At 33.9% G+C, this 131,610-nt stretch overlaps 17 protein-coding genes, 1 non-coding gene and 1 pseudogene across 29 annotated transcripts; 8 read left to right on the top strand and 11 right to left on the bottom strand.

The window, feature by feature from the left end:
- The first annotated feature begins 15,621 nt into the window (after positions 1-15,621).
- On the top strand, positions 15,622-19,870 carry LOC107426715 (oleoyl-acyl carrier protein thioesterase 1, chloroplastic). The gene is made up of 7 exons (XM_016036962.4): positions 15,622-16,144; positions 17,031-17,164; positions 17,244-17,357; positions 17,943-18,038; positions 18,847-18,934; positions 19,044-19,112; positions 19,251-19,870. Exons 1-7 carry the CDS (start codon positions 15,773-15,775, stop codon positions 19,527-19,529), a joined length of 1,152 nt encoding a protein of 383 aa, XP_015892448.3. The 5' UTR covers positions 15,622-15,772; the 3' UTR covers positions 19,530-19,870.
- Positions 19,871-21,871: 2,001 nt separating this feature from the next.
- On the bottom strand, positions 21,872-25,865 carry LOC107426716 (uncharacterized). The gene is made up of 6 exons (XM_016036963.3): positions 25,666-25,865; positions 24,237-24,520; positions 24,058-24,112; positions 23,227-23,321; positions 22,515-22,766; positions 21,872-22,155 (listed from the first exon to the last, which is right to left on the bottom strand). Exons 2-5 carry the CDS (start codon positions 24,486-24,488, stop codon positions 22,545-22,547), a joined length of 624 nt encoding a protein of 207 aa, XP_015892449.3. The 5' UTR covers positions 24,489-24,520; positions 25,666-25,865; the 3' UTR covers positions 21,872-22,155; positions 22,515-22,544.
- A 2,806-nt stretch (positions 25,866-28,671) lies between these two features.
- On the bottom strand, positions 28,672-31,137 carry LOC107426627 (uncharacterized). Its single transcript, XM_016036856.4, has one exon. It carries the CDS (start codon positions 30,632-30,634, stop codon positions 28,853-28,855), a length of 1,782 nt encoding a protein of 593 aa, XP_015892342.3. The 5' UTR covers positions 30,635-31,137; the 3' UTR covers positions 28,672-28,852.
- Positions 31,138-32,425: 1,288 nt separating this feature from the next.
- Positions 32,426-36,212, bottom strand: LOC107426810 (RPM1-interacting protein 4). The gene is made up of 4 exons (XM_016037099.4): positions 35,876-36,212; positions 33,544-34,098; positions 32,852-33,040; positions 32,426-32,748 (listed from the first exon to the last, which is right to left on the bottom strand). Exons 1-4 carry the CDS (start codon positions 35,879-35,881, stop codon positions 32,719-32,721), a joined length of 780 nt encoding a protein of 259 aa, XP_015892585.3. The 5' UTR covers positions 35,882-36,212; the 3' UTR covers positions 32,426-32,718.
- Positions 36,213-40,783: 4,571 nt separating this feature from the next.
- On the bottom strand, positions 40,784-44,497 carry LOC107426481 (putative pentatricopeptide repeat-containing protein At3g25060, mitochondrial). Its single transcript, XM_016036683.4, has one exon. It carries the CDS (start codon positions 43,369-43,371, stop codon positions 41,566-41,568), a length of 1,806 nt encoding a protein of 601 aa, XP_015892169.3. The 5' UTR covers positions 43,372-44,497; the 3' UTR covers positions 40,784-41,565.
- A 1,921-nt stretch (positions 44,498-46,418) lies between these two features.
- Positions 46,419-51,099, top strand: LOC107426712 (probable methionine--tRNA ligase). Its single transcript, XM_016036959.4, has 15 exons — positions 46,419-46,571; positions 46,697-46,854; positions 46,980-47,124; positions 47,485-47,638; positions 47,760-47,915; positions 48,069-48,299; positions 48,412-48,555; positions 49,071-49,161; positions 49,287-49,393; positions 49,483-49,597; positions 49,747-49,865; positions 49,969-50,034; positions 50,124-50,252; positions 50,343-50,486; positions 50,606-51,099. Exons 2-15 carry the CDS (start codon positions 46,722-46,724, stop codon positions 50,723-50,725), a joined length of 1,854 nt encoding a protein of 617 aa, XP_015892445.3. The 5' UTR covers positions 46,419-46,571; positions 46,697-46,721; the 3' UTR covers positions 50,726-51,099.
- Positions 51,100-51,224: 125 nt separating this feature from the next.
- On the bottom strand, positions 51,225-51,297 carry TRNAK-UUU (transfer RNA lysine (anticodon UUU)). The gene has a single exon. It is a non-coding gene; the product is annotated as a tRNA-Lys (tRNA).
- LOC107426713 (uncharacterized) lies at positions 51,245-56,219 on the top strand. The gene is made up of 13 exons (XM_016036960.4): positions 51,245-51,572; positions 51,655-52,354; positions 52,469-52,553; positions 52,661-52,750; positions 52,977-53,050; positions 53,153-53,237; positions 53,334-53,423; positions 54,012-54,142; positions 54,531-54,612; positions 54,730-54,777; positions 55,467-55,539; positions 55,658-55,761; positions 55,874-56,219. Exons 1-13 carry the CDS (start codon positions 51,419-51,421, stop codon positions 55,985-55,987), a joined length of 1,830 nt encoding a protein of 609 aa, XP_015892446.3. The 5' UTR covers positions 51,245-51,418; the 3' UTR covers positions 55,988-56,219.
- A 284-nt stretch (positions 56,220-56,503) lies between these two features.
- LOC107426714 (uncharacterized) lies at positions 56,504-59,978 on the bottom strand. Its single transcript, XM_016036961.4, has 6 exons — positions 59,434-59,978; positions 58,769-58,830; positions 58,391-58,653; positions 57,115-57,189; positions 56,960-57,022; positions 56,504-56,792 (listed from the first exon to the last, which is right to left on the bottom strand). The coding sequence occupies exons 1-6, from the start codon at positions 59,538-59,540 to the stop codon at positions 56,748-56,750; spliced, it is 615 nt and encodes a 204-aa protein (XP_015892447.1). The 5' UTR covers positions 59,541-59,978; the 3' UTR covers positions 56,504-56,747.
- A 547-nt stretch (positions 59,979-60,525) lies between these two features.
- LOC107426575 (G-type lectin S-receptor-like serine/threonine-protein kinase At1g67520) lies at positions 60,526-64,137 on the bottom strand. The gene is made up of 7 exons (XM_016036795.4): positions 62,814-64,137; positions 62,547-62,642; positions 62,210-62,412; positions 61,905-62,115; positions 61,555-61,792; positions 61,309-61,459; positions 60,526-61,207 (listed from the first exon to the last, which is right to left on the bottom strand). The coding sequence occupies exons 1-7, from the start codon at positions 64,135-64,137 to the stop codon at positions 60,890-60,892; spliced, it is 2,541 nt and encodes an 846-aa protein (XP_015892281.4). The 3' UTR covers positions 60,526-60,889.
- Positions 64,138-65,660: 1,523 nt separating this feature from the next.
- Positions 65,661-66,222, top strand: LOC107426504 (two-component system protein B). The gene is made up of 2 exons (XM_060820521.1): positions 65,661-65,927; positions 66,034-66,222. The coding sequence occupies exons 1-2, from the start codon at positions 65,661-65,663 to the stop codon at positions 66,220-66,222; spliced, it is 456 nt and encodes a 151-aa protein (XP_060676504.1).
- A 3,714-nt stretch (positions 66,223-69,936) lies between these two features.
- Positions 69,937-71,366, top strand: LOC112492982 (two-component response regulator ARR22). The gene is made up of 2 exons (XM_025077847.3): positions 69,937-70,505; positions 70,637-71,366. The coding sequence occupies exons 1-2, from the start codon at positions 69,972-69,974 to the stop codon at positions 70,802-70,804; spliced, it is 702 nt and encodes a 233-aa protein (XP_024933615.3). The 5' UTR covers positions 69,937-69,971; the 3' UTR covers positions 70,805-71,366.
- Positions 71,367-72,259: 893 nt separating this feature from the next.
- On the bottom strand, positions 72,260-75,839 carry LOC107426643 (uncharacterized). Of its 3 annotated transcripts, XM_060820142.1 has the most exons (11): positions 75,631-75,837; positions 75,450-75,506; positions 75,273-75,349; positions 74,469-74,548; positions 74,202-74,262; positions 73,763-73,830; positions 73,558-73,639; positions 73,151-73,234; positions 72,989-73,066; positions 72,775-72,894; positions 72,260-72,598 (listed from the first exon to the last, which is right to left on the bottom strand). In XM_060820142.1, exons 2-11 carry the CDS (start codon positions 75,493-75,495, stop codon positions 72,416-72,418), a joined length of 879 nt encoding a protein of 292 aa, XP_060676125.1. In that variant the 5' UTR covers positions 75,496-75,506; positions 75,631-75,837; the 3' UTR covers positions 72,260-72,415. The 3 variants fall into 3 exon arrangements, with proteins under 3 accessions (XP_060676125.1, XP_060676124.1, XP_060676126.1); XM_060820141.1 differs by having other exon boundaries at positions 75,450-75,839; XM_060820143.1 differs by having other exon boundaries at positions 75,273-75,365; positions 75,450-75,837.
- A 152-nt stretch (positions 75,840-75,991) lies between these two features.
- LOC107426645 (uncharacterized) lies at positions 75,992-77,533 on the top strand. Its single transcript, XM_016036882.4, has 4 exons — positions 75,992-76,430; positions 76,660-76,794; positions 77,005-77,103; positions 77,234-77,533. Exons 1-4 carry the CDS (start codon positions 76,130-76,132, stop codon positions 77,365-77,367), a joined length of 669 nt encoding a protein of 222 aa, XP_015892368.3. The 5' UTR covers positions 75,992-76,129; the 3' UTR covers positions 77,368-77,533.
- Positions 77,534-82,343: 4,810 nt separating this feature from the next.
- On the top strand, positions 82,344-84,059 carry LOC107426646 (two-component response regulator-like APRR1). 3 transcript variants are annotated; one of them, XM_060820288.1, is made up of 4 exons: positions 82,344-82,691; positions 82,786-82,947; positions 83,098-83,231; positions 83,398-83,484. In XM_060820288.1, the coding sequence occupies exons 1-4, from the start codon at positions 82,391-82,393 to the stop codon at positions 83,464-83,466; spliced, it is 666 nt and encodes a 221-aa protein (XP_060676271.1). In that variant the 5' UTR covers positions 82,344-82,390; the 3' UTR covers positions 83,467-83,484. The 3 variants fall into 3 exon arrangements, with proteins under 3 accessions (XP_060676271.1, XP_060676270.1, XP_015892369.3); XM_060820287.1 differs by lacking the exon at positions 83,398-83,484 and adding an exon at positions 83,504-84,059 and having other exon boundaries at positions 82,345-82,691; XM_016036883.4 differs by lacking the exon at positions 83,398-83,484 and adding an exon at positions 83,504-84,059 and having other exon boundaries at positions 82,346-82,559.
- Positions 84,060-87,791: 3,732 nt separating this feature from the next.
- LOC107426598 (two-component response regulator-like APRR1) lies at positions 87,792-91,667 on the top strand. 2 transcript variants are annotated; one of them, XM_016036824.4, is made up of 6 exons: positions 87,792-88,480; positions 88,634-88,795; positions 88,924-89,057; positions 89,412-89,579; positions 90,008-90,095; positions 90,202-91,667. In XM_016036824.4, the coding sequence occupies exons 1-6, from the start codon at positions 88,309-88,311 to the stop codon at positions 91,101-91,103; spliced, it is 1,626 nt and encodes a 541-aa protein (XP_015892310.3). In that variant the 5' UTR covers positions 87,792-88,308; the 3' UTR covers positions 91,104-91,667. The 2 variants fall into 2 exon arrangements, with proteins under 2 accessions (XP_015892310.3, XP_015892309.3); XM_016036823.4 differs by having other exon boundaries at positions 87,794-88,480; positions 88,924-89,081.
- A 310-nt stretch (positions 91,668-91,977) lies between these two features.
- Positions 91,978-96,471, bottom strand: LOC125418191 (uncharacterized). 3 transcript variants are annotated; one of them, XM_048480496.2, is made up of 5 exons: positions 96,107-96,471; positions 94,148-95,401; positions 93,291-93,440; positions 93,017-93,197; positions 91,978-92,414 (listed from the first exon to the last, which is right to left on the bottom strand). In XM_048480496.2, the coding sequence occupies exons 1-5, from the start codon at positions 96,344-96,346 to the stop codon at positions 92,230-92,232; spliced, it is 2,010 nt and encodes a 669-aa protein (XP_048336453.1). In that variant the 5' UTR covers positions 96,347-96,471; the 3' UTR covers positions 91,978-92,229. The 3 variants fall into 3 exon arrangements, with proteins under 3 accessions (XP_048336453.1, XP_048336454.1, XP_048336455.1); XM_048480497.2 differs by having other exon boundaries at positions 94,148-95,420; positions 96,107-96,291; XM_048480498.2 differs by having other exon boundaries at positions 94,148-95,415; positions 96,107-96,247.
- A 411-nt stretch (positions 96,472-96,882) lies between these two features.
- On the bottom strand, positions 96,883-99,283 carry LOC125424114 (xyloglucan endotransglucosylase/hydrolase protein 2). Of its 5 annotated transcripts, none has more exons than XM_060820411.1 (5): positions 99,238-99,283; positions 98,467-98,583; positions 97,900-98,000; positions 97,551-97,744; positions 96,883-97,432 (listed from the first exon to the last, which is right to left on the bottom strand). In XM_060820411.1, the coding sequence occupies exons 1-5, from the start codon at positions 99,266-99,268 to the stop codon at positions 97,036-97,038; spliced, it is 840 nt and encodes a 279-aa protein (XP_060676394.1). In that variant the 5' UTR covers positions 99,269-99,283; the 3' UTR covers positions 96,883-97,035. The 5 variants fall into 5 exon arrangements, with proteins under 5 accessions (XP_060676394.1, XP_060676393.1, XP_048336484.1 ...); XM_060820410.1 differs by lacking the exon at positions 99,238-99,283 and adding an exon at positions 98,838-99,100; XM_048480527.2 differs by lacking the exon at positions 99,238-99,283 and adding an exon at positions 98,889-99,097.
- A 7,979-nt stretch (positions 99,284-107,262) lies between these two features.
- LOC125418349 (uncharacterized) lies at positions 107,263-110,537 on the bottom strand (annotated as a pseudogene).
- Positions 110,538-131,610: the final 21,073 nt, after the last annotated feature.

Below are 131,610 nucleotides of genomic sequence, written 5' to 3'. Positions count from 1 at the left end.
ATATATAGAGCATAGCTGGATATTATATTAGTGACCAAAATCTAGTGTTTGTTAAACAAAGCTGTATATATATATTTTTAATAATATTAGTTAAGTTTATTATTCCTCCTAATAATATTACATTAAAAATTTATCAGATCAAGTCTTCATATATATATATATATATATATTATTTTTTTACCATACACATCAACACAAAATTATATGTAATTCATTTTATCAAAAAAAAATTATGTTTAATTTAAAAGTAAATATATGTGATTTGGTACCAACAAACCATAATATGGGTCAACGAGTATGGCAATAAAACTGTATTTATATATATAATTTTGACATGATAAAAATTTTATAAGGAATTTATAAAGAATTTTTTTTTTAACAACTTTACAAAGGTTGAATTGGTCACTAATAAATAATTAATATTGGATCCATATAGATTTATGAATTGCTCCTTGTTTTTAGTATGATATATTAAAAAATTAAAGAAAAGTTTAAATGATTTGTGTTATTGTTTGAATAACACAGATTCATACATAAAAGCGCTACCGAAATCCCTTACAAATCTTTATCATGTTAAATCGTTAAATTTATATATAATAATATATAATACCTTAACTCCATAGCTGTATTTTTTGGTTTTTTATTTGTTCAGATTAATTTAAACTCGAAGATGTTTAAATATTTGTATTTGTCAATGAGAACGTGAAATCAATAAATAAAATTATTGGGGGATAATCCTACTTATCTAGAATATCTGTTTTGTGATCTGTGACAGATCCTGACAATAGTATTTATTGTAAAGACTACAAAACTGATGAGAAAGTAGGAATGGAGGAGCATGATGCAAGCACTGAACTTTTCAGCATTAAAAAAATAATAATAATAAAAAGCACTGATAAAAAAAAATTGAGAATGTGGCTTAGGCTTTGATAGGGTGATATATGTACAATTCTATTTAAATAAACACGTGTCTATCGCCATCTAACATTATTTATTTATTTATTTATTTATGACGTCTATGCTTATTGACTTGAGAATCACAGCAAATGTGACCTATGCAAATGAGATTCAAAGTTTTCAATAAACAATATTGTAAAAAAATATATGCATTTGTTTCTAACATTAATTACTAATAATGAAAAACTATTATTTCATCAAAATAAAAAGAAAATCATTTAAATGTAATCAAGTTTGTTAAATCTTTATTTCTAGGGTAATGATTAATTTTAATGAAATTACAATTATATATGCTTTCCGCTATATTCTCCTCCCTACTATTTTCTCTACATGTCCAACTTTAATGATTAATATTTTTCACAAACACAAATGTTTGAAAAACCAGAGTTGAAGAATGCTTTGATCATATTCAAAATGAAATGTCTTTCATGATCAAAAAAATCAATTTGCTTTCATGGTAAAAATAAAAATAAAAAATAGAGGGCTTAAAATTAAATGTTATAATTGTTATTCATAATTATTATTTAGTAATTTTATATTAAGTTATACTTGGTGGGGATGGTTTAATCAACCTAAACACTCGAGTCTCAAACACAATTTATGATGAAAGAAAATGCATTAAAGAGAATTCAACAGAATATCCATCGGAAAACTAATAGCAGCACGCCAAAAGACGAACACATATATATTCTTTGACATCTTCCGATCGTCTTCTATCAAAAAACCCACTGAAATTTGATAAAATGTAAGACATTTGTGGGCAAGTATAGCGTAAAATAAAGCAAAATATCAGAGAAAGAGTATTTTAGAAATTTTATAAAAGGGTTCTGTAGGTTAAAAAAAAAAGAAGAAGAAGAAAAAACTAAAAATAAAAAAAATAAATAAACTAGACTAAAAAAAGTCATGCAAATAGAAGCCTTCACTAACTGTTGAGGTGGCTTGGCTTGTTCACTCCTTTTTCTAAGGATCGTTCCACGTCCTAAATGTCTCCTTATACTATTTTTTTATTTATTTAAATTACAGAAAAAGTCCTTTGACATTTTCCTTTTTGGCTTTTGAAATTTTTAAAACATCTTTATTTATTTATTTATTTTTATGTAGGGTTTGACTCCTTTCTAACATTCATCAAACGAAACAAACAAGCATTGTGCCTACGACTCACCCTCATGACAAGCTTTTGGTGTTCTACTCTTGTCTATAGCATATTGGAAGGAGCTTAAACCAGTAATAATAATAATATTGAAACTGCATTTAGCAGGGCACCACATGCTGTCAGTTTTCGCCACAAACCTTCGTGTTGGAAATCCTCTTTCTGGCAGTTTTTGCTGCGTTTTAATTAAAACCCTCGAGAGAAAGAGAAAGGATGGCCAAAAAAAATTTGGAAGGAAAAATAAAAAATGTCAGTTTTTTTTTTTTTCCTCCTTTTCAGTCAATTTACATAAATATAAAGTGTAGGAAGATGTATATATATATATATATATATATATATATATATTTCCTCCTTTTCAGTCAATTTACATAAATATAAAGTGTAGGAAGATATCTGGGTAGTGTAGAAAGAACAATCCTTCTTTTTTTTTTTTTTTTCTAATTTTACTTGAAATCCTTAATATTTGATCCATTACATTTTTCATATATTATTTTACAAAATTTTTATGGGATAATTTAATGGTAAAAAATATTATTTTCGAGATAATAATCTGAGTTAAATTTATTCACTTTCAACATAAAATATATATATTATTCCATCAAAAGGGAAAAAAAATAATAATAAATAAACATAAAGAGTATGACACTAGCTACGGTATGGAAATGATACTACAAATTGGAATTAACAAAAAATTCTGAAGAAAAAAACAAAAAGGGTGCAAGATTATAACGCAGTGCCTCCAATAATTTGCAGCGGAAAGGACCAGCCATTCGTAGCCGGACCAAATTAAATAAATAAATAAAAAAGCCGAAAGACAAAAAAAAAAAACAAAACAAAACAAAAAGCTGTAAGATTGCGACAGCAATTTGCAGCGGGAAGGCCTGTACGGGGCCATTCATAGCCCAACTAAAAGACCAAAAAAAAAAAAAAAAAAAAAAAAAAAAACAAAACTCTGACGCTGTGTCTCAATTATTAATGGGACCTTTGGTCCAATATCGTTGCTTTAAAGGCTTTAAGGAAAACTGCCCTTTCGATTTCAAATTTTTTTTCATTTACCCACTTTCTTTTCATTATTCCAGCTATACCCTCACACCACATACAATTTCTCTCCCTTTCTTACTGATATCCCACCTGTCACATTTCACCTTCAATTTCCCTCTCTTTCTTACCAGTAACCCTTCTTCACATTCAAGTTCTCTCTCTCAAAGTGTGTCTTAACAGAAGTCATAAACCCAAGCCAAGCAAGTGCAAACCCAGCTGCTGGGTTTTCACATCAAGGTATATTAAAAACGTGGTGCTCAGTTCCAAAAATTAGTAAATTCTTGAGCTCCCATGTCACTCTTTCTTGGCTTTCAAGAGAAATTAATTACATTTTTCATCAGTTTCTTATCGTCAAAGTTCAATGGGATTGTGTGTGGGTTTGGGAAGAAGAAATGAAGGAAAACCAAGCAGTGCAGGGATTGTGCTTCTCGGAGGAATAAAAAAAAAAACAAAAAAAAAAAAAATATATATATATATATATATATTTTCATTAAGGGTAGAGTAGGAACATGCGGGTAGATAAAAAAAACTTTGAAAAAGAAAGGGGCATATTTCGTTACCATCTATTTGGGTGGGTATTGGACTAAATTTCCCATTATTAATTTAAAGTGGAAAGGCCTAACGGGCCATTCATAGCCCAACCAGATGTCCAAGTCTAAAGTTTTTATATTGATGGGGTCCATATCTAAAGGCCTGCTGGATGTATTTGAAACCCATTAAACTATTTTGTTTTTCAAAAAAAAAAATCAAAATTTAATTTTCATTTTTTTACATTTTTTTTTTTAACCAAGATTTGATTGAAATTAATTACTATATTCATATTCTAATATATTGATAGTGTTCCCTTGCTTGCAATGTCAAAACCAAAAAAACAATGGCTATCTTAATTAACAACCGAATTTATTGGCCATCAAATTTGGTATTGATTTGCTTTTGGAAGCAAGAATTGAAGGTGAGATAGTTGAGAGTGGTTCCAAAGCTGCAGTGGATAATGTAAATACAGTGGATGTCAATTTGGGAGCAGATTGTTTCTTGGTCGATGATATTCCAGGAAAGTTGGATGATATTCCAGGAAAGTTGAGTAACTTTAGTAATTTTATTTATATTTCTTTCTATTAGAGAGATGAATAAAGCAGCTCATGAGCTAATAAGATTTGAAATTTCTAGTGAGTAGCTGAAATTTGGATGAAGAAGGGACCAAGTTGGCTTCAACCTCTAATCCATACTGAAAGTTGTTCTATTTTTATTTCTGAATAAAAGTTTATTTTGTTTAAAAAAAAAAAAAAAGAAAAGAAATAAATAGTATTCCCATGCAGGCTCCATCAAGGAAATGAACAGGATGACAATAACTTCACTTGACCTGAAACCATCTAATCTAATGGGTAATGGCAGCCATGCACCCATAAGTTTGCCCATAAAGTCAAACAATAAGCAACCGTTGGAAAATACAAAGGTGGCTTCTCTGAAAAAAATAAAATAAAATTCCAAACACTCCCTATACATTTGTGGGACCGATATGTATCTAAATAAAGATTTCTTTGGCTTAATTAGACCATGAAATGGGGTAGATTCTGGTTGCAAGTATGAATTCTAAGTTAATTTATTTTCCTTCTAATCAACAAATAGTGCCTTGTATGGTTGATTTCTCAATCCATACGGTATCATTTGGCAATAGATTGGTTTGTTGGTTTTTTTATTTTTTTATTTTTATATATTTTAAAGTAACCCTACCACACACAATCAAAAAGAGAAAAACAAAAATCAATGCATTACCAAACAAGAACTAACTTGATAACTGATCTAATTTTAATCGTTAGTTTTTGTTCTTATATATAATTGATAAAAATTTTAATTATATGAAAATGATTTGTCTAACACCAATTCAAAATGATCTATTGCTTTGTATACTATTCAGGAACTCATTCTCTGTCTGACTTGGTAATAAGTTGCAAAAAACTATATTTTCTTGTTCTTCGTTTACGTTTCCAAATTACATGTTCTTTAATTAGGATGACTGAAGCAATTAGAAACAGTATTGCTTTGTTGCAAACATAGATTTTCAAATGCTGGCTTAAGATTTAAAACATCTAATGCTGGCTTAAGATGTGGATTTGATTTTGCTGCTACATAGCCAATAAAGCATACTACCTCTTTATTCTAAAAATACAAAAACATATCCCTTCACAACTGGTACAGCCGATTACCATAGCACATAAATTTGGTCCCAAACAAAAATGTAGAAACTATATTATAATCAATTAATTAAATTTCATCCTAATGTATGGCTTCAATTGTATCCATATCAAAGAAAGTGGTAAAGTGATGGGTTCAGTGCTTGAGTGGAACCATCCAAACTTGAGCATTAGTTTGTGGATCAAGTCGCCTGCCAAGCAAGAAACACACAGCAGCTAAATCCCAAGACCAACATAATAGAGAATGGTCTTAAGGAATTTGCGTAGTCTCCGGCTGAGAGCCTTTGCGAAAGCAAGCAATGTGATGCATACAAGAGAGGCCATTGCAACTGCTCCAACCTTCTGGTCTCCGTCATCGCTCTCCGGAAACGAAAATCCATAAACTAGAGGAGGTACTAATCCAAACACAAGGAAAGATACAGCAACTGAGAAATGAAGACAGAAATTCTCTCTTTTCCCAAGTACTTCTTGGTATACATCCACTTCATAATTAGTACTAATATAGGCCACACTTGATTGGTGTTTAAATTCAGAAAGTTGTAAGATTATATTTGTATGAGTTCAAGAAGCAAGAATAGCAGAGAACAAACAAATTGTTCTAATTCTACTGCATATTCAAATAAAAAAAGTACTTACTATGAGCAATGATGAATAATCCCCCAAATAGATATGCCAATGCCAGAGCTATGATGTTCACTGCAATATAGAATACATACAACTAATTGAGCAATAATATACTTAATTTAATCCATAATTCATTATTCTTTAGATATAAGTATATATAAGTAGTTAATTAGTAGCAACTACTTGTACAGAAATATGTTGAATGAATTTCTATAGTCACAGTTCAAAGACATTTATATACAAAGATATAATTAAGTTTTACAAAAATGAAGGATAGAAAGACTACTATTTCCAAACACACATTAACCAAAAGTCTTCAGTAACATTATAAACTAGCTAGCTCTTGATTCCACCGCTTCCATATTAAACAGTTCCTTGTGGCAGTACTCTAACACACACACAAGTAAATAAATAAATAAATATTAAAATGGTACTAAATTTGACCACGTACATGTGGCAACACCAACACTAGCCGTAGATCTCACAATTCCTAAGCTCATAACTGATTCAGTCAGACCACCATAGACAATGCTTTTTTAGGATCTCCCACTTTTATGACTCTCCCACTTTTATTACTGCAACTTTCGGTTGTTCCACATTCTGGAACTATAATAATACATGAGTCATCAACACTGCACTGGCATTTGACAGCAGCATTTGCTTCTGCAAAATAAATAAATTTCACATTGTTTGCTGCATACTTATGTAGCAACTAGTAAAAACATATTGTAAAAGATGTAACTAAAGATTAGATCGCATAACATGGATGATATCAAGCTGTGAAATACTTTTACTACACAGACATATAGATCATTCTCATATTAGCACATATTGATAGAAAAAACCACCATGACCTCGTCTGTTAGTTTTTGCATATTAGCAGATTAGCATATTAATTATCCAAGATTTCCTTTATATTTTAAATTCTTGTAGTTAGTTGTAATATCTTTGTAATTAGCTGTAATTCCTTGATTTCTGTAACTAGTTGTAATTCCTTAATTCTAGAGTAGTTTCCTATTTCACGTCTGGGCAATTTAGTGCAGTGCCCAGTCTTTGTGTATATATATAGATATTCATTCTTAATCAACTGAAAAGCAAGCTACTGTTTGTCAATATTATTTTACTATCTCAACATGGTATCAAGAGCATGATCTTTTGGGCCTAGCTTTTCTTTTTTTTTCCCAGAAATTCCCAAAAAAAAAAAAAAAAAAAAAAAAAAAAAAAACCATCATTCTTTTCTCAATGGCTTCTGATGCAAACCCCTCTTCCACCAACGACTCTATCATCATCCAAAACTCTCAGGATCCTCAACATCCCCTCCTTACAATCAATCTCTCGAATGTCACCAAATTGTCATCCACCAACGATCTCACGTGGAGTCTTCAAATCCGATCTCTTCTTGAAGGCTATGATCTTCATCACTTTATTCATGGTACTCAAACTCCACCTTCACCCACTGTCACTGTCAATGATGTTGCATATCCAAATCCCGCATACCAAACCTGGAAACGTCAGGATCGTCTCATCTTTAGTGCTCTCCTTGAGGCTATCTCTGTTTCTCTACAGCCGCTTATTGCCTGCTCCACCACCTCCCTTGATGCATGGCAAACCTTAGCCAACGCCTATGCCAAACCATCACGTGGTCATATTAAACAATTGAAGGAACAATTAAAGCGGTGTACCAAGGGCTAAAAATCCATTAATGAATATATGCAAGAAATAAAAACTCGCACCGATGAACTTGTTCTTCTGGGGAAGCCCGTTGATAACGAGGATCTTATTGATCGTGTTCTTGAAGGACTCGGTAATGAGTACAAATCCATCATTGATCCAGTTAATGCTCGAGATATGCCAATTTCTTTTGCTGAGCTCCATGAGAAACTTCTTAACAAAGAAGCCTCTCTTCTGACCACCCAATCATCTTCTCTATTCCTACCCGCAACGGCAAACCCCACAGTCTCTCGGAATCGTCCACATTGGCCTTCACCAGCACCTCATTCACCACACCCATGCCCTACCACTGCACTTCCTCCTCATGATCTGTGTCCACAAAAACCTTATTTGGGTAGGTGTCAAGCATGTGGTACTCAAGGGCACACTTCCAAACGATGTCCGATGTTTTGGCTTGTCAATACTCACTAACCATCTCGTCCTCAAGTCTCTCAGGGATATCGCCCCTCTCCACCTTGGCAACCACGAGCCAATCATGCTACTCTCAGTCCCACCACAACTCCTACATGGCTCTTAGGCAGTGCCGCCTCTCACCACGTCATGTCCGACTTGAGCGACCTCTCTCTTCTTAGCCCCTATCAAGGATCTGATGATGTCATGATCGGCGATGGCTTAGCCCTTCACATCACCCATACTGATTCTACCACCATACCGGCTTCCTCTCGTACCTTTACTTTACAAAACGGCATTTGTGTTCCTTTCATGCAAAAGAACTTAATTTTGATTTATCAATTTTGCACCACTAACCATGTTTCCGTTGAATTCTCACCCTCTTCTTTTTAGGTGAAGGATCTAAACACGGGGGCAATCCTTTTAATGGGTGAACCTAAGGATGGCATATATGAGTGGCTGACTTTCCTCCCTTCAGAGACCTCTTCATCGTTGCTTGCTTTTTCAAGTGTCAAGACCACTTTGTCCGAGTGGCACTCTAGATTAGGACATCCGTCATTTCCTATTATGAAAAATATTATTTCCAAATTTTGTTTACCGTTGTCCAGTCCGGTGTAGGGGTGGGTTCGGTGTGGTTTGGTTCGGTTTTATAGATTTTTTTAAACCGAACCGACCAATTCGGTTTGGATTGGATACGAAACCAAACCAAACCGACCACCATGTTCAACCCGAACCGAACCAAACCGATGATCATTGGTCGGTTTGGGTTGGGTTAACGGTTTAGGTTGGTTTGGATCTCGGTCCAAATTTTTTTTATTTATGCTATTTTGAGATATAAATTGTACACATTGGGTTCAAAATTGTATAAAATTTTTTTAGGCCTTTTTAATTATCAATCTTCAATCATATTCATGCATTATATTTTGAATTAAGCATCTTTTTCAAGCTATTATCTAAATTAAATAATATCTAAATTAAATAATTTTAATATACATTCAACTAGCAAAAATACCAAATAAACTAACTATTAACTACAATGCAACATGAAACCATACAACTGCAATACAAGTAAGATAATACAAAATAAAACCATATAACTATAATATAAGTCTACAACTACAACCTAATTATACAAATACATCATACACCAACAAATAAATTCTATAACAAATCTACAACCATTATTAATTATAAAATAGAATACAATCCATATTTGAAATCTTAAATTTTAAAATGAATTTATAATTAAATAAACTAACAATCCATAAAAATAAAAATTATTTTAAAAAGTCTTTTTTCACACTCTTCAATCCCATTCTCACAATAAATAAAATAATAGTTTTATTTTATAATTATATACTATATTTATATATAAAAGTAATATAAAATGTTAGTTTAATTGATGATCGGTTTGGTGCGGGTTGGGTTGGATAAATTTTATCCAACCTACAACCCGAACCGACCATTTCGGTTTTTTTTTATATATTTAACCGAACCAAACCGATTAATAAATTAAAACCAACCCAAACCAAACCAAATATGTCGGTTTGGTCGGTTTGATCGGTCCGGTTCGGTTTTTGCCCACCCCTAGTCCGGTGTTCTCTTCCACATATTGTAATGCATGTTCATGTAATAAAAGTCATAAAATTCTATTTTCCTCTTCTACCTTAACCTCATCTCATCCTCTTGAACTTCTTTTTTTTTGATGTATGGACCTCTATGTTTCTTCTGTTGATGGTTTCCAGTACTATGTTATTTTTATTGATCATCATACACGGTATATTTGGTATTATCCACTAAAACGAAAATCCCATGTGTATAATGTCTTTGTGTGCTTCAAGGCCTTAGTTGAAAACCAATTTAAACACCGGATTGTTACCCTCTATTTAAATAATGGTGGCGAATATCAAGGTCTCAACAGCTTTCTCGCCACTCATGGTACATCCCATCTCACTACACCACCTCATACACCAAAACACAATGGTTTCTCTGAACAACGTCATCACCATATTGTTGAAACCGGTCTATCTCTTCTCACTCATGCATCGATGCCTCTAACTTATTGGACTTATGCCTTTGCCACTGCTATATATCTCATCAACCGTATGCCCACGCCCACCCTCCAACTTTCATCTCCTTTTGAAAAACTCTTTCAATCACCACCCAATTACACCAAACTTCGGGTGTTCGGCTGTTTATATTATCCATGGCTTCGTCCCTATTCTCAACATAAGCTTGACTCTTGTTCCACTTCTTATGTCTTTCTTGGTTACTCTTCCACACAAAGTGCCTATCTCTGCCTTGATTTGTCCACTTCTAAAACATAAATTTCTCGTCATGTCAAATTTCTTGAAACCACCTTTCCTTTTACCACTCACCTATCCCATTTATCTCGTCCCACCCCCGAAATCATTTCCAAATGGCTTCCCCTAGTCCAAATTCTACCCACTTCATTCGGCTCACTCAATACGCTTCCACCAAGGGATCCCCCATGTCAACATCCGTCACAAAATGCCCAAACGGTCAACCAACCTTCCTCTCTAGATGTCCAATGACCTCTTTCCTTAGCCCCTCCATTACTCAAACATCATTTGATTGACACCCCAGTAACCACGATCGAACCTTCATCGCTAGAACCACCCAATTTTGAGACCTCTTCCTTTCCTGATTCAACCACAGCTCAACCGACTACTCAAAATACCCATCCCATGACCACCAAAGTGAAAAACAACATCCACAAACCCTCCTCCAAGCTAAATCTCACTGCTGTTCTTTCTCCATCATCATACACTGAGCCTCATAATGTTACCCAAGGCCTCAAAGATCCCAAATGGAGACAGGCTATGAACGATGAGTTTGATGCTCTTGTTTGAAATGGAACCTCGGAGCTTGTTCCATCTACTTCCTTGCCAAATCTTGTTGGATGTTAGTGGGTTTTCCGTATTAAAATACTTCCTGATGGTTCTGTTGACAGGTACAAAGCATGATTGGTTGCGAAAGGTTTTCATCAACGACTTAGAGTGGATTTTTATGACAGCTTCAACCCGGTTGTAAAGCCTACGGCCATCCGCCTTGTTCTAAGTCTAACAGTCAGTAGAGGTTGGCCATTGCGACAGTTGGATGTTAATAATGCCTTTCTTCAAGGCAATCTTTCTGAAGACGTTTACATGGCCCAACCTCCAGGATTTGTTGATAAAGACAATCCAACACATGTTTGCAAATTAAAGAAGGCTATATATGGACTCATCCAGGCCCCACGGACTTGGTACTATGAACTTCGTCAATTTCTCTTTGAATCTGGGTTCACAAATTCTCATGCAAACACTTCTCTATTCATTCCCCACTCCAGTGAGCTTACCACATATTTATTTGTTTATGTGGATGACATTATTATCATAATTATTGACTCCAAGATTATTTAGCGCTACATTGACCTCCTAGTGCAAAGATTTTCGCTCAAAGATCTTGGTACCTTGTCTTATTTTCTCGGCATTGAGGTTCTCACCACTCCATCTGGTTTGTTGCTTACTTAACGGTGCTACCTCATTGATCTTCTTGCCCAAACAAAAATGACTGGTGCCAAACTTGTTGCAACACCTTTTACAACTGATGGGAATCTCACACTTCATTCCAGAACAGCTTTGATTGACTACATAGACTATAGACAACTTGTTGGCAGCCTACAATATCTTTGCCTTACTCATCCCGACATTGCATATGCTATCAACAAGCTTTCTCAGTTCATGCATCGCTCAACATCTGAACATTGGAATGCTGCAAAACGACTGCTTCGATATCTGTGTGGCACATTGACTCATGGCTTATCCCTTCATATGGAAAATCCAGTTTCTCTTCATGCCTTCTCAGCAACAAAGATGACTATACTTCTACGAGTGCCTACATTGTCTATCTTGGTCGACATCCTATTTCTTGGTCATCCAAGAAACAGCGTACAGTTGCTCGGTCATCCACCGAAGCCTAGTATCGATCCGTTGCTGCTACTACTTCGGAGATCAATTGGATTTGTTCCTTTCTTACGGAGCTTGGTGTCATTCTTCCTACACCGCCTATCATCTATTGTGACAATGTTAGTGCCACCTATCTTTGTTCTAATCTAGTCTTTCATTCGCGCATGAAACATATGGCCATTGACTATCACTTTATTTGGGATCAAGTTCAATCTGGTGCTCTTCATGTTACTCATATTTCTTAAGCAGATCAACTTGCAGATGCTCTTACCAAACCGCCTCCACAACATTGCTTCCAAGAATTAAGGGTTAAGATTGGCATCTCCTCCGGTGATCCATCTTGAAGGGGCATATTAGCATATTAGCATATTAATTATGCAAGATTTCCTTTATATTTTAAATTCTTGTAATTAGTTGTAATATCTTTATAATTGGTTGTAATTCCTTGATTTCTGTAACTAGTTGTAATTCCTTAATTCTAGAGTAGTTTCCTATTTCACATTTGGGCAATTTAATGCAGTGCCCAATCTTTGTGTATATATATATATTCATTCTTAATCAAATGAAAAGCGAGCTACTGTTTCTCAATATTATTTTACTATCTCAACATTGCATTGCTTCAAAGATTGAGTTTTAAACTTGCATTATGATTATGTCATTAACTGTTAAACATAGAGGACTACACTCTCAATATGTATGTAAGCATACAAATGATTATCATTATAATACTACATGTTTATTAGATTCTTGAATACGCTAAGGATAGTAAAAAACATCATGCTAAGATCATGGATTATATACACAATATTCACCATTGCCATGAAAAAATAAATTAAAAAATAAAAATCTTTTATGAACTTATAACTAGTAAAAGCTGTGATTTTTAAATCACCTTGAATTTACGAGTTGCATGCTTTGTTGCCATCTCCTCCTCCTAGTCTTTATTCTATTGTCCGTGGAAGACTTTGTAACACCATAATTTTGTTATTGGACAATGCTTTCGTTATGAAAATAGAACAAAACAATAGCAAAAGAAGAATAAAAAACAAAACACAAATTTCTGTGGAAAACCCTTGACAGTAAAAAATCACGGGCAAAAAGAGACAAATCTTATTGATCAACATTGATACAAGAGGTGAACAAATAAAGCGGCTAAAAAACTCAATACATCCGAAAACCCCTCAAAAACATAAAAATATATTGTACGGAATAAACCTTAAAATTGAACTACAGTCTCGGACCTATTTGCCCCATACCTCAGCTACCATCATAGAACTCCAATTTTTTTCCACAAAATAAGTTTCACCAAATGAATTGCATTGCAAGCTTTTTGGATCGGATCACCAACTCTAACAGCTTTTTCTCCTTCTCTTCCTGAGGTTAAAATTGTTGGTTAATAAAAAATATGTTGCTGAATAATTGGCAAAAACAAGTGTTTATCCTATTGTCCATGAAAGACTTTGTAACACCCTAATTTTATTATTGGATCATTTTTTTTCCTTTTACATGCATAGGGTTATTTATACAATTATTATTATTATGATGAGAGAAATGACAGCAACTCCACTTTTATAGATTCCACAATCTTATGGTCAAAACATCGTTGCTGGATGATATTTCCTATCGTCATGAAATAACGAAATAGCGTGATAGCAATAAAATTAAAAACCTATGCACGCTTCTTTGATCTTCTATGTGGCTTTGCCAGGATTTTTCCCTATGTAATAAATATCTTAATGATAGAGTTGAGGGTAAAAAAAAAAAAAAAAAAAAAATTAAATAAAGAAAGAAATTGTTTAAGATGTGGTTTTTATTCTTTTAACACATCGTTCATCAATTATTTAAATTGAAAAAGGTGTGCTATACATGGGACCATATGTATATGAAAATTTATATGTGTTCAAACATATTTTACTTGATGTGTAATTGATCCACACTATATGAACAAAAAACAGTATAATTGCCCTTTTTTTATTTTTTCTCTGTTATTATAAATTGACAGAAAAAATTAAATACAAAAACCAAATGTGTATATATATATATATATATATATATATTTTTGTTTTTTGGTAAATGTAAAATATATAAGAGCTCGTATAAATAGAGGTTGGGAAAAATAAAATATATACATATTACACTTCCTGCTCAGAAAACATGCGATTATGGTTGAAGTTCGACTTTCAATTTTACATGTACATGTTTAATTATCAAATAAAAAAGTAAATAGATATATATATATATATATTTAAAGAATAGAGAATCCATAAATGTAGAGACGATGATTGCTAAGTGTGTGAGGCTTTACGTGTTCAAGCCCAAAGTTAAAAATCCAAGCCCATTAATATGGTGGATTGTTCAAACCCATTTAATCCATCGAGGACCCAAGGAGGAAAAGCCCATATAAAGGTTTATTATCAAGAGAATATTTCATCCAACCATCTAAAAGTTGTACTAATTTGGATTCAATCATCCAAGTTTCAAAATTTTTAAGTAGCATCCCTATATATAAATGATGTGAGTGATATAAATTAAATTTAAGAGGTGTTTTTTGGTAAATTTAAGAGGTGTTAATGTTATAAATTTAAGGGATATGAATGAAACAATTAAAAAAGAAAATGATAATAATTTTTTTTATCATTTATAATAATTTTTTAATATGTCAAATTTATGACTTTATATATGTATATATATGATGAGTTTACGAGATTTTTGAACCTAAAGAATTAAATTTCATTTAAACTAAACTTAAACGGAGTTGAGTGATGACCCTTAAATTTAGTTTATAAGGCGGCCTGTCCAATTTTTATTTATTTATTTTTTAAATTTACATACAAAGTCTGACAATTTTGTATCTGAGATATTACTATGAAATGTTGTTCTAGATTATTATTGGCTTTTAAAATATCCAAATACATTTCTAAATCTGAGGATATAATTCAAAAGAGTTAAAATGAAGTCTTAGTACCAACTGTTTTATATAAAAAGGTAAGAAGAAATATTAAAATTTGACCACCATAAATGTACAAAGTTGGATTGAAATAACAAGTTCAATAATTCATTTGGTAAAAATTTGAACACTTTAATAATTAAAAGTAGCAAGTACCATATTTCTTGGACCAAAGGATTTGTTTATATAAAAAAAAATGTCGATTTGATTGGTCTTTATTGAATTAGATCGAAGAAAGCAGAATAAAAAATATATACAGTTAATTAATCAGAGACTTTAAACACTGTTATTAATAATGGTTGGGTGGTGCGTGGACGCCGTGTAGGAGTTAAAAAGGTCAGTGGAAAGTGGACAGTGGACACGCACACGAGATTAAAGCACCACGTGCGAGAACAAAAACTCATATCTATCCACTGGGTCTTTCATTCACCCACACTTCCTAGGCATACGCAAATGGCAATCTCGTAATCGGCTCCAAGTCCATCCGCTTGGTCTTTCTTTCATTCACTCCCTCTCCCTACGCATACGCAAATGGCAATCTCGTAATTAGTTCTCAAATCCGGTTGCGTTTCCAAAAACACCCCCTCCTCACTCCTCCTCGGTTGCATCGACCGAAAAATACATATTTTTAGAGGGAGAGAACGGAGAAAGCCTTCCCCTTACTTCTCTCCCTTGTCACACACTCCTCTCTCTGGGTCCGAAGAGAGAGAGAGAGAGGGGGTGAAGAAAAAGTTTCTTGCTTTCTAGGAAGACAAACCAAACAGTGGTGAAAATGTTGAAGGTCTCGTGCAATGCGACGGACCAAATCCACCACGCCCTAGCCCAATGCCGTTTCTTCGGCCCGCCTAAGTTGTCCAAAACCCGGCCCGTTTTCACTCGACGGAAAGACGGAGCTCTTCTTTCATGCTCGCCGACCGCCAAAGGTCCGGTTTTGGCGGTTGTTTCCGACCGGAGTGGTAGTGTTGGAGCTGAAGGCGGGATGACGACCCGGGTCGAAACCGGCTTGGGAAGCTTGGCAGATCGGTTGAGGTTGGGAAGCTTGACTGAGGATGGGTTATCGTATAAGGAGAAGTTCATTGTGAGGTGCTATGAGGTCGGGATTAACAAGACTGCCACTGTGGAAACAATCGCTAATTTATTGCAGGTTCGACGGTGATTCGTGGCATTTTCAATTTGTTTTTAATTTTTCTTTTGGACGTTACTGTTGTTGTTTTTTTTTTTTTTTTTTTGGCTTGCATCTTTTGTTGTTTTTATTTGGATTTTTTTTTTGGGTCAAAGTTTTAATATCTTTTTCAATGGTTGAATTTGATTTATGGGAATTGTACGGATTTTCAGGTATTTGGTTTGTTGATATTATTCTTTGTTACCAACCAGCATTTGCAAATTCTTTTGATCTGTTTTTCTATTTGGGGTCCGATTCTGGCAAATTTTGGTTTGCTAGTAAAAGTGTAGAGCTCCAACTTTGCTTTCTTTAACTCTGCAAATGCAATTCTATTGTTTCTTGACCTTTACGAAATTTGCCAAATTTGTTGACTCTACTCAGCTGGATATTCTGCTTTACTTGCTAAATTTAGCAAGTGGGCATGTTGTTTGTTGCGTTTTCCTCACTTGGCAGCTTACTGTCTAAGCAAGGATGTATGCTTTGCTCTGTTTGGTTATATTGCTTGTTTGGAAAACAGGGCCACTCTGTATTCATTAATATTTGGTATCAACAATCTATTACTAGATGTTATCAGCAAAAAAGCTTTCATTCCCTTTTATGCTCTTAGATTCTGAATCTGAAAATCTTTTGACTCCATTGAGTGCTTTGTTTAATTAATGAATTTCAGTGATTTGCGTACCACTTTTCATTTGTTTCATACATGCTATGTATTTTGAATTGCATTTCGGGAAGTCAGCAGTAGATAATTTACTTTGCAAAAAAATAAAAATCATATTTTATTTTATTTTAATGAATGTAAAATTAGGAATATGCATTTGTCCTTTGCAGAAACTTTTTCTAGTGTTTCACGGGAAAATTTGTTATGTAGGAGGTTGGGTGCAACCATGCTCAGGGTGTCGGATTTTCAACTGATGGTTTTGCTACAACCCATACCATGAGGAAGTTAAATCTCATATGGGTTACTGCTCGCATGCACATTGAAATCTATAAATACCCAGCTTGGTGAGCTTTCTTCTTTAAATTTTTCTTCAAGGTTTGATATGTGATTAACAGTTATTCTAACATGCGGGAATCTGAACAGGAGTGATGTAGTTGAAATAGAAACATGGTGTCAAGGGGAAGGAAGAATTGGGACTAGACGTGATTGGATACTCAAGGACCATGCCACTGGCCAGGTCATTGGAAGAGCAACAAGGTGCGCCAAGCCACTTTGTTTTCCCAACTTTCTGTTCAGTAAAAATTGTAATGAGGTTCAGAAAAAAACATTTGATCTATAAAAATAAAAATAAAACTAAAGAACATCTACCTTCATCCAATATTGGACAATCTGTTTACATGATTTCTTATCACACGTTTAAGCAAATTTTGTTATTATATCTTATCCTAAATCTCTAAGTATTGGTAGTATGTGTGTGTGTTTGGTGGTTCTGCAGCAGTTTGTATAACTTACGTTGCTTTTTGTGGCTATTAAAGTGACCATTTATCTCCCTTTTAATGTATATTTCAAGGATATGTTAGGACCTTTTGTCTAACAATCATGAAATATTAATTTCTCTTAAGATATGTTTTTGCAATCTTCCTTCTTGATAAATTTTATGCTATCTGTTCCTCAAGAAATAGTCAAATGCTAATTTGAGGATCCGATTTGAAGGGGTTGCTGAACATTTTTTGCAAATCTGATTCATACTTGTCACATTACTTTAATATGTTTTCTCTAATTTCAATTATCTTAATTTGAGATATATTCTAAAAGGTTTCTATATCCACTGTATGGTTTCAGTAAGTGGGTGATGATGAACCAAGAAACCAGACGACTTCAGAAAGTTAATGATGATGTTCGAGAAGAATACTTGGTCTTTTGTCCACGAGAACCCAGGTTAGCACCCATTCCCCCCTTCTCTCCCCCCCACCCCCTTCTCCTTCTCCCCCCCCTCCTCCCCCTCTTCCCCTTCTCCACTCATCATGTTTGAAATCATATGAAGTCATATTTTGTTTAAATATTTCACTAGCTTGATAAAATAACTGCCATTGCAATAATATGCTGTTGTTGCTGGAGTCACAGGATGATATAGTTTTGATCCTTTTGAGGTGTTTTTGACTATTGTTGCCATCTTTTTAGCAAGATCTTTGATGTCCTTTTGCCAGATTTTACATATGGATTAGTCCAAAATTTCTAGGTGGTTCTTTTATGGTTGTGAGTGAGACAGTGGACTTTTAATTTCATCCTCTTTGTGATGAAGATATTATAGCTGGTGAACGAAAATGATTTGGTCTCAGCTTCTGGAAATGCATTTATCTTTGAGAAGATGAAACAAGAGTATGGGAAGTTAATTAATTGTAGATACCATTTGGTTAATTCTTCTTTTATGTCAGAGGGTTTACCCGTACTCATGCTTAAGATTTTATTGGGAAGTCTTCCTTTATGGACAATAATCATGTTTATTGCCCTTTTTCTGTTGAGGGGTTGGGGTTACAACTATAATCTTACCACATGAACATTGTCAAAAATCCAAAAATAGTGCTGGGAACCTGGGATATAGCATGGTGTGGAAGATAAAATCATATCATAGATTGTGGATCCACTCTGCTTTAATAGCAGATAGCTCCTTTTGTTTCCTATTATCAGTATCAGTTTTGACCGATATATTCTGGCTTTTTACAATTGGCTTGTCTTCATGTTTTAGGTTAGCATTTCCAGAGGAGAACAGTAGTAGCGTAAGGAAGATATCAAAACTGGAAGATCCTGCTCAGTTTTCCAGACTGGGGCTTGTGGTAAGATCACTTGGTTTATTTATGTTCTTCTGATTTTCTTCTGCGTTCTAAGCAGGTCTTGGTTCATCTGATTTTCTTCTGCATTCTAAGCATGTCTTGGTATCTGCAGCCTCGGAGAGCTGATCTGGACATGAACCAGCATGTTAATAATGTGACCTACATTGGATGGGTCCTAGAGGTTGGTTGATATCTCTCTTTTTCTTATCCTCAACTTAAGCACTCATTATTTGTTTGTACAGAACCTCAAAAAGTTATTATATATGGCCTTATGGACTCTCGTGCTCATAAGCTGACATTTGTAAATTCTCCATGACAGAGCATGCCTCAAGAAATCATTGATAGCCATGAACTGCAGACCATCACCTTAGATTATAGACGGGAGTGTCAACATGATGACGTTGTTGATTCTCTTACAAGTGTTGAACCCCTTGAGGGTGGTGAAGAAATCCCAGAGCTTCGAGGAACAAATGGATCTGCTATAACTGCAGAACACGAACAAGACTGCCGGCAATTTTTGCATGTACTGAGATTGTCTGGAGATGGGCCTGAGATAAACCGGGGACGAACAGAGTGGAGAAAAAAACCTACAAGATGAAGACTAAGTTAAAATGTCTCCTCTACTTCTCCTTGGTTTCTTCAGCATTCGTTTAGCGTGATATTGGTTTTCTTTATATCTTGTGTCCTTTCAGAACTCCCCGGAATTTTTGTTCCAGCTTGTTCTATCTGTTAGAAGCTAGAGTATAGGATTCTCTTCTGTTTATGAATCAGATCTGAAGTCGTCGTTTTGATTTAGCAAGAGAAATGTGTACTTTCCTATGGAACCATTTTTTTTGTTCATTGATATTGTCAAGTGTGATTCGTGATATTCCAAGTTCTCCAATGCATTTAGCCTGTATAAGTTTTAAAAAAAATAAATAAATCTTATTAGTTGGTATATGTAATATATCTCTCTTTTTCAGCCGAAAAAACAAGTATTTGTAATTGGTTATCGACCACCACTTAATATAAGGTTCTGAATTCTGCCAGATAAAAGATTGTTGTCATTTCTGTTTTTGTTTTTATTTATTGTTTGGCTGGTTGGGGAATTGGGCTTTGGATTGCCCTTGAGTGTTTCTATTTGTACTCCCAACAAAAACTGTGTACGCGTTGCCGTCAATGGTTAAATTACCAAAATACCCAAAAACTTTCATTTTCCTTCAAATCTGCAACCTCGAACCTTTTTAGCTGAAATACTTGTCCTCCTCCACCATGCCAACAGCAAGTATACTGTGAGGGAAAAAAAAAAAAAAAAAAAAGGCTTCATGGTTAACTAATTAACGTACCATTAAATACATGGGCTACGGGGTCAATTCCTAATTTTGATACGCTGCAAACATTCAGAACAAATTAAATATCAAACCAAAACAAGAAATTGAATTACAGAACGCTCTCTCGATTCATATTTATTTATTTATTTCTTCCTAAACCAAGCAACGTCTCCATGCATAAACCAATAAATTTCATTTCCATTAATATTCTTTTAGTACACTGAATTTGCTCTGACTCTTTTCAGGTTTCCACCATAAATTTATCCTGGTCTCTCAGATTGTGATTTACCTCCTACCTCAGAAAGCGCTGCTTTTAACAGTGAAAGCTATTTCAAAATTTTAAAGCTACCAAAAATATTGTGGCTAATTAATTAATGTGTTGATCCATCCAATGAATGGGGCCACTCGTCATCAATCCCAGCTACTAATTTTATCAGACCCCACCAAAAAAAAAAAAAAAAAATTCCTGTTCATTGGGATCGCAAAAGGCCCACTTAATTCATTTCTTTCTAGACCAAGAAAGCTCACCATGCATAAACCAATAAATATGAATTCCAATTTTGACTACAATGAAAATGCTTTCACTTTCATGTTTCGACTATAAATTTGGGTTGGTCTCCAGCAATTTAAATTCATGAAAAAAACATAGGAACTGATATAGAGCTTCCAATGGAGAGAAGTACCAAAGGGTTTCTGATTCTCACACTCTTGCTCAGTGCACTTCTGGTTAGCACTGAAGGAGGAAGGGACACACCGAAGGAACACGGAGAGGAGGTTTACACACCACAGGGTCTTTTGGGCCTAGGTGGCTTAGGACCTTTGGGCTGGGGATTGGGCTTAGGCTTGCCATTTGGGCTTGGAGGCTTACCATTCCTTGGTTTACCTGGTTTTGGGCTTTTACCATGGCTTAAAGATGGAAAATCAAACACCAAGGAGGAGGGAGGAGGAAATGTTCCAAAACCAAAACCCAAAGGTGATGGTAAAGTGGGTGGTGGATATTATCCATAGTCAAATGGAATTGTGGAAGTAAGTTTCTGTTTACAAGCATGTATTACGTTATTAATAAGGCTTGAAAACGGCGTTTTATGCGTTGTTTGGGATTGTCTACTCACCTCTAATATGCTTATTACCATGGCCAGGCCATGCATTGCATTTGGCTTTAAATAAATTCGTTACCTTGGTTATTTCTCCTCTCCTTATCCTATTTTTCTTTTTATTTTTTTATTTTTATTTTTTTTGGTTTAAACTTCGTTCCACTCAAAGTACAAAAGTATTCCATCATAAAATATATAAGACACACCCAAGTCTTTGCAAATATTATTATTATTATCATTATTTTTTTATTTTTTTTGGGTACCCAACTTTCCTTAGGATTTGGATTTCATCTCAAATCATCTCCACTCTTTTATATCAAATGCACCTAAAATAATGAAAAAGACTGGAATTGATAGAAATGCAAAGGAATCCATTGGTCTTCTAATTTTCATTTCCCTTTTTTATTTTTCTATGTTCCCAGGGAAAAGATTTAGGTTATCAAGGGAGCAGGAGTAATAATTTATATCTGTTGTATAGGCCATAAAAATTACTCGAGGCTATTTCCCATAAAAAATTACTCCACATGAGAACTCTGTTTCCATCCAAAAGACTATTTCCCATTAATACCAGGGCTAAAACATACTATCACCTATTAGATGTACAGGCATCTTAACATGAAATGAACAGAAAGTATTTCATCTCACAACCAACCAGATAAAATTGATAAAATTGTTCCATAACCCAAAAAAACCACTATTGTTATTAGGCATATTTGTTCAAACTGCACAATATTTCAGTTGCATGAGTATACATATCCTCCATCCTCCATTAGCTAATCAATTCTTGCATCTTCCCCTAAAAAGGCATTTTGTATAAAGCCTGTTACAGAGTTAAACACGAATTCGTTTAACGTTTATCAGAAGTTAGCGGTGAGCAAAATGAAATGTTGTTGCAACGTCATGTCAAAATAATAAAATAAGAAAGACCAAATACTCATGCGGAACAAAGTATACAGTACTTTTATATTAGACATCCTTCTCCTTTAAATATTAATAAATTAAAAAGATACCCCTTAACATGAAACCACACATGCAAATTGGTTAATATTCAATGCCATATCTTCGAGAATTCTGCAGGTAGTATTGAGTGAGCAAAAAGACATCCTATAATTATGCTTTCCAATGTCTACTATATCCTACAGATGAAAGGTGAAGTAAATTAGATACTAAACAACTTACACAATCAGTCATTCTGGGCAAGTGCATTGCTCAACAGGTTGAAGGAAGGAATACTCTAATGAGTTCTTTCATGAGGACTTTTTTCCTACAGACTGGACATTTACCCTGTGCAGTAATTGCAGCCTTAACGCATGCCTTACAGAAAATATGACCACACTTAGTTGACATTTCCTCGACCAATGGACCCATACAAATTGGACAGCTAAAGGAGGGCTGCTTTGGTGGTGGAGGTTGTGCTGTGGCACTCTCTCTCTGCACATAGAAACATTCAAAGTGAGTCTCAATCATGCAGGCATTCCACACATGTCCACAATGAATTGCTGTAGACAAAAAGGCTACAAACAGAGCCAAAACCAATCCAACAACCAACTATATTTTAAAAGCATTAAACACATCTCTAACAAGAAAAAATTTTTGGTACATTGATAATGTGCAAAGTGAATAACAAGTTAAATAACAGTCAAATGAGAATAAAATACATTCTAACATGTTTAAGATAACAACTCAAATTATCTTTATCCTTGTGACGACTTTGACTAAGCTATACACAGCTGTTCAACATTTGAAGCACTTAACCAGCACAGAGTTTGAGATAATTCAAGGAACAAATAACATCTACACCAGAAAAGAGAAGCAACATAAAATTTTAAGATTAAACAACATAAAATTTTAAGACTACTCATATATGCTTCTGTTTAGTTTCAGTTAATACCATGGAGTTGCTATTGCTTTCCAAATTTATGTAAACTTCGCAATTAATAAAGGTATTGTTTCTTCTGCGCTTGCGAGTAGCCCTAGTTCGTTCTTCTGCAATGATCAGAGAGAGAGAGAGAGAGAAATGAGATTAATAGCTGATATATGGAGAGAGCAGTATCCATAACATGAAAGACCAAATGCTATGAAGAAAAAATGTAATAGATAGAACTGAAACAATAGATGAGATGCCTATGAGATGACAACACAAGTATGCACATAAGAAACGGGGCTATACTTACTGGTAATAGCTCATAGGTTAGCAGAAAACAATTTCCTCTCATCCCCAAGAACCAACAACAAGAAGAAAAAGTATTAACTAAAGAGTATGTTGATCTTGTAGCATATTGCCTAACAAAAGTTTGGAAATTCCAAAACTTATATTATAAACTTCTTTCCCACCAAAAAAACAAAAGACGCAAGACTTTCAGAAGTATGCCCTATACCCATGTTCAATCAAATAGGTTTGCAGTTACACAATTTGTAATAAAGATCTGCATCAAGAGTATAACAAATGAAGGCAAAGAATAAACAAATTTGATGAGAAACCCAGATGAATTTTTTTTTTTTTTTTTTTTAATTCCTATACTCATAATGAACCAACAAGTAAAAGAGGTGAATGATCTAGAAAAAGGAGCACTTCAACAAGAAATCATCATACTTTACCATTAAGGGGGAAAAAAAAAAAAAAAAAAAAAAAAAAAAAAAAAAAAAAAAACGAAAAGAACAAGATAACATATAAATTACTATTATGATATCATTAGAAACCACCATGAGAGAAAATGATTACCCGAATCTACATCAACTACAATCCTTCCTCGAGTCCTTCTGGAATTGTTTTTAGCCTAAACAGAATGTGCAACAGCTAATAGTATAAGATGCAATAGCAATGAACAGTATAGAGAGAAACAAAGATTTTAATAAATAAGAAAGTACGATATGAAACAGAAAGATTTGAATTAGGCATACTTCAGCAAAAGCCGTTGGAGAGGACTCAATGACATCATCGTCAATGGCCTCAATGGAATCAACATCAATTGTAACAGGTGCTATAGAGTGCCCTTGTTGACTCCCTTGAACATTCTCAGGCCCCACCTGAGTTGAAGTTCCCTCCTGATCCCGATTATCACCTGGTGGTTCGCGATTGAGGTCAAAGTCCAAATTTGCCTTCCTTCGCCGATACGCTCTAACTGTAGTCCCCCTAGCACCCCTAGTGCTCATACTATTAGTATGAATTTCTGACCCAGAATGTCCTGAAAATTGTATAAAACAGAAAAAGACATAAACTTAAAACCTCAAGTATTTCGGAAAGAAAATGAATACAAAACATACAATAAAATCAAGCCTGATTATATTCGTCACTGGGAACTTTTAGCCGAGTTAAAATTCCCCCAACCTTCAACTCTCTCTCTCTCTCTCTCTCTCTCTCTCACACACACACACACACACACACGCAAGTAAATTAACCAGTTACAATCTTCCATAAAGGTTTTTTTACTTCTTTCATTCTTTTTACTTTTCTATGAGAACAGCACTAAAACTACTATCCTCAACTTATTCTGCAAGTTTCATATGTGAGCTAGGAAAGAAAAGAAGAAGAAGAAAATTCAAGAATTTTAAAAGTAGGAAATGAGGTTCTCGAAACTGGGAATAGGAGATCCCAGCTGCAATTCACATTTCAATATGTTGGTAAAATAAACCCCACTCAAGCAGAACCACAATTCATGAAGATCAAGCCAAAGCATGTCCAACCAACCATAGTTTTTCAGTTATATCACACTCTTTGGCACCCGATAAGGTCATGGAAATTTAAATCATAACAGTCTCAAGAAGCAGAAAATAAATTCTATATGAACAGAAAATAAATTCTATATGAACTATTATACTTTCGTAGCCCCGCCAAATCAATCAATTCAGAAATTGATTAAAAAAAGAAAAAGGATAAACACTTAAAAATCAACTTTAACCATTTTATGAGTAACATTAGGGTCCCTCACAACCAAAAAAAATCTTATGCTTTTATTCAAAGTTCAATATTTTTCTCAGATGACTAAATATTCAAAAACCAAGCGCTCCAAATATTGGGATAAATACTTATAAAAAAGGAAAAAATCAAACTTCCAATTCCAAATTTCCAACATTAAAAAAATTGAATCTTAGAAGCTTATAACGACATTAATTATAAAATAATAATAATAACGCGAATATATATATATATATATATAATTATATAAAGCTCCAAAAATTTAACCAAAAAAAAATTACTGAAACAAATGATGCATCCTAGATGATCCATAGTTAATCGCCGATTGACAGATTAAGCAGAAAGAGGGAACCTAAAAAAAAAAAAACGAAAAAGAAAATGGAGCTGAAAAAAATATTATTTGAAGAATCGTACCTTATACAGGAGACTCCGAAGAAGAAAAATGTTGGATAAATTAGCTTAGAAGTCTCAGGAATAAATAAGGAAGAAATAGAGAGAGGTAGGAAATTTCAGATTTTGTTTTTCTTCCTCTCTGCTCTGCTTCCAAACCAAAGAGAAAGGTTTTTTGGGATAGAGAGGGAGAGAGAGAGAGAGAAACTGAGTGAGGAAGACAGGGTCTTCTCATTGTGATCTCTGCGAGCCACGCGTCAATACAGATGGCCTAGCACGTGTGAAACTTTACATTTTCATTTTTTCATTTTTTCCGACCACATTATATCCTTTTATTCAAATTATTCTTATGTTTACATTCAGACTACGATTTTTAAATTTACATTTTATTACAACGCACAAAAATAACATTACAATTTTTTCAAACATTTATAATTAATGCTTTTCTTTTTATGTTTCTCCTAATAATTACGAATTTACAATTTTTTTTTTATTCAATTCCATCTATGATTAATTTTTTATTATTTATTTTTTTCTTTAAAAAACTAGTATTTTTACATGCGAGATCATATTTGGTAGGTTTTTAAAAACCAAAAACGGCAAAGTAAAATCTTTCTGGATCCACCTTTTCCTTGGTTGTTTTATTTTTATTTTTATTTTGGTAGAGGAATTGACAAATTGTTTGAACATCAGATTACCATGTAAAATGAAGCAAGTAGATATTATATACATCAACGTTAACATCACTTTTTGCCTACTCCATAACTTTCCTTGATAATTAATTCCATTGCCAAAAACTGTGTATAATTTATAGCAAAAATTTTATTAAAATAGACATATGTACTTATAACCTGGTTTTTAATGCAAGTAATTATATAAATATAGTAAGGAACAGTCCAAATGACTAAAGTAACAAGGAAAAAAAAAAAAAAAATCTAACTCATCAAATATGGGGAAAAAAAAAAAAAAAAGAACCTAGATCTTATTTATGGCAATGTGGTGCTACATGGTCCACTCATTGGGCCTCAAGAGCTCTCTCCACAAAGCACCTCAAAGGCAACCATATTTGATGTGTCTTGACTCTCAAAGTCTAATTGGTGCCGGTTAGAATTGGCAAGTTAGGTGAAGGAAAAGGCTATTGAGTTGGGATCCATCACCAGCACAAGCTCTCTTTTACCTTACCATTTCATGGTTCAGTTCCCAAAACAACTTGCCATTAACCTCCAAGGCTAATGGTTTCACAGCAAAGTGGCACTAATGGTTCATAGCAAAGTGGTGCAGCAAGTTAAATTTTGTCCAACATTCTTTGGCAGCTGTACCACACCAAATTATCTGCTGCTCAACCATTGAATAGCTCCTTTTCATAAGTACCAAATCTTCTCCCAAAATTTAAAGTCAATGTATCGAAATACATGTGCTGGTCGAACTTATATGGCACAGATTATAGTATATTTACATCTAGCTGCAAATGAGTGTGGTCTAGCAGCAATGGTACCCGAGTAAGCCTGCAATATAATTAAACCTCTTATCCAGTCTTTGCCATCATTCTGACCCTTCCACCATATTGTAGGTCTATCACTATAATCAGTTTGAATCCCCATCTAAGTTTGGCATACAACAAAAACTCCGGAACAGACTAGTTCTTCATTTTAATATACCAACTCAAGTACAAAAAAGGCAGGTTTAGTGGATGATTGATTGATATAAAGGTTGACATTTGATCGGCAAGAGTCAAGAGTCAAGACTTGCTAGTCTGATAAGTTATCTATGTGTATTGTCTAGAATGACTAGCATATATTTGAACAGACCATCGCTCGAACATTGATAAATTAGTTATTCATGCCAGTGGTAGATAAAATACAGATGTAATATTGATATGAAGGATACGAAGACAAAATCACTGTACTTTATCTTCTACTTACGTAAAATAAAATAAAATAAAACTACAAATAGGAAAACTCAACAAAATTCTCATAAATATGACGTCACATTCCAGAGGAAACACAAAATTCAACTCTATGCCACCCACATAAACGATTCAAAGCCAAGCTGTAGTATCTTTATGGTAAAATCGTTTGCAGCACTGATCCTAAGGCTTCCATCCAAAAATAAATAATGATCCGGTTCCGTGGCATCTTTTTAGTATGCTAACGAACACAAAGGTTCTCCTGTTCCTTTTCTTAGGCATAGTATAGTAGATAATAATAGATTACTTGGCAGTTAAAACTGAGTTATTTTGAGGATCTGGTATTTTGCTTTCAACATTTACAACGAAGTAAAGGACCCATCCTAAGGGACTATAATGCAAATTTCATAGACTCAAAAAAAAAAAAAAAAAATAATCAAGTAGTAGATAGAAAAACTAACCAGTTCTTTGATAATATTTGTGGCAACAAAAAGCATAAGTTTAAACACATTGAACTAATGACAGTTGTTCAACAATTCTAGTCAATCTCTCTTGAGCAAGAATGAACTTGTACCATTATATGCTTAAGTGTAAAATATTAGTCATGCTCTCCTTAAAATAAATAAAGAATCAGTAGTTTCTGCAGGCATTACGTTGTTTCCCCTGCAATTTCCACAACTTACATAGAAAAAGAGAATCAGATCCTTAAAGCCATTAAATTTGATAGTGTCAAAAACAAAAAAATGGAGGCGGATTTTTGCTTCTTTCAGTGGGCAGGACTTTGGAGCGAAGGTCAAACAATGAGTTCAGACATCTATTTCAACATGACACTTCTACTTAAAACTTGAATTGTGGTCGATCAATTTGACCCAAAAAATAGGTGGTGTCTTCCTTTCTGATGGTCATTCTAATGGTGAAAAATGATTCCCTTGTCATAAGGATTTTACTTTTAGATGGAAGATACAGTCAGCTTTCATTACCCTACAGAACTTGGAACAAATTCTCTGACTATAAATGCAAGGATGCTGGCAGCTGCTCATGCATGAAGCAGAATAACAGAAGAGAGAAGGAGGAAGAGAAAGAGAAAGAGAACAAATTAAAAGAGATGATGTTACAACAGGAGATGTTAAATGAGTAAAAAAAAAGAATGATGACTTTTTCATACAGAGAAACTATAGCATATAATTTATTAATTTTCTCAGACATTCCACAACGGTTAAAAAAAAAGGAGAAAAAACAAAGAACGTACTTGCTTAAAGTAGCTGGGTAGTTGAGTTAGGCAGAATTATGTCTAAGTTTTATACATCAGAGCTTCTCAGTCAACTTTACCATAAAAGAGTTGACGGCAGTTGAGTCCAAAACAATCCATGATGACTCAAACAACTCGTGAAAGAATTCTGCTCCAATCTCCTCTGCTGCATTTCTAAATGCAATTCCAAATGCATTTCCTTGAGCTGATCCCAGTCGAGGCTTCCCACAAACTCCAACAATCAGCACCTTTTTTGGCTCTTGTGACAAGCAAGCACACAGCAAAGGTTTCATTCTAGCACCCTTCTCCCGCAAAGCATCCATCAAAAAATAACAAAACTTAGTCAAGGCCTGTGGGTACCCCAGCAGCTTTGTATCCACTGAGTCTTCAAGCTTAACCCACCGGAATCTCCTTCCACTTCTTATGCAACCGCTCTTAGTTATCGCTGTACTTCCTTGTCTAAGGATTGCCCTTTGTATCTTGATAGCTTGTTGCATTCCAGATTTCAGCTTGTCAAGATTACTCAATGACAAGGCATCATAGGCCACTCCAAACTGCTTGGAAGCACAAGAGCCATCTGATTTCACAAACGACTCCAGCAGGGCAGTAACTCCATATACAACATCTGCAGCAGAAACCCTTGAGCTATAACTATGTAGCCGCAAAAAACTCCGGTAGTAGAAATCAGTAAGCCCATACTCTGGTAGAAACCGCTCAAACTCATCTTTCATCTTCCTTTTAACTTCAAGATTCATGTACTGAAACTTCTGTTGGCAATCAACAAGTGCGAATCCCATCCGAGCAAGAAGAAGCTTGAGCTTTTTCATTCCATTGTCACTCCAAGTCTTCAATTTAGTTGCAAGATATGAAGAACATAGCATCGAATCGAATAAATTCCATTCTTGTAGCAGCATTAGCCTTGGTTCATCTTCATATGCAATTCTGGATGAGTTGGGTACTCGAATTTTTGTCCCATCTTTAAGAGTCACCGAAGTTACCGCATCCAAATTCCCTGAACTGTTAATATGCTGCTCAAGCTCCATTACCCCAGCTTGATATCTCTCATCAGTTAACCTCTCATGAACAAACTGATCCGTTAAAGAGACACAAGCCAACCATAGCAACTCATTCGTGTTCTTCCTCAACAAATGTGACAAATCATACATCAAACACCCCGAAGGCTTACCATGGAAAGTACCCATATGATAGTACTCCTTCTTCAGTTTCCGAAAAAGCTGAACTGGGTCTTCTTCGTTTCCTTGGGAAACCCTCCTGCGCTTCCTCGACCCACCTCCCTCTTCCTCTTCTTCACTCTCACTGTCATTTTCATCCTCGCTATCCGATTCCTCGTCGACTTCATCATCACTATTCAACTGACTTGCATTAGCCAAGGCAGAAACATCGAAATCATAAGCCAAATCAGCCTGGTGCTCATCATCCAAAGTATAAAGAACAACCACACGATCGTTCTGCTCACTCAGATTATGCAAATGGATCGGACGGTGGCTATCGACTACAAAAACCCGCGCTGCGGGACCCAAATTTAGGACTTTTCTCAAGTCCCGGTGACAACCCCAATTGATCAAAAGGATCGAAACGGGGTTATCAGATGAAAACAGATCAGAGCCCGCATATTTGTGAATTTCTTGGAAGGAAGAGACGGGATAGCAAGCATATCGGACGGAATCGGATTCAAGAACATGGAAAATGATTTTGAGTGCGCAGAGCGAATCTACGTCTGAAGTTGACGGGAATATTAGCAGAGGAGAATGAGACGACGCCGTCGCCGATTCACGGAGTCTCGAATAGAAGGACTCGACCCTCTGCTCCCTCACCATGGTTACTCAAATTGGCATGTAGATTCAAGCGAAAATGTAAAGCTTTTCGCATGTAAAACACGAATACAACTGACCGTTTAAACGCTTTTCTAACATAATTGGTGAATTGGGTACATGAATTTGAGGGAAAAGGATGGAACTTTCGTGAAGAATTTGAGTAAGAAGCATAAAATATTCCTTGTGACACTCCAGAATTAATGAAAATAACAAAAGGAGGAAATAATAGGGTATGGAATTTGAATTAAAATAACCTGGAGATTTTTTCTGCAGAAACTTTGAATTAGCGAAAGCAAGAAATTTCGATGTGTTAGAAATCCACCAGATCTGAAACTGAGGGGGGAGAGAGAGAGAGAGTTTTGAGCTCTAATATTTTAGTTTGAATTTGCAGAGGCTTCGTAATGAAAATTTGAATTGTTTTAACGAGCCGCGAAATGTTGGCGCTGCACTTGGAGAGATAATAAAGTGCGTGCACCCTCATGGTGGGCTTTCAATCGTAGATCTAAAAATATTAAATTTTATCGGACTTTTGTACGAATTGGCTTCTCTTCTCTCAGAGTTTGGCGGCTCGAATGTAAATAAAAACGGAGGTGGATGAGAACATTGTTCATTGCCAAATGGGCCAATCAGATGCTTACACGCTGAAGTAAATTCCAGAATTTTGCGTAAAGTAATTATTATTTAACATGAAAGTTATAAAAGATTATATATTTTCTGTTTTATGTTTAAATTTTGATTTTTGATAAAGATACCGATCTGATAGCAAATGATGATTTACAAATGTCAATTCCTTCAACCCCACTCCATATTTCCTCATTCATGTTCGTTTCGCACTTTTAAGTTGAAATATGTTAGTTTCGCAGTTGCTTTTGATTCAGTAGGAATTTATCATTGGAGCTTAAAATAAGTATTTGTTTGGAAACGATTTTGAAAAAGATTAAAATCATTTCAAAATGGATAAAAATGTTCGATTAAAAAATATAAAATCATTTTTTAATGATTGTATTATTGAAAAATAGATTCTAAAAGAAACACTAAGTAAGTGATTATTAAAAAATCAATTCAAATTATTTTTAAAAATTATTCCCAAATATATTTTAAAAGTGACTCTAAAGGTCTATCATTCTTAAAAATTACTTTAATTAATTTTTCAAAAATCACTTAATTAATGTTTATTTTAGAATCAGCAAATAGATGATTTTTAACGACGAAACGAATAAAAATGATTTTAGGATCTTTTTATTAACTACTATGGAAAGTGTTTTTATGCTTTCTGCAGCTTAGAATAATCACTGCAAAAGGGGCTCCAAATATAATAATTAGAGATTATTAACAAAATAAATTGGACTTTTTTTTTCCCTTTCCGGACTTCATGAAGTGGTTGGGCTTGGGCCAAACAAATCAACACCATTTTCAACAAGCCTTAAAGTAGTAAATTCACCTCACATGTGGGTCAAAACACTGTTGCGCCGTTCTGACCCAATACAGATAACCATGCAGCCCAAATGTGGAGCAGCTCTTATAGTCTTATTTAATCAGGGGCAAACTTACAAGCTGCTGTGCCCAAAAAATAAATAATAACAATAAAAAAAAAATTATAACCTGTTTTTAATTTTCTATTTTTTTTTTTTTTTTGGATCAAAAGCTGTTATTAAATTGAACATGCTTATAAGCAAACGAGAACTCCAATCTCTTTACAGGATGTGCCAACTGCAAAATAGACTTTATCATAGCTCCTCACAAAGACTAAGAAACTGAAGAACAAATGGCAAAGGCAAAGCAAATCATTTGGAATAAAATAAATGAATTAGGAATATATATTCTTTTTCCAGCCAAATATAACAGCAAAACTGACAATAAAATTGTAACATTACAACGGCTAACCACAGGTGAAAAAGAAGAAGAAGAAGAAGAAGGAAGACATGTTTCCATTCGGAATGAAATGGTTATTGCTACAAGATAGCACACCTGGAGAAAATGAATGCACTTCAAAGAAGCCACTCCCCCATTAGAAGGAGAGTCAGCCTCCAAAGATATATATACAGGTCCCGCACACATCATAAATTTACCCACATATTCAGAGAAAATCATTTTCTGCACCATGGAAAGCAGCAACCCTGAAAAATTTTGAAGAAGGAAATGAGAAAACAAAGATCAAAGCTTTCAAAGAATCAACAAAGACTTTGTCTTGACAAGAAACAATGACTGGTTATAATAAACCTTGGCATTGGCATTAGCATCTGGCTTCTGCGAACTTGGATAAGAACGTTCGGGAGTGCCAGTTACTTTTCCTACTCCGATATGCCTTTCTTCTCTTACTTTGTTAAAGATGTGAGTAAAACCATCAGCTGACGAAGGATTGTTTTCATCCCACTCTCCGAATTTCGGAACAGCAGCGCCTTGATCAGGCTGCCATATTAGAAACCAAATGTTTATGAGAAAGTTTTGACAAATGGTTGTATCTAGTCATAGAAAAGAAGATAAAAGTAACAAAAGAATGCTTAGAACGCTTAGAACAACTTCAATTTAAGCCTTCCTTGTAATCACAGAAAGCATCACCTTGAAAAAGGCCTTATATGACAGTTCTATACAACAGTAAAACTATAAATATAAACATCTCAAATAATGCTTCATAATCTGTGAAAAGAAGTCCTTTAAGAGAGAAAATCCCTTAACATGGATGAAGAACAATACCAGATTGACAAAATAATAATAAAAATTGTTCTTTTGGAGTGAAAGATAAGCCAAATTTGCATTTGTCAGAAAATAACTCCTTATGAATCAAAATTCAAAAAAATAGATGGTTGCAGATTGTTTTCTTTCTATAGTGTCAAAATTGCTATCAACTGGTAAAAACTTTAAATTTTATGCCATAGAAATAAAATGGTGGGCTATCAGGAAGAAAATTTTACAGTGTCATCGCTTCGAGGTCTCAGTCTAGATCTTCCAGGAGTACCATGGCTACTGTCATATGAATTCTTTCCTTCCCAAGATGGTGAATCTCTCCCTGAGACCCTTGCATGACGATGGATGGGTGAACGCTCAATACTTTGCTCAGACCCAGCACTTTGTCTTACAGGTCTTCTATAGGTTTCACCTGAACTTGTACCACGGGCTCCATGCTGTTGATGTGCCGAATCATTAACAGCTTTGCGACCCAAATTGTCATGATGGGCAGGTGAGTTTACAAACTGCCTTAAGTCATCATCCTCCCTGCTCCTTTGCCGTTCATGTGCTGGTCTCACTGCACCATGCCCTACTGGCTTTTCTTGTTCAGGTCTGGCCCTGGAAGTAGGAGCACCAGCTGAAGATCCATAATTAAGGATATCTGGGTTCTCTGCAGGATCATTTGGATTAATAATCTTTGTTCCAGTTCGACCCTTGCGAGCCTTATCAAAATAAGCTGTGTATGGAACATTTTCTTCACTTTCCCAATTCCCAAATTTTGGTACATGCGAACGTTGTTGCTGCATTAAGAAGAATTTATCATATCTATAAGTAATTTTATAAATATATTCCATCAGGAAAATTTCCAGTTAATCTAACAGTATTACAAAAATCTAAGGAGCTTTCACAAGAAGAGTCGTTGAATGGGTGAAGTTATAGTATTCCCCAAGTTTAAATTCAAATACAAATAGCCATTATCTTACATCATGTCAAAAACACAAACTTTTGGAAACAAAGATCATATTTTGTGCCTTTTTCTTAACTTAAAAATTAAGATAACAGTGGTATCCTCAACTCTTTACCAGGTCAGACATTCATTCCTCAGCTTAAAGACATTCTTCAGACAATGGTCTGTTGTTGTCTTCTCCAACCGAAAAGGATCCAATAATGACTAAATATTCAATTCAAGCACCTTTAAGCCATCCATTCCTTGATTTAATGGCTGTTACTTTGGCTTATGGCATCAAATTGATCACACTAAATATCCAATTCAAGCACCTTTAAGCCAAAAAGATGCAATCTAATGCGACATCCTGTGTTTAAGGACATGCACTACTATCAAATCCAAATTTCTTAAAATGTAAACATTAAAGAATTCTACACATTTAGGGCAGCATGGTACATGGAATGAAGGTAAGTCCAATCATCACATTTCTCTGGAATATCTTATAGGGTTATGTTTGGTCCTACATTTGAAAGTGGTTGATATAATCTTAAGAGCGTCAAGTTTCCATCCACTTAGTGAACACTCCATGTATAAGTTGGCATGAGGATATAAGAATTGAAATCAAACAATCTCATTGCCATTTACAAACGAAAGCTTTTACTCCCCAGTGAGAAAACTTTCTACATTTTTAAGAAAACTATCAATTATCTATTAATGGAAAATTTTCAATAATTAACAGGAGAATTTACAATACATATTACAATTACAAAGCCTTCAAACAAAGATATCCAACCTTGCAGAAACATCCGTTTTCACGTTTTACAATGTCCAACAAGTGCATGCACAAAATTTATAATCTCTTCCCAAGAGTTTCGACATCCAAAAATCAAGTAATGTTAGCCAAAATAAGCTACTTATATTATTTAGTCTGCTTATAACATTCAGGAATTCTATAGAAGCAAACTCAAAAGAGTCATCATGCAATAAAACAGATATTAGACAACCAAGGTTGATGGTTCAAAGGATTTTATCCTAATTCAATCACATGCCGAATGCAAGAACTTTTTTTTTTAATTAATATTTTTAAAACCATCATACACAAAGGCGAAAATGTAGATCAATACAATATTATGAAGCACTGCTGATAGTCCATCCTCTTGATCTGTACTTTGCAGGCAATAGAATAATTCACAAATTTTAAAAATTCCAGATCAATAATATAGAGAATTTCACCAAAAATATTATTATTCAGCAGGCTACGAAAAGCATCAGCCTTCTAATCAGAAAATAAGTAAACTGGATTAAAAAAAAAAAAAAAAATAGCATAAATCCAGTTAAAAAAAAAACATGATTAAATAATTAGAGGTTTTATAAATTCATATATACATGATATCTAAATACCAGAACAGGAGTCAGAACCACACATGCTTGATGATTATCTGAACCTCATATTACTTGGAAGTCATGAAATTTAATACTTTTTTATAAACATAAATGCATGAGATTAAAGATTCCATATCTCATAATTTTTTAAAGTTTTCTCAGCAACCAAACAGAAAAATCATACATGCCAAAAAAGAAAAATCACAAATTCAAATGGAGAAAGAGAACAGAAAGGTAAAAAGACTTACTGCCATTTCTCTTCCACCAAACTTGGAACAAAACCCAGATATGGCCGATAACAATTCTCCTGGGCAGGCAAAATTCAGTTTTGATAATCAAAACCCACCACAAAAAAAATATCAAACGGCTCTCTCTCTCTCTCTCTCTCTCTCTCCTCCACGAAACCCTTCAATGACTCACCAAAGAGAAACAAAAGAATTTAAGACAGAGAGAGAAGGACTGAGTTGTGAGTTTTAGAGAGAGAGAGGTTTATCAACCATTGACCGGCGCCACCGGTCATGTTTGACCATTCTCTTTCCCTCTGTAAAAGTCAAGTTTTTTCTCTGTTTCTTCTCTCTTTCGTTTTATTTTTTATCTTTTTTATTTTTTATTTTTTATTTTTTATTTTATTTATTTTTGGGGCATTCTCTGTTTCAACTTTCAATTCAAACGTCTCTCTCATCTCAACCCCAAGTTGAGTCTGTGAATTTTTGTTTTTTATATACTTTCACACGAAATTGTTTAATTGCCAGGTATACCTTTATTGCTTCCCAAAGCTTTTGTAAATGTCGAATCTCAATTAAAACAAGATGGGTAGGCGTGGAATAATGGCATTAGCTACTGCAATTCTCATTTTCAAGTTTAATTTGAAAAAAAAAAAAGAGAAAAAATAGAATCATTTTAATTTATCTTTTTTTTTTGTGCTTCGTGTCTGAGACTACTGTTGTTAGTTGCCTGCCAAGGTTGGAGACTTGGAGCTAACGCCGTTACTGTTAATGGCGGCTTATTAATCAATATCTAAGTATCTAACATTGTAAAACTGTCAAAAAAATTTTGAAAAAGAGTCATCATAAATGATCGTAAAACTTCCCAAATCATAAAGCTGTACTTGTCTTCTTCTTGGTGGAGAAAAATATAGTGCTCTGTTTGTCGTTTACTGTGGAGACATTTATGTCAATCTGCATTGAAGTTGATGCTTATTTTTTTTTTTTTCCTCTTTTTTTTTCTTGAAGAGGGTTGAAGAAATTTTACAACCATAAACATAATTGTAAATGAAATGTTGCAAATGATTTTCACAAATGAAAGTTTTGATGGGTGTTTATGAAAATATAAAATCAACCCAATACCTACAGCATAAAAGTGAATCAAATTCTAGCCTAATAATGGTTTTACTGTGGCAAATTGGATTATATCTCTATGCGAAATAAACTTTATTAATGTTTTACCAAAAAAGAAGTACACTTTAGAAATGATATTTATGTGGTTAACATTTGTCGGCCGGCTTGTTTGAAATTTCTTAACCCAACTTGAATCCTTTTAAATTTTAACTAAAAAAACGTGCTCTACATTAATTCAATGGAATTTATATACAATTGACATTTTCTTCTTCCACAGAAAGTCAATGGAATGTTTTGGGGTAAGCTCAAGCTGGCAGCTAGCGAGAGCTTACAAAGAAGTCCACCCATTGGAAACTTTCTGATCAGTTAGCGTCTAAACATGAAACTTTTTGATTTGTTTTATTGGTTTGTTTTTCTTAACAAATATATATATATATATATATATATACATGTTATATTTTAAAAAAAAAAAATTAGTTGCTTAGCAATATGAAAACGAAGATATAAAATCAAATGATTTTGTACCATCCAATTTTACATGTTTTTAGCATAAATTTTTTAACATGTAACATAAATTAATAAAAAAACTAAAATATTAAATCATTTTAATCATTTTCAAATTATATCAATTATTTTTTTACTATGTATAAAAAATTTATTAAAAAAATATATAAAAATAAATAGTTTAAAAATCACTTGATTTTTTTTTTTTTAATATTTTTAAACGAAGACCCGTCAATTCTGCAGGCTCCAAGTAGGACCTCCTGTAATGGGTCTTCATCTTTTGGATTACAGACCGTTTGCAAAGTCTTTCTTTGCTATAGACATAATATTTTCAAGGATATACAATTACCATAGGGTCTTCAACTAGAAAAATTGAAAGTAATTGTATGAATGCGGTTCAAGTGTGTGAACGGGGTTTAAGTTTTATAGATAAATATATATTTGTATATATATACATAAACAAAAGACAAAAGACGTTTTGAAATTCTGTGTTAAAATAAAGAGACTCCTTTGCCAATTAGGTTTAACTAACGAATGAGTTGTTTATATATCAAATAGTAATGGGTCTATTATAATTTCAACTTGTCATCCAAAATTTAGACTTTTCTTTTTCAGATTTTTTTTTTTAATTGTAGTGGATGATTAATAGAGGACCTTCACTAAAGAAACCCACAAAAAAAAAAAAAAAGGTTTTCCTATGTTTGGTTAATTAAAATTAATGTTTTTGTTTGAAATAATAATAAAATCCTATTCATGGGAAGTATCAGACTTCTTGTGTCTTTGGGTAAAAAAAAATGCTTCTGTAATTTTGTAAAAAAAAATATATGCTCTTGCAATGTTGAAAAAAAAAATCGAAAAAAATGGAAAAAGAGAATATAAATAAGGAAATGAAATATAGCCGTATTTATGAGCAGTACTTCAACAAAAGTTTACAAAAACTTACCGAATCTGATATAGGGCATTTTACAGATCCACTTGAAAATGGAAATGATTAGTCAGATAAGGAAACAATTAATTATACAAAGCAAGGATTATCATCATTCTTAAAAGGAAAATTGATGATTACCAAACTTTTAGCGGTAATTCATGTATGCATGCTTTTGTCAATTATAATGATGAACATATTATTAGTTATCTTGCACTTAGTGCTCTTTATTTTTTTGGTAGAAATCTTGAAGTTGGTGCTCAACTACAATGCAATACAACTATTAATACTTCAACTTTAAGCATAAAGATAGCCTTTTAAAAACAAAGAGCCAGATTATTATTCCACTGAACAACCCAATTGTTAAAGAAGAAAAATTTTCAAAAAATAAAAATAAAGACCCACTTATGCATTTGTTTTATAAAAAAATTGCCAATTATGCATGGCCCTCTCACCTTTTAGCTACAAGCCTTTTAAAAGAACATTATTATTAGTTTAAATATTCTTATAACTACTAAGCCCTCCCACTTCTTAGCTACAAGCCTTTAAAAGAACATTATTATTAGTTTAAATACTCATATTATTATTAGACAATAAGGCATAATCTTTTTACCCTAAAACATCCATAGAGTGGTTTCCCATTTTTGAGATGAAAGAAATGGAAAATTAAAAAAAAAAAAAAGAAAAAGTTTACAGACAGTGCATAAAAAGGTGATCAATACTTTCATCTGTTATCTGTATCCTTAATTTATTGCACATGTTTATCATGTATTTAGTCAAAATAGAATAACTACACAGAAATCAAAGCCCAGAATAGCGGCTTTTTTTATTATTTTCATTTATTTAATATATAAAGTGATAGAAACATTTTGCAATTGAAGCTTTAACGCAGAGTGAATAGTTTTAATATTAGTTTTTGGGTTTATAAATATAATAATAATAATAATTTAAACTTTCAACTTGTCCAAAAAGAATCTACAAGTTGTGGAGTTGGTGAAGTGGAGAAAACTCCTTCCTAGGAAAAAGAACAGGGAAAAGGAAAGAATACAAGACTACCAAACTTTCTTGAAAATCAACATGCCTTCCTCTCCCATTATCATTCATGAAAGTCAATACCTGATGCTCATCCATTATTCCACAAGTCCCAGTTTCTTCCGACAGTAAATTTCTACAGATTGACCCAGCTGCATCATAGAAAACTACAATCACATATTCAAATTAATGATTTGACGCTATTGGATTGATATTTTTCCCCGAAATGAATGATCGGAAAATTCGACAGCTGTAACTAATATTGTTATTACATGTACGTGGTATGTGTATTTAACCACTGTTGTTTGTGCTCTAGTGAACAACTAATCCATTATATGTTTCTTTTTATATAGCCTGTCCTATCATCTTCATCCTTCTGTTCCTCGAGGTCTTAATTGTTTGATTCATGATCTCTACGACTAAAGTGGAGATGATGAGAGCTTAGAGAAAATTGGTACCAGCTGAAGAAATTTGAAATTGGAACCTTAAGAAAATGATAAGAAGAGGTTGCTACTGTTTGATGTTAAAGGAGGATACAAACAGAAATATTATAAGACATCCAAAATTATCAGAGGCAAAACTCAAACCCTGAGAATACAAGATCTGAGGAAATTTGAAAGGCACCCTGATAGTTCGAATCCAGGAATTATTGTTTTTATTTTATTTTTATTTTGTTGTTTTCGGTAATGTTTTTCAAACATCTGCTCTTGGAGATGATTGTTCATTCCGGTTAAAGAAAGGGACAGAAACTTATTTTGCTCGAAAATTGTCCAATTTTTCCAATGCTCATGACGTTGAATTTTCAATGAAGTCTAGCTCTGCATGTTTCACACGTTCACACCTGCTTTTCTTTCTTTACTTTTCTTGAGAGAATAATTCAATATGGGCTTTTCTTATATATATAGCAATGCAAGCACCTGTCCTGCTCGCATCTAACCAATTACATGTGTTTTCTTCAAATAATAATAGATGAGTAAAATTTTATGTGCATATACTTTAAAAGATCCAGGATGTTTTGAGCATATACAGATAGACGCTTTTTATGGTAAAGTTATATATATATTATAAAACTTTTAATCAGTTATCAATCTTAGTTTATTTATTTATTGATATTCCAGATGTACTTCTGAAAAAGGGATTCATAAACAATATGTGTTATCCAATTCATAAGGTCCATGAAAGCAGTAATTTGTTACTGAGTTTCCAAACAATGAGAGGAAGGGAAAAAGAAAATGTTAGTTTGGGTTCTGATTTTATTTTGTGCATTGCGTAAGTTTTTTGGGTAGCAGTACCCTGCATTATTACTGATCTTATGGTTTTCATGGTTACTAGGACAACGACCAAAAAAAAAAAAAAATCCTTGGAATGTGTCTCATACAATTAGAACTAACACAATCAAGCAGAAGAGAAATTCCACTGAAACCCACACATCCTGTAAACGAAAGAAGGAATGCACCATCAAATCAACTATTAGTTTGACCAACACTGGGTTGATATTCCACGATCCATAATTCCCAAAAGAAATATGTATATATATATAACATAATCTTAGCATATATATATATATATATATACATAATCTTAGCTATTAAAATAACATCAGCTTTAAGAATCTGGCCAGCGTAGAGCAACAATCACAAGGCAACACCATCTATGCTATCATCTTGGGGACTGGAAGTATAGAAGCAATATCTAGAGTTGTCAGAAATGTATAGAGGACATCCTTAAGAATGATCTGACACAGCAAACAAATCCATTACTTGAAGTAATTCTTCCACGTTACAGTCAGCGATGGGGATACCAGTTCACTGACTCCTGATGGCCTGTCATTAGCTTTATTTCCACATAACACATCATGTTCCAGGATTGAGATTTTATAATCAACTGCCTAACAATTCGAGAGACAGCAAGTGCTTGCTGTTCTGTCTATTCCAGTCTCATCTGATCTATTCTTGTAGTACTTGCTTCATGTTTCTCAGAAGTACCTCACTGCCCACAATTCTGAATTTAGTTTGGTTGCCTTATGGCAATCCCCGCACTCCTAGGGTTCTGTGTGACCAGCATTTCTATCCCCGGCAATGTGTTCAAAGGTCAAAAGCAATAGCAAGATTCTGTGACTGATTGCACAGCCATTTCTTTCTCACTCCCCTTCATAATCATGCAATGACAAACCAGTCTCTGGGGCATATTGCATAATTCTCATTTCCTGATCCAACTTATCCAATAATTCCAAGGTATCTTTATACTGACGGTGACTGTTATCTTCCATAAGAAACGAATGGAGCTTTCCATTCACTTCCACTGTACTATAGGCAGGTTCTTTCTTTATTCTTGTCTTTTTCATGATGTTTCTCACACAAGCTACTTCATTCCACTTTTTTGCCATGGCATAGAAGTTTGAAATCAAAGCATAAACTCCCATGTCATTTGGTTTTAACTCGAGTACCTTTTTGGCTGCAATTTCTCCAATTGTCACCTTTTGACAGTTGTGGCAACCTGCCAGGAGTGCAACCCAAACAGGAAGCCCTGGTTCAGTACTTATGGAACCTATTAGATCATATGCCTCTTCTACTAGTCCTGCTCGTGCCAAAAGGTCAACCATGCATGCATAATGCTTTTCACCAGGTGGGATCTTATACTTGCAAAGCATGAGATCGAACCAGTATTGACCTTCTTCTACAAGACCTGAATGACTGAATGATGAGAGAAGAGAAGCAAAAGTTGTGTGATCAGGTTTTAAGCTTATTTCTGTCATCTTGAGGAAGAGTGCCAGAGCTTCCTTTCCTTGTCCATGAATTCCATAGCTGGCAATCATTGCATTCCAAGAGATTGAGTCTTTAGTATTAATCCTAGCAAAAAGTGCACGTGCACAAGAAAGGGATCCACATTTTGAGTACATGTCAATCAGTGCAGTGCCTGTAACTTGATCCAAAACAAACCTTCTGAGAATATATCCGTGTAAAGACTTGCCCAATTTCAATGATCCAACTTGGGAAGATGCAAGAAGTGCACCCACGAGAGACAATAGATCTGGTTTATAACCACAACTTTGCATCTCTACCAACATTTCAAGAGCATTCCTTGCAAAACCATTTTGAGCATAGCCAGAAATCAAAGCACCCCAAGAAATGACATTCTTACAAGTCATTTTCCTAAAGATACGATAAGCAAGCCCCAATTTTCCAGTCTTAGCATACATATCAACAAGGCTGGTTTGAAGTATGACATCCATTGGATGATCTCTCCGAATCAAATACCCATGAACAGAAAGTCCCACTTTTGAGACCCCAAGTTTTGCACCAACCTGAACCAAGCCCAACAACACAACCCCATCAGTTTTCATTCCTTCCATTTGCATTTGCTTGTAAATTTCAAGCGCTTCAACTGGTCGTCCACTCTGCACGAACCCTGTCAACATGGATGTCCAGCAAACAACATCTTTCTTTGGCATCTTATCGAACACCACAGATGCTTCATCCATTTTCCCACACTTTGCATACAAGTTCAAAACTGATGACCCCACAAACACATCACACTCAAAGCCATTGTCTTTTGCTTTGAACCAAATTTCTTCGCCTGTTTCCAAATCTAACGTACTTGCACAAGCCTTTATTGCAACAGTAAAAGTAGAGCTATCGGGCTTCACTCCTTCCAAGATCATCTGACGATATAGTCTTATAACTTCATCTGGGTATTCTTTACGGGAGTAAGCAATGATCATAGCATTCCACACATCTACACCTCGGCGAGGCAATTTTTCGAACAACTGGTGTGCTGATACTGCATCAACAACTCGTGCATACGATGCTATAAGCTGGGCATTGGAGCTTCCATGGGTAAATAAACCAGTCAATATCACAAGGGCGTGGAGTTTAGCTAGAGTTGCTTTGTCTTTGCAGGATAAGAGGAAAGATCTGAGGCGCTTTGGCCATGGAAGCAACCGCATCAGTGAGAATAAAAAAATAAAAAAATAAAAACCGCATATATTGAATGGGTTGTTAATTGTTATATTGTTAATTTCTAAACTGAAATATTTCAGTATAAGTTTGTTTAATTTAGGAACACGAGTAAGTGTTAAAAAAAAAAAAAAAAAAATTTAATCTGACGAACCCGATCAAATCAATCTAAATTGAAATATTCAATATCTGGATGTACATCTTAAATCTAGCTAGTCTTCTGGGTCTTTTCCTTAGTTTTCATTTTAATTTAATACTTCGATCTTCTTGGGCCTCATCGGAAGAAGAAAATAGAAGAATAGAGATCAAGAGAAAATATGATATAATCAATTGTGCAATTGGGTATATGGTTAAATTCATCATTAGAAATAATTCTTCCCACTGCTTAGTAATGTTCCACTTGACCATTTTTTTATTAATTATTGGTGAATAATGTATGATGGCCCGTGTCATTAGCCTTGTAATTTCCACATAAATATTATGTTACAAAATTGATACTTTATGTTTAGCAAAATAAAAAAAAAATAAGAAGCAAGCTCCAATTGTCCAGTTTTAGCATACATATCAACAAGGATATAATCTCTCCAGATCAAATAACCATGAACTGAAAGATACTGTGACAAGACTATTAGTAAATGGCTCAAATTTGTTGCCCAAAAAAATGCCCAAAAACTCAATCTGGATGTTTAATTGCCATAAATATAATTCCTATAACAGGAAATTGTATTGGCCGAGATTGAGGAAATGTTGTTTAAGCAAACTGAATGTGGATGGCCAAGATATTGATTGCTTAATCTCTAACTCTCCGTTTCTTGAACGTTTATGTGTCGTAGATTCGCACGTTGCCCAAGATATCATAGTTTCAAAAGCTCCCAATTTGAAATACTTGGAGATACGTAGGTGCAGTACCATGCGAAGCCTCAGCATCACCTCGGCCCCAAATCTCAACCACTCGATTATATGTCACCGTCGTGATAGAGTTTATGATGGTTCCGGATCCGTTAGATTATGTGCACCGAATCTCGACGGGTTAGATTATATGGAGTAATGGGGTGTCAAAGTCCTATGGGGTTTGTGGATTCTCCGCCTCCTAATCTCTCCCACGTGTCCCTTGGCCTCAAAGGCTCAGTGCCCACTGCTGTTGGCTCACATGGGTTTTAAGTTTGGCTGTTTCCCGGAGCTACTTGGTCAATTCCCTCAAGTCAATAGACTTAGACTAGATTTGGAAAGAGAGGTTGGTATTACTGCTTAATTAATTATGTCACATCGATTTTATTTTATTTATTTTTCAATATTATGAATTTATAATAATGTGTGTTTTTAATTTAATTTTGGCTAAGCATAGGTGTTTGTGGAAAGAAATGACATAAACCTGCAATTTCATCAATTGACTAATCTTGAGCATTTGGAGATGTCAATATACTGTCCAAGTGACATGAGAAATCTTTCCTGTGGCTTTGTCCTTTGGTAAAGGCAGCTCCTTACTTGCATACTTTGTCAATCAATGTCAGTGCTCAAACTATTTATGTATATGATATAAATATGATATGCACATTATATTTGATATGCTGACTTTTGAAATCTTAAATAATAAATCTTATTTGGAATTTTTTTCTTGTTTAACTGAAATTATTTATTATTGTAATATGACTTTGTGGCAGCTCTCCTACCAAGAAAAATCAACTAAAAGGGTCAGCTTGTATGAGCCTAGACTTATCGACTTTGAGGTATTATATACTACTTTTATCTATGATGATAATTTAGATAAAATCTTTTTTTTGCTAGAAATAATTTAGATAAAATCATGTCCCTATTAGTGATTGAATTTAATTTTACTATGTATCATTTTGGTTTTGTAACAGTTGAACGACGAAGATATTCCAAACAAAGTGAAGGCCAACATATATATATATATATATATATTTTTTTTTTTTGGCTCAAAAGTGAAGGCCAACATTAGACATTTCCATAAACATCTTAAAGTTGTGGAGTTGTTTGTTTTTAATAGGTTTAGAAATCAAGTGAAGCTTATCTTGTATTTAGTTTAGATAGCTACTTTACTTGAGAAAATAATCGTTGTCGTTCGCATTCCATAGCTTTATTGGGAATATGGCATTTTGATCTGCAATCAAAATTATAGAGGTGAAATAAGTCGAGCATGTACTCATCTATTAAAAACTCAAATACGTTCTGAAATTGATGTAATTTTGATTTAATATGAACGTATTATTAACTTTGAAATTGTTTTCATTCAAATTGATACTTCTTTTTACTTTTTCAATGCATATTTACATGTATAAAGTGTTTATTCCCTTTGGGAATATTACATTGAAGTTTTCCAAGCGAATGAGAATACATGACAAAATTAATGTTCGTTATCAATAATGATGTAATAAATCGTTTTTTTTTTTTTTGCGTAAATGATATAATAAATCCATTAACTTTGATTAATGTTCCACGTGGAGGAGATAACTCGATTAACTATTTTTATGGCGTGACATTAGCCTTGTGTATATATATATATATATATATACATATATTATGTTACAAGATAGATATCTTATTATGACTGCGTGAAGTTCTTCATGGTCTAGCCTTTTAATCTTTAATAATATATTGGTACGGTTTCGCTTTAAAGTGTCTGTAGTGGTATGGCTTTTTTATTTTTATTGTTTATAAATGCGAGAATGAGAACAATTTTGATTATAAGTGGGAGGATGTTACCGTCAAACTCTTAAGTATACATTGGGAGAATAAGTGTCATGAAGAAAGCTATCCTTTATCGATAACTTAATTAACAATTATCGTTAATGATAATTTTTAAATTTTAAATTCGAGTAATTTGAATGTTAAAGATTTTTTTTTTTTCCACTTTCTTCAAAAAACAATAATAACAATTAAATAATTGTCATGAAGCCAAATTTCTTGGAGAATTATTCTCCACTCATTTAGAAATGATATCAAATATGATACCATTGGAATCATTTAGTACTGTCCCATGAATTGATTCTATTGAAGATTCCCTATAGGTCAGCTCTATTACAAGTTTGGAAAGATTGCATAGCCAATTAGACTTCATGGTTCTGTGTGATTCACTAATTTGGATGGTATTTTATACTTGATCCATGACATTGATTCTTCACTTTACTTCTCTTCACCTTCATTGCCAAGCTGCGTGAAACCTAAGTTGGTAGGTGATAATTATTCTTCTTCTTTCACTGCACTTGGTTTAGTTGAGTACCATGGTTTATGTGAATATATATATATATATATATGTATATCAATTTCTTTCATATTCTACTCATAACTTGGCAGTTTGGTCATTCCTAAGCTGTAAGAAATGGGAGATCGATCAGATGGCAGAAAAGGAGATAAAAATCCAAAAATACCCATCCCCGGCAAGAGGAACATACTCATCACCAGTGCTTTGCCTTATGTCAACAATGTTCCTCATCTTGGCACTCTCATTGGCTGTAATTTCACCTTCCTTCTTCAATTTTCTCCCCTCTCCATCTTTCAGTTCTGCTTTTGGTATCAGTTTTCATCTTTTAATTTCGTATTCATGTATTTCATGGATTCATTGCTGCAACTAATACAGGTGTTCTAAGTGCTGATGTTTTTTCTCGGTATTGTCGTCTTCGTGGGTATAATTCTATATACATTTGTGGAACTGATGAGTATGGGACGGCAACAGAGACAAAGGCCATGGAGGAAAATTGTACTCCACAGCAGATTTGTGATAAGTAAGTTGTTGGTCAAGCAAAGCAGTAGGGATAGGGATAATAGCCTTATAAGGTTTCAAATTCATGGATTATGATGCAAGTTAATGCTAATTCTGTTTAGCAGTTCCTTAAACTAATTTATTATGCTCCTTGAATCATATCTTATCAAAATATGGGGTACTTGACATTGACCAAACTTTATGTTATACCTGAAGTTTATACAATAACATAGACTTTTGTTGTCCTTTCCTTATCACTCTTAGAAATCTATGCCTGTAATTGGTTGGTTAGTGTTTATATGGGAATAAATTATATCACCAAGAATTTTCCGTTTCTGTTATTTAAAAAGGAATTTTCTATTTCTGTTCATTACTTGTGTAGATATTATGCAATTCATAAGGAGGTCTACGATTGGTTTGACATAAGTTTTGATGAATTTGGTCGCACATCAACTCCTCAACAAACTGAAATATGCCAATCCATTTTCAAGAAACTGATGGAGAGCAATTGGCTTTCTGAGAGAACCATGCAGCAGGTATTTAGTTTTCTACATGTCGTTTATCTACATTGAACACATACTTCTCTGCATATGGATACAGTTTATTACAGAGCGGTACTTTGTTGCATATGGTTCAAAACTCTGACAAGAGTTACAGCTTCATTGTGAAACATGTGAGCGTTTCTTGGCTGACCGGCTTGTGGAAGGCACCTGTCCTACACCAGATTGTAATTACGATTCTGCACGTGGTGACCAATGTGAGAAGTGTGGAAGACTGTTGAATCCTTCTGAACTTGTGGATCCTAAATGTAAGGTATGCGTGTTCTCTAAGTTACTATAGTTCCAGCATTTCAAACTTCTTCTATTTCAAGTGAGGATTTGGTTGAATAGTATTTCTGCAAATTGGAAGCAAAAATATCGACTCTCTTTTGAACATTATTTGATTTTGTGCTTAAATTTGCTTCAGGTATGTCAGAAAACTCCAGAAATTCGTGACACAAACCACTTGTTTCTTGAGCTCCCATTGTTGAAGGAAAAATTGGAAGAGTATATCAATTACATGTCAGTTGCTGGATCTTGGAGCCAAAATGCTATTCAAGCTACATATGCTTGGCTTAAAGAGGGATTAAAGCCCCGCTGTATAACAAGGGACCTTAAATGGGGTGTTCCCGTTCCACATGAAAAATTCAGGGACAAGGTTAGCAAGTACATATGTTGCTCTGTGTTTGATTTTGATCTTTGTAGCTGGCCATCCCACTTTGATTTTTCAACTAAGATTTATAATTTTCTTGCTGATCCTTGATGCTTAGGTTTTCTATGTATGGTTTGATGCACCTATTGGTTACGTGTCTATCACTTCATGTTACACAACTGATTGGGAGAAGTGGTGGAAGAACCCTGAAGATGTGGAGCTGTATCAGTTCATGGGAAAAGATAATGTGCCATTCCACACTGTATGAATTCCTTCATCCCCTGTACTCTGGATTTTCAGACTCCATATGTGTTGAATTACTGTTGTGTTTCCTTGAATTGACTATTAAAGGGTTCCACTTCATTATTTCTTTTGAATCAATGGAAATGAATCAAAGTTGGACTAAACTTCTTCTTGGTGTAGTATCACTGCCTTAGCGTAAGTTAACAACAAACTAGCTTAACTTATAGAAAGCTCGTATAGTGCAGAGACATTCCGACATTTTTCTGCTCCATCTTATGATATTGTCTTATACTATTATGTCTAATACTATAATTACACATTTAATTGAAAGAAATTTTCGTCTACCAAGTCTACCAAATACTATGACAAGATGATTAGCAGAATACGTCGCCGTGGTACTCATTTTGTAAAGATAGGAAGTAAAATGCATTTGGTTGCTCCTTTGAAAAGCACTCCTGCAATAATTAGGACCAGCATGTTCCAAAATAAATTTGGTTCTCCGGAAATATCTGGTTAACTTATTTATGATTGCAGGTTATGTTTCCATCTACACTTATTGGAACTGGAGAAAACTGGACATTGATGAAAAATATTAGTGTCACTGAATATATTAACTATGAATCAGGTATATACTAGTCATCAAGCATGGACATTTGTCAATCTGATGCTTCAGGTTGAAGCTTATTTACTTTGTTCTTTCCTTTGCTTTGCCCTTGTCGATTAAAATGTTGCTTAAACATGATGATGCAGGAAAGTTCTCCAAGAGTAAGGGTGTGGGAGTTTTCGGCAATGATGCAAAAGACACAAACATTCCTGCAGAAGTTTGGCGGTATTACTTGCTAACTAATAGGCCAGAGGTGAGTGTTTCACTGTGCCTTCTTGTACATCATAACTGTCACAGTGGCCAGCTTCTAATGGATTTATTTCTATTTGTTTCCACCGTTAGGTCTCAGACACCCTCTTTACATGGGCGGACTTGCAGGCAAAACTAAATAGTGAATTACTAAATAATTTGGGCAATTTCATTAACCGAGTATTGAGCTTCATAGCAAAACCCCAAGGTTAGCTTCTTGATGATGTCCAAATTCTGAGCTTCCTATCTAAAATAAAGTTTGCTAAAATTCTTGATTCTCATTTTTACCTAGAGACTTTGAGACAGAAAAATGATTTTACAGAGACCACCTTTTTCCATGACTGTTATTTGCTGCAGGATTAGGTTATGGATCTATCATACCCGATGCCTCAGGTGCAGAATCACATTTATTGACTAAAACATTGGCAGAAAGAATTGGTGAATATATAGACCAATACATAGAAGCAATGGAAAAGGTGATTGATTAGCAGATCCTTCACCAATGCCTTCTACTTTAACTTCTACTCTGCACAGCATTCTTCTATATAACGCGCAACTATCTACATTAATGTGATTCAGGTCAAACTAAAGCAAGCACTGAAAATTGGAATAAGCATTTCCAGTGAAGGGAATGCATATTTGCAAGTAAGATTGCAAAAGATTAGTTTTTGCAATACAAATAGATGGTTCATAGAGGTGTTGCTTATTCACTTTAATTGCTGGTGTATATGTAGGAAAGCCAGTTCTGGAAGCTTTACAAGCAAGACCAAGCTTCCTGTGCCATTGTTGTGAGAACTTCTGTAGGACTGGTCTATCTTCTTGCTTGCGTGTTAGAACCATTCATGCCTTCATTTTCTCTCAAGGCATGATATTATATCCTGAACTCTCTAAATTCTAAGGTTAACAATTGGCACAAGTTTATTTAATGTCTTCACCTTCTTATGTAATTCAAGGTATTAAGTCAGCTTGGTTTGCCTCTGGAGAAAAAACTTTCACTTCGAGATGAGAATGAGGATCTTGAAAGGTTAAGAAAACCATGGGAACTTATACCTGCTGGCCATAGGATTGGGACACCAGAGCCTATATTTAAGGAATTGGTATGCACTTCACTCTAATACCTTCAACCTTCATTCTGTTTCCTCCCCAATTTAAACTTTAAACCTTGATTGTATCCACATGAACTTAGGATTTTATGTCTTATTGTGCTGTGGCACAGGCAGATGAAGATGTAGAGTTCTTCAGGAAGAAGTTTGCTGGAAGTCAAGCTGATAGAGTGGTGAATTTAGAAGGTGAAGCAAGGAAAGCTGGTGAGAAATTGGACAAAACCAAAGTCTGATGTAATTTTTTTTTTTTTTTCCAGTATGTTGTGCCACCCTGAGTGTTAGGAATTTTTTTTTTTTTTTTTTTTTTTGGGTGAATAAAAAGAGTTGGAGTGGTAGAGGTTGGCATACCCTGCAACATGTTTATATGTCCTCTTGGTTAAAATATGTTTATAGTAATGCTTGTTCTCCTGATTAGAGGCACCTGAGTAAAGCAGATTTGCTTTTGTTACAGCGTTGTGTTCCACGTTTGATTTGAAAATTTGTTTCAAGTTGTAAGTCTGAATTTATTTATTTTTGGCCAAAAAAAGGAGAAAATGTAGGTACATTTGGCAAATGACACTGTAATTGGCATTATAAAGAGAATGAATGGCCAAGTATCGGAGAAAACACAATTGAAAAAAAATAAATAAATGAAGGGGCCCAGTAAAGCAGATTTACTTGGTTACATAACCAGCGTTGTGTTTCACGTTTTTTAATATAATTGAAAAAAAAAAAAAAAAAAAAAAAAAAAAACGCCGTCTGTGGGAATCGAACCCACGACCACACGGTTAAAAGCCGTGCGCTCTACCGGCTGAGCTAAGACGGCTGTGCGATCTCTTCCTCCAATTCATTATAGAAAGACAAGATAGCGGATGTAGGCTTCGCAACTCTCAACAATACAACATTCTTACAGAGAGCACGATCCAAGGATCTTCGGTGGTTCAACAATGGCGGAAGTTTCAGATTCCGAACCTCCAAAATCTGAAACATCTCAAGTACAAGAACCAGCATCCGATTTCGATCCCAAAACCATGCGAAAAACCAAACCTGGGTTAAAACGGCTCGTGCTGACCCTTTCAGTCCTCTTCTCCTTCGTCCTAGGTCTAATTTCCCTCTCTTTATTTCTTTCTCTCTATCTCTCTCTCTTTGCTATTTATATCTCCTTTACTGTAATTTTGTACAGGCTTCCCTTTCTTATGGAAAACAGTGGAAATCTACCGCGCACCTCTACCATTCCGCGAAGTTGAGTCCCTCTCAGCTCAGCTCGATTCTAGTCCATTGCTGTTCCCCTGCCATTTTCAAGCTATCTTCCTCGGCTTCAACTCTAAATCCTCCATCACCTCCTCCGCCATAGATGATCTTCAAGTCTCCATAATCAACCAAATGACCAAATTCACTCCACAAACCCCGCAATGCGGCACATGCAGTACCAACTACACCGTCTCCGTGGTCGTAGAATCCGACTCCCAGTGTCTCCAATCCCAGGGCAGTAAATCTTCGAGTCCATGGAAGTGCGGTTCAATGGCCGCGGTTGATTTTGACTCTGATGATGATGATGCTATTGATGATTCGTTGGAGTCGGTGTTTGGAGGCTGGTCGGAGGTCGCATCTGCTGGGAAGGTTTATACTGTGGTATGGGTGCGTAGAGATGATGAGGTGCGAGCTGTAGTTGGGAAGTACAGGCACGCCTGGATTTCCGGCAGGGTATCGGAGGCTGCGGCGGCGGCGTCGAGGATGGCGGAGATTTTTGTTAAGGTGTTTGTTAATGGTGGAAAGGAAGAAGGATTGATTCATGAGGAGTTTATGCCTGTTGGTGCTGATGGTAGGATTGTTCTTTCCTTCAATTTGCTAAATGCTGAACCACGTGATTGGATTTATGACTGGTATGAAGCTCTTTATTTGTATTCTGATTTTATATTTGTAATGTTTGAAACATTTTTGTTTCTATGAAATTATATGCAAATTCTAGTATTTTAGATGCTTGTGTGTATCTGCAGGGATTTTCAGGATGTAGATGAGAATCTGTTGTCCCCTGTCATTGAGGCATTGGAGCCAATAGCCAACATAACGGTGGAAAGTCAGGTTTATAGGCAGACTTTCTTTCTCTATATGCATCCTAATCTTTCAGTACGATTGTTGTATGGGTAATCTCATTATAATCTGTTTACATTGTTCTTTCTTGAGGATAGGTGTTATACCATACGCCGAAGTCATCGTTTTCTTACTGGGATGACAAGTTGGGTAGTTACATCTTTAGTACGAAGGATCTTCCTTTTTTCGTATGTTTCATCAACCCTTAACTTCTTTTCATTTCGTAGTTAGTTAATCGAGGGAATAATACTTGTTCCATTTGCTTTTTAGTTTATAGAATGCTTGTTGCAAAAGGTTCGGTATTTAGTAAAATTATATTTGTATATACTTTTTTATGCTTGCTTGTGCATGCATATGCTACTTCTAGTTTGAATTATTTTGGAAGTATTTTGAATGTAATATCAAGTCTTATAGGTAAATTCAAATGAGTGGCACTTGGATACTTCCATTGCAGCTGGCGGGAGGTCAAAGATATTGCATTTTGTAGTGTATATTCTTTAACTCAATCAATCTTCTAATTGCATATTTGTTGTCTTGATTAACAACTCACAATGTGAATATCCTATTTTCCCCACTCTATTTGCTGTTAGATATATACCATCATCAAAGGAGTGTCCTCTTCTCCTACGGCTTCCAGATGGAGAGATTTCCAAAACAAATGGCTTTATATCTCCTGTTAGTAGATTCATCATCTTTATACTGAGTGTTCTCTGATGATTTTTCTTGTCAGTTTTCTGATATTTTTAAATTTCAAATGATGACATGTTAAAGAAATGGGGAGGCATTATTGTTTGGAACCCAAAAGGATGTGGGAAAAATTCTGGGATTGAGCATCCATTCAGGCATACAATTTCACACCAGGTTAGATGCTTATTTTATGATTGTGTAAAGATTTATTCTCCTCTTCCTTAGAACAATCAAACCCTACATTGTGATGGGGATATATGAAAGAATACTGGTGTAAATATTACATTTAGAACATGCTTTCAATTTTGGAAGAGGTATAAGTATAACAATATTTGTATGGCATTGAACAGTCAAGTGTCTAATCTTTGGACCTACCGAAAATTCCATAAGCGACGTCGTAGTGTCAGCAAAACTACTCTCATGTTTGCCAATTCTAATGTCGAAATTTGAAATATGTTGGAGTGGACAGTTTTTTCCACTATTAGAAATAGCTAAATTACTTTGGTTTCTAGCATAGTTTGCTTCTTTTTATGGATCAAAATTTCTGTTTCTGTTTGAGACCATAGTTTATGAGCTGGAAACAAAACATAAGCCTTAACAGGTTATATTTGTTTTGACTGTATTTTGTGAACTATGAAAAATAACATATCCACTAAACAAATGTTTTTCTCATATTTGTTACAGATAGAAGTTCATGTTCTGCTATTGCAGATGGCTTCTAGTTGATTTACTCATGATTGATGCATACACGTTCTGAAACAGGATCTTCAGAAGGTTTTTGAAGTTTTCACGGGGCAGTTTCGGCAGCTTTTTGGTCTTAAATCTGATAACGTTTACATTGGTTCTTCAGGCACATCCAGCCTTTTAGCCAGTGAAAGAGGCTTCACAGTATGGTAAGATACCTATTAGAATTGAAGATAAAATACTACAGGCTGAAATATTATGAAAATGGCATCCTTGTATTTTATTTGTTTAATGAAATTTGTTAAGCATGGGGATGACTGCATTAAGCTAAAGTCTGCCAAGTTCCTTATACCATTGTAAATCAACATATCCATTTGTATGGCTCCTTCAGAATAATATCCCATTTTGTATTTATGTTCTGAAGAAAATAAGATTTAGTGAACTTCATACACATCCTTGGTCATTTGAACTCTTGTATCATGTATATATCACCTATATAATATCTTGAAGACCTCCAATTCTTGTTTTGGTATCATCAAATCAGTTAGTAGTCTTGTACCTAGTATGAGGGTGTTCTTACCGATGACTCCTCTACAGGGAATTGGATGTATTATCTCGGCAACACACATGTTCTAGTCTCCATTCATGTGCTACAACCCTTGGATCTCTCTCCAGATTGGTATGCTCTGAGTTTGTCTTGGTTAATAACTTCTGTCAATTTTAGTCATTGATGAACCAATTCTTTTGGATTTAGCCAGATTATCTGTTTCTGGGGATAATACATTTCTAAATGCAGGTTCAGTCACTGCCTAGGATGATTATCATGGATGAGATTGGAAAACAGGTGACTTGTCAAGATGAATGTTAATTTTCGACATCTGCTATTTTCAAATAACAATAAAATCAAGAAGAAAATAAAGATTTTACTGGAAATAAAATTTGAATGTGCTTAGAAAACTCATAAATAGAAACAAAATAAATGCAATTATAATAAGTTTTATTTCAATCAAGTGCCCAAACAAAAAAAAAAAAAAAAAAAAAAGTTTTATTTCAATCAATTGCGCCCCCCCCCCCCAAAAAAAAAAAAAAAAAAAAAGCACAAAAGCTTTTTCATTGATGCTTTAAAAGAATTCCTAATGTACTTACAGCTTCTGTCTCTCTTTTCTTGGCTGGAGAAATAACAACACACACCGATCATGCATCCTGTTTCTACCAGAAACACGATATTTTTTGTTTTGGGTCATATCAGGAACACATTATGCCTTATATTTGATCAAAGTTCATATCATTGACCATAGCTTTAACGCCAAAGAACTCCAATGCATAAAAGTCTGCAACCTTGTCTATATTAATTTGTCAAGATCTTTGCGGTTATATGTTTATTTGAGGATACATTTCATCTAGTCATTCGTTGAATTAAGAGTTGTGGACCATACTTTTAATCGAGTTTCAGAGCTCAGTTTCAGTACATTCATTTTGGGGCTTGTGCTCTAATCCATTTTGGATATGACTAACTGCTGTCTTCTTGAACAGGTGAAGTTCTCGTTGGATGAAGCAAAATTGGCTCAAATTAATGCCTCTCTTGGAGTTTATGATGCTTCAGCTGGTAAGTTCGAAAGCTCCTAAGGGCTTTTATTATTTCACTAGTTGCTTCAGTTGAATTATCTATTGTCAATTTCTCGTATTGCATTCAAACCCTGATAATCAGTTACTTTCTTTTTCAGTATCGTCTAGGCAAGCAAGATCTCTTGCGGAAGAAGCCTTCTTCCACCCATCTATCATGTCCGTGAGCTACTACTCATTTGAGCACTGTTTTGCTGTCTACTCGGTTAGTTGCTAAAACCCATCTTAAGTTGACGTTAGGTGTTAGCGTTCGCAATATGGTGTTAGCCTAAACAATAATAGGACATGTTTCTCATGAGCTTTTGCTATTTGCACAGCCTTTTTTTCTACCAGTTTCAATGCATGTTCTCCTGGCTGCTTTAAGGGAGTGGAGACGATACAAGCACGAAAATAGGAAGTACTTGGCATGGAAGTCTAAAGCAGTATCGTAATGGCCTCCATAAGTCACTTATCTGCAATGTTCTTTTATTTTTAGAAGTAGGTTTTTGTTGTTTTAACTTGTATCAATCAAGATTATTGTGAAATTATAATGGAAATATAGTGTAATATACTCATGATTTCACTTTCTTCCATTATAATTTGAAAGATAATACTAGAAAGATGATACTCCTGTTACATAATTCTTATATTATTTAAAAAAAAAAAAATTCATTCTTTTCCTTATAGGACTTGTTGTCTGATCTGCCATATCAAAAGCAAACAAGTCGTAAAAGATTTTAAAGTTTATTAGTTAGTTCAAAGAAATAAAGAATAAAAAGGTAACACACATGCAGTATCTTAGACTATCAAATAAAAAAAAGAAAATGCAGTACGTTAGCTGCAGCTTTGCTACGGTGCTTATCAGGTACGCACCATAGAAAAATTACATTAGACTAAAACTCGAATATGGACATCAAAATGCATTCTTCGGTGAAAAATATAGAAAAGAAACTTAAATACATCCGAAATTACCAACAATGAGATAAATTCATTAAAAAGGGTTAAATTTCACATCGTTAAATGTGAGATGGCTCCCTGAAACCAATCTGGCAATACAACCAGCGTTAAACGAATCCCTATAAAGTTAAAGGGAAGAAAAAGTTGCATGCAGCCTGGCACGCCAATCAAATCACAAGCAGCCTGCTAAAGTTCGAGTGCCATATAACAAGTACATGAAGATATCAGGCAACAATCATATCCCACACCCAGATTTCAGGCTCTTGATTCCAATGCTAAAAGTATCTTCTTTCTTGGCCCCTGTGCACATCCATTGGAAAATCAGAAAAAGCTTAGAGTAAAACTCAAAGATGACACAAAATCCAAGAGAACCAAAGGTATCCTCAAGGAACCATAAAACCATACTAGGAAAAGAAATAATAAAAATCAGAAAGCATTTCAACAAGGGAGTTTCTTCAACTTTTTACCATCGGAATTCCTATGGCCTTTAGGTCTTCATCAGACATGTGTACAAGAGCTGTCATGTCAATCTGCGTAAATAAGAGGAATATGAGGATTCAAAGCCCATTTTTCGTCCAGAAGGGTGATAAAGAAAGACTTAAGTAGCATGAGATTTGCATACTTCCTCTGCTTGAAATGTAATGGAATATTTTTCAAGACCCAAGGACTGAAGAAATTCATCCACTGATGCATTGACCTGCAAAGAAGACTCAAAGTCAGGAACTTTTAAGGACTGCAGTACTGAGCAAGTGGATGCAAGTCCCTGTATGCGTTATGTGATCTTGTATGGCAAGACTCATTACTTCTTTCATTGGCGGTAACGATAACACCGCAATTTAACCATTCTAATGGAAAATATTTCTCAACTACCAAAATGAATTTCACTCCTCATGATTGGTGAGAAGATCCATTTTTTCTGCCACTCGATGGGAAAACTGTTTTGCTCTGAAGGAAAAATATTTAGTCCAATATTTGGTTCCTGCAAGTGTGCAGAAGACAGACAGGGCAGTTGCCTAATAGTGTACACATTTTGAAGAAGTGGAAAATTCATCTCAAAACTTTCAATTATCTTCCCATGAGAATCAAGCACCAAAGCAATATACCACAACAAATGTAATACCACAACAAATGTAACAGAAAAGGAAATGGCATGTTATTAAAGTTTCTAGGTAAAATGGAAAATTTTGAAAAATAGAATTTCAGATGATAAATTCGTCAACGATAACATTTCTAGCCCAAAGGCCATTTAACTTCCCACAACAATACCATACAAATGACCTCATACCAGGGTTAGGAATAGAGGATACTGGGGTTTACTGAACCTACCTAATGAAGGTTGGCTGGTCTTCCCTGACAGCACTAAAAAATACGTTATTCAACTAGAAACTATTCTGTTCACTATAGAACTTTTATGGTTCTGCTCTAGCAGTGAGTGATACATTTCTCTATCTGATCAAACACATATAACAACAAAGACACTGCATATTAGTCCAGAAAAAATTTCTAATTCCTCAAATTTTCTTATCCTCGCTTTATTTTGAACCTATGCGCTTTTTCAAATTTATATCAAGCTTAATCTAACTTATGCTTCAGTGCAAATTCCAAACCTTTTAGCCACACCTATTTCTTTTACATACAAAGGATGCAGCTTTTCAATCAACATAAAGACAATCACTGTAAGCAAGTCCTCTTAGCAATACTGAGTTCTGTGATGCAAAAAATCAACTAGAAAGTCTTATATGGCAATAAATCACATCAAACATTCTGTCATGTAACAACGAGTGCTGCATTATTAACAGCCAATTCTGCATTATGATTTTCATTCTCTTGAAGCTACCACCTAGAACTAGAAACGGAAAACAAAAATTCCAATGATATCAAAAGGGATTGTAACATACCTTATGCGAAGATTTCTTTCTAGGAGGTGGGTTGACAACCTTTTTAGTCTCTGGTGCAAGGATTTCAGAAGCAACACTTTTACCCGGTAGCCTGGCAGGTTCCACCTTCGGCTTCTGTTGATGAATATTCACAGGTTGTGGGTGCATGGTCCCAGATAGCTTTTCACGTAGATCCCTTACACCTGAAAAAGCACCTCTTACAGTTGTTTGCTGGAGACTTTTCCTCTGGAGCTTTAAACGAAGATCTCGAGAATCAACTTTGCCTTAACAAGCCATTAAACAAACAGTCAAAAAGAGAAGGGGAAAAAAAAAAAAGGTGTCCAGCAATAGTGAAAACATTTGAGTTGATATGATAGTATCTTAATTCACAATCCATACTTGAAACTTGATATTCATCACCCTCATAAAGATCGTGTTCCCACTTGTCATCCTGTCTCTGCCTGCAAAGTATATAGCATGCACTCAATTATAAGGTTTTTTGGGCTGCCTCAACCGATAACAAAGCAACTTCCGCTTGCAAAAATTTCCTTTTTTATTTTTTAATTTTTTTTATATTTGCTAGTAAAAGAAACAACCAGTAGAATTCATCCACCGATACAAAATAATAGGCATAATGCAAGCAATCCACGATGTTTCGAGACAAGTATGTTGGATAAACTCTATTAACTCCTAAGAAGTACTTTCATCCAAATACATAACAAAAACAAATTGCTAAGAATCCCATGATCCTATAGCAAAATTTCAGGCAATTATCACTAAGAAAATGAGAATGAATAGAAGAAAAAGAAATTGAAAACATCGGTTGGACTTAAAATTTTCAAACCCATAACAAACTTTAGCCCCCCAAAGATTACTAAGAAAACTGATGAGTATGAAATTCGACACCCTTTAATAGTGAAAACAAATAGAGCAGCTTTAATTTTTCAGAATGTCCCAAAAAAGAAAAAAAAAATCTTTTTTATTCCCTCGATTTTCTAGTTTCAGGAAACCGCTTCAAGGCATTTTCTAGGAAAAACAAAGAGGGGGAAAAATGGAAAGCAAACCTCTTTCCGATGGCTTGGCGGCGGCGCATAGAGTCGCCTTTGATACTGCCATTAAGACGCTCCTTTACCGATCTCTTAGTTTCATCCTCTACTCGATCAGCATACATCTTTGTCTCTCTAATGACCACAAGAAACCCTAACCCTAATACCGTGATTCGACGAGGGGTGAAAATCGGGCAGAGCAAGGATCTCCGTAGGATTTGAAAATTTCTCGGTAACGACAGAGAGAAATCCCAAAAAAAAAAAGACAAAAAAAAAAAGAAAAACCCTAACTCCTAATCAAAATTTTGAAAAAGCAAAAATACAAATCGATTTTTTTTTTTTAATGGAATTTGAATTCACAAAAAAAGAAAAGAGAAATTGAAACTTGTTTGATTCCGGATTCAGAATGACGAAACGTTAATTTTGTGCTTCGAAAAGTTTTGAGATCAGAGTGGCGGAGTCAAGAGGAGAGAAGGAGAAGGGGATGGTGGTCGCGGCGAACGAAGCGACGAATGCTAAAACGCACCGTCTTAGCGATTTGGAGAAAGCGCGCCTTTTATTGTTTTCCTCTTTTTTCACACAATTTCCAGACGCTATGATTTGCGCCGTCTTTTTCTTTCGCTTACGTTAAAACGCAGCGTTATATTGCGTTCTATGTTCGTTCCTTTTTTATTTTTATTAATTAATTAATTAATTTATTCTTTTTTTAGTAAAGTAAAAAGTGGATACCTGCAACAATGAATAATAATTCTAACAATAACGGATATGGATTGGACCAACTAATGTGGTAATCAATTCAATAATATGTTGCATAAATAGCTAAATGTTCTTAATTTGACTCCCTTGCCTAATGCACCCCTAAACAACTAATTATGCTTGTTTAAATTTTGATAAACATAAGACATTTTGGTATTTGACATGTCAATGGGGTCAAATCAATTTTATTTTAATATTTATAATTTTTTTACATTATATATTTTTTAAATTTAAATTCGAAATAATTGTTAATATAAATTTATTTAGAATACATAAATATATAATTGTGTTTCAATAAAAATAAAAATACATAATTATACTAAATTGAATTGAACTAATAAACTTAAAACAGTGGAATCCAAATCTAATCAGATAAATTTATTTAGAATACATAAATATATAATTGTGTTTCAATAAAAAAAAAAAAAAAACATAATTATACTAAATTGAACTGAACTAATAAACTTAAAACAGTGGAATCCAAATCTAATCAGATTCCATATGTCTTCAAAATCTAAAGAAAATCCAAATTATATATCACAGGGTACAACACACGTACATGACGTATATCCTCACAGCTCAGTGAAGGCATAAAAAGAATGAATAAAAGATATTACCAAACTTAGAAGATATGAAACTAATAAAAATGTTCTCTAATTACGCAAACGCAGGCAAAAAGTTTGACAGTGCCTGATAAAAGTGTTTGATAAAGTCACTATCATCGTCCTTCTAACTCCGTGATCGGTGCACTCGCGATAGAATTTCCCTGTTTACTTCCAGATGATGAATTGGGATCTATACGTTGATGATAACGAGCAGGAACAGCCACTTGTTTTGGGATTGGAAGAGGAACACTTTGGTTGGCCAACATGGTTATCACATCCGATATAGTTGGTCTGTCCACTGCATTCTCTTGTACGCACAACAGACCCACATGAATGCATCTTAAAATTTGGGGTGGTTCAATCGATGAATCATCAACCAGGCTTGAATCTATGAGGTCCTTAGTTTGATCTTCTTTCCATAGTTCCCATGCCTGCATATTCAAATCATTTTCAGAATTTTAAAAATGGCTAATCATTCCGTAACAAAGTTTCACAAAAATCTCTGCTGTATACTTCACACTAGTCTCCTTACATATCCTACTAAGTTCATGGGGCGCTCTGGATTGTAAAAGCCGCTGGTCTTCCGTCCGCTCACAATCTCTAATAATAACACTCCGAAGCTGTAAACATCTGATTTCTCAGAGAAATTTCCCTCTAAAGCATACTCTGGCGACATGTACCCACTACAATTGATAAAAAGAATCAAATATAATTATTGAAACAATACAGTCTTTGGTACAGTATATTAGACAAACAAATCTAATATGTTTATGCTTACTATGTGCCTACGACTCTATTTGTATTTGCTTCAGAGTCGTTTCGTCCGAAAATTCTTGCCATTCCAAAATCAGAAATTTTGGGATTCATGTCTTTGTCAAGAAGGATATTACTTGCTTTCAGATCTCTATGAATTATTCTCAATCTTGAATATTTATGCAAGTAAAGAAGCCCTTGAGCAGTGCCTTCGATGATGTTGCAGCGTGTCTTCCAATCCAGTAGCTTCTTTTTTGATGGATCTGCAAAATGTTAATTGCATACAAAACTACTAGCATGAAAAACAACTACCATGAATGTAAATCTTCTTGGATGAGTTATAAATAAAGATATAACATATGCAAGAATTCATACCAAAGAGAAAGAAGTCTAAGCTTTTGTTAGGCATGTATTCATAGATCAACATCTTTTCATCTCCTTTTACACAACAGCCCAATAGTCTAACAAGATTCATATGCTGGAGCTTCGCTATTAGTATAAGCTCATTCCTGAACTCCACCAGTCCCTGTCCTGAACTCCTTGATAGCCTTTTCACTGCTATTTCTTGCCCTTCTGGCAATTTGCCCTGAATAATAAATTTTATAAGATTATGCCTCTAAATACGCAATATAACCAAAGGATAAGGAACCATTAATTAATTAGCCAGATCTTAAACTTACCTTAAACACAGGACCAAAACCACCCTGGCCAAGTTTGTTTTCATTGGAAAAGTTATCTGTAGCAGCCATAATAGCAGGAAAACTGAGTAGTTTCAAATCATGACCTTTCTTCCCATCATGAACAATCTCTTCTGCGTTGTTAACCCCGTCTGAAATCGTCAACTGGTTTAACATTAATTCTTCCTCCTTTTCTATCTTCTCCCCTGCTCATAATATATTGACGGTGAAACCCAATTCTCATTCAAACTATTGTCATAGACCATTTTACATTTTTTCTAAAACTTAATGCAAGTCTAATTATGACAATTAAATCTAACTGTAGAATGAAAATACTTACTTTGGTATCTTTTGCACCTCAAATGGATAAAGACACCCAGAAGAAGTGCAAGCAGAGTAGCCAGTGCAATTATGACCCATATCCACCATTCCAATCCTAATCACAAGTCAATAGTAAAGTAGGACGATAGTTAGCGTAATATTAACAAGAACACAAAAAAAAAAAAAAGAATGGAAGGGTACATTCTTTTTTTTTTTTCGGTCACTACATAAATTCATATAAAAGCAGAGTTTGGAAGAGAAAGAGTAATTTCACTACCACCATTACCTGATTCGTTGCTCATAGAATTGAAAACATAAGCATAATTATCTGGTGTATTTCCAGCTGGATCTGGTTCAAATTGGGATCCTTGACTCCAGAACTGGCAACCAGTTTCATTGGCGGGCATTGGTCTAAACCCAACACAAGAACAATTTTTCCAGCACCGGTCCCAACAGTCGCTAGTACTAATGTTCCAATTCAAATCCATAAACGAATTCAAACCGGACACTGTTCCTGTATACGAACCCATTAGCCTCTCAAACTTTTGATTTCTTTTCCGACAAGCAGGTAGCTTTTCCTGAACACACCCAGATATGGTGGAATACCCAGAACATGCATTGTCAGTTATAAGCACCATACGGCTGTCTGTTTCATGGAGTTCGCCTTGTGCCCCCAAGACCAAAATTGAATTAAACTCCAAGTAGCTCTCATTCTCGTTGGAAACATTTGTAAAATTGTAACGTCCACTATCTGTTGTAGTAGTCGCCAAACGTTCCAGAATCAGAGCAGTCCCATTTTTCCAATACGGCTTCCCTCTGCGTCTCATTAGCAATTCTCCTGCAGAAGAACCATCATTGATTCCTGTCTCGTTATATTCCAGAGAAAAGGCACCAGGAACAGGGACATCCTCGCTCAACCAAGAAGTGAGTATCCATTTCTTCCTGGTTTTGTGATTGAATCCGAGTCTCATCCCGGGCAGGAGTGAATTTGTTGGGTTATCAAAGCTTTCCCACAATACCCTTTTGATTGTTCCATTTGGGTTCAATTCTCTCAGCTTCAAATTCCCACTATTCTCCAGAATCAAGGAAGAGGTTTTAGCTGCTGTTTGATCGGTGTTCAACACGATTGGGTCGCCGCCTCCTTCATCACCATGAGTGATCTTCAAAAGGCCGTTCGAATCCAGAGTGAGATTGGCGTTAGATCCTGATAGAGGTCTTTCTCTGTTACCAACCCATAGTTTTTCGGAATTGTCGTTGGTTAACCATAATCCTAGATAGCCTTGTTTTGGATCATTATCGCTCAGGTTGAAGAAGCCTAATTGAAATCTCCCATCAGCAGAGACCAGTAACTTATCCGAGTACTGGATCACTTGGCCTGGTTGAACGGTGTCCGTTGCCTGTGCCTTGCAAATATAAGGTCCTCCTTCCAAACAGAGACATGAGTAAATCAAGAGCAAAATTCCGTTTCTTAAGGCTTTAACTTTGGTAGCCATTGTTGGGCGAAAATTTCTTATCTCTAAGCTGCAGGTTGGTTTTTGGTACATATAATTTTCTTTTTTGTATGCCAGAATCAGAAGGTACACAACTTTACGTGAAGATTCATTTGACATTTTCTTTGACTAGTATTACTTGGTCTAATGCTTTTGCATTCATATGCTGGTTTCATTTAATTTACGCTTTGAAGAAGAGTACAAGGTCATAATAGACTGCTTAGCGTTCTACTTGTGACCTTTCAAATTAATAGACTCTTTGGTGTTCTTATTAAGGCTTTGACTTTGGTAGCCATTGTTGGGCGAAAATTTCTAATCTCAAGCTTCAGGTTGATATATATATATATATATATATATTCTGTTTTGTACGCCAGTTTCTGAAGGTACGGAAACTTCCAAAAAGTTTCATTCAACATTTTCTTTGACCAGTTCTATTACATGGCGTAATGCTTTTGTAATAAGCCATAGACCTTAAGCCCATGTGGTCCCATCTGTTGGTGATATCTCATTGAAAGGCTAACGTCGAAAAGATGAGTTAGCGGAGTTGGCAAATATCATACTTTTTTATTTTCCTTTGTTTAGATTTAAAATTGTGTTAAGTCCACGGCGATGCCCTATTTATTTATTATTATTTTTTTTGGGTAATGCCGTGATGCCGTTAATTATAAAAAAAGAAGGATATCTCATTGAAAAAAATAAATAAATAAATTAAGTTAATTTCCAAACAACAGAAGAGGCTATTATGTGCTCAAGAAAGAAATAGCCGCAGCTTAGCGATTTCACTAACCGCAAAAGGGCAAAAAACTAATTTACTATGTCATGGTTTATGCATGGATGAACTTCTGATAGACTACAAATTTCAATTCTGGTTTGTAATAATAATAATAATAATAATAATAATAATATATATATTATATATATATATATATATATTATATTATTATTATTATTATTATTAATAATAAGAGAAGTAAACTATGGTTAAAAAGAGAAGTAAGAAGCTCCAGTTATTATAACAGTTAAGTCTGTTATTTGACGGTTAACTAGTAAGCTGAGTCAGTTGTTAGCTAAAGCCAATCAGATTTGAAAGCGCGATCCAATGTAAAATTAAATGGAAGTAAAGTATACAAGCTCCTCTTGCTCTGACAGTTAAGTCTGTTTTATGATGGTTAGAGTAACTAATTGAGCGAATCAGTTATGAGCTTAGCCAATCAGAGAGAGATTTCAAAGTCGGTCAGTTATTAGTTTAGCCAATCAGATTTCAAAGAGGATCCAATATATATAATATAAGTTTTTGTAGAGGAGAAAGTGGACGTAAAAACAACCAAACTCGTTTCTACAATTACTTGCTTGTGGGGTTAATGGGAAAACAGTAGTGAGAGAAAAAGAGCTTCAAGAATTCGTTATTCTGATAAGAGGATTTGCTGGATCGGTTTTCTCGCTGCAACAATAATCATCAAGTTCTTGCTGTGATTTGAAGTGGGATTGTTCCAAACCACTGTGTTTGATCTTCTATTCTTCTTTCTGATCAAGGTTTAGTTACTCTTTAAAAAGTACTTCTTGATGTTCATATATATATACACATTTCATATAAATTACTGGCATACAGTGTTGTTGATACATCAAGAACGTGGTGGAATGATATGGAGACAGTTTCAGGGTCTGGTTGTGCAACCACCAAGAAGAACGAGAACGTAATTAGAGCTCTGGTAGTGGACGACTCGCCTGTAGAACGGATGGTCAATGGTTCAATCTTGAACAAGCTGTTGAAAACAGAACGCTACCAAGAAGCTGTAGATGGAAATGAAGCCGTCAACCTCCACAAAACTCCTGCTGGTCAGGGGATCAAACACAAATTATTCGATCTCATCCTAATGGATTCTCACATGCCAAACATGAACGACATTCAGGTAATTAATTAATCAATTATATATCCATATATATTAATCAAATCAAATAAAAAAAAAAATTTCTTTCTGTTTGTGTAAATTATTTAGTGTATAAATGTTTATTAAGTACATTATCAATCTTTTAGGCAACAAGAATCTGAGAGAAATGGGGATAAGCTCCATAATAATCGGAGTGTCAAGGGAGGAAAATACAGCGCAGAGGTTCAAAGAAGCAGGAGCAAATAGCTATGTGCAAAAGCCTTTATCTGCTGGGAAACTTAAACCCATTCTTGAAGAGTTTAAGCTGATCTACTAGTATGAATAACTGTTTTTTTTTTTTTTTCCTCTTTTTTTTTTAAATAATAAATTAAGTGCGTATAGTAGTTGTGTTTGCTGCGTCCCTGTGGTTGGTTGGTTTTGGATGTTATCTTTTACACTTTACTTCTGTTACTCTGACTGCACTCTGCTCTTCGAGACTGCGACTGTGACTGCGGGAGAGGCTTTTTCTTTTTGGTTCTCTGTTTCAGGTGCTGTATACGTGCATATATGTCTCCTATCTAGCTGAATTTTTTCTTCTTTTTTCTTTTTGGTCGTCATGTAATTGTGGGATTGGATTCTTATATTCATTTCTGTTTGATGATAAAGTGATTAGTGAACAATCTTAAGAGTTCTTGTTAATTGAGTTAATACTGGTTGTTAAAGAAATATAGTCTCTCTGGTTACGTTAAAAATTTCTCTCTACATTTCTCTCATAGTTCATAATATTTACATTAAGATTCAAATGGGGAATTGGGAATTTTTTTTTTTGCCTAAAATTGGGAAATGGGAATCAGAGTTTCGATTTTGGATTTTTTTTTTCTTTTTTTTGGTGAGTGTGTTTTGATTTTCGATGGAATTAATACATTCCTTGTATTAATAATTTCTTGGGTTTGAAATATGGTAGTCTAATAGGTCAAGAATATTGGACTTCTTACTACCCAACAAAAAAAAAAAGAAAAAGAAAAAAGGAGATTTGGACTTTAATACATACATAATCCTTTTAAATATTTCATAGGTAAAGTATTTTAAATGGGAGGGGTGTGCATGTCGTTATATATGTGTAAAAAGATTAACGACGTGAGGCGGTTTATGTAGCTAATTTGGTATTTAAAAGGTAGAATTTAAATTCAAATCCATGTCAAATTATAAAAGGCCCAAAATGATATCGTTAAAATTTATAATACTAATGATAATAAAAGTTAAAAACCTGAGACTTAGCTAAAGTTAATATTAGGTCACCTATGTCATGATATATTCTACGAGAAAACGAGAAAGTTTCAGTTTCAAAGTATTAAAAATTTGAGAGAAAAAAGTATTGGGAATTTGAGATAATTTTAAACTCATCGGAAAAGGAATATATATATATATATATATGTATATATTTATTTATTTGGTTGAAAGAAAAAAAATAAATCCCAAGTTAAATCTGTAAACAAAACCAAATATATGTAACTGTGTTAGATGCGATGCCAATTGCAAGTTATTTCTATATAGGACAAAACCTTTATTATAGCTCAATTCACTATTTTCGTCATATATTCAGTTTACCAAACTAATGTCAAAGGATGATACATATAATTGAAAATAATTATAAATAAATTAATGTATATTAAACTAATTTATGAAAAAATTACCAGGAGACAAGCACACCACAATAATTAACTTGTTCATTTTCCCAACTTATAATTATCCTCTTCCGTTTCTTAAACTTTTTTGCTGAGCATCGGAGTGCATAACCAAAAAACATAAATAAATAAATAAATATACAAATAGTACAATGATGGTTGAGACTAATTCCCAAGGGAGAAATAATAATTGAGAAAATGGGTGTTAATAAAGGCAGTACCGAGGAAAAATGGTTTAAACATCCCCAATCTCAATATTTTAAACTAGTATCTTTATCCAACACCGAGCACATAAGCATAACGTAAATCAAGATTTTTCTTAAAATAATTGTTAAAAAATAAAATAAAATCAATTTGATATCAATTAAAATTTCACACCGGGTAGCATTCAAGTGGCAAATATTTCAAATACCTGTACTAATACATTATTGCATGGTTGAGATTAATTAGGCCATTGTACATAGGCACCCAAAAAAAAAAAAAAAAAAAAAAAAAAAAAAGAAAGAGAAAAAGAAAAACACACAATATCACCGATTAAATTATTTATTTGAAAAGAAAAAGGGGAAAAAAATATGGTTGACTAATATTATTTCTTCTTCAGCGACAATATTTCAAAATTTTCAGAATCATGTTCATTATTTACCCTGCAGGTTAGCTAGCTATAGTATTACCAAAAAAAAACAAAAAAATGGTTAGCTAGCTATAGCTAGAGTAACTTGCATTGAGCTGCTTGTTATACTTAGAAGAGTACCACATGCAAATTAACACAATTATTATTCTACCAAAAAAAAAAAAAAAACACAATTATTAAATAAATCCATACCACTTTTAATACTGAGAATCTAGCAGTAATCCATTTATTTTGGGTTATATATATATATATATATATCAGCAAATTAGACACAAAATTTATCAGTAATAAATTGCTAACATTCAAGAGATGAAAGAAAATTTGCAACATGAATTGGAAGCAAGCAAGATAGACTCACCCTTTACGGTTCTGGGCAACTCTGTAAGCTATTTCTAGTTTCCTTACACCCATACTGTTAACCAAAAAAAAAAAAACAAAGGACATTTTAATTAAATTTTCCTCTTAACAAAATAAACATTAAAATAAAACCCTTTTTTCCTCACAAATTATAAAAGTTATGTGTTTTTCAAAAGCAGCATTAAAAACGAATGAGGATGCAATAAACTACAAGAAAACATTAATCAAATAAAATTATTTTGGAAGAATGTACCTGTCACTACTACCTTTGAGACAGTGTGCATAATCACCTAGCTGTTTGAAATTCACTACCTTTTGCACTACAAACACAAAATTAAAATAATAATAATAATAATAATAATAATGAAATAAATATTAAAAAAAAATAGGCCAATAATATTTTTTTACATATTTTTTTTGAAAATTCTCTACCATTTTTTTAGAATAAATTTTCTCCCTTTTAACTTGTTTAACTTTTTAAAAGTTAATAACTTGTTTAACTTTTTAAAAGTTATTAACGTCTTATGTATTATTTTCTAATGAGCTTAAAAATATTACCCTTTTTATAATGGTATTTTGTAATAAAATGATAGAATATATACATATATATATATATATATATATGATCATAAGCCCAAGTAATCAATGGTATTAAATATATGGTTTAAAAATATCAAAAAAGAAAGACTCATTTACTATGACAGTTTAGGTTAATTCAATAAGCCGAGTCAGTTAGTGGGTTTAGCCAATCAGATTTGAAAGCGCGCGGAAATGTACACAATGGAAACAGAGAAGCCACTGGCTGTGACAGTTAAAAAGTCTGTTATGTGATGCGGTTAGTAACTAATCTAGCTGAATCAGGTATTAGCTCAGCCAATGAGATAAACTTCAAGGACGCTAGTCGGTTATCAGCAAAGCCAATCAGATTTCAAAAGGGTTTATATATACGAAGCGTTACAGGGGAGAGAGTGGAAGCAAAACAATCATTCTCGGTTCTATATTTGCTTGCTTGCGGGGTTTTAATGGGGAAACAGTGAGAGAAAGAGAGCTTCAAGAATTCCTTATTCTTGATAGAGTTTTCCTGCAACATTCATCGTCAAGTTCTTGGTGTGCTTTGAAGTTTGATCGTCTATTCTTTCTAATTAAGGTTTAGTTACTGTTTAATTAAAGCACGTCTAATTGATCATGTTCATATATATATATATATATATATATATATATATATATATATATGCATGTATTTCTTTGATTTTATTTCTGTTCCGCATTAATTGATGATACAACAAACATCTTAATCATTCTTTTTGTTGATTTTGTTTTCTGCATTTTATAATTAATACAAATATCATCACTGTTTGATATAAATTCTAGTGTACAGTATTAATCTTGATACTGCAAGAAACGTGGATCGTCATGGAGAAAGGTTCTGCTTCCGCTTCTGGTTCAAGTTCTAGTTCTGGTTCTGGTTCTGCAACCAGTACCACCACCACGACCAAGATCATGGAGAAAGGTTCTGCTTCTGCCTCTGGTTCAGATTCTAGTTCTGCAACCACTATCGTCTTGGAGAAAAGTTCTGCTTCTGCTTCTGGTTCGAGTTCTAGTTCTGCAACCAGTATGGCTGAGGAGAAAGGTTCTGGTTCTGGTTCACGTTATAGTTCTAGCTCTGCTTCTGCGACCAGTACCACCACTACCAAGATCATGGAGAAAGGTTCAGGTTCTGGTTCTGCAACCAGTACCACCAAGATCAATAGTGCAATAAGAGCTCTGGTGGTGGACGATGATACTCTGGTTCGGAAGCTTCATGGTAGAATCTTGGAGAAGGAGTTTAAAATTGAAGACTGCATACAAGGTAAAGATGGAAAACAAGCCGTGGACATCCACACAGATGGACAGAAATTCGATCTCATCCTAATGGACTCTCAGATGCCGAACATGGACGGCATTCAGGTAAATCAATCTTAATCCAAATCCCAAATTATAATCATCATCATCATTATTATTATTATTTCAGTTCTGGTAATTTTGTGTACTCTTACTCTGTTTTTTTCATTGATCTTGTTAAAATTTTTGTTATATAGGCAACAAAGAATCTGAGAGAAATGGGGATAGCTTCCTTAATAATCGGTGTATCATCGGAGGAAAATGCAGAGCAGAGATTCAAAGAAGCAGGGGCAAATGGCTACGTACAGAAGCCGTTAACTGCTGACAAACTCAAACCCATTCTTGAAGAGTTTAAGCTCATCTAAGTAGTATGGAATTGGTTTTTACATTCCCAAAAGTACGTAAAGTGGTTGTTTGCTGTGTCCCTGTGGTTGGTTGGTTACTCTGCTTTTTTGCTAGACTGCCACTTGCGAAAAGACGCTTTCTTTCTTTTTTCTGTTTGTCTTGTTTCAAGTGCATGGGGTTGATTCAGTGCTGTGCACGTGCATTTAGTGTTGTTTTTTTTGGTCATGATCATGTGGAATGGGATGGGATTCTTCCTATTCAGCTCTGGTTGATGATCATATAGTGATTAGTGATTGATGATTATACAGTGCTTTGTGGTTGATACTGTGATTAGTGAACATTTTTATAATTTGATGCTGTGATCAGTGAACAATCTTATAATTTCTTTTAATTGAGTCAGTATTGGATTTCAAAGAAATATATAGTCTCTCTCCCCCTCTCTTGTTATGTTAAAGATTTCTCTCTCACTCTCTCTGTACATCTTATACTTCGTGTATATGTGTATACTTGATTTTAGCCATGATTAATTCAAATGGGGAATCGGGAATCAGTGTTTTGATTTCGGTTGGAATTAATACATTTCATTAGATTATTTTGGTCAGTTTGAAATACAATAACGGATGGGTCATTGAGTTGAAAAAAAAAAAAAAAAAATTTACACTCTTTTACTATAAAATATTTCATAGGTAAAAGTATTTTAAATCGGAGTAGTGTGCATAGGGTTAATTTGTAGGTAAAAAGATTAACAACATGGGGAGGAGTGGGTATATAGTTAATTCGAGTGTAAAAGATTAGCAACATGGAGAGTAATGGTTGTATATAGTTAATTTGGTGCTGCGAAAAAGATTTAACAACGAGAAATCTAATGAAATAATGTCTTATTTTAAAATAAAAAATTGTATTTTCTAATGAACTATACAAATTTATTAACTTTTTAAAAACTATTTAACTTCTTATTATAAAATAAAAAAATATTATTTTCTAATGAACTTGACAAAACTAGTCTTTTATAATACTATTTTGTAATAAAATGTAAAAAAAAAAAGAAAAAAAAAAGAATATAAATAACGAACTTGTCTATTAATAAACTTCTTAGAGTTAAAATATTTAAAATATTAATAAAACTTAAATTGATTTACAAGAAAAATCTGTTTTCATATGAGATTATATTGAGATATCCTTAATTAAAATAATTATTGTTCAATAAAAAAATAACGTTATTTTTTTGCTTGGTCAACTAAAGGAATTACTAAAGGCCATCTAAATGACTACTTTTATTTGGTGGGTTAACATACCACCTCAACCAAAATGATCTGTCACACATTGCGTCTCAAAAATGTCTCATGCTTAATTGGCTAGAAAAGAAAAAAAATTAAAGACGACCAGTCTGAAATGTAAGGGGATCAAACGTCTTAATTTTTTAAAATTAAAAGTAAACATTTTCCATTTTTGAGTCAGTTTATGCAATTGCAAAATTATAAAATAAGAATGTTGTTTATTGAATCAGCATTTGAGATTTATTCCGAAGACTGACTAAATTGAAGATCTGAGTTTTTTATTTTCGATTAAAAAATAAAACATGGTCTAAATGTAACTTTAATCTTCCTTTTAAAACCCGGGCTTTAGTTTCTCTAGCATTGTAGAAGTCCAAAGAAGGGGTTGTTAATTGCAGACTTCAATTCAGAACCAGCTGAATTCAATACTGCCATGTCAACTTTATCATGAGGAAGATACAAAAACTCTCCCCCTTCACTTCTCTCGAATCCACACAGCTCAAGAAACTCAACACCTCCTTTCAAACTACCAACTCTTTCCTGTTCAACAAATTATTTTTGTACACAAAATTCATATATATATGAAAGCAAAATATATTACTTGTTCAAAGAAACTACCATCTCTAGCAAGTTCAAACAAAATGCCTCACCAATTACTACCCCCAAAAAACAAAAAAAAAAAAAAAAAAAAAAAAAAGAGAGAGAAGATACCTTACCTGGAATAACGGATTACTGAGTCTTATTTTCCTATATTTTTCTTCATTAGGATTCCTTGCAACATTTCCAAGGTAAATCAACAAAGTCTGGAAGGCCCTTCTTACTTTTCCATCATCATCCTAGCCCCACCCAAAAGAAAAACCAAAAGCAATTTCCATAAACTAATGAACAGGCAATGAACTGGATAGACTTGCTTGGAACAAAGTCATTTACCTTGTGGTTTCGCTTAAGAGACCTTAAACACTCTCTCATGAGCTCTGCCATTGTTACAGTCTTAACAGGCAATGAGTTCTGCAATTCCATACGAGCAAATGAACATTAATTATGTTTTATGAACTCTGATTCCTTTAAAATGGCTTAGATTCTATGAACTACCTCTTTTTCCTGCAACAAATGTGTAGAAAGTCTTCCAGGTGCAGGGTTCTTTGATGGCAATCCAAGCCTGGAGCCTCTTTCTAGCTGTAAATACATGCTAACAATTTTTAATCCAACAGTATTCTATAGGACTCAAAAAAAAAAAAAAAAAAAAAAAAATCTCCATAAGGAACATATAACTTGTCCAATCATCATTCAAGTGGGAACCAGTGAGTTGTCACAAAGTCAATCAAAATTTACTAGGGAACTTTAGGAGTTTCCACTCAAGGAACTAAGCTTTGAAGCAAACTTATAGAGGCCCCAATGCAATAATAACGAATTATTCTGAAGTCTCCTAGGGGAGTAGAGCATTTAAGTGCAGGATACTACGATCATATTAGAAAGAAGGTCCTATCCTCTACAAGTACCTTATCTTGTTCTAGTTTCCAGCGGATTTTCTCTCTTGCTCTTTGCTCGTCCTCCCTCTCCTTTTTCTGCAACGCCAATATACTGTGGAAAGAAAATGTTTTATTAATACAAAGGGAATAAGAAAACACAAAATTCTGAAAAGTATAACAGACTCAAACAAGCAGGCATCTGCTTTATGTAAAGAATATTGGATATAAGACGGACCGTTTTCTTTCATTTTCTTCTGCGACTCGTTTTGCTTCAAGAAGTTCCTTGCCAGCACGAATCCTCTCCTGCAATGAGAAAAGAAATTTGAAGAACCTTGTTACAGTTATAAACTTAAAACAAAAAGGGATTTATCAATGAAGTGTAATAAGTAACCCTCAGAATCCCAGCTATAAATTTAAGTGGAAAAACAGAATCAACCAACTGTAGCAGGAAAGCGTATGGTTTGTGACATGACATGATAACCAGCCAAATTACAGGCTTACAGCAATAACTTTTATAACAGTGGACATGTTAGGTAAACTTAAAAATTCCCAAAATTCCAAGGAACATATGCTCTAAATGCGACCCAAAAGAATGAAAATTGCTAACAGAAACACGGTGAACAAATCATACCGGACGATAAAAATAAAAATCTTACAAAAAAACTGCATGATACCTTTTCTCTTTGTCTTTCTGATTTCTTTTCTTCATCTTCCCTCTTCTTCCGTGTTCGATTCCTTAATGACATCAGTAATGATGGAGAGGATTTAGACAAGGAATACCAGGATGAATTTTAGAAATTCCAACATCAACCCAGATTAGAAAATAATATAGGATCAATAAATTGAGAAAGAATCTACAATGGTTGCTAATAATTAAGAGAAGAATTTGTCCATATGAATTCTTTTCAACACAAAAACGACAATAGTGAAGGACACTATACCTTAATTCCTGCGCCTTTATTTTCATTTCCTCCGTAATAGGGAATGGTTCATCAGATTTAATATCAATATCTACTGTTACCTGTAAGTAGTTATGTAGTCAAGCCAAAGCAGAACCTGTGATGTTACGTGCAAATTAAACAGTTTCTAATGCCATATCAACTTTGTACAAATACATAGACAAAAAAAAGGCCTTGATTTCCACCTTTTTTCAAAGAGGATATGGATGGATCCCCCAATAAATAAACAAAATGAAACCCAAGGAAATATAGCATCCTGTCTATCCCCCGTTTCTTTGCCAGAATAAGCATTATTTTGAGAAAACTTTCAATGATATGATCATGCTAGGAAAATTTACGGCCGACGGAATTATGGCATAACAATGATTATAATAAAACTAAGAGCTCAGGCAACAGACCAAGTGAAAGAAACTACTTTTCATTTTCTTCTGTTATTAATAATTCCGAATAATCAAGGATAATTTTGTTGTGGAAGTGAAATACTAATTACTTTGAACCTATCTTTGTCCAACGTAATTGAACTGTAACTCCCCATCTTCAGGTAACATTAGATAAAGACAACTTTATTAAAATAAAAAAAATTAAAATTAAAATTAAAAAAAAAAAAAAAAAAAACCAGAAATCATATCATATAAACCTTCATATATATATATATATATATATACATTTCATCTTTCTGAATGGGATAATGAAAAATTATCATTCAAAATGGACTAATCAATAAACAAATATATATATATATATATATTTATATATATATATATAGATATCAAAAGTATAGCATACCAATGGCATCTGATCAATATCTGGGTCATTTTCATGCTCAAAGATCCAATTCACAGCAGCCTCTACACTATCATTACCTGATAAAAAGAAGTACTAGACATAATATGAAACCACGTTCTTATCCAAACTGCCATTTTTTTTATTTTTTTTATTTTTTAATTTTTAGAGCAGACTCACCAGAATGATGAAGACCTCGTATCGCCGTTGCTAAAGGAAATCCCATTGATTCAAGCTCTGCAAGAAAATTCTGATTTACCTTTGGAACAGCCATTTTAATATTCGATGAAAATGAAAGACTTTGAAAATGGGTGGAGTGGTGGTAATTAAGTTATAAAAGTTGGTAAAGTTGTCGTTTTGCCTTCTAGCTCTTTCACAGAAGCGAGAATCAAACCATTGTTGAAGATGATGGACCGCCATTGGAAGATTCCTTCACTGATTCAAGCAACAAAGGGAAAAGACAAACCCTAACAACTTCTGGATTTCCCGATTCTCTCCGTCTCAATTGGTTTCTTTATCCTAAATTTCCCGCAACGTTCCGATTCTCTTTACTCCCTACCTATATATATATATATACCTTTCGGCTTCCTTCAGTTAAGCAAACAATTCTATAAATGGGCCTGGGCTTTAATCCTTCTGTTATGATCCACCATGGACCCAACCTGAAAATGGTCCAAGCCCACCTTAGAACTTTCAAAGAAATTATTGAGACGCTTCCAGAAACCGTTGGAACCAAAATGGCAATCGAGTGTCATACTCATAGTCAGTTAATCACCGATTCGATCAAGAACGAACGAGCTACTAGAAAATCCACGGTCTGAGAGAGAGAGAGAGTGAAAAAGCATTGCAGAGAGAGAGCTATGGCGGGGAACAATTCCAGAACGATCAAGCTGTACTGTCCCTCGCTGTCGAAGATAGTTCAGGTGGTAGCTTGGGAGGAGCAGAGGCTGGACCTGGGTTCGATAGCTCGGAGTTTTGGGCTCGAGCCCTCGACGTTGAAGCTCAACGGCCACTTCATTAGCAGAGGGGTCGACCTCATTGCCTCTTCTGTCACCTGGAAGAGCCTCCTCTCTTTCTTTTCTTCTAAGGGACTTCCTACCGGAAAAGACAACGACAAAGCGCTCGTCGTTGATGGCAAGCTCTCCAAAGTTGGAACCAAGCGTAAGCTTTCTTTTTTTTATTTTTTATTTTTTCCTCTTTCATTTATTAGGGTTTTCTGTGTTTGTATGGTGCTCTGTTTGGTTCCTGAGAAAATGTAGGGGAACGGAATTATATATAATTGTAATTAATTAGTTTTAATGATTTGCTAATTTTAATTTCTAGCATCTAGTATGCATAGGCATAACAGACTGTTTTCTTGCTAAATTAAGATTGAATTTCTATTCTCCAGGAGCCCATAACCCTCAGGATGATATTGGCTGTGTAAATCAACACGAAGAAGTTGCAACTAGTAGTAGAGGGCCAGCAATGGTAGGTAACAACTTGCTCAAGCATAAAAGGATGAGGGAAGGCTTTATTAGTTCAGGTGAAAACTTAAACTTCTTTGTTGATGGTTTATGGAATTTTTTTTCCAATTCAATTTTTGGCTGAGAACAATGTGTACAAGGAGAACTGCTTTTACCATTATGGGACTCTGAATTTCCTTTGCAAAATGTTTTCATTTTGTGAAAAAAAGTTGAAAATTGCAGATTGGGATAATTATCCCCCCCCCCCTCTCTTTTTTTTTTTTTCCCAGGTCGTGAAGCTGAGAATTCTAGTGTAGGCTTGAAGAGAAAGCAAGTAGTGGAAGAGTTGGGCAACCTCAAAAAATTAAAGATAAATGAAACCTATACAGGTAGGCTTATACATATATATATATATATATATATGTGCATGTCAATCACCAGTTTTTCTTATAAAAATGAATCATAATCTTTCATCCAACACTAATCATTGAATTTCATTTTTGTGGGACTTGTTTTCAGATATCCCAGGAAGGGTTAGTGAGCCCAAGAAAAGCACTTCAGGCACCCAACTCAGATGCAGTTACAGTGGAGATATGAAGCGGATGAGAGAAGATGAGGCAATCATTGCAGCTCCTTCTAAAAGGATTAGATGAAGCTTTTTGTTTCTCTACATTTCTTTACTCCATATATTTTGTTAATTCCCTGCCACCTCATGCCAATACTGTCAACGAGGAGAGCTGAATGTGAGTCCCAAGTCCCAGAATTTGTAAAATACCATTTCAAAATATAAATGCTTTGTTATTTCTGCATATAAAACAATTTGTGTACAAATTGATCCATTCTTGGTCAGTAATTATAAAATATAAGTTGTTCGGGTTGAAATATTGAATTATAAAATATAAGTTGTTCGGTTTGAAATATTGAAGTGTTAGAGAAAACTCTATCAGAAACTCTAAAATTGTGTTTAATTGTGTTCTATAAAGTGAGATAGTCTAAATATTAATATTTAATTTATAAAAAAATAAAAAAATAAAAATAAATTTTTGGGAAAAAATCACTAAACCCCCTCAGGTTTTCTGAAAAATCATTACCTCCCGTTTCAGATTTATCATTAAACACTTTAACTGTTATTTATTTCCGTTAAAGGTAACAGACAAAGGGTTAATTTGGTCAATTCATTTATATTTTATATAAAAAAAAAAAAGGGTGAAAAATGATTTTTAAAAAGAGTGACGTGAGTTATCTTGATTTGCACGTTTGCACCCTTCTCATTGTATGACAACTTTCTCGATAGCAAAAAGAAAAATAAAAATAAAATTTTATCAACCCAAACAAATCCATCTTTGTGGCTTCCAGGATGAAGAAGAAAAACAGTTGATGAGGGGCTTAAAACCTTGAACAGAAACCTTATAAATTCATACAGATTTCAGATTTGTCTATATTTTTTTGCTTCCTTTTTTATGGGTTTTTTTTTTTTTTTTTGAATATATATGGAATTTTAAAGGATTTATTTTAAAGCTTTTAAATTAGTACTTAATGAAAGCCCTTTATTGAAGAAATTTGAGTTTTTGAAATTCTTTCAAAGATGGATTATTCGGAACATATTGTTGAAGCAGAAATTTTTGAGGTTTTTTTCTTTTTTGGTTTATAATTTTTTCCATTTGATTGTACTGTCATTGCTCGTTGTTAGTTCTTGTATTTTTTTTTAATTTTTTTTACATACTAAATGCATTTTGTTTTGCTTTAGGATTGTAGACACTTAAAAAATAAAATGATATATATATATATATATATATTGCTATGAAAAAAATGTGATAAAATTTTGTAGACATAATGAAGGACCGTAATATCCATAATGTAAAATTTTATTTTAGAAAATAGTACCTTGAATTTTCATATTTGAGCTTTATATTTTCCTTTCTTAATTGACTTATTTTTCTTTTAGGGTAAAATGAAGTTTGATGTAATTGTTCATGCTTTTGGTGAGATATACAAAATAGAAGATGTAGACCCTGATGATTTTAGCTTGCTTCGTCTATTGTTTAATTCTAATTTAATATCTATTGGAGAGAGGATTATAATTGAGGATTATTTCAAGTTAGGGGTTGACATTTCAGGAGCTAAAGGTAGGAAGTTTTTAAGTTCTGATAAAGATTTAATAGATTTATTTGAATTATTTGGAGCGAAAGGATAGAGGGAGATCATGTACACATTGAATTAAATATATCTAATAACCAAATCTCCTCTCAAACACAATCAACTTCAACCTCTAGTAGTCCAACCCAACCAGATTCAACCCTTCCCTTTACTAGTCTAAATCACTCAAATCAAGAACAATTGAAGAGTAGTGTAGACTTTGATGAGGAAGTTGAGTGGGAACAAGAATCTGAAGATGAGGTACATGTACTTGAGAATGGTAACATTGACTTAAAAGCAACTAATCAAGAAAGTGATGACATCTTATCTAGTTATGAATCTGTTGATAATGGTAGCCTAGGCAGTGATGCAGATGAAGAGACACTCATTTCTAGGATGGCTAGATATATGATAGGGAGGGAGGTTATAAAATCTACAAGGAAGATAGAGTTTCAAGAAGGTCAAATTTTTGAAGATTTTTATCATTTTAGGAAATTATTGAAAGATTATGTGATCCAAGAAGGATTTACATTAGTTAGAGAGAAAAATGAAAAGACAAAGTGTAAGTGCTAAATGTGGTTCCTATAATTGTCCTTGGAGAATTTATGCCTCTCAATTGCCAAATGGTGTGACATTTAAAGTCAAGATATGTAAAGAACAACATCCTTGCATAAGGAAAACAAAAAATGCTGAGGTAACTTCAAATTGGATTGCAAGTAAACTTGAATCATTGTTTCAATCAAATCCTGATGTTAAGATAGGAGTATTAGAGAATGAATTAAGAACAAACTATGGGGTTAAATGTGATAACTAGAAAATATATAGGGTAAAGAAGAAGGCTCTTGATAGGATGGGAATGGACCATGCTGGGAGTTAAAAAAAAAAAAAAATACAAATATGCAAACATATTGATGATACAAAATCCTGGTACTATGGCATTGATAAAGGCCGCTAGACCAACCATCATTGACAATCCACAATTTCAAAGGTTTTTCCTTAGTTTTCCTACACAAAATCAAGGATTTTTGACTGGATGTAGGTCCTTTATTGGCCTTGGTGGATGCCATTTAAAAGAACCTTTCAGTGGAATTTTATTATCTGCTGCAGCATTAGATGCAAATAGTGGGATATTTCCAATTGCAGTATGTGTATGTGAGGGGGAAAGCACAGAGACATGGGGTTGATTTTTAAATTTGTTGAATGAATATACTGGGGAAGCTGAAACTAGGATTATTTCGTTTATGTCTGATAGACAAAAAGGAGTATTAGCAAGTTTGCAGCAAATTTTCCCTCAACATAAAACTAAATTTTGTGCAAGGCATATTTATGCCAATTTTAGAGGAAAATTTCTAAGTTTGAAGCTTATGGGTTTGTTTTGGGCAGCAGCAAAGGCAACAAATATTCAAGATTTTAAAAGGAATATGGATGAGATCAAGGTTGTTAAGGAGGATGCATATAAATGGTCAATGGAAATTCCTTTTTGCCATTGGTCTAGACATGGTTTTGATGAAAGTGTTAAAAATGACCATATCACAAATAATATGACTGAAAGTTTCAGTAGTTGGCTTGGTGAGAGTAGACAAAAGCCAATAGTTACACTTATTGAAGATATAAGGAGGAAAGTTATGAAAAGGTTGCAGAAAAGGCATGAAAAGGCAATGAGTTGGCCAACCATTATTCCTCCAAATATTCAAAAAAGGCTTGTGAACACTCAAAAGGAAGGGAGGTATATTAGACTCATATGGGCTGGGGGTGATGAATATAAAGTTATGGATGAAGCAACTTAAACTAGAGTTTATATAGTTCATTTGCAGCAGAAAACATGTCAATGTAGGGAATGGCAAATTAGTGGAGTCCCATGCAAGCATATTGTGGCATGCATTACCTATAAAAGATTGGATTTTGAGTAATATATTGATCCCATGTTAACTAAAGAAGCTTATGTTGAAACACACAAGTCAATGATACATCCAATTCCGATGAATCAATGTGGCCAGAGGTGGAGTGTGATGAGTTGTTGTCTCCAATTAGAAGAAGAATGTCAGGAAGACCAAAAATTACTAGGAAAAGAGCAGCAAATGAAGGGGAGAAAAAGAAAAGGTCATTCACTCTCAAATGTGGACTTTACAATGGATTTGGTTACAACAAAAGATCTTGTAAGGTGGCTAGCAATCAATTGAAGGTAAAATTAATTTTATTGTTGGTTTTGCATTATAAATTTATGGTATTTCTTTTCTTTTTTTTTGTTAACTCAGTTTACTTTTTTTTTTTTTTTTTTTGAGTTCAATAGGAAGCAATTTGGTATTGGCCTTCCATTTCTCAACCAGGTATAAAATTTTCTTATTTTCTTATTAACCTTTTTTTTTTTGTTGGAATTATTAACTTGCTTTTATGATATGCAACCAACATGTTCAGGAATAAGTCAAACTAACCAAGAAAAAGGTCAATGATGTGGCAGGAAATTCATTTCTTATGCTTTTCTATTTTGATGGCTGTTATTGAAGTTTTTTTTTAATGGCTATTAGTGAAATCTTTTGTATGAAGATCTATTCCTTTTGTAATTTTTGATCACAAGTATGAAGACTATTCTTTAATCCAACTATGATGGCTATAGTTGTGTTGACATACATGGAATGGTATCTTTTTATTACACTGCAAATGTTTGGATTATGACTCTTTCTATATGATCTTTATCGAATGAAAGATTTGAACTTTTGATTGTAGGAGATGATCATATCTAAATGCATATATTTTACATTTTGAATGTAAAAATGAATGAAATATTTAATTAATGATTTAAGCTTTGAATTTTTTTTAGTAAGTATTTTATATGTGATATTTCATTTCATGTTCATAATTAATAAAATAAATATAAATATTAAAAATTTTAAAAGTGGTAGATTTTTTTTTTTTAATATATGTACGTACATATATAAGGTAATATATATCATAATTTGTGCCACATATTGGTAAAAAGATTGTAAGACAATGGTAAAATGATAAAATATTAAATTAATATTAATTTTAATCTATTTAAGTGTAAAATAAATTTTTATAATTTAAACAAATTAAAATATAAAATTTGTTAACAGATGTTAATATCTAGGAAGGTAAGTGATAAATTAAATAACTTTAGGAAGGTGAATGGTGTTTTATTAATGATGTTTTATTAAACCTTAAGGGGGTCAATGAAATTTTCCCATAAATAAATAACCTCTTTACTATGACACAGTAGTTGAGTGAACTTATCTTTTTTAATCCTAGCATGAAGAAGAATATCTGTGTTCCAACTACTAAAAGGTGGGTTGGATTTCGTTTATAATTTGGATACTTTCTCACATGGATGAAAATATTATTCTATCTAACCATATAGAAGCTATCTACTGAACAGAGGAAAATTGAAGATAAATGTGAATGGCCAAGTAGACCTAACAATTTGGTGCACCAAACTTTCGGTTGGGCTATTGCATTACTATTTAATGAGCTTGGTTACTGAATGGATTTCCATTCCAGTCTTAGCATATTTGTTTTTATTTTCTAATGGAGAAGGATAAACAGATCACGGACACGAGCAACAACTGCAGATGTTACGGGGCTAATAATTTTGGCTCTTCCATTGGTCATAGTAAGCTAAAAATCTTGCTATGTGACCGTGATACTGAGAGTTGTCAAGAGGTTTCGACCCTTTTGACCAAATGCTGTTACCAAGGTACTAACTCTCTCACATTCTTAGCAAGGTGGACTATGGAGTTCTTTATTGTTTTGAAGAGCCTATTTGTACTTCTAAGTTTTGTGTACTTCCTCTCTTTCACTCCTACATTTTCCTTTTCGTCATTTCTAGGTATTTCATCTTACACATGCATGTATTTCTTACACAAAATTTATGAATATGCAGTTACTCTGTTTCTGACTGTAGAAGTGTGATTTTTAAGCAGTAATTTCAGTCAGCTCAGATATGGAGGTGATTAATGCTCTTAATTCTGAAGGGCCATATATTGACCTCATCCTAGCTGCAGTAGACCTTCCTATAAACACAAGCATGGAGATGATCAAATATATAATGCAGGACAAAAATTTCCATCAAATTCCAGTAATCAGTAAGATTCAATTTTAACAAAAAGATAGGTTTTATTTTTTATTTTTTATTTTTATTCTCTATTTCTTGGGAAATACAAAGGTTAGAAGATTATTTTCTATTTTAATTTTCTAATATATATATATATATATATATATTTTTTTTTGTCTAGTGCTTTCAACACAGGATGAAACTTTTCTCATTCATAAATATCTCAAACTCGGTGCAACTGATTATCTGGTCAAGCCATTATGCAAAAATGAGATCTTAAACTTGTGGATGCACATGAGCAAGAAGAGAAGAATGGTAGGTTTCACTACTTTTAGAGTCACTTCCAATTTGATAATCTTTTCTGCCAAGCAAAACTTGTCTAAAAGTGCTGGAAAATTTTACTCTTTTTGTTGAAACAGAATTAATTACCTCTATTTTCACCGAAAAAACAAAAAGAACTAATTACTTCTCAATCATACAGATACAATGCCTGGTCTCATGCGAATTGAATTTAAAAATGTTGTGCCAAACCAATAAGCAATATAGTTGATACTCATTTTATGCTACATTCTCGTGGATTGCCACAGAACAACATTTTAAATTATGGACTTGGTCATCTGGTAACAAATGAAGCTAATATGAGCAACATAATCATCTTCGAAGACACAGATAACAAGCTTCTTCAGACTGCTAGTACTCAGAGAATTGAGCCGAACATTTATCAGCAAGATACCTGAATTTTTATTTGCAGAAAGTTTGGTTTTCTTTGTATTTGCAGTAACATCATAAACACGAAAAATGTGCAAGCAATTGTCCTATCATGGAAATCCTTTTGACTTAAAAAAGTCTTTAAAAGGCAAAAAGGGCAAAAAAGAAAAAAGAAAAAGAAAGGATCTTATTGTAATTTCGGTTAATTGAAGTATTGTAATTTATGAACAGGGAAAAAAAGATCCCATAGTGCAAAAAAATGAATATTGGCCAAAAAAAAAAAAAAAAACAAGAAAAAAAATCTATGGGATTTTGTTTTCCCTTCCTTTATATGAAGAAATCAATTCTTGTATCTGAAATTTCCATTTATTAACTTGACACTGTCTCACGCCCAAAGTAAAAATAAAATTGTCTATATTTCTTTGCCATTTACTACATCGTTCAAATTGTAGAATCATTTCGATTCCGAAAAGTATATGCAAAACTTTTTACATGACAAGGTTGCTAATGACGGGAGATATATGAAAGAAAGATTAAGAAACAGAGAATGATCGAAATAGAAATTCATATGCAGGGCTTTGTTCTAAGAATTATGTTACAAAATTTTGAAGATATTTGTTTCTCTACAAGCAAACTCTCAGATTATACAAGCAAAAGCATCAGCAAGAAAGCGCAATTTTATAAGTGTCTAGGAAAATGTGACTGTATAAAATTTTGTGCCATCTCGCATTCATTAAGTGATTGGACCAAGAGTTGCCAAAACCCACAATTTGGATCCTTTTTTTTTTTTAAATATTATATAATAACCAAGGAAAAAAATAACAATAATAAAAAAGGGTTTCCAAATCGAAGCATGCACCATGAACATAATGAATAAGACATACCCTATAAATACACAAAAGTTAGATATATTTCCAATCCACTCACTTTTCGACCGAATTATATAAGAAGTTTCTGGAATAGTCCATTCGCTTATTGCTTTCAAGGTATCTTTATTTTATTTATTTATTTTAACATAATCATAAGAACCACTTTAAAACACAAAAAGGTTTTCTGTCATTTACAGGCCAATAATGAAAGTAACGACGACCAAGAGATCCATACTCTTAATTAATCATGCTTATGCCATTTCGGGGTGTTTTTCAACCTCAATTTTGAGCCTCGCAGGTCCATTGTTTTGGAATTAATCTGAAATAGTTGATGCTTTAGAATCTTGTTTGTAGAATAGTAATGCTCCCAAGACGTGGCGCCAACTTATAGTTATTTTGTCGTGTAGGAGGGCATGTTGAAATTAACTACCACACGCAACTAGAGCAAGATATTCTTTATGGATACTCCAAAAGCACGTATCACGTTTTGAATATTTCTCAATGGATTGGAGTCTTTATAAATAGAAATCAAGAATGCTGTTTCCAATATATGTATTTAAAACTGTAAAATATTTCTATTTTCCATATGACACTTAATGTTATTTTGTTAGTTTGTACTGAATTTCACCGTATCTAATTTGTATTAATTTGTGAATCAATAAAATAAGGTTCCATAAACTCGCAGTGGAGCTCCAGTGGCAGAGCTCTACAACCTTGGCCTGCGAATGCCTGGTTCGAGTCTATGGGGTGGGTTAGGGTGTCTGGGGGCAACAGCCACACTAGCAAAAATAAATAAATAAAATAAAATAAGGTTCCATTATTTACCACATTAAGAAATTATTAGGTGTATAAGATAAAGCTTCTTTTTTTATTTATTTATTTTTTTATTTTGTAAAGATTTTATGTATTGAGCACATTCTCAGTTTAATTAATTACCAATGGCATTCTATAATATAGCGCTGATAAACCTTTTCATAATATCATACTAAAGTCTCCTTATTATTTTGTTAGTCCTACACAAGACAGATCAGGTACATGAAGGAAGACAATTTTGTTTATGGTACTGCCTGGATTCTGGTCATGGCTGAATAAAAGAAATATTACATAGTTATCATATCATCTTTAGAATGGAAGCAAAAAGTAAACAAAATAAGTTTGTTAAATTTTATTTCTCAAGTTTTCATCAAACATATTTTATTAGTTTAATTTATATTTTGTTTATAGTAGTAGTAATTCTTTTTTCTGATTTTTTTTTTTAAATTTTAGTTAATATTTTTATTTTATTTTTTCTCCTATTCTGTCAAACATCAATAACCATCCATCCAGCTCTTTATCCGGTGGCTTTCCTTGTCTAGAGAAGCATCATCAGTAAGCAAACTCATAAGTATTATTATTTTTGATAAAATTAATATTTAGAATTAGAAAAATTTTACTGTGAAGACAAAGTTGGAAAGGTACAATTTGATATTTATAGTAAAATTAAAAAATAAAAAGAAATACCAAAAATTATTGAATAGATGTGGATGATAAAATTGTAATTTATATATATAGTGATATAATGTCATTTGAGACAAATATGATTAAATATAAATTAATGAAACATTATTATTTAATAAATTTTTTAATACCTCTTATATTATTCTAAAAGATAATTACTTTTCAAAATAAAATGATATTATATCCAGCTAACCACAAATGGACAGAGTGAGAAAACTAGAGATAGAAAGATTTTCAAAAATTTCCACGGTAATATTTCGTTGCCGTGAAAGAACAGTTTGATCACGTGGGAATATGGTCACATGGCATGTGATTGTAAGATAAGTTGGGGAAATGACACGTGGGAAACATATGGTTGGCCACCTTTTTTTTTTTTTTTTTTTTTTCAGTTTTGCAAGTATAGAAACCTGCCTAATCTACAGGGTAAAAAAAAAAATAAAAAAAATTGTGGAGTAGGCATTACCGGTAGATGTCTCATCTTTTTTTAGCTAAATAAACTTCAATTTTTCGCTTTAATTTTTTTTTTTTTTCATTTTTAAAGACAAATCCTTCTTTCAATCACGTTTTATTTCCTTCATATTAATATCTACGTGGCCTTTTCTCTATCAATATCAAATCTCGTACAATTTGCACTTTTTCTCTCTTTTGTCTCCCCAATAAACACGTCATCTACATTCAATACGCTCCCCCAACCATATAACCCATTTCTACCTCCTCTTTTGGCACTCCATTGCCCACTAGAATAGTATTAATCTTTTAGAATTAGAAAACAATTATAAACAATTATTTCTGAAATTGAAATCACATTCAAACTCAATAACGTTATTATGTATTAAATTCACACAATTTGTGTTTTATTCGAAAACATTGTGGAATGATTTTTGCAGAATGAATGGCTGATTTTTCGAAATCCATGAAATGTCAATTTCTATGAATGCCGTTTGAGTATGGTGAACTAAGAAGCCGGTGATACACAATTCTAGTTGCTTCTGTTTTGTGCACGATGCTTTATTGGCAGTCAGTGACATATAACAGAATTCAGTTGATTTCTCTTTCATTTTCTGCACCAAGTTTTCTGTTTGGATTCCATTATGCTTCATTCTTCTCAGCTTTATTTATTTATTTATTTATTTTTTCTCCGTTTGGTTGTTTGGAAAACGTAGGATAGGGATGGAAAATGAAAGAATTAATTGAATATATGCTCGCGATTCGATACAGTTGCGTTTAAGTAACATCAAATCTTGTTATAAAAAAAAAATAATAATAACATCAAATCTCATTAAAAATTTATAATATATATATTAAAAAAAAAATCTAAGTTGACGGGAAAGTGTTGTATCGAATAGCAAGACAATAAAGATACATTATGTAACAATTTTGTTTTTAATTAGAATTAATTCATTTTGTGCCAAAGAAAAAAAAAAGCCCAACCATCAGCTTGTCTTTTAGAGACTACTAAATATCTCTCTTTTTTCTTTAATTATTAATATAAATTTTTTGGGGAGGTTACACATGGGAAACAAAATAGTAGGTCACTTTGTTCACTTTTCCAAGAGATGTGCCTAATCTATAGCATCAAAGGATTTAGCAGATGGGCATTAGTATACCACGTCGGCACGTTTGGTGTCTGTACCATTTATAGCTATATCGACGTGGCCTCCTATTTGCCTCTTACACAACTAACACATGCCCTTTTTCCTATGCACTTTTTCACTTTTTCTGTTTCTCAACCTGCCACGTCCTCCAACTTTTTGCTATAATACGCCACCCTCACTGCCTTAGCCTTCACCACTGTATCGTTTATATATAAAAATATCGCTGCCTAAAACGCGGCTGGGACCGATTCGCGCTCTTTCTAACGTGCGCCTTCCTTTCTTCTGTTGATTAAATGTGGGCGTTTTGTTAAGTGTTTTGTTGTTGGGTCCCAGTGGGTCTTTTTAATCTGGACCGCCCAGATCACCTAACAGAATGAATCTGAGATCAATGTGAATCTGGCTTTTCGCCGATTCTGTATGCGAATAACGTGCGCATAAAGATAGAAACACAGTATATATTTGCTCAACTGCCCTTGGTCAGTCTCTCACCTCACCTGGCTGGGAAGTGTGTATGTGTGTGGGAGGGTATTCAGTACGGACGAATGCTGGTCATAGGCTATGGAGTTTTTCCATGGAAGTTACTCTCTAGTAGAGTTTGAATTTGTTTTCTTGCTTCGATTGAGCAGGTATGGAGCTAGGAATTTCCTGATGGATGGAAAATTTCGAGCTTTTTAGTGAGTGAGTGGGTGTGTGTTTGGAGGATTAATGCTTGGTTCATGATCAATGGAGCTGAATTTGAACAAAGAATGCGAAAGTGGTGGTGGTTGCGGCCGTAGCCGCGGTGGTGGTATTGATGGATTCATAGACAGGAGCAAAGTGAGGATTTTGCTGTGTGATAATGATTCCGAAAGTTCAAGAGAGGTTTTCACGCTTCTTTTGAGTTGCTCTTATCAGGGTATACAAGAAATTTTTTATTTTTTTATTTTTAATTTCAATTTTTTTTTTTTCTCAAGAGTGGTCATCTTTAATTTCCTCTGTTTTCATAAGGGTGTTTTTGTTTTTCTCATAGGGTGTTTTTGTTTTTGTGTGTTTTTTTCAATTTTGACAGTGGTTTCTGTGAGGACTGCTAGAGAGGTGATAGATGCGTTGAATGCAGAGGGACAAGATATAGATATCATACTTGCTGAAGTTGACCTTCCAGTTACAAAAGGAATGAAAATGTTGAAGTACATCACTCGGGATAAAGACTTGCGTCGCATTCCTGTCATCAGTAAAGCCCTGTGTCTTCTTCTTTTTCCATCTGCTTATAATATGCTTGTGTTATTGTTTCCTCAGAATTTATACTTTTTTATTTATTATTATTAATTTTTTTTAAAAAAATTTTTGGGTTTTGATTAGTGATGTCAGCTCAGGATGAGGTCTCTGTTGTTGTTAAGTGCCTGAGGCTTGGTGCAGCAGACTATCTTGTAAAGCCTCTGCGAGTTAATGAACTTTTGAACTTGTGGACGCACATGTGGAGAAGAAGGCGCCTGGTTTGTTTGCAAAAATCTGGCAATGTTTGTTTTTTACCTGTATTCTCTTTTTATTTTTATTTTTTATTTTTATTACCCTTTTGGTGTTTCCCCCCATATCCCAAATATAAGTTGGAAATTGATGTTGTTTTAACTAATTTTAAGTTCAATCGAATAACTTCTATTTGGCTTGGTTAATGAGAGAAGCTGAAAATGGTTGCCTGCTAATTCCAAGGACCATCTCTGGCGTTTTGATGATGCAAGATAATTTTTAAGGGCTAAATTCCTCAATCATAAACATTCTCTGTTACAGTTGAAAAATTTTAGAGTGACCAACTACGTCTTGTTGAGTTTTTTTTGCTGTATGTTTGGCAGATTGGACTAGCAGACAAAAACATCTTGAACTATGACCTTGATCTGATGGCACCGGAGCCTAGTGATGCAAATACCAATAGTACCACTATGTTTTCAGATGACACAGATGACAGGTCTCACAGAAGCACCAACCTAGAGATGGCAATCTCTGTTCACCAGGAAGATGAGGTGAGTGAAATATAAAGATTGGAGTTTCAAGTCATAATATACAAGAACAAGCTTGTGCAATCTAAAAATATTAATATATATATATATATATATATAGATTTGATGTCCAATTTTCTATGTATTCATGTAAACAATTTAAAAATGAAGGGACGCTTTATAGCCTATGCATATATCAGTCATTGATTCATTAGACATTTATTTACTGGATGTCAAGACTCAAACCAGCACTGCTCCAACTTTGTAATTTTATAAGCATATATAACAATAAACATATTTTATAGCATAAATGATATAGCTGTTTTCTTTTCTAATATTTTTAAATATAAAATCATGGATTACTGTATAATTGAAAATTGGATATAAAATATGAGAAATTGAACAATATTCATTAATTGTTCACATCTGTTTATTATATGACTTCTTTCCAGTCTGCTGCTGCTACCGTTACTGAGCCTCCTCTCACCAATTCAGTGGAATACCCACCTGACGTTCCTGGAATAACTGATCGCAGAACTGGTGAGCAACTTCCATTATTGTTCTGCTGCTTCTTTGCCATTTTGGGGCATCTTTAGAGCATCGTAATGCTTTTCTATATATTACTTTTTCTTATAATATTTTGCAGGGCAATTTTCAATTGGTCCAAAAAAGAGCGAGCTGAAAATTGGAGAATCTTCTGCCTTCTTTACCTATGTCAAATTAAGTACCATGCAAAACAACTCTCAAGCAGTTTCCCGTTTTGAAGTGAATACTGCTGAACATGTGAGGGTTGATGGGAAACATCAGGCATGTGGTAACCAAGGGGTTGATGATCTCCAAGTACAGCACCAAAATGGAGAGGCAGCACGGGAAAGCACTTCGCCTGGAGATGACTTGCCAAGCAGTACAACTAGCTTCCCAGATTCTCTTTCAATGGAAAGGTCCTGTACTCCACCTTCTGCAGGGACGGAGTTTCTTCAACATGAAAACGATTCCAAGGAAGAAAACTTCTCTCAGGTGCTTATGCATCCAAGAAATGAATCTCAACATAATGTTTCTGGCTTACCTGCTTATCCATATTGTGTGTCAGGGTTTATGAATCAAGTAATGATGTCCTCATCATCAGTGCAAGTGTATCAAAAGAATCTTCATGACATTCAAAATCATGCTACTACGTCTATGATTCCACAATATAATCATCCACAACATAATCATCTTCCACAATGCCCTCCTCGTTTATCTGGGATGGGAGCTTCATTTCCCTATTATCCGTTCAGTATATGCCTACAACCTGGTCAAATGCCTACTGCTCATTCATGGCCATCTTTCGGAAGTTCTTCAGGTGAAGTAAAACTAAATAGAATTGATAGAAGAGAGGCTGCCCTGATAAAATTTAGACAAAAAAGAAAGGAACGCTGTTTTGTTAAAAAGATTAGGTATGTTAACCGAAAACGACTAGCTGAAAGAAGGCCGCGAGTCAGGGGACAGTTTGTAAGGAAGGTTAAGGATGTAATGGATCTTAATGGACAACCTGCTACTGATCAATGATGAAAATACTTGCACCGAGGGATTCCTCTTGGAAAGGGTGCATCTGGGTAATTAATCTCATATTGGATGGTTATTTTAGGGAGGATTGTTTAAATTACAAAAGATGCGATATATCTCCTTTGTTGTTGTTTTTAGCTTTTTGTTATAGTCTCTGCATCTTTGATGCTCTGGAAAATGGTTTAAAGAAGGGATACGCATCAAAACTACAATTTGGTTCCAAGTATTAGTTTAACCAAATCTCTCTGCCGCACATCATTCTAAACTTATCCTTTTGTCACTTCATTTAGTTTTGGTATGACTCAAAAGGACCACCCAACAGGGCCCATAAATTGGATACTTACACAAATTGAAACTGCCGCAAGCATTCTGTTCTTTAATCATTTCCATGTTCAAAATCCAATCAAGCAACATGGTTAGTCTACCCATTTTCTTTTTTATTATTATTATTATTATTTAAACTATATGAAAGAATGTTGGAAATTTCATAAATGCAAAGGAGAAATTCATCTTGTATGAAACTTTTATTCTATTCAAATGAAAAGAACAAATCTTGAATTACTATTCTCTCCAATCTTGAATTACTATTCTCTCCCCTTTTTCTTTCGCTTATGTAGAACTTAAAAAAATTTGAATAAACTGTCGTTGCATCACAAATTACTTGCCCTCTTAGCAAAATAAGACGGTATTTGCAAAGTCTGTAAAACTAAGTTCGAAGCCTACATGTAGATTTCAATAAAACAGTAAGGTATACATATGTTATGGCAAGTTTGACAACCACATTAGTCTTGAAAGGTATTGTTGGTTATGGTACTAATATAGTTAGTTAACGTATTATAACTTGTATCCTCAAAACTCAACCATTTACACCATCAAATTTAAACTCAAAGCTGAATATTTCACCTACAATCCCATTTCCTTCACTACAGTTCTAGAATTGATTGCTGTAAAATGAGATGGTCTAAATTGACAAAAACATAATAAGTTCTTTCAGGATGATTTTAACTTTTTAGTACGCCCTACCATAAAATTAGGGCTCTAGACTTGAACCTGGAGAGCTATATTGTACAGTAAGGCACCTAACAGGAACATATTGTACACAAAAACACATGCTCTTGTCTAACTAGTGTTAAGATGCAAAATAAAATTGCCACGCAACAGCAAGCCCAGCCACTAGTATAACTTTAAGTATTAGTTTTGAACTGACAAAGGACGATGAAGTTGAGGATGATTGAGGTGTTTCCAATGATCTTCCCCTAAGCTTGGCAGATAACTTCAATAGGAGTTGTGGAAGCTGACCGGTTTTCTTGGCAGCTGCAAGCAAACATCAGGAGATGGGAACTGTAAGCAAGTGAAATACAGAAATAACACAGGACGAGCTAATTGTTGCTTTTATTATTATTATTATTATTATTATTATTTTAGATCTAACAAAGCTTCTTGGCTACCCAAAATGAAAAATGGAGATGGTTAGATATTTAGCATAACATAACTGTTGATGCTTATGAAAAAAGGAGCACACACACACACACAACACAAATTGATGATTATGTGTAAGAATATAGACTTGCTCTGAAAACTAAACCACTTCATCAATGCTTAGAAAACAAAATGTCCTTATGTACTTTTATTGTTCACATATAGTCAAAACTTGATCTTGGACAACAAGAACATTTTTGAATAAAATAATGAAAGTTCACACACCAATAAAACTAGAAAAGTTTGGGCAGTTGTGAAAGCTAATAAGAATCCAGCGTAACAAACCTAAATTATGTGGTATACACCAACCCTGATGATTATTTACATTATTGGTGCAATGATCTTAAACCATGAGATCGCTGCTTTCTTGTTATTCCACGGAAACATGTATTCTTACTGTGAATCTATAATTTTCTACTTAAAAGAAAGAGAGTTACCTTTACTCTTGAGTAATCTTTCCTCCTCACCAACACGCCTTCGTAGTACATTGAGTAGAGATCCAAAATACAACGCAAATACTGTGCACGTAATGGTGATGACATTATAAGGCATGCTAAAATCAGGTGTTGTCAATGGTACCAGTAATACTTCCGTGTAAGACCGAACAGAACTCTTTTCCTGCATCACAAACCCCAACAGCAAAGTAAATAAATGAAAACCATCAACAGATTGGACACTTCTATAACCAATTATAGAAAGAGTTTATGATACCTGAAATTTGGCCAAAATGGGTGACTTGTCCAAAGATTTATCTTCAACAAATTGTATGCTAGCATGAAAGTTGGGATAGCTTATTAAAGCTGATGGAATGTCAAACCCTTGATTAGCATCTGGAGGATATTCATCAATATGCAAAAATCCCTAAAAAGACAAAATAATTTCACCGAGTAAGGAAATATGCAACATATAAAGAAGAAACTACAGCAAAATCATATTCTAGATCACATTCCAAGAGGGAAAATGTGATAGCTCTTCTCAGCATCAATCACATTATCAACATTACAAAGACATACAACAGGCACTCTTGAAAATATAACATAATTCAGTGATGCAGGACCCAATGTAAAACCACAAAGTAAAAGACAAAACCAGGAAATATTAAAATGAAAAATGAAACTAAACACTATATCATTCAATATCACTAATAGTAAGCTTCTTAGGGTTCTTGAGAGCCCTATTTATAAAGAAACAACCACTCTTAACTAGGAAAGCTAGATTCTTATCAGAGATAATATTCTTATGCCATCAAAGGTACAAGGATGCACCCACTTGGTAGCATTCAGAATCTTGGTATGAATTACGTAGATGTATTATCATTTCAACAGTCATAATCAACAAAATACGTATAACAATTTTCAGTAGCATATGCAAGGAAAACAACTTTTCTACAATGAGCAATTTTTTTTTTTTTTTTTTTTTTTTGGGAATCAAAGTTCGTCTTACTATATGTCTCTATCTGACATCTTCATATGCTACCAAAATTCCATGATTTACATGATAACCAGATTCAAGATTCAGCCACAAGCAATCAAAGCTATATCAATTCTTTTTAAAGGCCAAGGGTGTACCTTATCAAATTCTAAAGTAATAGCAGCTGATTTCATGCCACAAGGAAATTTAAGGATCATTTCCATCACCCCAGGTGACACCTTGTCTTCAGAAGGTGAAACACGAATCTTTTCAACAATATCTGAAACTGCTTCTAGTCTTTCATCAACAAATACTTGTAGCGTATGATAATACACCTTAATATACCAAGGCACAACTTGGAAAACATTAACTTGCAATTTGCAGTTCTCTTCAATCACATCAGGATGCAATAACTGCTGACTCAATTGTGAGGATTTCCAAGATATTGCAATAGCACCCCTTTCATTCCCACTTCCCATCAAGAATCTACTAGCACTTAAAGGTGCTTGTTGACATGACCAAACTACAGGAAGCTTCCATGTTAGGCCTAAATCAAATGACTCAGAGTTACTGTACTTTCCCACAGCAAATTCATAAAGAACTGATGGGTTTTTCCCTTGTGATTCAGCTTCTTCTAATACCCTATCAGGCTTAACAGACAATTCAAACCCATGGTTACTCCTTGAAGCTTCATAAGCTAAATTACCAGGAGCAGATATCTCATTTTCTTTCTGCAAATTATTCAATACAGCAACTAGCCCCCTATCAAGCTGAAGGTACACATTACTAGACTTCGCAAGAACACATCTCCCATTGATTTTCCTCCCAAACATTGTAGTCAAGGACCAGCTTGGTTGTAATTTTGTTTCCTGAGAAGTCAAAACAGCTTTCTTACCATTAGTTTGTAGAACAACTGTAAGTGTTTGTTCTAATACAATGCCTGAATCTACATCGTCTGAGTCAAATTCAGTTGATGTCAAATGTAATCGTTGGGAATGATAAAATCCTTTGTAGATAGACGGTCTATCCATTAATGCAGCAACCCCAGCTTTATCTCGACAAGGAAGCAACTTCAGCCAGGGAGTTAAGTTCTCAGTGCAAACAGCCTCCCGGGGCAATGTACCGTATCTCAAACGGCCTGAAGCAGGGCGAAAACCCCAGTCAGGAGCAGAATAAGTGGTAGAAGACTCCAGGAAGTTGATTGAAGCACAGAAAAGGCCTGAAAGAGCATGGGTTAAATTTTTCCATGAAGAATCAACATGATGTTGAGGGACATCAAAGACAGCCCACAACTCAACTCCAGGAGGCTTGGCATTGTTGCTTGATATGGGGTCAAACCCACCCCATAGGTCATAGTTCCAGCGACCTTGTGTGAAAGATAATTCCATTTCTTTTAATCGAAATTTCTGAACCTGTCGAAGCAACACTATCCTACATGTTATTAGTATTTTGTTAAGTTGGTTTTACAACGAGGATAAAAAAGAAATTCTGATAAGCGAAAAAAACAAGTAAAAATAATAACAGAACCCCCCGAAAAACAGGGATGTGAGAATTAACGGGACATGGCAAAAGGGCAGTTGTGTATGTGATTTGAATGTGACATAGAATGTTCCCATATAGATTTATAATTATATACCAAATGATTAGTATTTCACTAATCATATCACAACAGATAAATGATTAATTACCACTTATTAGCTGGTTGATTCCATAAAGATACATTAAGTTGTTCCTTAAAAAAAAAAATTCCGACTTGCCTAATCGGGAAAAAACACACGCACAGAGATGCAAAGAACTGAGACAGAAACTATGATAAATGGTCTCTGTCCGAAGTTTAGGTCACCTAAGCAAAAACTTTAAACCCTAATTTCAATTTCACCGCTAAAACTGAAAACAATCCAATCCATAAGATAAACACAACAGGCCAAGATGACAAACCAAATCTAATGCTGACTGAATAATTTAACCAACAGAAATACAAACTACGCACCCTCTTAACTAACTAGATTAGACAACTTTTCCAATATTTACAAATAAACAAAAAAAGGAATCTACAAGATCAAAGATGTTACTGACTGTATGGAAAGAAGGTGCAAAAAGAGAGGGCAAGCATGTACCAGCTGGGAGATCGCTTTGGGGAAAAGATGGTGGTGGCGGCCATTAGAGCTGTTGGGAGGAGCTCTGCTCCGGAACTGGAAGTGGGATAGAACCTTGCGATCTGGCAAGGGTCTCAGCAGCAACTCTTCCGAGAATTCTTCATCGTCAATGCCCGATCCGAGGGCGACACTGGCATAGAACAATGAGAAACAGAGTATGAAAAAAAATACAAAAACCCGTCTGAAAGGTAGTACAGCCATTTGGATGAGATGGGTACGATTGGGAGTACTGCGACCGTGTCCGTGCTACGAGATTAGGCACTCAATCCGCCATTAGAGCAGTGCTCCAAATTGGTCAGAGAACTAGCAAAGACTCAGTGTGTCGCACAGCTATAGAGTGGCCTCGGGATTTGGGCTTTTGGAGTTTGGGTTTGGACTCTGGGCCTTGGGCTTCAGGCTGGGATTCAGACTCGGTTTACTGGACGGTTCTTTTATCAGTTTCTTAATATAGTTTTTTTAAAACTGCTTTGGATGATCTATAATTATATTTACAATTGATTATTTAATTTTATTTCATATTTATATATTTATGTTCCTAACATACAAATAACTTTTATGTTTTTTTTGTTATCAAGTATGACCGCATAGAAGGAATTATTTCTTCATCTAGCTCTTCTTTGGGAACAAAAATTTACATTGTTTTATTTGTAATAAATAAAATATATTCTTATGGTAAATGTAATAATTAATAATATGTGCTAATAAACAAAAAAAAAAAAAAATCAAAGAAAAAGCTATTATCACTAATTTGTAGCTTTCATTTTTGTGCTAAACTAAAATAAAAGATAACAAATTCATCACAAATTTGTGAGAAATCACTGATATTACAATGTTTATTGTTGGAGCTTTTGGAGTGTCCCGCTTGAGGGGCAGTTCATTTTCATAGGTGCCTAAGGGTGAAGGCACTCCGGGGGAGGTATAGGGTAGCGAGACCTATCAGTACAATAATCATAGTGCATGTAAGTTTTCCTAACATTCTCATATTTTCTCTGCTGGTGATGGTCCAAATTCCAGTACCTCTGTCCGTTCCACCAATACGAGGAAGAGTAACATTGTTGTGGTATAAGCGACTTGTCGTTAGTAATAGGGCAGCCATTGATGGAAAATCCTTGGAACTGAGCTTTGAATGGTGCATAGCTCCAGTCAGTCTTTGTTTTGCCTCCATCAGTTGCCCAGCTCTCTCCATCCCATAGGCTTCCTTCTATTTTCATTGGCTGTGATGGGTAATCAACTCCTATGTTCCTGTTATTCTTGAACACTCTAATCGGAACATCGTCCACTCGGAATCTGATAATTAAATTTATCAACAACACCAAAATTATATAAATGGAACATATATATATATATATACATATATTTATATATATAAAAAAGCTTATGGTTGATGATGATGATATATGCTTACACAATTTGGTGTTCGTTCCAAAGAATTCCGTAAAGATGATAATCTGCGGTTGGGTCAAACCAGAGGGTAATTCTTTGCTCTCTATTTCCTTGACCGTTTACAAACACATTCGTTTGCAGTGTATATGGCTTTCCTTCTACGTTACCCAAAAATTCAAAATCCAATTCGTCATGATTATTACCTTTCGAAGTTAGCTGCACAGGAAAATATTTTGAATTAATATTGACAATTTCCTAATTTCATTTGTGTCATACATACATACATATATATATATATATATACATGTATTAACCGTATAAGCAAAATAAAAAAATAATTATAACAAATGATGATGAAAGAATATATTCACATAGAAAGCTGTGACAACGCCTGCCGTATTCCTGTCTGGCAACTTGATTTTCATATGAAAGAATCCAGAACCATAGCTTTGCTTGGATTCAAACCCAGCTCCTGCGTTAAAGTACGTGAATAAATAAATAAAAAGTCATTAATTTCTTAAAAAAGGGTGCTTATAATTAATACGCACTTTGTTTTCGTAGGAGAAATTTTAACTTGTTGCTTCAAATTAATTTATTTTTTCTTTTATGTATATATATAGTGTGAATAAGATTTATTAATTTACTATATATTATGATCACTAAATGGAAACAGAGAGAGAGAGAGAGAGAGCGTGCATGTTAGCATCTCTTATCCGAAGACTAGTCATATATAATTAGTTAGGTTGGCCGTATAAATCATATATACAAAACGAAAAAATAATAAATCTGCATGAGAAAAAACTCCTTTTATTGCTTTTTGAGCTTATAAAAAAAAGGGCCATGATCACTCCATAACAAATGCATGAGAAAATAGTACTTGAGCAGTATAATATCGAATATTATATATGAGAAGGTATCTAGAGATTATATATACTAACCAGAGGACAAATCCATAGATAGCTGAATTTGCCTCCCTCGGTTTAAAGCCAAAACATGATCAAATCCCCATGTAACATCATAATTCTGATAAAAGTTAATGTCAGCGTTTTCAGCACCTGCAACCCAACAATATTGTTGTAAGAGGTAATAGAACAAAAACAACACCACCATGGCAAAACCCATCTAATTCTTCTTCTATGGACAAAACCCTAATAGTTAGTAACTGGTATTGTAATTGCTTGTTCGAAACACAGGTATATTTATATACTTACACAAGTATAATATATATATTTTGTAATAAAATATATAATATATAATATATAGATGAATTGGATGTCATATATACATGTTATATAATATTGTTAAAAACCTGAAAACACAAAAAGAGTGTGAACCATCATAATTTCCTCTACGGCTCTACCTTTACCTGCACGCAATTCACTTCTCCATCCTATCCTCCATATGTAAGGATCATAATCAAAAGCCACATTATTATACACATTAGCTAATACCATTTGAAAGCCGTACTATACAACTACAAACGAATTTCTGTTTATAATCAATTATGTTTACTTTCTAATCATTATAATTATGATCTACCAAAATTCTAAATTTTGCTTGTTAATATAATCTCATTAACTACCCTTTTTATACTTTGTATATATATTTTTGCAAAGTAGCTAAGAACGACTAATTAAAAAAAGAGTTATTCATTCGTTTAAAAAATTCGACATCATGCATTATTTGTCCAAAATATTTGAAAACAATACAGTGCAAGAAAAAAACTTCTCCGTTGCGCATTTGGCTGTGCCGTCTGAGAGTCAAATTGGTCGCCTTCAAATTTGATGGCTGGTATATATTATACATAATGTGCTTTAGAGTTTCCGATTAATCGCGGTTGCGTACAGCCCCGGACCATGATGGGCTTGATATAAATAACCCCTTATTAGGCTTGGCCTATCCCACACGTTTTCTTAAACTAAAAAGTTGTAATGGGCCCTGCATTCAATCATTATTCATTACCATTCCATTTTTTCTTAAAAATAAAAATAAAAATACTATATTAGATATTTAGGCAGGGAAGTATGGATACGACCAATTATACATATATATATATATATATATATACATATTTATATATATATTTTTTGATGAAAAGTACACGACCAATAAATATAAAGTTTAGATATCCAAAATTATATGTCGATATTGACCCATTTGATTTGGGGTATTATTTGGCACAAATATCGTAGCCCAAACAACATATGTTTTATTGGTTTTGGTTTTTCTGCATTTTAAAATTACTATTTAAAAAAAATTGAAATTGACATGAACTCTAATGGTAAATGTTAATGTTAATATCAAATTTTATTTAATCTTTCATTGATATGTGAAAAAAAATATCATTATCAAATTATAATTATTGTTAAATGGTAATTAGATCCACTTTTATCAATTAAAAGCAAAATGATAATAATTTAAATATCAAATGATAATGAATACCAAATACATTGATGTAGGATACAATGTCCCCAAAAAAAAAAAAAAACACACACACACACACACACACACACACACACACACAAATGACAATGCCCCCATTGGAGACACCAAAAGAGGTCAATGCTAAAATTTAACAATGATATGTTTCCAAATGTTTCCAAATGTCAATGCCATTGCAGATGCAAAGGTTGAACTATGCTAAGAAATCTATGTTCTTTATGTGTCAATATTGTACCATATGATTTGAGGTATTATTTTTCATAAAATCTAATTTTACTATAGATTAAATTCTGTTTCTTTTCCTACAATAATCAACAATTAAGTATGACATTAGTTACACTGTTAAAAATTAGAGTTGTTAAAGGAGAAAAAGAAAAGGTAATGAATTGTGTTCAACAAAAAATTATGCATTGACCAACTACATTTTTAAGGATTATAATATATGGGAAGATTCAACAACTCAAAACTTGTATTTACGTTGAAAATTGTGGATAGGATACACTAAATAAATGGAATGAATTGGTTTTGTATTCTCTAATTTTTTTACAACAACAATATAACCAAATAGAACTGCACATCAACTTAAACAATCAAATTGTCAAGCATATAAAAGTCAATTAAACAACACATCAACACAATTCATACAAACTATCAAACACATAATTGTTATTAAAACTTACATGAACATCAATGCTCATAGATATTAATTTGAATGCCGCACAAATTGAGCTCAACAAAGATGTCAGGCGTTTCCCTCCTCATACCAATTAAAAGTCCTTTGGTATCGGTAATGTTATCAAAGGCCTTCATCAAAAAGGGCATTGGACCGCCTTAGGTGTAAATAGCAGCTACGCTATTTCAAACCCAAAATAAAGAAGAAGCAATATTTTAAGAAAACAAAAACAAAAGAAAAAAATTTTCAATTGTGCAGTGTAGGTGTGATCCAACCCCCACACCATAGATTTGTTTGTGCTGTTTAAATGCTATTAAAGGTGGCTCTATATTAAGTTATGCAATTGAAGAAATATGTAAATTTGCCAAAATGAAACAATATTAAAATTGTTTTATGTGCTACTTTAAGGTAGATCACCAAACATACGTAAGTCGTGTTATGTATGAAAAAAGTAACCTTTCAACTTTTATTATTTATTTCTTTAAAATGAATTTTACATTTTTGTTTTCAATTAGTCATTGTCTTCCCATGGTCATAATATTCTAATAACTAGAGGTGTCATTTTTAATGGACATAGTGGTTGTTTGTTGTATTGCTTCTTATCGTAAATTTATATTTTTGATTTTCATTGCATCACACATTTAATCTTCCTAAAACATGGTCATAGCTAGACGTTGTGCATTAGTTTTAATTTGTGCAAAAAGTAGAGTAGTGAGTTACTTTTTGTCTAAGAATTTAAGCTGTAATTTAAAATCTGAATGAGATAAACATAAACAAGCATTACTTGCTGGTGGACCTATCTCATTGAATAGATAATGCTGATGGAAAGGAAAACCATTTCTATCTAGGTGAAAGAAGGAGAACTGGGAGCTCCTACTAAATATTATAAAAGAAATTGTTAAATGCAGTTTAAAGAATATTGATTGGTTATCCCGTAATACAACAATATTAGTAACCAATATGTTTGATTGTCAGGATCCGTCCAAGATCTCTCACCGGAACCCTAGACAAGTCCTGATTTCAAGGAAATCCTACCGGACCTTCCAATAGAAAATCCTGCAGAACCTCCCCTAAGGGCTGTATGATTAAAATCACGTCGTGGTAATATTTTGAAGTGCACTAAATTTGTGGTAATATTGTATGATTAAAATCACGTCGTGAAAACCATTTGATGCACCCACTATATACCAGTGACGCCAATGGTACCCAGCATCCCAAGCATCGCCAGACAGGAGGTTAAAGAGAGAAATCGGTATAAGGTAGCGTGGCGTCCCACCGCGCCGCTGCAAACAGGTGTCCCAGCCGTGGAGGGGTGGCCTACCCTCATCCGATGGCAACCACAGGACAACTCCATAATCACCTGTGTGCTATTCACACCCACCTACGCACTCATCACATCCACCTGCGCGCTAATCATATCCATATATACAGAACATCAGTACGTGTATGGTGCATCTAAAAATCATAAAATCAATATATTTATTTTCAAACCTCAAAATCTCATAAATACCACCGTTTATTCTATCCAATTAAACCCGTAAATTTTTCACAACTACTTTATAAATCATCATCATAAATCCATCGCATAAATTCCATCAATTTTAAATCCATCAACTCTCAATTCCATCAATTTAAATATACAAATTTTCCAATGGCATAATATTTTTGAAACATAATAATTTAAATCAATATTTCTTTCTCAAACCTTCAAAAAAAAAAATTTGAATCAAATATGTCATTTAAACATCATAAAATCTACAACAATCAAAATTCTCATAAATAAATCCCATAATAAATCAAATAATATTAAATCCACAATTCCTTTAAATATAACATTTCATAAAATTTAGATTTCCATAATTTATCAAAAATCATATATTTCAATTAATTCAAATATTGGCATCAAAATTTAATTCACAATTTATCTAATAATTAACATAGAATAAAAACATTCAAATATTAGAATATTCCAAAATATAATTAATTTAACATCCGAAAATAATTTTGAAGGTGGGTCACTCACCTCGAGTATGCAATCCAACCAAGATCCTCCATAGGGTCAATTCTACGACTCACACGTGCTCCTAGAACAACAATATTACACAGGATCAAATAAATTAATATTTTATTTGGATAAATAATATTCGGTACTCGGGGGGTTTAACACAAACGGTGCCCAAAATTCATAAATAAGGTATCAAAGGAAAGCTAAGGGGACGAGGAATACGTTACCAATCTCCGTTGGACTCAACTCGACCAGAGGTGGCCGGAAAGTGGACGAAAGCTTTCAGCCGAACTTCAACTTGTTGTGTCTCCCAAATGGCAAGGAATTGAGCTGAATGGACCTCAAAATCGAGCTCAGGAGGTCCAAAATAGGGGGAATAGGGTATGAAATCGGACTGGGTTGGTCGGAAAATAACGAAATCGCCGGAAAAACAAAATGAGCCGCTGCCGGCTTCAGTTGCTGATCTGGGCTCATCGCCGGTCGGTCGGCCACCAAACTTGGAAGCTGAGCTCGTCGATAGCTGGGCTTCACCGGTAGCCAGCGCATGTGGCCGTCCGATGGCCGGAAAAGATGCAGCAAGGAGAGAGAGAGATTGACGGGAAGGAGAAATGAAGAGAGAATGAGAAGAAGGAAGAAGAGGAAGAAAGGAAGAAGAAGCCCATGGGGCATTTTCCCACGTGGGGGAAAAGGAAAAAAAAAAAAAAATATATATATATAAAATAATATTAAAATAATACAGTATTAAAAAAACTTTACAGATCCATAACTTGTAAACCACATATCCGTTTCGGGCATGATGCTAGTCTATGAACTCGTATCAACAAGTAGTTCACAACCGTGCAAGATTCAAAGCTCAATTTTGCATGAACAAAAAGTCAACTCCGGCACCGCTTGGACAGTTTGGATCTCAACTTGTTTTGCTCATAATTTTCAAAAAGTAGCTCTATTTTCAATGTGCTACTAATCTATGGACTCGGGTTGATGCATACTTTGTAACGATACCCCAGTCAAAGAGAAATTCCATCCGGATCAAAAAGTCAAATTTTGACCCCTCTTGGTCAACGGTGGTTAAACCCACTCGACCTCGGTCAATGTGAAAAAAATTCAGATGTTGTTCGGGACGGGATGGTACATTGATAGACTTTAGTTTAACTATTGTACAGTTTGTCTTTTCTTATAAATTTTTTTTAGACACCATCAATGCTTAATCAATTTCGATTAGTGCTAAAATAGTGAGGGATGGACTAGAGGGTTAGGTGTCTATATATGGTGACGATGACCGACCAAAGTATTTTTCATGGATTTTTTTTTTCTATTTTAAAGTTCATTTTAACTTTCTTTAAGGCTACGCTAATAGTTGTGTTCATCTCTATATTTTGTCTCATCAGCTAATTGTTCCTAAAACAGGCAAAACATGTAGAGGAAGAAGGATCATTTGATTATTTAAACTAATCCAGACTTAAAGGCTTTGCTCCTTTACCTTTTCAAATCTTTTTACAATTGGCTTGTTGAGTTTGTTTAGAAGAAAAAGTGATTATAAAGATGATTTTATTTCTAAAGTAAATACAAAAAAATGTTTTTTTGAAGTGGAAACAGAAAACATTTTTTGAAGTTGGTCTGGTATTCCATTTGAAATCTCATATACATATAGTTTTCTAATTTGCATTTGCATTTGATTGTTGTTAAGGATATTTTGTTGCCAGTTAGTATTATATTCTATGCATGCTTGTCGACATTTTGCTATAGTTTTAGAGAGGAATATTTGTCCTACTATTTGCAAAAGCATTTGAATTGTGGCTTGATATATGGTTGCTAAACCTACAATGCAGTTTGATATCCTAATTTTATATGTCAGAAGATCAGTAATACAAGAAAAATAAATGAAAAACAGTTAATTTGAAATAAAAAGTTTTAAAGATGCTTATATTCTATATTAGCCATCTTCCCTAATTCACTAAATTGTAAACTATTATGCATTAAAAATAGTAAATTTAGGGAAGATGACAAATCTAGAACAGGATAGTATCAGACTGCTTGTTCTTTTCATTTCTTTTTTTTTTTTTGGGTACATATAAATATATATATATATATATATATTGAATTTATACTTGATTTATATAAATCGCATAAATATATATCACACTAGTTTTGGTAAATTGGATATTCATTCTATTTTGAAAGCAACTTATGTGAAAAACATATACAACACAAAAAATTCTAGCAAAAATATATATATATATATATACATATACAACACGAAAAAAATAACTGATAAAAAGCCATATATGTCACAACAATTTTTCTAAATTGAATAACATTAAGAAATAAATAATAATAATAATAATAGATAATATATATATATATATATATATATATATATATCACACCAGTTTTTGTAAATTGGATAATATATATAACATCGGTTTTTTTAAATTGAATACTCATTCAATTTTGAAAGCAATTTGTGTTACAGACAGATAAAACAAACATTAAGAAAAAAAAATAGATAAAAAAATATAAATATATCAAATAAATCATTTATAAAAAATGAATACTTACATAGTTACATTTTAAGATTCAAAAGTGCGTCAAAAGCACATACAAAAATTGGGATACAACAACCTTTGCATAAATTCTTAAATGATCCACTGTCGATGGTACAGTGGTGGATTTTTGCTGGGGAGATGATAAGGCAAACGAAGCCATAGGATCCCTTGTGCGTGTAGCCATTCTCAACAATTGTTTAGGCAAAAACTGATATACATTATTCACCAACAATTGTAAGTAAATCTATACATAATGAATGGGTTGTTGAAACTAGTTTTTGGTAGTATTGAAATTAATACGTTAGTTTTTACATAAAAATTAACACATTTGACAAACATTATAATAATTTAAGTGTTATTTATATTATCAGCCGAAAGGTGAGAATATCTATTAAATGTTCTCTAAGATTATTGCAGCCAGATTTTATTTTCCACGAATAGCTAAATTTTATATTATACAAGAACAACCATTATGTCGGCTAAACATGTCTTCATTCATATCTCAGATGTTAGTTGTCAAATTTTAAATACAATTTAATGATGCATTATAATGCATGTAATACTCACAATTGTATAACTCATAAAGTATTAATAGAAATCAAGAAATTAATTTTTTTTTATGGGAAGGAAATTTTATTATTCCTACTTATTTTATTCATTTGATGGAATTATATAATTTTTTTATCAGCAAATTATTGTTACATTTGCATCAAAACACAAGAAAATTATGCGAGGAATTGACAATATTATAACCTAAGTAAGAATATTTATGCGATGCATAAGATGGATAATTAAGGGAGTCTCATATATATATATATATATATATAGCTCTTGATGAGTATACAGTTCCAATAATTGTTTAGAGATTATTGAGAATTATAAATAGGAATTTTTTATGCATCAAAGGTTCTAATGGAAGCTAACTTGGAGAAGAGAAAAACTGGTTTCAGTAGAACTGTATATAGGTTGCTGACTGCGGGGATCTTTTTATATAACTGATGCAAGTATTTGCCTTTTGAGCGTTGGATAAGTTGTACAGGCCGACTGAGAGCTTTTTCGTGCATGTATATTATTATATGCGATTTAAACCACCCCACCCCACAAAAAATATATATATGTATATTTACCCAAAACAATAGAATAAAATAAATAAATATTTTTTTCATTTTCCCTATCAAACTACGATACTTTTTAACCCTGAAATTATGATTTTTCTTTCTGTTTAGTCCAATAATATAATTTTTTTCTAATAAATTTGACAAAACTAACTATGAATACGGTCAAGTAAAATAAAATGTAATAAAATAATTTATAAATAAAGGAAAAATAAAATAGAATAAATAATTTATAAACAAGAATTACATAAAATTTGGTGAACATCTAATTCAAAAGAGAAAAAAAAAAAAAAATTGGTGACAAGGACCCAGAGGGGGCGTTTGGTACGCAGGATAGGTCCGGATCGGACGGGATCGGACAGGATAGGTTCGGATCGGACAGGATCGAATAGTGCAGTACTGTGTTTGGTATAGTTCTGGACTGAATGTTGGACTAGTTGGCCCATGTTTGGTACAGGATCGGACTGGATTGGATTATTTTATAATTATAGTATTTATTTTGTTATATATACTGATTGATCACACTGATTCAACATTAGTTGTTGGGGGAAAACTTTTTTTTTTTTTTTTTTAATCTCTCTGGGTCTGAATTGATCAATGAAACTGATTATTGGTTCTAGCCAGACATATACATGCACAACATAAAATTAAATAAAATAATTCAGGTTTTTTGGTGATGCACCAAGTTCTTCAGTTCCTTTGGATTAAAAGATATGAAAATTCATTAACTAATTCAAGTGTTTTCTTCAAAAGAGTTGAACTGATATTTTATTGAGGAAAAGAGAAGAGCAGATGGTGATGAATTTATTTTCATTGGAAAAACATAGAATTTTAATGCCCCAAATCAAAGACAATCTATTTACCCAAAAAAAATATATATCATAGACAATCTTAAAGGACAAACCATTGCTCTGACTCAATATTTTCTGTTGTTTTTCATGGCAAACTTACAAGAAAGGAAAATTTTAATCTTGAAATTCAGTTGTGATAATAAAATTCATACATTTAAGGTGATTAAATAAAAGCATTCTGCACTATCAGCTACCAAAATCAGTTTCAACACTAAGCTAATAAAGCATTATGAATTGTCCTATGCTGCAACACACATCTCTTTAATGGTGGTACTAATACATTCATATGACTGATTACTCGTTAAAACAATGGTGGAGCTGTTGTAAGAAGTGCTGAGCATGCAGATACATTTCTTTAAAGATGCAACAGCCTTGGAGGGTAGGTAACTGTGGGCGGGTTCGGGATGGAATCATTCAGACCAAGATCATCAACAGGTGGTCGCTGCCTATGGTGATCAGTGACTGATTGGTAAGCCATTGCCAATGCAAGAACCTGCATATGAAAAAGATGGTATTAGTTGAGTTGGAATTGAAAATCAAGTTGTCTTTCTTTTTCTTTTTTTTTTTTTTTTTCTTTTTGGGCAGAATTAAGCTTACAATGCTGTCTTGGTAAGGAGGAGCATAAATGCCAGTGGTGACAGCAGTTCTTCGTAGACAGTCAGTAGAAGGTGGATTAGATATGTTGGTAAATGCTGTTGGTACAACAATCACAGGCAAGCCAACAAGATTTCCCATGCAAACTCTTTCCCAATCAGTTGCACTGCCAATCAATGCATCGACAGTAAAACTCTCTCTAACCTTTTGAATCAACTTTCCTCGAGATCGCTGTGCCTGTTTTAGGTGTTGCAAATGGTTCAAGAAGTAATAATCATAAATTCAACCTATAACAGAAAACCTGTCAAATATGAACCCCCATATGTTGTAATTGAAATTTCAAGTTCTCTTCTCCCTTCTTCTACACCTCGTTATGTAACTTTTCAAACCATCTACACATCATGGAATACAATTTTGGATTCAACTTCTAATAACCAGCCTCAATTAGTTTCTTTTTCTCTTTTTAAGTCTAACTTAGTTTCATTTTTTTCAGATTGTCATCAATTCCAAAAACTTAAACTGTACATCAAAACCCAAAAAACAGCTAGAATTTACCATTGTTACCAAAAGATTAAGCTGTTAAAAAATGAATATGCATGTATATAGTATATAAAGTTAACACGAACATATACTTAATATATTTGATATTTAAGCCAAATATGAAACTATTAACAGAAAAATGTCTTTAGTTTCAAACTGTAAGCATATGCAGAGAAAATCCACTGTCATGAAAGTTATCCAATATTTTTAACATGTTTATATGATAAAACATGAGAAGAGACTTACGTGAATCAATTAGAAAGCAATTTTCAAAAAATAAGCTCCTAAACACTAAAAGCTGATTAAAAAGTAGACATTAAAAAAACCTGCACATAGTCTACTGCTGGGAATACACGGGCACGTCGCAGTTCAGTAGGCCATTGATCTTGGCTTTCATAATCATCATCCTGTCCCAACCGCTGCCACTCATCAAAATGAGCCAACATATCAACGTCCATAGTAAAGTTCACAATGCCTTGAACAGAGTCAACCGCATACTTCAGCTCGAAAGGGACCATTTTAACACCTTTTGATGCAAGAACATGTACAACCTGGAATGTATTTCCGAATTAGTATATTTTTGAGATCCACATAGTGGAGTAACAAAAAAATAATATATCTTGGATTTAAAAAAAAAAAAAATAGAATTATTACCTCCATATCAGCATCATCAAGATAACCAACACTAAGTTTTGTAATGTCAATCGAGAATGGATCATCAAGGGAAATGTCTTTTGATGAAAGATCATCTGGATCTTTTCCCCTAATAGCATCCAGAATAATTGCACAATCTGTTGCACTTCTGCAGAAAGGATACAATCATCACACCGGCTCGACCAACAATGCCAAATGTTGGGCGCAATGCTGTCACGCCACAGCGAGAGGCAGGCAGAGTCATCGAGCCAACTGTTTCTGATCCAATTGCAAATGGAACCATACCTGTCAACATTTCTCTAATAAGTCAATGAATACTCCTTATTAAGAGTCACGTGGAATGTGTTGTACCTTAATCAATTGTGGGTTTAGTAAAGGTACTAAGAAGTGAGCGTAATATTTAAAGCTCAACTTCTTTATACGTGGTTGGGAATTTCCACTATAAACTCAGAACTTTCAGCGTTATCAGTAAACTCAACATTGCATTAGAACTTGGTTGTTTAAAATAGTCTTGTGCTTTTGACCTCATTAACTCCTGCTAATGATTATTTTTCTGTCCATGTTAAGAGGGTCTCCTGATAGCTTAAGTATATTTTTTCATAATTTATTAAACACCATGAAAATATTTCTGAAATCTAGAAAGATAAAATTCTAAACAGCTGAAAATGATACCAGCAGAAGTACAGGCAGCTGGTCCAGCTGATGAACCTGTAGAGAATTCCTCAATGTTCCAAGGGTTCCTTGTCCTACCACCAAACCATATATCATCATATGCCAGTGATCCAGAAACAAGCTTCGCAACAAGAATTGTTCATGTTTAATTTAAAAGCTACTTTCATATGTCATTTTAGTATTTTTTTAGTATGAATAAGTTGCAATCTTTATACAAATTTGTTCGAAGACTAAGTTAAAATCTTTTATAATCATTTTTAAGTTTTCTTTTTGAACTTTTGCAGCAGATTAACAAGAGACTAAGACCAGCAATATCGATGTAAATTGAACAAAATGCCTATGACAAAGCAAAAAACTTATTTCTCATATCTAGATTTATGGAGGTTTTTGGACTGTAAACGAGACACCATATTTACCAGGTGATGATGGCAGATCGATGAAACAGAGGAAGGATGCAGCAGAAGATAAACTCACCGGCCAGAAATGCTTCGAAGGGTAGTTTGCCTCCAAAATCAAGCTTCTTCCTCCTGAATATCAAATCAAGCCCTAACATAAATAGATCGAAGCTTATTTCGCAGATCAACAAATGACATTTCCCAAAAATATTTCATAATTTTTTAGCTAAAAATTAAGGTAAAAAACAAAGAAAAATAACAAGATGATGATGATGGAAGATTGCCGAAATAGAAGAAGAAGACATGCTCACCGGCCAGTGCTTTGAAGGGGATGGTGATGCGAGATCGACGATGCTTCGAAGGGGATGGTGATGCGAGATCGACGATGCTTCGAAGGGGGCGGCCAGAGATGCTTCGAAGAGAGCTCGGTGGGACAAAAGTGACCCAGTCTCCAGATGGGTCAGATTTATCCCCCTCATTTGGGATAAAATGATCTACGGGACAAAGCTGTCCCCCTCCCATTTTCACTTTCCAAACACCGGACTGGGACTGGGTCCTGTCCTGACCTGCCCAGTCCGGCGTAACAAACACGCCCAGAATGTACTATTCGACTAGAAAAGCGACATTTTAGGGGCCCGTTTGGAAAAACAGTACTAACCATTTACTAGGCCCACATTTTTTTGGGTAAAAAATGGGAGCATAAGCAGCCAGAATTTCTAGGCCCACATTTGCATATGTAAAAGGGCAATTTGGCCCAATATCCCTATCGGGATGAGCTTAATGATATTTGCCCCTTAATTTGTTATTATTTTTTTTTTCTACTCTTCAATATCTATTTTAATGTTAAAACAATAAAAATAACTTGGATATCTTTTTATATTTTAAACAAATTGTTCTACTTTTTAGAAAAAAAAAAAACAAAATACATCAAGTAATTGTTTTTACAAGAATACACAAAAATACAAAAAAACAAAACTTGCCGTGGAAAAGCCAAAGGAAGCTTCATCTCAGTACCCATAAAAAATACAAAGAAAAAACAAAAAAATAAAACTTCATCTCATCTCAGCACCCTTGAACGGCTATCTCCGAGGTAATTGTTTTAATATTTTTGTTTATTTGTTGCCGTGGATCGGTGTGGGTTTGTTTTTGTGTTTATTTTTTGCCTTGCCGTGATCGGTGTGGATTTGTTTTTATGTTTATTTGTTGCCTTGCCATGGACCCGTGTGGGTTTTTTTTTTTGTTTTTTTTGTGTTTATTTGTTGCCTTACCGTTAAATACTTACAAATTTAGTGCAATGTGAGACATTGAAACTTTTGATTTGTGTTTAGAACCGGTTAAAAATGTGAAATTTTTGAAGTTTATTTGAAATTTAAGTTTTTGTATGGAAGTGATTATAACCTAGGTTTTAGGATAGATTGATATTGGGTATCAGTAGGAAATAAAGAGAGGAAAAAAATGGGACCGGTTTGGCCTTAAATGGTGGCCGGAGGTGGGAGAAATAACCGAGTCAAAAATCGGATCTGGACCCGTTCAGGCGGGTTCGGGTAAACCCGGATAAAGGTTGAAGATGGAGCGAACAACATGTCGTCTGGGATGAACGACACCCAGACAACACGTCGTTCTTAATTTTTTGTAATTTTTTTTTAAATTTAAATTTTTTTTTTTTTTTGGTTCCATCGACATCCCTGAGCATGGAAAATAAATAAAGGATGAAGGTAGGGAAATCAATGAATTTGATGAAGAATAATGTTAGTTTGTAATAAAAAAAAAACATAATATATGTATATATATATATTTGTTACAACTTAGGGATATAAGGATTTTTACCCTGATCGAAGTTTAAATCCTAAAGCTAAAGGTGTTATCTCACTGGTGCATGATACTCAAACTCTGTCTAGCAAACTGCTTTTGTTGGTTGAAAAGAAGAATTTTTATAAAAATGTACTTGACCCTTAAGAAACTAATTATTTTTCTTTTTTGATTTGTATACAGATAAATCCTTGACCCTAACTAATTATACAGATAAAATAAATATAAAGTGAATGATTTGTATAGCTTATATAGGTGTCGGTAGGTCTGAGCTTTTATAACCAAATCAGGTTAAACACAAGCAGTATGGGGAAGAGATGTAGCTACATTAGTTGACATACTCATATAGAAGTGGTGGACATGTTGCAGTCCAGCTTAACCTATATGTTCAGATTATAGTTTGCAACTTTCTGTGCACATTTTTTAGACATATATTGTATGTTAAGAAATAATTAAATATAACATGAATATGATATGTATATATACAGTCTAAGGGCAACTTTTGATTAGCTTATAACAATCTGTCTGTTGCATAGCTTCTATGTTAGTCTTCCACCTCTATACTTCACTTTCTTGTTTTTCTATTTTGGGTGAATTGACTACTTCCTCTCCAGTCATTTCAATATTTCACTTTATCTGCTTCTGCATGTAGCATCATAATTGGCCACAATTGTGGGTTGGCACCTTAGACTATAACTGCATTAGAAATCTTAGTTGCTTTTCAGATCTTCTTTTTCTTTTAAGTTTTTTCTTCTTCCTTTTTGCTAGGGTCATGTATTACTAAAAATCAATACTTGGAGATAAGAGAAAAATACTTATGATTAATTAGAATTGAAGTTGAGAATTCCAGAGTTAGTACTTTTTAATTGTTAGTACTTTCTAAAGGTATAGATATATATATATATATATAGAGAGAGAGAGAGAGAAGATCGGTGCATAGAATTTTAGGTACATGGTTAGCTAGAAGCAAACACGCAAACACTTTATCCCCAAAAAAGAAAAAAAAAATTAAAAAAGAAGAAGAAGATAGAAAGATTTAGAAGTAAACACACTGCTATACAATAAATGTTCAGTAAATGTTTTGTCGATGGCATACACAATATCCTTAGGAAGAGAGCATATGAAATTGAGGATTGCGAATATTTATATATGTATACATAGTTGACAACGCAGTTAAAGGTAGATAAAAATTTATTAATATTGTCAATGTACATTTGTAGGTTGTACTTTATAATGGCACCAAAGAGGAACTTGCGAGATCAACCGAAGAAGGGAGGTAAGAAGGTGGAAAGTAAAAGATGCGGTGGTAGCATATCAGCACCCGACCCTAAGCATCGATGAACTACTAGGCAGAAATCCAAAGCTGAGACAGAAAGCACCAAACTTCGAGGGCACGTTCCACTTTCCTCTCCCCCATCTGAGATGGTAAGTTTTATATTCATTTATGTTGTTTTATGCGGTAAATGATAAGACATCTGTCAGTATTTATTCATGAATGTGAAAACTCGAGAAAAACTTCACCCGATGGCCATCGGTAATTGTCGATAGGCCATCGAGGATTTTTTTTAGTTCATTTTAGGTTGATTACCGATGGTTTCATCAGTAATTACCACTAGTGCAAAAATGTGAACCCATATGTCTTAAGATTTAGTTGGAAATTATTATTATCAAGTTAGGGTGGAAAAATAGGGTATGATTAAATCGTTGACATCAGTTCCATTTATGTAATTCATTTTGTAGCCCATCGACGCTCCAAAGGAACGGATCTTTCAGGATGCCGATATATTTAAAGTTAGGGCACATTCATTTGGGAATCCTATAGAAGCGAACAAAGTAATTACAAGTGTCCTCACAAGTGAGCAGCTGGAAAAGTATAGACAAACATGTTTTGGACACTTACTTGACATGAAGAACCTCAGGTTCTTTGGTCAGCTAGTGCATCACCTGCTTTGCAGACGAGTTGTGTCCAACAATCCAGAAGTATTGGAGTTTAACTTCGATGGATTTGGAGTGCGGTTTACGAAGTGGGAATTTGCACTATTTAGTGGCTTAAAGTTTTGTAGGTACCCTTCCATGTATGATATGCAAATTTCCAAAGGAAAGGAGCTGCTCATGAGGTTGCTAGATGACAGGACTGACTTGAAACCGCCCGAACTGGAATGAATATTCAAGGGTACACATTTTGTGGATGATTAGGATGCTGTAATAATTGCGTTACTATATTTCTTAGTTCATGGTGTATTCGGAGTGGATCCGAAGGTTCAAATAAATAGAAAATTCATTGATTTGGTTGCTGATATCAAGGTATTTAATTCCTACCCTTGGGGCATTCTGAGCTACAAGGAGACGATCAACTCATTCCACAATGCATTCCAGCATAGAGGACGTGCAGTAAAGAATAAATCACAGTCGTATGACCTAAAAGGTTTTCCATTGGCGTTTCAGGTATGGTAATATATTTAATACATGTAGCGTTTACTTAAAAATTATATTTAATAACCTATAATTTATATTTGTAGTTGTGGGGGTTTGAAGCAATCCCTGATTTTGGTAACCAATTTGGCGAGCGGTGGGAAACCTGTTGTCTGAAGATCCTTGGATGGCATGCTACAAGTTAATCGAACCATTTTGCTGTCCATCATTGGTCAACCTCAAATAGCAATGTAAGGCAAATTTTTTTAGACTACATGGTACGACTAAATTCAAGTTACATTACCAAAGTCAGTTTCTAAATTTACTTTTTTTTCCTTTCTTCATTTCATGTAGTATGTTGTGCACTAGAGGTTAGATGCTACCGATGAGGAGAAGACTATGGATTAATGGCGAACAATAACAGTGAACATACATGAAGTTCGCTATACGGCACCAACACTTGTAGCACCGATAGCCACCGTTGGTGCTAAAGATGCGTCCAAAGCTGAGGAGCATTCTAGTGGCCCTTCAGATGCTAATTTCAGGGTATGCAATTGTTACTTGCACGGAAATTTGTATTTCATATGTCGTACTAATATATATTGACTTATGTTTTGGATATTGATATTGATTAGCTTGCTTGCTTGGAGGCAAAATTTGATGAATTAAATAAAGAGATGGCATCGTTAAGGAAGATGCTTAGTTCTGTTATTAACCAACAAAAGCATCAGGTATCATTTAGACAACTTAGTATACTTTAGGGTTTCAGCATTATTAAATTATATATTGTAATTCAGCAATTATTTGTTGTTAGGGTTTGGGAACTGCAAAATAACCATTGTGTTTTGCAGGCCAAACTTCATATGCACAGCCATTCACCGTCATCTTCAGTGCGACCATCATCCCCTGCGGCACCATCATTTGGAGAGCAAGCCGAAGAATTTGATGCACCCATAGACGGTTCCAATGGTAGGAAGGAGGATGATGATTGTACTACACCGTTTGAGCCTATCGTACCTGGAGGACCCTATATGGAGGATTCCTGGGCTTTGGTGCCATATCGGCCTTTGCATTTGGGGTGGGATATCGGTGTTTCAGCTGACAGTCCACATCATGACCAATCAGCTAAGATTGAGGTGGAGGATTGGACGCATAACGTTGGTGATACAAGCCGATTCGGTAGAGTTTACCACCAGTCACATCACGTCATCTCTCCTTACACCGACCCGTGTAAGAAGAAGGTCAAATTTAATCTTAATCGACATATTGATGCATCAAAGGAGAGGGCGTTCGATGAGTGGTATAGGGTGGCACTGAACGAAGCAATCATGTGTACATCTTATATGACGGTGGGGAAAAAATTTTTTGCTGAGGTACTTACCTCTGAAGGATGGTTGACTTCCGATGTAAGTTATATACTTTATTTTCATGTAAAATCATTGTGTTCCTACGTTTAGAGTGATGTTTTATTTATCACCTCGCACTTGTTATTTATTTCCTTTAATGTGGTTTTGCAGCATATTAGCACTGTTTTGTATTTCATACGAAAAAGGCAGTTTGAGAATGAGAAGATGTTCATCCACACCTGTGCCATATTAGACGTGTTATTTTGGGTAAGATGATGGAATGCTACTGCATTGCTTAATATTATATTGATGACATTTTATATTGTATCTATTTCATTATTTGGCAATCATCCATCAAAGGGCATTATCCCATATGGGGGGCATCTCGAAGCACATATTTATGTGATTTGACCCTTCGTAGCTATGTGCGTGGGAAGTCACCCAAACCTAGCGTGCCGTGGCGGAGATGTGATTATGGAAGTCCTTACATATATTTAAAAAAATTCTCACTAAGTTTCCTAATTTGTGGATAATGAGGTTATGTGCTAATTTGCAAGTGTACATCCCTATCAACAATGGAGGCGCCCATTGATTGGCAGCATGTGTGGACTTGAAGGCCCAACATATTGATTTATACGATCCAAATATGGGAAATAAATATGTCCAGAATAAAGAGTTGAATAATGCGGAATGCCTTACATATATGCTGCCTTACCTATTAAGGTATGGGGGATATTACGAGAAGAATCCGGACTTGCCTCCCACTTTAGAGCCATTCACGATGACCATGATCAAAGATGCACCCCGCCAAGATAATAGGTATGAATGTGTTGTCATTTCAAACCACTTCTATTGCTGCTATTTTATTGTGCTTATGTGTGGAAATACACGTGGTTGGTTTTCATTAATGCTAATCATTAATGCTATTCTGCACGGGTGATTGTGGCGTCTACGCTTTGAAATTTATTGAATACAAGAGCAGTGAGGAGAATCTTTCATTTGGCTCGGAAGACATTAGGTTTTTTAGAAAAAAATATGCTGTTGATTTGTACTTTAATAAACTTTCAATGTAGATCGTATGTTTAATGTTATGACACCCTATACTAATGTTATTTTAATATGCTGAATCTAGCTTTAGTAATGATAACCGTTGACAAAAAAAAAAAAAAAAAAGAGAGAAAAGAAGACCCTCGGTTGTGATAAAAATTAAACCAAAGATGATTACAGATGGTGCATCGATAATTCCCGATTCACCATCGGTAATTACCGATACGCTTTTGGTAATATCAATTCACATATTTTTTTACTCCAAAGACTCAGCTAATGGGTGTTTCCTGCAACAACATGCAAAATATACATTCATCAATGCCCCCAAAAAGAAAAACCCCAAATGTTCTAAAAAAGTTCTCCAATTGGCAAAAAAATTTGATTACCGTAGGTTTCATCGATAATTACCAAAACCCTAGTGGTAATCACATTTTACCAATGTTATGGCCCCCACAAGTCCCCTAATGTGTGTTAAATGCAAGAACATGCAAAATATGGATTCTTACTTGATCGTAAGGGGAGAAAACTCCAAAATCTCTGAAAAAGTTCTCAAATTAGAAAAAAAAAACGATTACTATAGACCTTCGGTAATTACCGATGAAACCTACAGTAATCACTTTATACTTTCTGGAAATATTACCGTAGGTTTCATCGGTAATTACCGGAACCCCTATGGTAATCACATTTTACCAATTTTTTGGGCCCCACCAGTCCCCTAATGTGGGTTAAATGCAAGAACATGCAAAATATGGATTCTTACATGATCGTTAGGTGAGAAAACCCCAAAATCTCTGAAAAAGTTCTCAAATTGGAAAAAAAATATGATTACTATAGCCGTCGGTAATTACCAATGAAACCTTCGGTAATCAACTTATACATTTTGGAAATATTACCGTAGGTTTCATCGGTAATTACCGAAACCCCTATGGTAATCACATTTTACCAATTTTTTTGGACCCCACAAGTCCCATAATGTGGGTTAAATGCAAAAACATGCAAAATATGGATTCTTCAATAATTCTTAGGAGAGAAAACCCCAAAAGTTCAGAAAAAGTTCTCAAATGGGCAAAATAAATATGATTACTGTAGACATTCGGTAATTACCGATGAAACCTACAGTAATCAATTTATACTCTCTAGAAAAATTACAGTAGATTTTATCGGTAATTACCGAAACTACTATGGTAATCACATTTTACCAATTTTTGGCCCCCACAAGTCCCCTAATGTGTGTTAAATGGAAAAAAAATGTAAAATATATATTCTTAAATGATCCTAAGGAGAGAACCCCAAAATCTTTGAAAAAGTTCTCGAGTTGGAAAAAAAAAATGTTAACTGTAGATCGTTGGTAATTATCGATGAAACCTACGGTAATCAATTTATACCTTCTGTAAAAATTACTGTAGGTTTCATCGGTAATTACCGAAACCCCTATGGTAATGTGGCTTTATTAAGTTTTTGGCCTCCAAAAATCCTCTAATGTATGTTAAATGCAAAAACATGCAAAATTTAGATTCTTCAATGATCCTAAGGAGAAACAACCTAGCAGTTTGGAAAACTTTGACACTTTGATAACTTTTTCCGAACTTTTGGGGTTTTTTCTCCTTAGGATCAATGAAGAATCCATATTTTGCATGTTGTTGCATTTAACATACATTAGAGGATTTTTGGAGGCCAAAAACTTAATAAAGCCACATTACCATAGGGGTTTCGGTAATTACCAATGAAACCTACGGTAATTTTTTCCAAAAAGTATAAATTGATTGCCGTAGGTTTCATTGGTAATTACCGAAGGTCTACAGTTAACACATTTTTTTTTCCAACTCAAGAACTTTTTCAAAGATTTTGGGGTTTTCTCTCCTTAGGATCATTTAAGAATATATATTTTGTATTTTTTTTTTCCATTTAACACACATTAGGGGACTTGTGGGGGCCAAAAATTGGTAAAATGTGATTACCATAGTAGTTTCGATAATTACCGATGAAATCTACGGTAATTTTTCCAGAGAGTATAAATTGATTACCCTAGATTTCATTAGTAATTACCGAATGTCTACAGTAATCATATTTATTTTGCCAATTTGAGAACTTTTTCCAAACTTTTGGGGTTTTCTCTCCTTAGGATCATTGAAGAATCCATATTTTGCATATTTTTGCATTTAACCCACATTATGGGACTTGTGGGGCTAAAAAATTGGTAAAATGTGATTACCATAGGGGTTTTGGTAATTATCGATGAAATCTACGGTAATATTTCCAGAAAGTATAAGTTGATTACCGAAGGTTTCATTGATAATTACTGACGGCTACAGTAATCGTATTTTTTTTTGCCAATTTGATAACATTTTCAGAGATTTTGGGGTTTTCTCTTCTGAGGATCATTTAAGAATCCATATATTGCATGTTCTTGCATTTAACACACATTAGGGGACTTGTGGGGCCCAAAAAATTGATAAAATGTGATTATCATAGGGGTTTCGGTAATTATCGATGAACCTACGATCATTTTTCAAGAGAGTATAAACTGATTATCGTAGATTTCATCGGTAATTACTGAAAGTCTACAGTAATTGTCTTTTTTTCCCAATTTGAGAACTTTTTCAGAGATTTTGGGGTTTTCTCTCCTTACGATCATGTAAGAATCCATATTTTGCATGTTCTTGCATTTAACCCACATTAAGGACTGGTGGGGCCCAAATAATTGGTAAAATGTGATTAACATAGGGGTTTTGGTAATTATCGATGAAACCTACGGTAATTTTTCCAGAAAGTATAAGTTGATTACTGAAGGTTTCGTTTGTAATTACCGACGGCTACAGTAATCGTATTTTTTTGGCCAATTTGAGAACATTTTCAGAGATTTTGGGGTTTTCTCTCTTTAGGATCATTTAAGAATCCATATATTGCATGTTCTTGCATTTAACACACATTAGGGGACTTGTGGGGCCTAAAAAATGGGTAAAATATGATTACCATAGGGGTTTCGGCAATTAACGATGAAACCTACGGTAATTTTTCCAGAGAGTATAATTTGCTGTAGGTTGCATCGGTAATTATCGAAGGTCTACAGTAATCGTATTTTTTTGCCAATTTGAGAATTATTTTAGAAATTTTGGGGTTTTTTCTCCTTAGAATCATTTAAAAATCTATATTTTGCATGTTGTTTCATTTAACACACATTAGGAGACTTGTGGGGGCCAAAATATTGGTAAAATGTGATTACCATAGGAGTTTCGGTAATTACAGATGAAACCTACGGTAATGTTTAAAGCAAAAACAAATTGAACATTTTCACTTATTAATGTCATTTTCTCTCTTACATTGTCAGAAGTTATCATTAATAATGCTACATTTAGCATGTTATTGGTTGGAATACACATGATTGAAGTTGTCGGATGGAATTGTGGTGATTCTTTTACGACGGTGTACAAATGTCAATTACCGACGATGCATCGGTCATTACAATAGGGCAGTAATATCATCCGTGCAACAGTAAGAAACCTACAAACAACTGAACCAAAAACTGAACACAGAATGATATGTTATCAACACAATACGACAGATGAATTTGCAACAAAAGAACACATAAAACCAACATCTATTATGCCAAAACACATGTTACGCAGTTGAGTAACTAATTGCATTCTTGACTACATTGCATACACACGCATACCACATAACATGCCCCCATTGTCCTAATATAGCGTCGAGCGATTTATGGGCCTTCGGTTCAATGGTGCTGTTGGTTGGTAGTGCTATCAAGAGGTACGATGGCCGAGCATGATCGGTTGCTGTGACCAATCTGTTTGCACCTCCCGCATCTATATTGATGACACTCCTCTCCTTGAGATTGAATCCTCTTCTTTCTTGGTCCTCCTGACTGTTTGCCAATTTAAAGTGGAAGTACAACCTGGTTTATGACATCATCTGGAGCATGCCACTGACATTTATCTCCAAGTGGATATATGGTTTCCGAATATGCGTCACAGAGTGAGTCAACTGAGTAATGCGCTGAGCAAAGGATATATGGAAAAATATGTCGATGCTTACATGCTGCAATTGCATGGACACAAGGAAATCCATCAATGTTAAATTCCTTGCATGAGCACGTCTTATTTTCTAAGTTAACAACTCCAACGAACACGCCATGGCCAACAACTTGAAACCCATATAAGTTCAATGGAATAACATATAAGCCTCTGCCATTATTTGAGCGCTCTTGTATGATATTTTCCAACCAATTAGTAACAGGAGCTTGCATTGCAGCTGCATTAGTTCGACTTTCATACCACCACTTTTGCAAGACATCACGAATGTGATCTAGTAATGGCAAAACAGGTTTATCCCTAGCATCAAGAAGCATAGAGTTCATGCTCTCTGCGATGTTAGTTGTCATTATGTTGTATCTATTGCCTGGAAAATGTGGTCTAGCCCATTTTATAGGATTTGCATCTTTAAGATATTGTACAACTTCAATACTAACCCTTTCTAAAAGCTGCATGGCCTTATCAAAATCCTCAACAATATATGCTTTAGCTGCATCATTAAAAGTTGATATAATCGCATTGACATTACCTTTAAACTTCTTAGCACGTAAATTTGTACCAAGATGATATGTGCAGTGGCCATGGTGATTATTAGGGAAAACTGTACGTATCGCTTTTGCAATGCTCTTGTGTTTGTCCGATATAAAAGCTACATTCGGATCATCCCCAAACGCTTCTTTAAACCTCTCAAAAAACCACGTGCAAGCCGCATCCATCTCCCCAGGGCCTATTCCACAAGCAAGTGGATAAACTTGATTGTTCCCATCCAAACATGATGCAATATATAACAAACCTCTATATGTAATAGCCCAGACCATCCGCATCCAATATTGTCCTCTTTGGGCCTGAGGAATCCTCTTATAACCCAATCCTCAAGGTTTTGTCAAAACGTGTTGTACGGGAAAGGTATCCACACCACCTTATAAGGCGTGCTTCGTTCCCCTTTCCAACCGATGTGGGACTTCACAATCCTCCCCTGTTGGGGCCCAGCGTCCTCGCTGGCACATCGATCCGGGTACTAGCTCTGATACCACCAATCCTACCCCTCACGGTTTTACTTTCCCTCATGGGAACGAGTCTTCAAGGAAAAGGTATCCACACGCTTATAAGCCATGCTTCGTTCCCCTTTCCAACCAATGTGGGACTTCACAATCCTCCCCCCTTAAGGCCCAGGGTCCTCGTTGGCACACCGATCCGGGTACTGGTTCTGAAACCATCTGTAACAGCCCAGACCACCCGAATCCGATATTGTCCTCTTTGGGCCTGGGGAATCCTCTTACAACCCAGCCCTCAAGGTTTTGTCAAAACGCGTGCTTCATTCCCCTTTCCAACCGATGTGGGACTTCACACTATATCTATTCTTCAGCGTAGTTCCATCTACAGCTACGAATCTCCGCATATGCTGAAACCCTCTAATGCTAGCTCCAAGTGCCACGAAAAAATATAAAAATCTGTTTTGATCGTCATTTTCAATTCGAGTAAACGTGCCTGGATTTTTGCTCTTCAAAACGTGACTCCATAAAGGAAGTTTTGCATATGAATCTTCTGGCATGCCCCACAAACCTGATAGTGCAACTTCCTTAATGGCCCATGCTTTGTTGTAGCTTATGTTTACTCCGTAATTAGAGAGAATGTCATGCACGATATCTCGAGGTTTGTATTGCCGTGAAATCTCATCAAACGTTGGCTGGATGATGTCTCCGATAACTGAACTTGTTGCTTGACGATGATCCCTTTTCATGATATTTAAAGAGCAAATATGCTCATCCTTGAAGGCCCTAATCATGAAGGCCTCTATATTATCACCATGTAGCTTGGTAGCATGCATTTGCCACATGCAATTGTCGTTTACACATACAACCTCATACTAGACTCTATCTGAATTTTTGACCTTGAATTCAAAATTTCTCCTTAGTGCATAAAGACTAAGCTTCTTCTGTAGCACATTCTTACTCACAAAGAGTTGGTTGATTCGAATGATTTCATGGGCATTGACAGATGAGAAGCAACGGTTAACCCTATGTTCAGCCATGGATGCGGTAGAATCCTGTCGAATGTCCAAATGGTTTTTGGTATAAGGAGAGGCAAGCATATCATCATTCACATTATCAATTGGACTATTACCATAAGGAGAATCACCATGTCAACTATCACCAGCTGAAAGTCCTGAATGTTGGGTCCAACAAATATCACGTAACCCATCTTCACTACGATCAGTATTGACCTCAACCTCAAATTGTTCATCTTTATCATAATCATGTCCACGATATTCATTCATATCATTAATGTCGAAGCACTCATTATCATGATCATGTTCCACAGATTGCACATTGTTTTCACAAATTTGATTTTCAAATAATCCATGTTGAGTTTCCAGCACATGAAGTTCGGTCGCTGGGGACTGCATGTCAGCATCAGAGGTACATATAGCTGTCTCTGGAACTGCAGATAGTGGTGCAATAGTCATAAATCCTGAACTTGTAGGTATCCTATTCACAACACATCAAGCAGTATTAATACTCTGTGGAACCCTGGATAGCACATCAACAATAAATGGAGATCTGTCTTGAGGTCTGTGTGAACTATACTCTTCTATAAAACTTTGTAGGTCTTCCTCATTTTCCACAATGTATGGCTCACATGACAAACACACATGGTATATGAACTTGAAGATTAATTGATGTTATGTAGAATCTAAGTTGAGAGCGTTGTAAACAACATCTTCAAGTTCTGCCAGCGTACAATTCCTTTTGATACGTATAATCTTCGTTCTTTGATGTTGGTATCTCCAAGTACCTTCAGAACATACACTTCATGTTCCATCATAGAACAGTAGAACTGAAATTTGTGACATTGAGCACAAAGGGTTTACCAATTCAAAACATAATAAGTATCTCCTTGTCACAAGCTTGTGGTAATTCATGGTCGTATGACTAAAAATAATTGCAATCGTAGACTCTTTCTTGGAAGGTTTAACTATAATCCTGAAGCAAAAGTAATGAAAAAATACAAATACAATTTCAGTAAATGAGTACAGAAAATAAGCTAAACAATTATATTTAAATGTTGCATATTAACACCTAGTAGAATAGCTACTCTTGATAGACATAGTGGATCAAGTAGATTAAGATGTCAAGTTTGTGACACATGTGCTAAATCATAACATAACGTTAGCTTGAATGGATGCAATGTTGACAATGTGGTGTTTTATGGATTATTTTGTTCAACATCATAAATATAGTTACATTTAGCATGTCATTCGTATACAATAACATTATCAAAGTGGACAAATTCGATTGTCCAATCGGTTTGCTTTCAGAAAATGGAAAAATTAAATATTCCGATGGAACCGCCATTAAATTTTCTAACAAGCAAGTGTTTCGTAATTACTGATGGACCGTATGTAACAAACAAAGGTTGTAATTTTCAAATGGAAATTTCTGAACCATTTATGGATTGTTTTACATAAAATAGCACCAACATAGAACTTGCACTTATATATCATGTCAAAACGTGACAAACAATGAATCCAATATAAGGAAAAAATGTATACATATCTGTATATATATTTATATATATATACACATACCAAAAAATCTTTAATTTTGATCCGTACAGACGTACAATTTAATTACACCCTTTTGAAGTCTATAGGCTCCACAATGAAGATTTTCAGTCTTCTTGTTATCACAGAAGGTTGGGGGTATGCAGGGAGAGTGAAATGAATTGAAGATGGTATTGTGTTTTCTGCAATGGTTCGTCAGTGCAAAGAAAGACTGAAAGGTACGTAACCAACAAAAGAGAAAGAGAGAGGGAGACACACGGGATTCATTGAATGTGATAGTAGGGTGAGTAAGAGAGAGGGACAAAAGTTAATGAGGGTAGATGAGAAATGGGAGATGGTAAAAAAATTTGTTTAAATATTTTCCACTTTATTCGACAGTTAATGAGAAATGAGGGTAGATGAGAAATGGGAGACCGTTACATTTATTCTACACTTTCATATCCATTTCTTTAAATATTTTCCACAAGTGCACAATTAATTCCCTCTTGACAACTCTCATTTGGACATACTGCCATGGAGCAGCATTTTAAAAGTGATTGGAAGAAGCTTGCAATCTGGGAATAGTCTACAATCTAAAACTAACTATATTTCAATGCATACAATTCAAATAAGTTCAAATGGTCGTAAACTAGGGAGCCAATATTTGAGAACTCAATTACCATCCATTTAAATTCTCATCCTTCTTGTTTATTGCTTTTCCACATCTCAAATAATATGGAGAATTTAATAATGAAATTGGGTCCTTACACATCATCTTGACATGAGAATCATGTACAAAAACTAAAAACTAAATTTGAATTAGCAAGAGAAAATTGTACAAGTGTTTTATGAATAAAAACTAGAGAATATTACAGATCCTACAAAAGGCTCTGTTGGTATCAATTCCGAATTGACCCAATGTTCCCCATCAATATCAAAATCTCGAACACCAATTGGCACCACAATTAGTATAATGCCAAACTTTAGTGACAGCATTAAAAGCATACGGGGCACCTCCACTAAAACAGAGACCTATTTGATACGTGGATGAAATCAAACGAAATATCTGCAGTTAGTTACAATATTTAGCATACAAGTTTCAAAGAAAATAATTAAATACCTAGAGTATCCATAAAGAAGTATAAAGGTTCAAATCTAACAATTGAAGCAATAGCTCATACCCAGTAATATCCCTTGCTCTCTATGAATTGTATAGAACCAAAATCCAATCTCATAGACTGATTTGCTAAAGGATGCCCAAATCTCCAAAACAGCAAAAAAAACACCAATTCCAATCAATACATTGAGTAGATGGCCAACCTTCAACAAATATTAATCCAGATTTCCAGAAAAATATAAATATTAAAAAAAGACACTCAAGTCATTTTTATTTTTTTTCAAGGATAAAATAGGTATAAGAGGGTAGATAAAAAAATTTTGAAAGAGAGAAGGTATATTTCATTAACATATATAGATATCAACATAAGGGGGGGTATTTTTTTTATTAAAGCTTTCAAAATAGGGGCATCCACCCAAATTTGTTTCAAAAAATAATATCTAATTTCATACATATTCAGGAACTAAAAGAGTCAGAAAAATATGCTAAAAGGATGTCCGCAGATACATTCTATGAATTTCCTAAAGGCAAGACAAATAACATAAAATATTATTAAAAGTAACACAGGAAACATTTCCATGTCAAGTAACACCTTCAAACTTATAAACATGTCAAATTCAAATAACAGTGAAAAAATTCCATCAATGGCATGGAAAATGCTATAAATGTTGGAAGCTATATACAAATGAGTATAATGAAGGAAAAAACACTCACAAATAAAATACACACTTACCATGAAATAAAGGAATGGAAACAGAGATGCTATTGGCAGCACTGCAAACAAATTGAGAAAGATAGTCAGTCATAAACAACTAATATGCTGAGAAAATCATATAGATCATACATCATACAAGTGGTCCCGGACATGTGTGATTCAAGCAAGAAATGAAGAAGAGATCATTTCTTAAACAAATTCTATAAAAACATGGTATAAATAAGACTGATCCAAGTAAAAAGTACCAAATGATTAAAATTATCAGTTTGATGCACAACTAAATTCTGTTTGAAAAGGAAAACCAAAGGCAATAATAAATGTCTAATCTATTTACAGATAAAATAAAATAACTTGAAAAAAAAAATTCAGAAGGATGAAGAACAAGAAGAAGAAACAAGGCTATAAGTCGGACTTCAAAAAGGTTAACAAAACTAAATTAAAGTTAAAGATGTTTGTTGGATCTTCATTCAATCCTACTTCAAAGCATGTCTATCAAAAACAGAGTGTCAAGAAGAAGGAAGAATGTGAAAATGTTTTCCATCAAATTCTTTTGCTACTTCCTTGTCAACCTCTGCCAACCTTCCAAAGTGCAGCATCAAATTCATCCACCAGTAATCTAACAAGTACAAAACATGTAGCAAAGAACAAAATACACATCACAGATGCAACAAATCAAACAAAACATCAACATGATCAACATTCAACAATGCTTTGGAATGCCAATAACCAAAAATTAATAAAAATAAATAAATAACGAATAGTAGAAGAATAAGAAAAAGCATACCATTACACAACACAACTACGGTAATAAAAAGAAGGCCTCGAATTGGTAAACCACGTTGTATCTCTTTATACTATTCCACCTTACAACCTGGGCAATTCTCATAGTAAACCACATTCTTCAGCAGCCTCTCTCTACTCTCTTCTGCCAACCTTTTTTTTTTTTTTTTTTTTTAACTTCTTGGGTTTTCAATACTCTCACAGATTTGTCGTTTATATTGAGAGATTGAGATGAATGAAACTCTATTATTGCTTCACCATTAAATGGATTTTAGTAAAGCACCGACTAAGCATAGCCAATGAAGCATGGCAGACAAACACAGAGACACCTTGCTTGTCCTTTATTAAGTCCCAACCTATCTGGTGAAACTATAACAAATAACGTGTGGGTCTAACTCCTAACAATGTATATAAACTTATTTGTCTTTTTTGTTTTTTTCCTTCCATCTTTCTCTATTCCAGAAAGTCATATCTAGTAAAAAAAAAAATTTTATATATATATATATATATACCGATAATAATAATACATATTAAACACATTTTTCATTTCCTTTTTAACTATCATTATTCAATGCGTCAGCCAATCATAATTTATACAGAACCGGTGGCAGATAAGCAATGGCACCAGACAACTAAGTACAGCAAAGACATACATTAAATAAGTATCACATGCAACTACGTAAACCAGCTCAGTTATATTGTTCTAATATTTTCACTGGTTATTTATTGTTGAAACAAAATTATATTAATAAAAAGAACCAAAAAAAAAAAAAGCAGAACAAGCAATGCACAATCATCATTGTGCGTTGCTAGTTACTAATATCTTAAAAAAAAAAAATAGCTCAGTTATGTTGCTCTAATATTTTCACTGATTATTTGTAGTTGAAATAAAATTAGATTGATAAAAAGAACCAAAAAAAAAAGGAGAACAGGTGACGCACAATCTTCATTGTGCATCGCCTGTTACCAAAATCTAAAAAGTAAAAATAAAAAAAAAGTCAGCTCAGTTATGTTGCTATAATATTTTCTCTAGTTATTTGTAGTTGAAATAAAAATAGATTGATAAAAAGAACAAAAAAAAAAAAAGGAGAACAGGTGACGCACAATCTTCATTGTGCATCACCTGTTACCAAAATCTAAAAAATAAAAATAAAAAAAATAAACCAACTCATTTATGTTGCTATAATATTTTCTCTAGTTATTTGCAGTTGAAATAAATTTAGATTGATAAAAAGAACAAAAAAAAAAAAAAAAGCAGAACAGACGACGCACAATCTTCATTGTGCGTCGCCTGTTATCAAAATCTAAAAAAAAAAAATAAAAAATAAATTAGCTCAGTTATGTTGCTCTAATATTTTCTCTAATTACTTGTAGCTGAAATAAAATTAGATTGATAAAAAGAACAAAAAAAAAAGTAGAATAGGTGACACACACTCTTCTTTGTGCGTTGCCTGTTACCAAAATCTAAAAAAAAAATAAAAATAAATAAACCAGCTCAGTTATATTGCTCTAATATTTTTATTGGTTATTTGTAGTTGAAATAAAATTAGATTGATTAAAAAAAAAAAAAAAAAGGCAACGCATAAAGAAAACTATGGGTCACCTGTTACCTATATTTAAAAAAAAAAAAAAAATCTAGCTCAGTTATGTTGCTTAAATATCTTTACTAGTTATTTGAAGTTAAAATAAAATTAGATTGATTAAAGATTAAAAAAACAGTAATAAAACGTGGAATAGGCGACGCGTTTTATTGGAATTGCATCGCCTGTTCCTTCAATTTTTTTTTTTTTAAAAAAAAAGCAATTTAATATACTTTCAATTTTTAAAAACAAGTAAGCTATCATTGACCACAAGCACATGAAATTTAAGCTCATTGAACATACCTATGTAGATAAATTGGTCAATAAATGCTTATTGAATTAGAATTCTATATTCGGTACCCTATCTCAAATTAAGTCTTGAGATATTTTGTATCTTGTCTATACACATATATGTGAATAATTGAGAAGAGTATTGACAAAATTATTTTTTGTTTTTAGATTAATAGAATTTATGTTCATTGGATTGCTGCATGAATATATTTGTAGATGAACAATTAAAAAACTATTTAAAGATTATAAAGAAAATATAAAAATTGGAACAAGTGACTCTTTTCGACCATAATGCGTCGCTTGATCCCACAATTCAAGAACAGACCCTTCTTAAAGAGAATGCGTCACCTGTTCTCTCAATTAAAAAAAATAAAAATTTTAAAAGATATGCAAATTTTATCAAGAATAAAGGTGTACTTGAAAAACAGAAAAATAAACAGCAATCTTCGATATTTTGCTTCATATTTTTAAGAAATATTTTCAATTTTTATTTGTAGATTAAAACTAAAAAATTAATCAAAGAAAAAAAATGAAATTGAGAGAAAAGGCACGTTTTTGCCATTTTTTGAAATTTTTTGACGCGTTTTAAAATTTTTACGCGCGCCTTTAAATCCTTTTTCTTTTTTAAAACTACATCAAGTATACTATCGAATAGATATTAGATTTGGAAGCAATCCAAGAGAGACTTGAAGAGTGGGATATTTCGGGTTTCATTTTTCATTTGCCTATGTTGTCATCGGCCAGGAAGCTGGATTTCTCTGTGTTGCATGATTTTCTAGGTTTCTTCTTTCTTCGACTCCATTGTTTAGGTGAGTTTCTTTTTTCCTTGTGGTTGGCGGAGACATGTGGTGGGTTGGGTTTTTTTTTTTTTTTTTTTTTTTCATTTTAACCGCAGGTTCGGTTCATTGGGTTTTATTAATCTTGCTTTTGTAGAAATTTTGTTTGTGATATTGCTTGACATTGTTTTGCTAAGTTCAACAAGTATTTTATGTTGAAGATCAACTTAATTCGAGATGGTCTGTTGTTTTAACTTCACCACAACTTCGTACTTTTTTTGAAGAAGATGTTCTTAGAGATACTACTGATGCAAATCTGTCCGAGACCGTTCAATCGACAACCCATTGGGGTGTTAATCCAATACAGATGAAGGTAGGGCCGATCACTAGAGCCCAAGCCTATAAGTTCAAGGACAATCTTGCTATCTTTATCCAAGCAATAAGTCATAATCAAGAGGGGTTGTTCATATCTAAAGAACCAAGGCCTGTTTTACTCATACAAGCAATAGAAGCCAAAACGGGCCCGGGTGACGTTTTTAGTGCCAATATGGAGGTCGGGTTGTATGAATTGGATCCCCATTCTTATGGGTTCAATTCATATGGTGGATGAGTCATAGAAACCAGCCAAAGCAGCTTCAAAGCCGAACAACATAGTGGTTTGCGCACAAGGGGAAGAAAGGCCGAAATTTGCTGTATTCTTTGCTGGCTTTACTATATTAGCCTTTTCTATTATTTCTAAGCAAGGGCAACGTGAGGAACTTCATAATAAGCTTATTTGACATTCCACAAAGACTATTGAAGCTGATTTGGAGTCCAATTAGGTCAAAGAAGGGTCATTATCAACCTAGCCGAAAATTACCATATTTAGTTTCCTAATTTGTTTTTACTTTTTGTTTTAGGAAACTATCTTTAATTTTGGATTTGTATTTATTTACTTATTGAACAAATAAGTTTAGGAAAGTTTTTATTTTATTATTTTGTTTGTAATTAATTAATTCCTAATTGAAAATAAGGGAATTAATTAATTAGATTAGGAAAAGGAAAGATTCGGTCAAGCTAGAACTCTTCATTGTGTGGCCGATTTTTCCTAGGGTTTTTAGGGTTTATTTTGTTTCTTTCAAAGCCTATTTAAAGGCTTATTTTCAATAAGAATATAACTTTGATTTGATTGAGAAAATACTTGTGAAATTAATTATCTCTTTGTTATTTGAGAACACCTAAAACACCATTAGAGAATTGGTTGTTTTAGCTTGACTTATCAATAGGTTTTCCATCCCCTATTGTGGCGTCTACATTATACCAAGGTTTCTAACCACATGTTGGTTAGGGGTTGAGGTCAATTCCATTAGAACTTGAACTTAATTAAGATCCGGGCTAATATAATACAGGTTTAGGAGCAGATCATTTTAGGTTCGTATAAACTACGATGGCTCACAATCCATTTGTCATATAGTTGCCAAGTATTGATGAAAATAATAATGAGGATGAATGTGAGAGTGGCTATGTTTGTAATAATTGTAAGGAGATATGGATAAACAATATCTTTTAAATAAATTGGTATGTATATTTATTAACCTAAGTTTTAAGTAATATTTATAACATTTATTATTATTCATTTAATTATTTTTTTGATCCACTTCATTATGTGTTTTCCACTTTTAATTAGGAGAAATACGTCTCATCAAATATTAAGAACGATGGTAATATTTTTTAAATTTTCATTTACTAAATTACAAATTTAATAATGATTAATATTTTATTTATTTTGCATCAGTGTTAATAACTTTTTTAATTTTTCTATATGCAGTATGAGGATGTAATATCATCAACAAGAGGACGTCAACTTCCATCTTAATGAGTGTACATTCATGGAAGTTTAATTAATATTAAATTTGTTATGAAAAAATACAATAGTTTACAAATTTTTTAAAAATATGTCAATGAGATAATATGTAATTTATTTGATAATTAATTTGCTATGAAAAATGTTTATTTTAAATTTTTGTATTCTAATTATTTTCGATGAAGCTAGTTTTAGTTTTTTTGTATTTTAATTATTTTTATATTTTTACTATTTTAACACTTTTGACAAAATTAAAAAAAAGTAAAATAAAAAAAAGAAGGGACAACGC

The sequence above is a fragment of the Ziziphus jujuba genome, chromosome 9 (genome assembly GCF_031755915.1).
Source record: "Ziziphus jujuba cultivar Dongzao chromosome 9, ASM3175591v1".
NCBI lineage: Eukaryota > Viridiplantae > Streptophyta > Magnoliopsida > Rosales > Rhamnaceae > Ziziphus > Ziziphus jujuba.
Note: the sequence above shows the minus strand (reverse complement) of the source record. Positions and strands in the feature narration are given on the sequence as shown.

What these genes read in the sequence shown, in the direction of transcription:
- LOC125418191 (XM_048480496.2), bottom strand. Translation starts at nt 96,346, where the DNA reads ATGGCTGTACTACCTTTCAGACGGGTTTTTGTATTTTTTTTCATACTC. An exon ending in CCAAAGCGATCTCCCAGCTG is followed by an intron (nt 95,402 to 96,106) that starts GTACATGCTTGC and finishes TTGCTTCGACAG; the next exon opens with GTTCAGAAATTTCGATTAAA. An exon ending in AAGATTACTCAAGAGTAAAG is followed by an intron (nt 92,415 to 93,016) that starts GTAACTCTCTTT and finishes GTTTGCTTGCAG; the next exon opens with CTGCCAAGAAAACCGGTCAG.
- LOC125424114 (XM_060820410.1), bottom strand. Translation starts at nt 98,982, where the DNA reads ATGGTATTAGCTAATGTGTATAATAATGTGGCTTTTGATTATGATCCT. An exon ending in CACTCTTTTTGTGTTTTCAG is followed by an intron (nt 98,584 to 98,837) that starts GTTTTTAACAAT and finishes GTTGGGTTGCAG; the next exon opens with GTGCTGAAAACGCTGACATT. An exon ending in TGGAACGAACACCAAATTGT is followed by an intron (nt 97,433 to 97,550) that starts GTAAGCATATAT and finishes TTTAATTATCAG; the next exon opens with ATTCCGAGTGGACGATGTTC.
- LOC107426575 (XM_016036795.4), bottom strand. Translation starts at nt 64,137, where the DNA reads ATGTCAAATGAATCTTCACGTAAAGTTGTGTACCTTCTGATTCTGGCA. An exon ending in TTCTATGAGCAACGAATCAG is followed by an intron (nt 62,643 to 62,813) that starts GTAATGGTGGTA and finishes ACTTGTGATTAG; the next exon opens with GATTGGAATGGTGGATATGG. An exon ending in GTTTTGGTCCTGTGTTTAAG is followed by an intron (nt 62,116 to 62,209) that starts GTAAGTTTAAGA and finishes TTTATTATTCAG; the next exon opens with GGCAAATTGCCAGAAGGGCA.
- LOC107426716 (XM_016036963.3), bottom strand. Translation starts at nt 24,488, where the DNA reads ATGAGCACTAGGGGTGCTAGGGGGACTACAGTTAGAGCGTATCGGCGA. An exon ending in CTCCAACGGCTTTTGCTGAA is followed by an intron (nt 24,113 to 24,236) that starts GTATGCCTAATT and finishes CATTCTGTTTAG; the next exon opens with GCTAAAAACAATTCCAGAAG. An exon ending in AAAGCAATAGCAACTCCATG is followed by an intron (nt 22,767 to 23,226) that starts GTATTAACTGAA and finishes TTCTATGTGCAG; the next exon opens with AGAGAGAGTGCCACAGCACA.
- LOC107426712 (XM_016036959.4), top strand. Translation starts at nt 46,722, where the DNA reads ATGGGAGATCGATCAGATGGCAGAAAAGGAGATAAAAATCCAAAAATA. An exon ending in ATAATGTGCCATTCCACACT is followed by an intron (nt 48,556 to 49,070) that starts GTATGAATTCCT and finishes TTATGATTGCAG; the next exon opens with GTTATGTTTCCATCTACACT. An exon ending in TGCCTTCATTTTCTCTCAAG is followed by an intron (nt 50,253 to 50,342) that starts GCATGATATTAT and finishes ATGTAATTCAAG; the next exon opens with GTATTAAGTCAGCTTGGTTT.
- LOC107426715 (XM_016036962.4), top strand. Translation starts at nt 15,773, where the DNA reads ATGTTGAAGGTCTCGTGCAATGCGACGGACCAAATCCACCACGCCCTA. An exon ending in CAATCGCTAATTTATTGCAG is followed by an intron (nt 16,145 to 17,030) that starts GTTCGACGGTGA and finishes TTTGTTATGTAG; the next exon opens with GAGGTTGGGTGCAACCATGC. An exon ending in TTTTGTCCACGAGAACCCAG is followed by an intron (nt 18,039 to 18,846) that starts GTTAGCACCCAT and finishes TTCATGTTTTAG; the next exon opens with GTTAGCATTTCCAGAGGAGA.
- LOC107426504 (XM_060820521.1), top strand. Translation starts at nt 65,661, where the DNA reads ATGGAGACAGTTTCAGGGTCTGGTTGTGCAACCACCAAGAAGAACGAG. An exon ending in CAAACATGAACGACATTCAG is followed by an intron (nt 65,928 to 66,033) that starts GTAATTAATTAA and finishes ATGTTTATTAAG; the next exon opens with TACATTATCAATCTTTTAGG.
- LOC107426714 (XM_016036961.4), bottom strand. Translation starts at nt 59,540, where the DNA reads ATGTATGCTGATCGAGTAGAGGATGAAACTAAGAGATCGGTAAAGGAG. An exon ending in CGCCAAGCCATCGGAAAGAG is followed by an intron (nt 58,831 to 59,433) that starts GTTTGCTTTCCA and finishes TATACTTTGCAG; the next exon opens with GCAGAGACAGGATGACAAGT. An exon ending in AGGCCATAGGAATTCCGATG is followed by an intron (nt 56,793 to 56,959) that starts GTAAAAAGTTGA and finishes GGATGTGCACAG; the next exon opens with GGGCCAAGAAAGAAGATACT.
- LOC107426598 (XM_016036823.4), top strand. Translation starts at nt 88,309, where the DNA reads ATGGAGCTGAATTTGAACAAAGAATGCGAAAGTGGTGGTGGTTGCGGC. An exon ending in TTTGAGTTGCTCTTATCAGG is followed by an intron (nt 88,481 to 88,633) that starts GTATACAAGAAA and finishes CAATTTTGACAG; the next exon opens with TGGTTTCTGTGAGGACTGCT. An exon ending in GCGTCGCATTCCTGTCATCA is followed by an intron (nt 88,796 to 88,923) that starts GTAAAGCCCTGT and finishes GGTTTTGATTAG; the next exon opens with TGATGTCAGCTCAGGATGAG.
- LOC112492982 (XM_025077847.3), top strand. Translation starts at nt 69,972, where the DNA reads ATGGAGAAAGGTTCTGCTTCCGCTTCTGGTTCAAGTTCTAGTTCTGGT. An exon ending in CGAACATGGACGGCATTCAG is followed by an intron (nt 70,506 to 70,636) that starts GTAAATCAATCT and finishes TTTGTTATATAG; the next exon opens with GCAACAAAGAATCTGAGAGA.
- LOC107426646 (XM_060820287.1), top strand. Translation starts at nt 82,391, where the DNA reads ATGGAGAAGGATAAACAGATCACGGACACGAGCAACAACTGCAGATGT. An exon ending in TTCCTTTTCGTCATTTCTAG is followed by an intron (nt 82,692 to 82,785) that starts GTATTTCATCTT and finishes ATTTTTAAGCAG; the next exon opens with TAATTTCAGTCAGCTCAGAT. An exon ending in CCATCAAATTCCAGTAATCA is followed by an intron (nt 82,948 to 83,097) that starts GTAAGATTCAAT and finishes TTTTTTGTCTAG; the next exon opens with TGCTTTCAACACAGGATGAA.
- LOC107426481 (XM_016036683.4), bottom strand. Translation starts at nt 43,371, where the DNA reads ATGCGGTTGCTTCCATGGCCAAAGCGCCTCAGATCTTTCCTCTTATCC.
- LOC107426627 (XM_016036856.4), bottom strand. Translation starts at nt 30,634, where the DNA reads ATGGTGAGGGAGCAGAGGGTCGAGTCCTTCTATTCGAGACTCCGTGAA.
- LOC107426645 (XM_016036882.4), top strand. Translation starts at nt 76,130, where the DNA reads ATGGCGGGGAACAATTCCAGAACGATCAAGCTGTACTGTCCCTCGCTG. An exon ending in CTCCAAAGTTGGAACCAAGC is followed by an intron (nt 76,431 to 76,659) that starts GTAAGCTTTCTT and finishes TCTATTCTCCAG; the next exon opens with GAGCCCATAACCCTCAGGAT. An exon ending in GGAAGGCTTTATTAGTTCAG is followed by an intron (nt 76,795 to 77,004) that starts GTGAAAACTTAA and finishes TTTTTTTCCCAG; the next exon opens with GTCGTGAAGCTGAGAATTCT.
- LOC107426643 (XM_060820141.1), bottom strand. Translation starts at nt 75,543, where the DNA reads ATGGCTGTTCCAAAGGTAAATCAGAATTTTCTTGCAGAGCTTGAATCA. An exon ending in ACGAGGTCTTCATCATTCTG is followed by an intron (nt 75,350 to 75,449) that starts GTGAGTCTGCTC and finishes TCTTTTTATCAG; the next exon opens with GTAATGATAGTGTAGAGGCT. An exon ending in GAAGAAAATGAAAGAAAACG is followed by an intron (nt 73,640 to 73,762) that starts GTCCGTCTTATA and finishes TTCTTTCCACAG; the next exon opens with TATATTGGCGTTGCAGAAAA.
- LOC107426713 (XM_016036960.4), top strand. Translation starts at nt 51,419, where the DNA reads ATGGCGGAAGTTTCAGATTCCGAACCTCCAAAATCTGAAACATCTCAA. An exon ending in CGTGATTGGATTTATGACTG is followed by an intron (nt 52,355 to 52,468) that starts GTATGAAGCTCT and finishes GTGTATCTGCAG; the next exon opens with GGATTTTCAGGATGTAGATG. An exon ending in CAAATGGCTTTATATCTCCT is followed by an intron (nt 53,238 to 53,333) that starts GTTAGTAGATTC and finishes GACATGTTAAAG; the next exon opens with AAATGGGGAGGCATTATTGT.
- LOC107426810 (XM_016037099.4), bottom strand. An exon ending in GACCTCGAAGCGATGACACT is followed by an intron (nt 33,041 to 33,543) that starts GTAAAATTTTCT and finishes CTAATATGGCAG; the next exon opens with CCTGATCAAGGCGCTGCTGT. An exon ending in ATGCTAATGCCAATGCCAAG is followed by an intron (nt 32,749 to 32,851) that starts GTTTATTATAAC and finishes AAAATTTTTCAG; the next exon opens with GGTTGCTGCTTTCCATGGTG.